The 114,652-nt window shown below is 39.0% G+C and overlaps 1 protein-coding gene across 18 annotated transcripts; it reads right to left on the bottom strand.

Moving 5' to 3' along the window:
• Positions 1 to 52,865: 52,865 nt before the first annotated feature.
• KCNS3 (potassium voltage-gated channel modifier subfamily S member 3) lies at positions 52,866 to 112,261 on the bottom strand. 18 transcript variants are annotated; one of them, XM_080585693.1, is made up of 6 exons: positions 111,018 to 111,108; positions 109,364 to 109,384; positions 108,482 to 108,627; positions 107,089 to 107,214; positions 91,275 to 91,459; positions 68,545 to 90,589 (listed from the first exon to the last, which is right to left on the bottom strand). In XM_080585693.1, exon 6 carries the CDS (start codon positions 90,538 to 90,540, stop codon positions 89,056 to 89,058), a length of 1,485 nt encoding a protein of 494 aa, XP_080441819.1. In that variant the 5' UTR covers positions 90,541 to 90,589; positions 91,275 to 91,459; positions 107,089 to 107,214; positions 108,482 to 108,627; positions 109,364 to 109,384; positions 111,018 to 111,108; the 3' UTR covers positions 68,545 to 89,055. The 18 variants fall into 18 exon arrangements, 16 of the variants coding, with proteins under 16 accessions (XP_080441819.1, XP_080441830.1, XP_080441820.1 ...); XM_080585704.1 differs by adding exons at positions 95,417 to 95,644; positions 104,471 to 104,674 and having other exon boundaries at positions 107,089 to 111,092; XM_080585694.1 differs by lacking the exon at positions 109,364 to 109,384 and having other exon boundaries at positions 111,018 to 111,091.
• Positions 112,262 to 114,652: the final 2,391 nt, after the last annotated feature.

The following is a 114,652-nucleotide window of genomic DNA, read 5'->3' as shown; positions in this document are numbered from 1 at the left end:
GAGTGACCATCCAGTTTTCATAGCACGGATAAAGTCTTCGGTCCATGTGAATGGCCCAGGTGGAGTTCTGTTCCCCACAAATCCACACCACAGCCTGACAATGAAAGATGAACAGGCACAGGCAAGGAGAAAACTGACTGAATAAACTACTCCATTTTGTCACAAAGTTGTCCTCAGTAATTAAATGTGTCTGTATACTGTATTTGTTGTTATAATAATGACATTAGACAATAACAAACTACTTAGCACCGTGAAACCATTAAATAGGTAATTATTTTGCATTTACTATTGCTTCCAGAAAAATAAAACTGAAGATAAAGCAACTCCTTGATAAATGAAATATAACAGCATGAAGTGCAAATAAACAGAGAATGCATTCATACTCACTAACTGCTAGGAAAAAGCTCATCTGCTCAATTCATAATCCAGTGTACTGAAGGCACATCTGGTTTTCTTTACCAAAAATTAGCTTGGATATACAAACACTGCAAGACCAGGTATTTCTTTCCCAGCTGATTTTAGCTATTTTGTTCATCCATGAAGGGCCAGTTTGCACATGCACCAATGCACCATTTTCCAGAGGAAGGCCAACAAGCATAAGGAAGAGTGTGCATCTGCTTCATGAGCCAACCTGAATGTTTTGTATTCTATACCTCCTAATTGCAGTAATGTGCTGCCATACAAGCGTTATAGGACTTCAAGCAGCTGGCTGCCTTCCTCAGAATCCAGCTGCATGTTCTGGAATAGAATATATTAATGCACTGTCAGCCAGCCTCACCCTGTGACATATGCTGTAACTCACAGCAGAGATGGAGGTGTATGTGAACAATTCACAACATTGTGCAGTATACAATGAGCAGTTACATTTTACCAAATCTTTGTAACCCCCATAGCAAAAGTAGACTATCAATACCAGATGTGATTTAGCCGTCATACAGCTTGATTTCAGAAACTGTGTAAAAATTTGTACTCGAGTTTACTTGTGGTTCTCATAAAATTTAACAAGAAATAATCTTTAAAGTGATCTCAGTGTAAATGACTTCACTTTTTTAGCACTTTTTTGGGAGAAAAAAAAAAAAACCTTTCTTATAACACAGAGAAAACAAAATGCCAGTAAAACCAGTGAAACACTCACTTTTACAAAATACTACCAGAAAAATATCCTAACTAGCTAAAATACCATCAAAGTTCACATAAAACCTATAGATTTTGCCACAGAATGCAAACTATCAGTTTGTTCAGTTCAGTTCAGTTGCAAAATCCTAGTGACATGTCAGAGCAAATTTTCAAAACAGAAAATACTCTTTTTGTACAGAGTTAAAGAGGCAATTCATGTTAAAGCATTGTGGGCAAGAATTTCCATTCTTAATGGGATGTTATTAGTCTTTATAGTCCAGATTCATGCTGTGCAGAATATATCATTGTGGAAAGTATGGGCCTCCGCTAAAACTGCTAACCAAAACTATTTTCCACTTACAATAAATTCATCTCACTCATCACTAGCATCTGGAAATGTATCTATTTAATCTTAGGAGTTGTCTAGCCTTTTTATTTACTTCAGTGGACAAAAATTGAAATACTTAAGTGTTCTTTATTTTAGCTGAACAAGACCATTCCCTTATGAAAGAATGCATTTTCCTTTATTGGTATTCATGTTCACTACAATTCACAATTGGTATTCATATTCACTAAGCAGAGAGCTTAGATTCATGCTTAACTGTAAGAGGTGTAGTTAGGTGAAGTTAATCACAAGTGTCTAATTATCTTGGGTTTTCTTCACTTCACTCTTCTGATCACTACCTGGAATGAACCTGAAGAGCAAACACATCCCCCACATTAGCTCCATAACACAGACTAGTGGTCAACAGGTAGAGATGTATTACTACTGCTTCACCACTTTCATACCACCTTCATCACTCATGCAGGTAAACAACCGTATCTTATTTAAAAGCCTGTGGTAGACAAAACTTGAAGATGTCCAATGGCAGTGTCTCAGGTGTATCCCACACTACAGACTTATTCTGCCTGCACAAACAATCCTGTTCATTTGGTTCCTGGCAGTTCATGCTTCCTAGAAGCAAATTATTCTACACATGCAAATAAACAAATTATATATAATAAGTCCCAGACATCCAGGGTATGTTGGACTCACTGAATACAATGCTTTTGAGATGCTTTGCACATGCATTGTACTAATGATATGAAATTTTCATGTATCTAGCCCCAACTGTCAGAAACCAACCTAACAGAATCAACTACCAAAATGATATAGCAGTGATTTTTTTTTTTTTTAATTTTTTTATCTCTAACAGAGATATTAACCAGCAGAAAGGACAGGGTGGGCAGTTCCATGTGTATACATATTCATTAGCTATATTTTCTTGCTCAAAAAGTACTAAGCCTATTAAGAATATATTGACTAATGCTGTTGCTCTAATGTGGGCCAAATTTTCATATACAGCTTTAATATTTATTTCAACACAAACAAATTTATGTGACACTAAATATAAAGATTTATAAGATCCACCATTCCTCAAGTTGAAGATCATGTCTCTGAGCATGGCCACCAATGTTTAACAAGCCATATGAAAGACAGGTCAATTAGATGGTGTAGCTTCACCATCGTGCTCTCCCACCTTCCAGCAAGTTGTGGCTCAGCGATTTTATCAGAGGCAATATCCCCATCTTTTAATGTACACTTCTTGGTCAAAGCGTGACATAAAAGATTCACAGAAGTTATGTTGGAGGATTGCTTTCTGCACTCATAATCCCTCTGGAGGGTTTTCACATTTTGCAAAACATGTAAGCTGTAGTTTCTGAGAGTTTGATAGCAAAGATCCCATCTGGGGCAAAGAATGCAATAGTGCAGCCTGGCTCCAGGGAGCACTTGCTGACTTATGGCATGTAAAATGCTGTCCCTGGGAGAGTGAGAACATCCATTTCTGTAAATTCACATGAAACTTATTTCTTCTGTCCTAAGATAAAATATGGTTTCAGACTCCCTGAGACAGCAGAGGGTTTGCATGAACAAGTGTTCTGACCTTTGGGCTATTGGGAAAAAGAAAGAAGAGGATTCTTCCAGATTTTCAGAGAAGGAGAGATGAACGGCTGTGTTTAAGTAGCTGAGCAATACCCAACACTAAGATTAAAGCTTACAAAACAGTAGGAACTTCTTGTATAAATCTGTCAGTCCATTTTCAGCTCGTAATGCATTGTCTCTGCAACTTCAGCAGTCAAGAGCTGCTTTATACATCAGTCAAGGAAAAGCTTTGTTGTGTTTTTGTGGTTAGAGTCCAAGTACAAATTCTTGCTTTCATACTGACGTGCAAAACCCCTGTCAAGATTCTGAACCTATTGTACTCAAATCTATAAAAACACACATCAGGACCTTTCCTGTACCAAGGATATTACAAAACTCTTTGCTTTTGAGACCAAGGTTATATTTCAAGGCTTCTATACGCAAAAACATTCTTTCAAATTAACTGTTTTATGTCTCTCTTTATTCTGTGCTGAGCAGCAATTATTAACTTACCTCAGGTGCTGGCTGTTACTTTGCAAACATCGTGGATGCAGGAGGTACACGGAACAGAAATGAAAGTTTACTGAAATGGTCAATTGCTACTAGGAAGGGTAAGCGACTTGCCCCCTGGTATAGGAATATGGCTACCTATGGAGATCTGCAATATAAATCAAAGCAAGGTAGCAGGGCAAAGGTCAAAGGCCCTGTGTTCCTCAGCCTGTTGCTGCTGCTTCAGATCCTTCCTGAAAGGTCCTTTTTATCCTTAACCCCATTAAAAATTGTTTGCCTGGTGTATGGTAACTGTCATTTCTCATGCTATACATAATGTTCTTCTTGTTGCTTTTTGTCACAGCCATGGTTTCCTGCACTTCCCAAGGCTCAAATTGCAAACTCTGCAATGAGGGCAGTGCTTTTGTTACGAGCTAGTCCCTGTCACAGCAGGGCCCTGATTCTTATTCTGGCTCAGCAAAATCACTGACAGAAAGTTACATTTCGTGTTGGTCTAGCTGTACTTGAAATGCAGGCCTGATTTCACAAAGCAAACAACTTAAAGCTACATTTTTTGACCCACACTTCTTTCACATCAGCTGTACCTTCAAATCCTGTTCTAAGGTCTCCGTAAGCCTAAAAGATTGCTTTGGTCCTTCTCCAATATATAACTGAGCAGCAGGCAGAGACAAATGTTCATTGCCTCCTTTTGTACATCTACTTGATATATGGACAGAGTTATCCCTGCATGTACTCGTATTACATAAATATTGATGGCAGCATTCACTGCTTCAGACTTTATTTACACATGTGTAAAAAGGCCTATGACTTCAATTTACTTGTGAGGCTCTTTCTGTTGTGCTTATTTAGTAAACACATAAATGGCAATGTTATAAGCAGGGGAAGATCTGTCCTTTCAAAGCTAAAGAGCAAAGGGAGGCTTGCTGCAGAATTAGCACCACTGCACTTCACTGAATAGATGAATGTATGTGATAGACATAATAAACATATACATCTTTCTATATTAAAAGGGGATATCAATTCCATTTTAACATAATTTTCAGTACAACAGAACTCTAGCACTTCATCTAAGATAATGATAATATTGATCCCCATTTTGCAGTAGGTCAGGGTTAAATGTTAATTATTGATTGCATCCCCCAAGGGAAAAAAAAAAAAGTATAACAGTACTTTTCTTTGAAACATCTAAAGGAAAGAGGCCTTTGTAGTAATAATTATGTATATATTTACATTTGCATAGTTTTCTAATTGTGCAATACTTGGCACTTTGAGAAAATATGCACTAAATAATAGTAACAGAGTAGCTGGAAAAATCACTGTGAACCAAACCCAATTAAACAAATAAATTTTAATTAAAAATCTGACATAAAAAAATGGAGATGGGATCAAAGCTGAAAATGAAACCACTTAAATTTCATTTCAAATAAACTTGCTAATTAAGTGCACATTTCAAATGCTTATCATTGTAATCATTTGTAAGGTACTGTAAAATTCATCTAGTGCAAACATTTGTGTTTGATACTTGCATCATATTTTTCTGGAATAATCATCTGGCTTTATGGCCTTTCATATAATATAGTTTTGTCTTTTTGTCAGAAAAAAGACAGAACTATATTATATAGCTATAGTCTACTTGTCCAGACCAGAATAATTATTGTTCAGGTATAATTTCTTGTTTTTAAAATGTACAAATCAGTGTTTGTGAGTAATATGCAGCCACAACATATGTATTTTTAAAAATAGCTATGAATAATAGAAAGAAGTTCTGGAACTCTATCGTTTTTAGTTTTGTGTTCCTTCATTTGATGTAATGAAGAATGGTAGCAGTTTTTCAGCTGTTCCTTTAATATCGATTACAGTCTTTTCTACTAAGAACCATCTTCTCTGTTCTTTTGATCTCTCGCTTCATGCAATGACTTTCTCTCTCTCTCTCTCATGGCCTACTGTACTTCTAATGTCATCCCTGTCTGGTATCTAAACCTTTTATGCTTCATTTTAAATTCTGGTATTGTATATTCAAATTCAAAACACTGTTTATTTTTCTGAACTTCCCTCCCCAGGGTACTTATCCATTCCTCGCTATCAAAAAGCAATATCCACTGAAATCACTGGAATAAAGAGAGATTCTGCAGATTTCTAAGAACTGTTTTACCTTATAGAGCTAAGCAAGTTATTGATGTCAAACACATAAATGACAATGTCTTTTATAAAATGACAGTGTTCTTTTAGCCATGTGGGGATCAATGGCAACTATCAATGGTCTTCAGATATTTAGGATTTCAGAAATAGTATTTTTCTTTTTTTGTCTACCATAGTTGCTGCATTTCAAACACCTAGGGCATTGAAAAGTAAATTTCCTACTTCATTATATAGAAAAAATAACCAGTTTTGCCCAAGGTGAGGTCAGAGCTATACTGCCAAAAGTATTTGACTGAAAATGGGGAGAGTCTGTAGATTTGCCATGCAGTCCCAGTCAGGGGCAGGGAGTTCCAGATGGAAAGAACTATTCTCAAAGTTATCCACAGGCAATATGATTCTTAAGATGAGAAGGCAGGAGCCGAAGAGCCAGAGGGCTGGAGACAATTTTTAACAGTGGGTCCAAATCCAATTTTGATTTCAACATCTGATTTTAGCAAAGGAGAAAAAATCACCTCAACTAGTGCTGATCAATAACGTCTTAAATGATATTTGCCAACAGAGAACATTATACTTCTTTTAGGGGAAAAACAAAAAGTATACGTGTGTGTGTATATATACAGATATATATATATGTGTGTATATATATATATATTAATACTTAGCTGTAAAATGTCTCAGTCTTGATTACAGGCTGTGGTTGCTACTGCAGTGGAGATATCCCACCCTAATCATAATCACTGTTCCACTGGCAGCAGATGAATGCATCTTCAGTTCCTCCTTGATTACCAGACTTTCAGTTCATTGCTTCCTTTTCTAGAAAATACTGAGATACACAACCGGAATATTATTATTCTGCAGTGAATAGGCAAACTTATTATGCAGAGCATGAATGTAGTGAACATGATTTTTGCTGCTGCTCAGCAAACATCCTGTAGGACTATACAACTGGATATTAGAGAAAATGTTAAGTCAGCTCTTAGGAAACAAACTGAGGAATATTTGCAGCCTTAGGAAGTTCAGTTTAGCAAGTACTTAGCACCTGCTAATAACAAATATGCTATGATGACCATTAGAAAATTACCAGTTGCCTTAGGGCAGTACCTTTGCTGTACTCAGATCCCAAATTTCAACATAATATTTTCTGCAACTTGTCTTAAAGGAAGACGATTTTTTTTAAATGTTTATTCATAAAGAAATGGAAGATAGCTGTAATTCTCTTCCCCCACATACCCAGAACTGTTAACCTTTGAGAGAGATAGTCATGTCTTAGAGAACTTTATCTACAGAAGAACTTGATAACTGTGTTAGATTTACCCTAACCATCTAGACTGAGAATAACAAAAAGCATTCAGCAGTGTACTATGTTACAGGGGACCCTGAATACTGATTCGGGATTCCGAGCTATACTAAAGTAACATAATTTCATTTTTATTGCTGTTATTACCAGTGCTTACAGAGTAAAACTAGTTCAGATATGTCTATACTAGGTACAGCCACAGCACAGAGTGCAGTACTGAGCAATGCAGAGTACTATATTATAACATATTCCTCTACTACTTTGTACCAGGTTCTGCTCATTGTAGTGGAGACTACAGCACTGATAGTATCTGCAGACATGCTATATTTAATAACACATAAAGGGTATGTAGGGAACTCTTGCCAAGATCACCATATCTTCTTCTAGTAAATAAAAAACACCGACAGTCTGTTCATCTTTCTTTTTCAGCCATGCTGTTAAATAATTATGTGATCCTATCCAACAAGATAGATCAATCTGGAGGGGAAGATGCAGCTGCTCAAACTAAAAAACAACTCATGGCTCCTTTGTGATCATTGTTGAAATTTTACATCCCCCAAAAAGCTGTACTCATAATGAAGATTATTCTTTGACGTAAGTGAATCAAGTGTTTGATATAGAAGTAACCTTAGCTTGCACAGACATTTTTTTTCTTTCTTTCTTTCTCCCCAGTAATGCATTTTTGGAGCTCACCTTTTACTTTCTTTCAGCAGAGCTTATTGTCAGTTACTGCACAATCTAGAGTCATTTTGGAGGTATCTTCTTAAATGTTTTATATGATGCTGCATTTTTAATAGCATAGAATTTGTTCAGTTATGTACATTAGGAGTGGCATTTGTCTTTCTTGTCTTTAAAATTCCAAAAATGTTGCTAAAACATGTTGATTTGAAGCTTTTATAATATAACCTTCCTAAGGGAGTGTATCTGAAAAATGTGTATAAGATTGATGTGGATGATTTATTCCTGAGTCTGAGCCAGCCATAGCCATGAGAATGTTTTAATGTCAATCATCCTCTGCTTCCCTTGACCTTTAAGAACAGCTTCCACTTGAGCTTAGAGTTCTCTATCCCTCCTTTAGTGAGGCTGCCTAGCAGCAAACCTGCTTACCCACAGCTGCAATGCCAACACACAAGGATGAACCCTGATTGTTCCCCTATCTTTTTGTTGGCATTCTCTTTTGCAGGTAAGAAACAAATCCAAAACTATAAATTGCTTGTTAAATTAAAAAAAAAAAATCATTAAATACATAAAAGTACAAGCAGTTAAATAAATTATAGCTTGGAATCAATTTCTCCAAGAGAAAAATGGCAAATTAAGAATTGCAGAATACGTGGAACCACTCACAGAACAATTACTGTGCACTAGTAGTACTGAACAAAGGAAATTATTTAGATATTTCCTGTAAAAATTCTCAGCCACTGCATTGCAGGAACAACTTTGAGTATTGCTAAAACATAACAACCCCTAATGCTTCCACAAATGAAATCCTGTAAAAGGCTGCTATCATTAATCATTAGCTGTAAAATGCTATCGAGCAATTTAACCTACAGAATCAGCCCACTGTAGCAACCACAGTATAGTTCAATCTCTGTATAATGCATATTCAATTATCTATCTCATCTTCTTCTGTCTTTATTATAATTGATAGTCAGGAACTGCTTAACTGCAGCTAAAAAAAAAAAAAAAAAGAGGAAAATGAAAAGATTGGTATGTGATCGTTCCTGCTGCCCAGAGGGCATATAAAAATGTTAACATGTAATCTATATTTTTCATATCAACTTTGGTTTCAAAGTAGTTCTTAATGCACTGTCTTAGAATGAATCCATATACTTCTGTGGTAGCACCGTATTTCAAATTCCAGCCCTTACCAGATGTAGCAGACCTGCTGATGCCCATGAAACATGTCTGTAGAATTTCATTAAATGGCAACAGAGTACAGATACAAACACTGGAGCTAGCTCCCGGCACTGCCGTGTTGTTGGATGGGCCTCAGTGTCCTTCTGACCAGGACCACCTATTTTCCTCCAAGCGAAGCTTGGGAACAGGTATGGGTTAGCATGGGCCAGGAATAATTGCCATAGGCAGTCTGAATTCAGCAGCTTTGTTTTGTAGCCCAAATCCGGCCACATCGTGCCAGTCCTGATACTGTTTGCTTTACCAGATGGTATAGAGGTTGCTACAATGCAATGAAATCTTCCAGCATTCATAGAAAGTTTGTGTTTTCAGGGACAGGATCAATATATTAAAAATCATGAGTCTAACTTGGAAGCTCAAAAATATGGGTTATTTTGGGCCCACCTTCACTGTTGGCTTCAGATTTTACAGGAACAATTAGCCCATGTGAAGATATGACCCAGACTTTCATGATTTCTAGACAACATTGATTCTAGATAAATTCTTGAGGTAACAACTCGCTACCAGTGTGCTTTTAACCTGATAGACAGAGGGAAAAAAAAAAAAAAAAAAAAAAAAACACACCAAATCTACATGAAATTAACTACTACGATTTCATTGGTCTTGTTTTTTGGGATAAATTCCCAACAATATTACCTTGGCATAGCTAACATAAGAACACAAGAACACAAAACCGCTCTAGAAATCAACATTGAATGTACATCCAACTGAGAATCCTTGTACATCAATAATTTAGGCATGCCTAGACAGTGTAATAGACAATATTAGAGTAAGAACATATAGTAATTCTTCCTTCAATATTTACATTCCAGCTTCTAACAACTGTTTTGGTTTAACAATGGTAGGTAACGAAGCACCCAACTTCCCCTTCTAGAAAGGAAGAGAGGAGAAAATATGATGAAGGAAAAGCTCATGAGTTGAGATAAGGACAGGGAGATCACTCACCAGTTAACATCATGGCAAAATAGACTCAGCAGAGGGAGGCTAATGTAATTTATTACCTATCACTAACACAGTAGAATAGTGAAAATTTAAAAGTAAACTAAAACACCCTAACCCCCATCCACCCTCTTCTACCTCCTCCACTGAGAAGCACAGGGGATCGGGGAATGGGGGTTGCATTCAGTCCCTAACACTTAAATCTCTGCTGCTCCTTCATGGCCACTGTCTGCCCCTGCTCCCCGTGGGGTCCCTCCCACGGGATGCCGTCCTTCCCGAACTGAGCCTGCGGGGGCTGCCCACAGGCAGCAGCTCTTCAAGAACTGCTCCCACACGGCCCCGTACCATGGGGTCCATCCCCCAGGAGCAAACTGCTCCAGCACGGGTCCCCCACGGGCGGCAGCTCCCCCCAGACCCCCTGCTCCTGCGTGGGCTCCTCTCCACGGGCTGCAGCTCCGGCCCGGGGCCTGCTCCTGCGGGGGCTCTCCATGGGCCGCAGCCTCCTCCAGGCCACATCCACCTGCTCCACCGGGGGCTCCTCCACGGGCTGCAGCGTGGAGATCTGCTCCGTGTGGGACCCATGGGCTGCAGGGGGACAGCCTGCTCCACCAGGGGCCTCTCCACAGGCCGCAGGGGAACTTCTGCTGCATTCCTGGCGCGTCTCCTGCCCTCCTTCTGCACTGACCTTGGGGGCTGCAGGGCTGGCTCTCTCACATTTTCTCACTCCTCTCTCCCAGATGCTGTTGTGCAGCAGTTTTTGTTTGTTTGTTTTCCCCTTTCTTAAATCTGCTCTCCCAGCCAACCAGCACTGATCGCTCCCTGGCTCTGCTCTGGGCAGCAGCAGGTCCCTTTTGGAGCTGGCTGGAGCTGGCTCTGATCTGACATGGGACAGCTGCTGGGCTCTGCTCACAGAGTTTGTCCCAGCAGCCTCACCACTACCAAAAGCTTGTCACATAAACCCAATACTTCAACTGACAATTTAGGGGTTTCTTGAACTGGAGATGACACCAAGCTTGTGTTTGTTTGTTTTTCTCCTCTTTGAGTTCGTTCGATCTTTCTGCAGTGTTACACTTCCAGCTTCCATAAAATCCTACGGTAAACCCACACAATTCAATTTAGCACAGTGTGATAAGGGATGAATGACTAACTTACAAATATGAATTGACAAAGAATTAATGCATTCATTTTCAGTATCTCATGAACATTTGTCAGTGTTCCGGCATTTTAAAAATAAACAGATGACCAAACATTTGAACTCTACAGTTTGATTGTTACAGCTTTTAGATCTCTTTATGCTCTATATACCTTGGCTCAAGAAAATAACAGTATTTGCTGGTTTTGTTCCCTTTTATTATGTACCTATAATAATATCAGTGTTATCAACATGCCAGTAAAATATATTATCTATGCTGACAATTTTAATGTTATTGTCTTGTTCCATTTGTTGATGCAAACTTTTGATGATACTCTCCTGAAGAATTTCCCTCTGGGGATGTGCTGTATGTACTTGATTTATTTTTATGGTATGTTTTCCAATATTGAAAGAAATGTGAATTCTTTTTTATAATTCAGTAAGATGAGGACCATGTATTCATAGAATGCTTCTTGATCAGTTGTGCAAAGAGACAATTTTATTTTTGGATAATATGCTGATTTGTAAGCTTTTTTCCTTTCTCATATTTCTGATGTAAAGGCATCTTGTTGAAAGACAAATAGACTGTAAAAGAAGAAAATTTTAAAAGTGTAGTTGAAAGAGAAAGCAGTGTTATTTTCCTGTTAGTGTCCTACAATGAAAAACGTTACATTGGGAAAATGAGCTCGCAGAACAGTTTTTATATCATGAGTATGTCCTTGGACACTAAAGATTGTAAAATGTGCTTTCTGACATATTTTATGGAAGCTAGCAAGATTTTGGTTAATGAACGATCCCCTCAATGTGTTGTTAAATAGAACTTAACAGAGATCGCCTGATGTACACTTTTCAGGAAGAGCTTCCTGGTGTACTATTCCTAACTATTAACAACGTGCCAATGGTCAATGAAAACATGAACACAGATATCAAGAAAAATTAACTATCCTGAAAAGGCAACTTCACCACTGAATTTATCCTTTCATGGCACTCAGATCAAATCCATTTGGTATCACAGGAACAAAGCAAGGCAAGGCAAGGCAGGAAGTGTTCAAAGATATTTGTCTAAAACAGGTAAGATATCTTTTGAATGTGTACATTTTTCTTTACTGAAGACTAAAAAAAAAAAAAGTTGATAAAGAGACATTGTAAATTATATATTATAGGGACTGTCTTCTGGCTTTGAGACATCCTGGTATAGACAGTTTGTACTTATATCATAGAATGGCTTGGGTTGGAAGGAAAATTAAAGAGCTAGTTCAACCCCCCCCTCCCGCCATGGGCAGGGATGCCACCCACTAGATCAGGTTGCCCAGGGCCTTGTCCAATCTGGCCCTGAATGCCTTCAGGGGGTAGGGCATCCACAGCTTCTCTGGGCAACCTGTTCCAGTGCCTCATCACCCTCTGAGTGAAGAATTTCCTCCTAACTTCTAACCTAAATCTCCCCTCTTTTAGTTTAAAACCTTTCTCCCTTGTCCTATCATTATCTGCCCAAGCAAAAAGTTGCTCTCCATCTTTTTTCTAAACCCCTTTTAAGTATTGAAAAACTGCAATGAGGTCTCCCTGGAGCTTTTTCTTCCTCAGGCTGAACATCCCCAGCTCATTCAGCCTTTCTTCATAGGCAAGGTGCTCCAGCTCCAGCCCTCTTATATCTTATATATTACTTATATCACTAAACTCTTTTACCTTCTCAAGAAGTTGGCTGAACTGACTACCTTACCCTCAGACCATCCTAATCTCCAGACCGTACAGGAAGATAAGCCAAGGATAAGGCACAGACCAATCTGCTTTGAGCAGCAAATTGGTAAAGATGGCATCCAGAGGCCTCTTCCAACCTAAATAGTTCCACAAACCTGTGTTTGTCTGGAAGACTGCTAGTTCACATGGACCACAGACCTGTATAGTGCCCATGTTAATAGTTTAATACAATGAACTCATGGTATTAACCTCAGGCCCTTTGGCTAGTGTAGAGCTACCAATACACTACATATACAACAGGGGAGCAGAATAATGAAAAAAACTTGTTGTTAAAACTGATTCTTTCTTGTTTGTAGTTTTGATTTCAATAATTTAATAATTTCTGATCAAATCTATTGCTCTGAATTTTCTGAGCATCCCTAGTAATAGAGCAATTTTTTTGTTCTTAAGTATTGTGACCATTTCTGACAAATGGAGAAGCTGTGACTCAGGTTTCTGAGTTATAACTGGCAAAAGATATATTATTAATAAAAAAAGTCTATAATCATTGATGTACTTCTGCAAGTTCAAATGAATATTGCACTGCTAATATTGCAGTTCTATGACTTGTACTACATTATGTTGCATAGCTAGGTCTGGCAGTATTCTGAAAGAAAGAAAGAAAGAAAGAAAGAAAGAAAGAAAGAAAGAAGAAAGAAAGAAAGAAAGAAAGAAAGAAAGAAAGAAAGAAAGAAAGAAGAAAGAAAGAAAGAAAGAAAGAAAGAAAGAAAGAAAGAAAGAAAGAAAGAAAGAAAGAAAGAAAGAAAGAAAGAAGAAGAAGGAAGGAAGGAAGGAAGGAAGGAAGGAAGGAAGGAAGGAAGGAAGGAAGGAAGGAAGGAAGGAAGGAAGGAAAGAAAGAAGAAGAGAAAGAAAGAAAGAAAGAAAGAAAGAAAGAAAGAAAGAAAGAAAGAAAGAAAGAAAGAAAAGAAAGAAAGAAAGAAAGAAAGAAAGAAAGAAAGAAAGAAAGAAAGAAAGAAAGAAAGAAAGAAAGAAAGAAAGAAAGAAAGAAAGAAAGAAAGAAAGAAAGAAAGAAAGAAAGAAAGAAAGAAAGAAAGAAATCAAAAAAAAAAAACTAAACTAAATGCATGATAATATGTGAAAAAGTCAAGAATCTAATGTGTATGCAGTTTTGCGAGACTGAAGGTGCAGAGGTTCTTGATCTCATCCAAGACAGCTTGAAGCTCAAAATTGAGCCAAATATCACTTCAGGCAGGAGTAATTATCTTTATAATTGTGGTAGACTCACAAATATCGCCAATTACAATTTGCTATGAAGTGCAAGAAGTATACATTGTATTCTACGGAAGTTGTGCATGAAAACAAGTCGTGATTCCACTCAGGGTAAAAGCAGTTTTTTTCGCTGAAGTTGTAAGTGTAAATTCATCACATGGGGCCATGTCCAGATCATCTAGCATGTTTGGGCTTTGATAGCAGCACATCCATGACAGGATGGATGTGCAAGAGCCATAGCAGACTCTCAAAATTTCAGGTGCGTTTTTGCAGCACATGATATACCTCTGTGGTTCTTCATACCTGAACTGATTATTCAAGTTAGGCATATATGAATGCAGTCACAGAGCTGGTATTAGTCTTGACATCTCTATTATTTTTGGTAGTACAAGATTGTGACCCACGACAAAACTCCATGGCACAGAATAGAAATCAATGCAGTAATGAGTTGTGAAGTGTTGTTGTTGTTGTTTGTTTGTATGTTTTGAGATTGACATCAGAAGAGAAAAATATTATAAGAAAAGTGAGTGCTGAGGCAGAGTTTGAGATGGATATAGGATTAGTTCAGAGAAAAAAAAATGTAAAGATGATCATAGGCTATCTTGGTAGTGTGAATTAATTTTAAAATACTGCTTTCCTAGATATGCACGGGCATTGTTATCTGTTGCTTACTTTTATAGAATTTTTTTTTTTAAGTAACAATAATATGAGCCTGAACAAGTTTTGTTCTCAAAACATCCATGAACTTTTGAGATATTTAACTTTTATTAAATCTTTATTGAAAAACATAGAGCCACAAAGACAATCTGGGGACAGAGCATTTGGCCTGTAAGGGAACTTTGGCCTGAGGGAACTGGGCTTATTCAACTTGGAGACAAGATGTCTTCAGGAGACCTAACTGCAGTTTATCAGTAAATATAATGGGGTTATGGAGGTGTAGCCAGACCAGTTACAGTGGTACACAGCAAAAAATCAAGAGACAGGTTTTCACGAGTTGAAGCTCAAGCTGGATATAAGGGGAAAAAAAATCCCCATGAGGACATCCAGGAGTTGGCATTAAAAATGTTGCTCATCTTTGGAGTTTTCCCAGACCCAGTGGGATAGATACCTGAAAAACAAAACCTGTTTTCACAGCTGACCCTGCTTTGAGAAGAAAGTTGAATTAGAGACCTCCCAAGGTGCCTCTCAATCTGCATTATCCTATATTCATATAATGTTGAAAATCAATTTAAAAAAAAAATAAAAATATTAAAGGTAAAAAAACAAATGAGCAAACAAACAAACAAACAAAACTTGAAAAATGAAAAATTCTAAATGGCTTTCCACCTGAAACTCCTTACATTGCCACCCCCTCCACCCCTCACCCCAAGAAGATATCTCAGTAGTTGAAATTACCTTCCTCCTGAAAACATCCTGAAAACACCATGGCACGTCACTTTATTAGAGAAAATGTGGATATGTTTTCCATTGCTTAGATACACTGCACTCCTACATCAAACCTTAAGAAAATCCTTAATTCCCCAATGTGGAAGGGAATTTTAAGGAGAAGATATTTAGTGAAATTAGCTGATAATGATTTCTCTAATTACATCTGTTAAAAGAATCTGATTGAAAATGCAAAACTATCTTAAAGAAGTATCTTGCCTTCTTGCTCTGGCAGCCAAGAAGGAAAACAGCAATTTAGGGTGCATTAAACACAGCATAGCCAGCTGGTCATAAGAGCTGATTCTCCTGCTACATCTACTGTTGGTGCAGCCTCACCTTGAATATTTTGTACAGTTCTGGGCTCCACAATATAAAAAGAATGTTAAGGCACTTGAAAGTTTCCAGAGGAAGGCAATAAAGCTGGTAAAAGGGATGGAAAAGGCATGTCCTATGAGGAGAGTCTGAGGATACTTGGGTTGTCCAGTCTGGAGAAAAGAAGTCTAAGAGGGGATCTCAGTGCTCTCTACAGCTTCCTGAGGAAGGGAAGTGGAGAGAGATTCTGGTCTCTGCTCCCTGGTAAGCAATGGTAGGACACATAGGAATGGCACAAAGCTGTGCCAGGAGAGCTTCAGACGGCGTTAGGAAAAATGTCTTTACCACGAGGAAGGGCAAACACTGGAAAAGGCTTCCTAGTGAGGTGGTTGATGCCCCATGGCTGTCAGTGTTCAAGAGACCTTTGAATAATGCCCTCAGTAACACACTAACTTTTGGCTAGCCCTGGAGTGGTCAGGCAGTTGGACAGGATGAGTCTTTTAGGGCACTTCCAACTGGGGCCCTAAATTCAGTTCTATTCCACTCCGCTGTGAAAAAACCAACTCTGCAGCTGGGCTCATTGTAGGTTTTGACTGGTATTTTTTTGTTTGTTTTCTTTAAATGAATGTTCTTTTATGAAGCCTTAAAACAAAGGCTTTTAACAGGTTTATGACAAAATCATTCCTCTTGAATTTCATAGTGTTTAATTTATAGAAAACTGGAAAGAAGTTTTAAGTTCTGCTGCACAAATAGAACAACTGAACCAGCAACTGTTTTATGCTCTCCATAACAACACAGACAAGAAAACACTCCATTTGACAAAGAAAGCAAAATGCACAAACTGGTGTTGGGAGTGAGGGAGAATGATTAGAGTCCAAACATAAATAAAGTTAATTTAAAATCTCAATCCAAACAAATGCCCTTACTAGCAAAAATAATGGAAAAGCAACTCAGGTAAATGACACACAAATTGCAAAATGAAAGTTGCAAATGCAAAAGAATCAGAGAAGTTAAATATTTGTTATTATGCCTTTATGATACAGGAGTAGAAAAGTTGAAAGTATAGACATGTAGCTTGTATCAGAAAAGAAATGGATGCAAACATTTGGATACAAGATAAAAATATTGCCTGTGGTCAGTAGTGCCCATTAACAGGAGTCTCAAGACATAGGAAGCCTTTGGCTTACTCAAAGCTCACTCCCAGCCTCCAGCAATTTGTAACCACAGGGACTTACTTACATGGGAACTAGATCTTGAATCCTTATATCTGGTAATTTTCGTAGGCTTTTCTAGCTGTTTCATGAACCCCTGTAAAATTTAGCATCTATAATATCACATGACAATGAATTTTGCTTGTAAACTATACACCATACAAAGCAGTGTCATCTGTTGGTTTCATACCCATCACTGCCTAGCTTTAGCTGAATCTACTAAGCCTTTCTTAGTTTTCTCCATGACAATCAAGATCTATAAAATTTTAAAAGGCTTTATTATATCCTATCATTAAGGCTGACTTCCTTAGATACCTTTTTTCCAGTCTCAGTCTATGCTTTTATTCATCTTTATGGTCCTCTGTGCTTTTTTCTGGTTACACAATGTCTTTTCTGAGACTGGATAACCAGACTGTGTGTAGTATTTAAAAAGTGAGCACATCATGTGTTTACAGTGTTGTTTTCCTATTCTAAAATTCCTACTAATCCATGTATGTTGTTAACTCTTAATGAACATTAAACTGATGGTTTCACAAAGCTGTTATAAATTTTAAAAGTTGTCCTTATTGTTAACATTCAGCTTGCAGACCAAGCTTAGAGACCACCACTCTGTGTGTGTGTGTGTGTGTGTGTGTATGTAAATTTTACAGGTGAATAACTTTTAAATTAAGCTTGGCCCCACTTTGCCTCTCTTATGATGTCTGCTCAACAGAAGTGATTATGAAGAAGCAGTGAAATTTCTTTATGCCAAGTTTAGTCTCAGGTTGTATTGGTAAGATATACTCCTTAGGCCTGTACAAGTAACGTACAAGCAATGTCAGAGAACAGGTTAACAGACAAATTGATTAAGAGCTGAAAGGTTTGAAAAACAGAAGATAGAGTTCAGAAAGTTCCAAGATAATAAAAACATAACCTTGTTTAAATCTGTTGTTATCAGGGAGGACTGGAGAACGGAAAGTGCTGTGATTGTTCTTAAGAATGATATTGGCAATAAATAAAAACTGGAAACTAGTAAGTTTCAGCATTGAGCAAATTGAAAGGGAAATGGCAATTTGGTTTGAGAGTACGTAGAAGAACATATGATGCTAACAAATTTCCATTGCCTTCTATAAAGAAAACCACACTTCTTATGTATCTGATTTTTTAACATAAGCCAGCAAAATTTAATTAAAAGAAAACAAGATGATTGGAATTATAATTTTTTTAAAGTTTTTCAGAAAATAATATTATTATTACTGGTATTAAGAAATTGTCTAGTATTTTACCAGAACTACTCAAAAGTTAAAAAATTTAAAAACAGTTATATGAGAGAGAATACAAAACTGATTTTTGTTGGCTTTTGCTCTCACCTGATTTTAGCACCCAAAGTTAGAAATTTAACTTAGTCATCTGCAGTCCCTCTCTACTCAACAGAAAGAAATGTGTACATTCTGGTAATGATTTATCATATCCTAAAACAGATCTCTGGTAGGTCAGAGTCTCTGGAAGTGTGTCTCTCACTATTGATAGTAGTCAGAGTTCAAGGGTTTTATTCAGATCAATTAAATAAATTTTAGCTAGTCAAAACAAGAATCTCACTCTTTGTATAGATTCAGAGAAGCCACTGTGTAATACCACTAGCTCTGTACTGTATTTGTATTACATAGTCTCAAATACTGTATAGGGTTGTTAATCTTCTCTTTGTGTTAAACTTAGAATCCCACAAAAACCTATCTTGTCTGAGAAGTACAATTACTTAATGAGACAAGTTTATTTCTATAATCGTGGATTTGATCACTGGATCCATATGACTTTAGCATCTTTGACTATCAGAGCATCTTTTCTGGGATAGACTGACCTTAGCCTTATGAAATAGAAAGGAAGAAAAGGAAATTAGGAGGAAAAAAAAAATAAATCCATCCTGAATTGTGTGATCTTCTGGGGAACTTCTAGGCAATCAGCAGATCCTCTCTCTCAATGAGTTACACACTCACCAGGATTTTTTCTGCTTAGTTTTTGGCTTGGTTTATAAATTATATAACTAAATCAATGACTCTCGTTACTTGTAATGTGAGCTACTGATTTTTCCTTTACCTCTGGTGATTCAAGTGAAGGGATTCCCATAGGGACATGTTGGAGAAGAAGGAGGGGCTGGGGAGAGGGAGAGGGAGAGATGAAAGAAGGCAGAGTGAAGCAAAGGTGGCATACACCTTTTTCTGGCCAGAGTTTAATAATGGATATTGTATACTGACAAATCTAGGGGAAGAAGAACATACTTTTGTGTCATGAAATTGTAAGAAATATCATTTTTTGGATATCTGGATTTGGACTCTTGGGCACTCAGAGCTGTCCCAGGCTCCCTCGTCACCACTCACAAAGCTCAGGTTGGTGAATTTTATGCCAAGAATTGGTTATCTAAAATCTGGTTATTGGGAAGATACAATTCAGTTCCTTTCTGGTTTAAGTATTAAGTTTTTAGTGCTTATAAAACAGGCAGCCAAAAACTGTCTTTAGATTGATATTATAGAGAGAGTCAGCAGTTTACACTGATAGGGTTATTAGTATACCTAAAATAGTCCTTCACTAATATTGATAGGAGAACAAAAGAGTCTCTCTAGGGCCTTTTGGCAGCAAGCCTGATGGCAATGACTTGCTTAGAGTAGTAAATTTCTTAGATAAAGATTCAAAAAGAAAAAAAAATCTAATTGTTTTTAACCAGCAAAGAAGGTTCTGTTACCACACAGTATTTAGCATTTAAAACTAAAGCCATCTAAAATATGTATTATACATTTTGTAATTTAGTCAGCAGGTGCTTTTCACTGTGTAATTGTAAATGGAATTAAACGTAACTAGATACATTTCCAGTGCTTTCCCATGAGGAGTGCATCTTGACCTAAGCTCATTACATATTTTCATCAGTAGCCTAGAAAAAATCAAATAATTACTGATAAGGTCTATGAGATAGAGAGAGAAGTAAATAATGTAAAAGGCAGGTTGGCTGTTTCACAATCAGTTTTCAAAAGAGGCAAGTATAAGGTTGTAGGTGACAGCATCTATAATTAAACTTTGCTAACAGTAAGTATTGGGTGAGCCTTAACCCTTTGCCAGCGATGATAGCAAAAGGTCTAACACAGTCTTGCAAGTAAAAGCAGGAAAATATGAAGTGGAAGTAGCAAGCAGAGCATGTCCTGTTTTAGAGACTGGCACAGCTGTAATGGAAATACTTGCTTTACATCTTATACCTGCAATTTAAACAGAAGGTTGAGAAATCTGAGAATGTTCAAGAACGAGTCATTTATATACATGATTAATGCAAAGTCTAACATCTTTGACATGTAAAAATTCCATGGAAGGAAGCAGAGATGCTTACGGAGCAGCCTCCCTTCCCAAAATGACCTAGCAAAACCTGCTGAAGGTGTTCACCTGAGGCTGGGTAGGTTCAGGCATGATATTTTAGGAGTGAGGATATTCAACTCACTCATTACTAGTGGACATGGAAGACTTATTTTACTGAAAATTAAATTAAAAATTGGTACAGTTTCCTAGATAAATTCCACTTCAATCACAGATTTTTATTTTTTAAAAAAAGGTTTTAGTAGATATTATAAAGAACGTGAGAGGTGATGGTCATAAAGTTTCTTTTATGTGTCTAAAACCCTACCATAATCTTCTCGAGGGAGGAGGGAAATATGCTCAGAAAGGAAGGAAGGAAGGAAGGAAGGAAGAGAGAGAGAGAGAGAGAGAGAAAGAAAGAAAGAGAGAAAGAGAGAAAGAGAGAAAGAGAGAGAGAAAGAAAGAAAAGAAAGAAAGAAAAAGAAAGAAAGAAAGAAAGAAAGAAAGAAAGAAAGAATAAAAAGAAAGAAAGAAAGAAAGAAAGAAAGAAAGAAAGAAAGAAAGAAAGAAAGAAAGAAAGAAAGAAAGAAAGAAAGAAAGAAAGAAAGAAAGAAAGAAAGGAAGAAAGAAAGAAAGAAAGAAAGAAAGAAAGAAAGAAAGAAAGAAAGAAAGAAAGAAAGAAAGAAAGAAAGACAGAAAGAAAGAGAAAGAAAGAAAGAAAGAAAGAAAGAAAGAAAGAGAAAGAAAGAAAGAAAGAAAGAAAGAAAGAAAGAAAGAAAGAAAGAAAGAAAGAAAGAAAGAAAGAAAGAAAGAAAGAAAAAGAAAGAAAGAAAGAAAAAGCAGACAAAGGAAATGGCAGAGAAATTAAATATTTTTAAAAACTCTTTCTGTTTATTACATATGGTTTAATAAAGCAAGTTGTTTTCTTGCAGAAATCATCAGCTAGGTTGCTTTAAAGGCTCACTTCATTTTGAACTGAATCAAGTTCCGGACGCTGAAGCTATTTGGTCCAAGACTCTCACATTCAAAGAGAGCACCTGAGCTGCTGAACCCATGTACCCCTGTTGGCATGACCTTCCCTTTCCTGCAGTACAACCAGATACTGCTGGGATGGGAAGGAAAGATTACACAGCCTCAGGGTCAAGCAGTGCCTTCTGAGCTGATAGCCTAGCAAAGCACAAAGAAAACAGAAAAGCAGAGATTGGTGAAGAAACATTCTGGAAGACTCAATACTTTGTGATGATACTTCTCGTAAGTTAGGAAGTGGGAAAACCCAGCTGAATGTCTGTTTCATCCTCTCCCCAGCAATGATTTTTAAGTCAAGTTTTCCAGCTACTAGGACATACTGGCAGGTGACAGCAGGCTAAATTAGCTGGTTCTGTGAGTTGCATTTACTCTGAAGATATGTATAGTAGCAGACCAAGAAGGTTATGGGGGTGCTGCTCTGGGGATTTCGCTTCAAGGGATTCTGAAGAGCTTTATACCTGAAAGGAAACTTTAGAGGCTCGTCTGGTAGAAAGGGGCATTTATTGGCTATCTCAGCTATGCACTGGCAAAGTCTTATGCCTAACTGCATCATGTAGATGTTTCTGGCAATTTCCTGAAAATACTGAAGTGCTGAATGGAATATAAGAGCTGTTGGTTTCCACAGTCCAAGTATGTCTATATATTATACCAAAGAGAATAAGGCATGCTTCTTAACTGATTTCCTTTCCACTGAGAAATGCCCTTCCTTCTTTGGAAGCTGAGAAGCTATGGTGTGACCTCTTTAGTTTTGGATTTGCAGAGTAACTTCCCTCTCCTATCAAGACAGACCTCAGCCTTGACACTGTCTAAGCAGAACGTTTTCGCCTTTCACTTGCCTTACTGAAATGAGTAACCATTTTGCAGCGTCTCACCTGCCCTTTGACACCAATCTCAAATACAACTGACCAAAACAAAGCTTATGTTCATCCTGCTTTGAACAGTGCATGTCATACATTCTTAGTACAACTGAAATTTCTAAGTAATACAACCTTAAAGCTCAAACAGAACTCACTAAAGCTGATCAGAAATTTATTTCTACACAAGGTATTCATCTTACAGTTATTCCTCATAATCAGTGACAAACAGAATATCAGAGAAATTAGAGGTAAAAAGAATGCATTTCTCTTTGGCATGATTGCAGCCAATAACTGATAACTTCACCTAAATTAGTTTACTGCTGCTTCTTTTTAACACTGGAGCTTCTTTTGTTTCTGCCTTTCATGTTCATTTTGATTGTTATCAGGAACGATTGCAGCATTCAGGATTGGCTTCTGATTATGGCAATTTGATTTTCCCTGTGCTTGGCTAATTGCATCTCTCATTTCTTGCAGATCATTATGAGAACAGATGAGAACGGAAATCAGCTCCTTCAGAAAAAAAAAAAAATGCAGTCCCAAGACTCCATACTCATGAAAATCTCCAACAAATTGCTGCATGCTAAATTGCTGCATGATTCTTTTTTCTTTTTTTTTCTTTTTTCTTTTTCTCTTTTTTTTCTCCAGAAGAATGTTTAAACATACATTTATTTAATTGAAAATTTTATCAAGAAGGGAAATTTTCAACAGGTTTAACAGCACACATCCTCTTAAAAGCATATGTGATTTTAGAAGATGAACATCCTCAAGCTTAAGCAAGCACTGTTCTGAACTGGAAAGCTTTTCTGAGAGGAGAGGAGAGGAGAGGGAGAGGAGAGGAGAGGAGAGGAGAGGAGAGGAGAGGAGAGGAGAGGAGAGGAGAGGAGAGGAGAGGAGAGGAGAGGAGAGGAGAGGAGAGGAGAGGAGAGGAGAGGAGAGGAGAGGAGAGGAGAGGAGAGGAGAGGAGAGGAGAGGAGAGGAGAGGAGAGGAGAGGAGAGGAGAGGAGAGGAGAGGAGAGGAGAGGAGAGGAGAGGAGAGGAGAGGAGAGGAGAGGAGAGGAGAGGAGAGGAGAGGAGAGGAGAGGAGAGGAGAGGAGAGGAGAGGAGAGGAGAGGAGAGGAGAGGAGAGGAGAGGAGAGGAGAGGAGAGGAGAGGAGAGGAGAGGAGAGGAGAGGAGAGGAGAGGAGAGGAGAGGAGAGGAGAGGAGAGGAGAGGAGAGGAGAGGAGAGGAGAGGAGAGGAGAGGAGAGGAGAGGAGAAAGAAAAGAGAAAGGAAAAAAGAAAAAGAGAAAAGAAAGTCCTTGCTATAGATATACAATTGGTACTTGGAAACTGTCAGATGTAGTGCAATCTGCATTCTACTGAGGGTAATTACTTTGCCATAAGCAAGAAATGAATGATGCAATAGTCTATGTGAATCTTTAGTGAGATAATCATATGAAGGGCCTAAGTCCGCCAAAAGAATAGAAGGTGCTGCAGTTGCGTAATAAAATGTCATTATTCTTAATACATTAGACCACAGAAAGGATCTGCCATATAAAAAAGACACATTCTGTGATACCAAGCACATAGAAATTTTACGGTCCACAGTAAAACCTCACATTCATCCCCTCACAGGGACAGCATCATTTAATACACTTTACTGACTGTATTGTTCTACATTGCGCAGCTGAAGATACTTATATTTTGCCATGATGTCTAATGCTCTGTGCTGCAGGATATTGGAGCCTAGTGGACCATGCAATTAGAATGCCAGAGAAATAGTAACTTATGTAATTTAGATATGAAATCTTGTATGGAATAACAAAATAATGCACAGTAGTTATGCTCCAGTGCAAAATCCATCACTAGAGGAAGTGTTCTTCTATGAAACAAGATATATATGTGTATATATATATATAAAGTAGAACACAACAAAGTGCTATTATAGTGCTATATTGTTATCTATCTATTGTTATCTATCAGTATCTCCTGATGAAAACGTAAAAATATAATCTTATATAAAAATATAATCTTCTAAAACACCTTTAATGTTCACTAATGACACAGCTACAGAGGAAATATATGCACATCCTCTGTTCATCAAGTGCTAATTTTCAAAAATTATTAGCTGAGGGAAATATATCATGCTCTGACTATATTCAACTTCTTCAGGTTCAGATACGCCCTCCTCCTGAATTCATGCTTACTGCCTTTAGCAAACTTGCCTGAGTTCAATATATCAGGCTGAAGGTGTTCTAGATTGTGCCAGTATCTAGTAACTAAGAATGTGACTCTTGATATTATTGCCTGACTGGCTATCTAACCAAATTTTGTATGCATGCTTTTCACCGGATATTGACTTCAGAGGCCAAGGTTGCACCAATGAAATATTAAAGATTAAATCAGATTGTGTGATTAAATTTAAGGTAGGAAGATAGGATCTCATTTGAGGTTTTCAAAGGAGTGTGCTTTTCTCCCTTTGCATACTATGAATTTACGCTTGTGTTAAATACCTAAACTAGACACCACATCAAATTACTATTTAGAAATTTTAGTTCCATAATTTACTGAAATTAAGGCTAGCTGCTGTGAAGCTGTCTGCATCTTAAAAGATGAAGTGCATCATTTTACATATATGCATTCTAATAATCAGGACTGCCCATCCTTTCCTTTGTTTCCTTCTATATTTGGTGAAAGATTATTTATTAATTGTTCTATAGTTTTCAGATTATATTTTTTTCAAACTTTATTACTTATGAAAACCAGGAAGAGATTCTGTAAAAGTTCCAGTACTATATCATGCAGCAGGACTGCAATTTCAATTTCTGCTAGAAGTTACTCATGTCCATACAAAGGTTCCTTTGATTTCAGACTGGAAAAAAAAAATAAATTCTAACTGGCATGGTGAAATCAATTGCAATATCAACTCTTTAACATTAAAGTTGTAAGTGGGTGGAGTAATAGGTCAAGAAAACACGGACTTTTTTATTTTAACCGTTATGATAAATATTCTGGAGGGTTATCCTTTAACAAAAGCACTTATCAGTAGCTGCAGAATTTAATTTTAATTTGCCTAGTCATTAGAGATAGATCTGAAAAGCCAGATGTCAAGGCAGGCGCCATGGTATATTTGATAGCTAGTTAATGGTCCTTGAAATTCAGAAGCAGTATGTCAGCCCTAACAGCTCCCTTCACAACCAACCCCTGATCTTCCAGGCTTATGACTTCTTTTCTGTCTCCACTGCTTTTATTAAGACTAACAACTGAAAGTGGGAATTATGTTGGTTTTTTTTTGTTTGTTTAGATGAGCTAGAATATCATGTTACATCATTTTAATGTTCATCATCTCTTTGACTTCATGACTGTGAAGCTTCAGTTCTATGGATATTTTTTCAAACAGAAAAAAATGATTTCTCTGCAAATAAACTGTATGCACTATAAAGTATAGTTATGCTGCTTCTATTCCTGGTTATAAAAATATTTCATTTACGCCAGATTAGTATAGCCTTCTACCTTTTCTACCTTATGACATAAAAGGGGCTCTTTGGAATGCTCAAGAGAGCCAATTTACACTGTAGGATGCTGGACTGCGTGCTGGCTTGAACTCACAATATGCAATTGTAGGTGCGATTTGGCTTCTTAGCTTTTAAAACATCACTTTGGGTAAAACAATCATCCTCTTTTCAGACTCCCTCAAGCACTTCATCAGATGGAAGCGGGTTTTTTATAGCAGGTGGTTGAAAGAAATGGCACATACATTACAGGGAATGAAAAAGGTATTAACAAACTAGGCAGGATGTTTGAATTCTGTGCAGAATCATCACTTGCAGTGACATTCCCTTCATATTTGAACAATGAATATCACTGCATGTAGGATGATAGAATAAATCAAATCTTAGTAGAAAACAACAACAAGCAAGCAAGCAAACAAACAGCAGCAACAACAACACAAAAACACCGTACATCCTCAGCAAGTAGAAGAACTTAGTTATTCATTGGTTGTTTTTTTTTGCAACCTGAGCATCAGTATTTTTTCATTTGGGGTGAAGGTAAATTAAATTTTGTACTTTTAGTATCTGCTAGAAAAGTTTTGTTTGGTATATATATATCAAACAAATTAAATCTTGGAGATGACCATAATGTAAATGTTTAAAATCTAAAGTCTCACCAAATTTGTGAGGCAATCAGAAATAACTGCTGTAACAAGCAATGTTTCCTACAGATTGCCCTGATGTAGTACTTGTAGACCCAGCTCTGAGACATGCTTGATCAGACTTTCTGCAGGCTGCTCATGATAAGGTCAATGTCTTCTCCAGCCTCTGCCACCTGTTCTTTTTCATTTCGTTTTATCAGATTTAACAACTGTGTGAGCATTGACCAAACTAGCCCATTTGTTAGGTGACTTTGGCCATCATAAGGGGATTGTGAATACACGATCTGCGTGCTGAATCAGGCCAGCATCCATCTAGTCAGAAACACTCTCTATAATGTCAGTAAAGACTGTCTACTACAGAGGAGGAATCATCACATGAAGTCTTTGTGCTCTAATGGTGTAGAATTCACCAGAACATATTTATCCTCCACAGATGTACACGCACATATGCTATTAGTCAAGGCTAAGCCTCCATTTTGAACACAGCCTCTGAGTCTTTTATGAAGGCCCAAAAAATGCAGTATAACACTTCATCTGATAGCATAGGCTTACCAGGTAAGATCTGTTTGTCTATAGAATTTGTGCATGGTTCCTTTTACCAACTCATTAACGTCAGCTGAATGCAATTAACTGTTGGCCCACTCACTAAATATATATATATATTATATATATATTATATATATATAAGCACTACCATTTCCAGTCCTTTGAAGAGGACAAGGCTCCTGCCATTTATTTACTAATATATTTATTTTGAAAAAATAAATAATAATCATAATAACATATAAACTAAGCTGCTAAGGAGGAGGATTAATATTATAAGAAAAAAAAAAACTAACAGTATTTTGATAGCATTCTGTACATTTTTCTAAATCCTCGGAACACTCAGAAGATGACATTAAAGTTGTTGGAATTTGTTTCTTTACCATTTCGGATCACCTTTAAGGAATCTCAGCTGTACTTTAAAATACAACGAGCATCCAGCAGCTGGGAGTCACAGGGGATTCCTCAGTGTGCCCAGGGAACTGACAGCAGTGGTCAGATTTTCTTCTAATTATAACTCTTCAATCATCCCCTTGGAAAACTGTTTATGTAAACACTCCTCATGAAATTCTGTAATGTAGAAAAGATCTGGAAGTTTTATTTTAATTCAGTTGACTTGGAGTGGAGAATACACAAAGGGCTAAGGCTGGATAATCCTTATTCATGCCAAAAAATCATTTACCCACATCAGTAATCCAAGCTGTACGTTCTCCAGGTGGAAGAGGTTTTGCACAGTCTGAGTTCATTAGGCACAGGGCTGTACAGCACCAAACTCTGCAGAGGCTCATACTTCAGAAAACTGACTCAACAGAAATCTCCAAAGTTACCTTTTATTCTACATCACAGCAAAAACATAAGAAGTTTAATGTACATTAAAATTTAATTTAAAAGTGTGATATACATATAAAATATTCATCATGGTAAAAAGAAATGAATTGTTCAGATCCAGGAAAAAATCAGTTCTCATTTTAGTGGTTTTAATTTTGAATGGAAACTCTTTAAAAGTTTAAATAATCTCCTTCATATATTTAAAGTAATTTTTCCCTTTTCACATTTGAACAAAATGAACATGCTTCCATGATAAGTTTAGATTTTGATAAGTTACTTTTTCTCACCAAAACGGTCCATTTGAATGTGTTTTTCCAGCTCTATTGTAATATTTTTAGCTACAGGATGAATCAAAATGACAGCCATAGACTTTCACTGTCATTGAAAGTTTATATAATTTTCCTTGAAGTCTACTCAGAAGGCAAGTGAGAAGAGGTTCATCTAAAAAAAAAATAAAAATCCATGACTGTGCAATATTTCTGCTTAGCAAGACAGAAATAAAAGGGGCCATAAAAATAAAATAAATAAAAGAATAAAATAAAATAAAATAAAATAAAATAAAATAAAATAAAATAAAATAAATAAAATAAAGTAAAATAAAATAAAATAAAATAAAATAAAATGCCCTCCCACAACACCAGCCTCCCTATACTGCTTCCTAGTCAAAAATGAAATAAGTATAATATAGAGTGTTTTGGTGCCTGTTAAAAGATTTTTGTAGATTAATGACCTTCTGCTATGACAAGGTAGCAAGCAGAGCAGTTCCTCATCTAGTCCACATGTTACCAGAAGGGCTGGATAGTACTCTTCTTTGGCAACTTAGAGATTTCAGAATTTGTCTTCCTGGCTGCTCTTTGAAAGACGGAGAAAAGCCCACACTAGTTCAGGCAGCTTATTTTGGAAACATTTGTTTCAGTTGTATTTCAAGTACTATAACACATTATTTTTCAGTCTACTGTGTTCCTAGAACACTTGTAATAACAACCCTTACAGCAATGATCACGATAATAGAACCAGCTCTGGTGGCTGTTCCTGTAGAAAAGCCCAATTGCTGCCTGATCTGAGTAAAACAGAATTATCCCATGCAATATCTGCTTTGGCAGCTATATTAGGGTACAATATATTGGTGTGTGACAGATAAAAGGGGAAATTCTAGAGATTTATTCTCACTTATACAGAGAGAGAACTATAAGTGCTCCCCCTTTTACCTGGCCTCTCCTGCTTTCCTCTTGAAAGTCGTATTTCCTGTGTGGAAAAAAAGTAAAGAAAAAAATTTACTTCAGCTACTACTATCCTTTAAAGACTCTGTGATCAAGCCACAATACAGTTTCCCAGAATTTCTGTAGTGGCTTCACAAACTGACCCTTGCAAAAGAACAACACCAGGAAAAGCAAAAAAAAAAAAAAAAAAAAAAGACACTATAAAAAGGGCAATAGAATCACATAACCCTTCCCAGAGTATACTAGAAAGGGAAAGAAGTGGCATAAAGAGGCTGGTCTTGGGACACACAAAGAGTTCACATCATGCTACAGTAACCCATCAGACTTGCTGTTACTAATGGGTCTATAATTCAGTGTCATCCTTCAGCAAGCAATTATTATTATTATTTTTAATAATAATATTATTTTTAAAAGTATTACTTAAGCAAGGACAGCCATTTAGGATAACACTACCATAAACATTGTTACTCTTGCAAAGCCTGTCTTCCACTTGTATTTCCAGACAAGCCACATGTGTATGTATTTTAAGTGCTGCATTTCCTTCGGAATTTGGGAGGGAGTTGTCTACCAACCTTGAAGATCTGGACTTAAGTGATATATTTTGTCGTGTATGTAGTAGTAAATAAAATGTCATGTGCAGCAAGTCCAGTTGCTGGAACCCAGTAATCTGTATTATGAAATTGCTAGAGCAATCTTGTCGCATATTAGGCCTACATCAAGAAACTCTACCCCATATAATTGTGGGAAGTAGTTTGGAAGCTTGCATTCATCAGGAAATATTCCCAAGAGGTAGTCTGGATGGAGCTCTATGCCCTTGGGTCTAGAAGAGCTTAATTATTTGTATGTGATCAAACTGCCAGTTCTCTTCTGTGCCAAAAATAGGCCCTGCTGCTGTTATTTTACAAGAATAGATGCAGCCAAAGAGAAATATGAATAAAATTAGTCTTCAACTACTTGGTTAAAGTTGTTATCACTCAGATATCCATAAAAATTATAATCCTTTGAAGAGAAGGAAACGTAATATATACATTCCACCCGGGATGGGGCAAATGGTCGAAGGTTATAGAATCATAGAATATCTTGAGTTGGAAGGGACCCACAAGGACCATTGAGTCCAACTCCTGGATCCACACAGGACTACCCACAAATCAGACCCTATGTCTGAGAGCGTTGTCCAAAGGCTTCTTGAAATCCAGCAGGCTCAGTGATGTGACCACTTCCTTGGGAAGCCTGTCCCAGTGCCCGACCACCCTCTCAGTGAAGAACCTTTTCCTAACACCCATCCTGACCCTCCCCTGTCCCAGCTCCATGCGGTTCCCTCGGGTCCTGTCGCTGTCCCCAGAGAGCAGAGCTCAGTGCCTGCCCTTCTCCGCTCCCCTCGTGAGGGAGCTGCAGGCCGCCATGAGGCCTCCCCTCAGGCTCTTCTTTTCTGGGCTGAATAATTCAAGTGACCTCAGCCTCTCCTCACACACCTTGCCCTCTAAACTCTTCACCATCTTTGCAGCCCTTCTTTGGACACTCTCTAATATATTTATTTCTTTCTTACATTGTGGTGCCCAAAATTGCACATAGTACTTTAGGTGAGGCCACACCTGTGCAGAGCAGAACGGGAAAATCAACTCCCTTGGCCGGCTTGCAATGCCACACTTGATGCACCCCAGGATACAGTTGGACCCCCTGGCTGCCAAGGCACACTTTTGACTAATATTCAACCTACCATCAACAAAACCCCCAGATCCCTTTTTGCTGGACTGATTTCCATCCTCTATTACCCCAGTCTGTACATATTGCCAGGGTTGCCCTGTCCAAGGTGCAGAATCTGGCACTTGATTTGTTAAATTTCATATTGTTGGGGATTGCCCAGCTCCTCTCAATTTAGTGTTGTCCTCAAACTTAGTATACATTCAAGTCCCTCATTAAGTACCATGTGCAATTTTGGGCATCACAATGTAAGAAAGAAATAAATATATTAGAAAGTGTCCAAAGAAGGGCTGCAAAGATGGTGAAGAGTCTAGAGGGCAAGGCGTATGAAGAGCAGCTGAAGTCATGTAGATTGTTCAGCCCAGAAAAGAAGAGCCTGAGGGGAGGCCTCATGGCAGCCTGCAGCTCCCTCACGAGGGGACCGGAGAAGGGCAGGCACTGAGCTCTGCTCTCTGGGGACAGCGACAGGACCCGAGGGAACGGCATGGAGCTGGGACAGGGGAGGGTCAGGATGGGTGTTAGGGAAAGGTTCTTCACTGAGAGGGTGGTCGGGCACTGGGACAGGCTCCCCAAGGAAGTGGTCACATCACTGAGCCTGTTGGATTTCAAGAAGCCTTTGGACAACGCTCTCAGACATAGGGTCTGATTTGTGGGTAGTCCTGTGTGGATCCAGGAGTTGGACTCAATGGTCCTTGTGGGTCCCTTCCAACTCAGGATATTCTATGATTCTATGATTCTAAAGTTATCTTGAGTTTGGCCGCTTCAACTGTTCTGAAGGTATCTGTTTTGTTTTTTTTTTGTTTGTTTGTTTTTTTATGTACCTAAAAGAGTTTTTAAATGTATGATTAAATATCTTAATTGAATTAAATATTGTCCATAGTCACTGAGGAGACTGAAAGAAATAATTGAACCTAAAGTCTCTGATCACCTACTCTGCCTGAAAATATAACTGGATAGTGCCTGGATGATACCATCTATCAGGAAGCTTTCTGACTTTTACCAGTAATTGTTAGTATCTATGAAAACCATTATAAGACTGAAATGTGGCACGTACTCTATTAAAAAAATACTGTCGAAAAATGTCTTTAAATTACTTATGTATACTTCCTGCTGCTGGATTCTTGATCTGTTTGGAATTCAATATGAATTTTAAAAAGAGAAACAACATTCCCACAAAACAATCCAGAAAAAAAGTCTACATTTTATTTGGTTCAGCATGCAACTAATAGTTTAGATAACCACAAAGGGGTAGCAATTAAATTCTGAGCTGACAACATGAAGCAAATAAATATAAACTTGTTACAGTCATAGAATAGGGTTGATGTCATTAATGCAGTGTTTAGTTTTGAGCTCAAGTTTAATTGAAATTACTCTCTGGAAACTTTTAAGAACAATTTCTACTTTTCTCTTTAGGAGGTTAAGGTTTGACTCAGAATGTTCTACTATTATATCTCAAATTGCATTCTCAATGTAAAAGATCTGGTACTTTCTAGTATTGCAAGAGAGAGTAAAAAATCCAGTCTTCGTGCTTTCTTATTGGTGTTGTGGGAAAAAAATGCAACATATACTAAAAATTAAAGCATCTAAAATTTAGTACAGATTTGAGTGCTTTTGTGTTTATAATCTATTTCTTATTATTTCTTTTTAGCTTTTTTCAAATTGCCAAAATAATCTACGGTTTTTAACAAATACACACAGAAACTCAGCCCTTGTGGGCATATTCAGAATTTTTCTATTTTATTGTTGTGTTTTGTTGTTGTTGTCATTTTTTGTTTGTTTGTTTTCAGTGGCATTTTCAGATAAACTTTTGTCAGGAAAACTGATGATTTAGGGAGAGAACAATAATACTTTTGAACTATATTGCTTATGTGCCATTTTTAAATTTCAGAAGCCTTCGAGGACAGTTGCGGTAAAAAAAAAAAAATGAAAAAAGAAAAAAGAAACAAAACAGTATTAAGCGGGTGGAATTAGCCTTGAAACTTTTGGCTGGGGCTGTGGGATGTGCTTCAGAGTAGTACTGATTTCCCTTTAACAAATTACACAATATATATTTCTCTTTATAGTTCTGGGAGGAAAAAGGGAGATCCCTTGTCAGACAAAATAAAAAAAACTTAATGAGGACGACCCCATGTATTTCTAATATTTTGATTGCGTTAGAGATACATTGGAGATCAATCATGACTCTGTTTAAGTACACCAAATTTCCACCTGAGTAATTGATAATGACAACCTAAACTTAGCTGTGCTTGATTAAACAGGTTCTTGCTGGCACTTTGAGAGTCAATAATTCTCTGACATATACAGTTGCAATTACAAATACACACTGGCATTCACTTATCTGAAATGAAAACATTTACCTTCCCTGGGATTCAGCTGTCCCTTAGAGAAACTCTCATCTGTGTTTGATGTTCAGTCTGATTTAGTGTTGTTCTGTATTTATCCAAGATAGGGATGGCTATTGCACACTTCTATGACTTAGTTAACTTAGAGCTGTCTTAAAAATAAATAAATAAATAAATAAATAAATAAAATTACATTATTTAAAAATATGGTGCAGTGATTTAAAAAGGAATTGTGAGTTCCCTGAGAGTAAAAATAAATAAGTACAGTTGAAAAGTCCTAACTCAATATAAAAAGTTATAACTCTTTTTGTGATACATTATAAACTTGTAAAGTTGAGATAATAACATCCAGAATTTTCACCTGGAATCCATTCAGAATAAAGGGTCTGGATATATCTTTTAATATTGGATCCCTTTCTTATACTGGATATACCTTTTAAGCCAAGCTTGTCCTGTACCATCATCCAGAGTTTAATCAAAGAATGTCCCCTGATATGAATCCCCTGACTGTTTACTGTCACGAGGGAAGGGATGTGCCTCCATGGATAAGTGACTTCCACTAGCAGTTTTTTATAACCGTGCTACGGAAACCAGAAGAGATGATTAAACTGAAGATGTAAATAACGTATTCTCAGCTGCCATTTCTCTAAGTATCTACATGGCCATAATGGGATTTCAACACCTCAGCATCTAATTTCAAGACACTTTGTTGCTATTAGATTCCTCAGCCTTTAGGTATCCTGCAGTCTTTTCAGTTCTGTCCCTGTACCACAGACTCTAGATGTGTAATGTAGCTTCTGTTCATTTTCTTTCTCACCTTTGCAACCCAACCTTTTCCCACTTGTAAGGAGTTGTAGTAGCATTGTGATAATTAATTTCTGGTCATGTCACAGCTGTATCCACGTGAAAGGCAAAGGTCAGCCTATGTCTTATTACATCCAGTATGAACTGGAGTAGTCTGTCCAGAACCTACCACTGAGTGTGAGGACACGCAGCACTCAGGACTTGTATGATAAACTCAACAGTTTCTCTAGGAATTCCACCAGTCAATACAAAACTGCATGATATAAATGTACAATCTTCATATAATGGAACAAATTAATATTCTTTTAGAGTCTGAGTTCAAGTATTATCCTCTGTAGCAGCCCTCAGCAGCACTCCTCATTAGTATCAGTGAGTATATTATCTTTCTTAATCAGAAACTCTTAAACTTTTTAGTCATGGGAATTCAAGGGTAACAAAAGAAGAAGAAATAGTGTGTGAATCAGTTTAATGGCACATTTACATGCTCTTGGCTGGAACAGGAATCTTGAAGTCACAGTCTTAGTCTTGCATTAAATAGGTAGGAGTATACTGTACACTATCCGGGAAACTCAGAACTAGATGAGGATAAACATGAAAGAAAAATTCAGAGTGCACAAGAATGGGTATTTAATCACCCATTGGGACTAATAATGATAGAGTTTGCTGAAACAATTGTGAATTTTCCTGTTCAAGTGCAGAGCTTTAGCAAGGAACAGAATTCCAAGTTGTGAGGTCATAGGGATGGCAAGAGGAGAAATACTCCAAACATGGGTTCTGGAGAAATCTTGAACCCCTTGTAGTCAACAGCATAGCTCACACTGACAGCTGGGTCATGGCCATGCCATGCTCAACACAGCAGAAGAAATCTGGCACATGCTGAAGGAAAGGAGATTCTTTTATTAATGTCCTCTACCTCCCCAATGCCTCATTAACGCTTTTAACATAGCAAAGGAATAGAGAAGCTATTGAAATAGTCAAAACTACAAATGTTTGCTAGAAAATGCAGCTAGTGATTTATATCATACTCCCAAATACATAAATAAATAAATACCAATAGATGGTTCAACTATAATGATTTGTGGTGCTACATTTTCTTGTGATGAGTATTGGTAAGTGTGTCTTAAATTTATTTCTCCTTATTTTAGGCAAGGTTTATTCTAGATATCTGAAGGTCAGGGTCCATCTCATCTAGCTCCAACCATCTAACAATTGGACACTTGAAAGTCTTAACAATTCCTCTGAGCTCTCTCCACAATCTCAAGAGATAGAAAGACACCTTCAGAGTGTCATTCATCCTACCCATATTAGGGGTCCAAGATAAAAGGCAGTGCCCTTTGGAGATATTTGTGTGCTTTTGCTAGCTGCAGAGGAAGCCAAGGCTCTTTGCATTGCCTGGGTTCATCATGTAGATGGTTATGGCTCACTGCCCTGTTGGCTTCACAATGCTTCCAGCAATGGAAGCGTGGGAGTGTACAGCTGGGAAGGAAAAGAACCAGATACTTCTCACAGCTTGATTTCAGGTGTCATGTGGCCACCTGATTATTTTCCTCTATGTGTGTTATGGGGAGTGTCACATAATCCAACCTTGGCAAAATGGCCTGTATAACACAGCTGTTGGGATAGGAGAGTGGGTGTAGGCAGTGGGTCATAACAAATCACCCAAATCTTTCTGAGGTGTTTGCCCCAAACTGATCATGTTAAAGAGGAAGACACCATCAGCTGTCTGAGAAGCAACTGGGTGCCACCTCAGAGGGGTTTTTCCCCTGTGCATCAGGGGTGCACCCGTACCTCCTGTGGGGGAGGGGTACACATAGGGACCGCAATCCCCAGAGAGGTGCATGTGCCTGAAACCCACCTGGCCCGTGGGAGGACGTATGTGTGTCATTAAAGTATCCTTAAAATTTTCTATAGCAGGAAATTTCAAAATCTGTAGGTGTTCATTAACATTTTGTAAGTGTCTAGTGTTGTGATTTTACTGTTGTGTTGTTGATGTTAATCTTAAGTATACGGTTCACTGATTGGCAGTTAATTAGGTGTTGTTAATAAATCAGTAAAACCTTTTGATCATTGTTTGGTTTACCAAGTGAACTGAGTATTTTTTCCCCTGCATCATTATTAACACATTGTATTAAGTCATAGTTAGTTGGAGGTCACTCGTGCATCTAACCTGTAACGCAGAAAAGAGGATGTTCCCTCTCTTCCCAGCATGCAGCGTAGTTGCAGATGCTCGGCCGCTGCTTCTCAGTGTGATAAACTCTTTGTTGTCTGATGTTGAGAACTTCTCTCTAAAGACTGGAAAGACATTTATTAACTTTTTTTTTTTTTTTCTGGTGACACCTAAAACTTAATAACAATTAATCATAAATTATTGTGTATTGGTAAAGTCAGTATATCATACAGAAATAATGATTTCATTAAGACAGACAGAAATAATCAGTCTTTTTGACATTTATTGTAAAAGACAAGAAGTTCTATCCATCAAAAAAACACCGGAAAAAAAAATATTTTGTGCTAAATTTACCTTAAATTTTGGTCCACTTAATGTCTTTCATCAATTTCTATCTTCTCAGTTTAACAAATGGAATCATAAATAATGCAATCTACATCAGTTGCACTTATTTGCAATTAGATTTTTTTTGCTGCTCTGTTTTATGAATATTTAATAAACTGTGTAACCTTGATGAAAGGAGTGCAATTTAGAGGGACATAATGAATATTTAGAAATTCTTGCTTTGTGATCTCAACTTCTGATTTTAAATTAACATCCAGTAAATCTTCCTGTACAATGCTCAGCTCAGCAAGCCTGACATTTTCCTGATCTAGAAATACAAGGATGATTTCAAGATATGTTTTCTACTTAAATGGGATTAGATTTTTTTTTAAAGTTTCTAATCATTATTGCCTGAAATTTTATATAGAGGAAGCCTAAAAGTACACATTATAGGGTTTCTATTAACAAAAACAAACTAGTCCTAATGCAAATTTAAGATGTGTGATGCAAAAAAGAAATATTACATGTAGTTATTAGAACAGAAACAATAATTCTCCGAGAATTCTGGCTTTGTTTTTTTAGGTATAAGAGTAACTAGCTGAAAGTTTTGTTTTATTTTCTCCAGTTAGCCACAATATCTTTATTCTAAAGTATATTATCACAGGGTTAATACTACCACACTGCTATCAATTTTCAACATTTACCAGTCTTTTAGAATAAAGCAAAATAACAGGAAGATAATTGACAAAAAAAAAAAAAAAAAAGAGAGAGAGAGAGAGAGAAATAGAGATTAGACATATTTTTCCAAGAATAAGAAAAATCTCATGACTCAGTGGCCACTATTCAAACTATGGCTTATACTTCTGAAATGCGCATGAGATACAGGAGAACAGAAGATCTTCATTGGATAAATTTCATTTGTAGAGTGCTGTGATACTTGGAGGTCTCTGAAAAGTGCTATGGATCAATGAGAGCTTGGATGTAACTCCCTTTCACTTTGCTTCAGAATTAGCTCAGGAAACTGCTGAACATACAGGAAATGTGTTAAAAATATGCCTCATTTCAGAGCCTAGACACCTGCAATTCAGGCATTGAAACAGACTGAAGGCAGGAGTCTAGCAAAAGCACAAAACAAACCTGATCAATACTTCTATTACAGAAAGAATAATAGCGATTTTGTTCACACTACAGCTCTTGGAATAAATTGAGTGCAGAATGGGAAAGAAGTGATTCCCGGTGACCTCACTGAACATGGTACATTGTTCATCTCCAGGCAAAAAGTCTTCCCCGTTCTGCTGTGTTACCACTGTGAGCTTAGGTCTGGGAATCCTGCAGGTAGATGTTAACTGCCTAAGTATTATATAGTAGCAATCACCTTCCTCCACATCACCAGAACCAAAGGGAAGAAGGCAACATCAATTTGAATGAAAGTGCTGATCAAAAGTGAAACAGCTGGAGGATGGCCATTTCTAACTTACTCGATGGAAAGATGAATCTTTCTTGAAAAAAATAAAAAATAATAAAAATAAAAGATTTTCTGGCAGAATATTTAATGGGGGGCGGGGGGAGGGGAGAAAGGAAAAACAAACAAACAAACAAACAAAAAACTACTCACAACTGATGTAAAAGACCAGTGGCCACCCATAAAAGTAGTTTCCTTCTGCAGAACAGAGTGGGGAGCAGGGATGGAGCTGGGCTGTGCGTTGGGTGAGTTTGGTTTCTCCTGGGCTCTCTGTTTTCATGGTCAGGCTGTAACAATGTGGCCATGGGGGCAGATCCAGTGCTATCTGACAAGAGCAGGTTTAAACACTGCCGTGCTAAAGTCCCTTGTTCAACAGAGTCTCTCAGATCTGGTAATGTCTCTTCACAGAAGAGAGGTTGAATTCTGGAGTGGGCAGCAAAATGAGAAAGAACTCATTTCCTGACAGCCCTTCTTTTATGTTACAATAAAGCACAATTACCAGCATGGTTGATGGTTGCAGAGCCTAGAGTGAAATAACTGCTTCAAATACAGGCTCATTTGGAACCTAATTATTAAATTACTTGAGATTGGTATTTGATTACAAAATAGTTTTGAGCTTATTGGCATTTTATCTCCTAGTCTTATCAAAGATGACATAAGCAAATATTTATCTTTGATATAAGAGTGTGAATTATCTTGTGGGATATGAATATTGCTGCTTATTACATGGGTTTCAATTTCTTCCTAAGCAAGCTATTACTTTGTTTATCTTTCATTTGAGAGTCAAGATAAAGCATAAACAGAAATGAGCTTGTTTCCCTAAAGCTGGAACTTTTTTTAAGAATGTTCTGACTGCAAAGATGGAAACAAGACTTAAAGTATTTGGATTGTAACTATCTTCAACTAGTGTTTGGTCAAAGAAAAAAAAATAATAAAAAGCTTGATTTGTCTGAATGCTGTTACGTACTCCTCGTTAAAAGGGAAAATTTTACATGGAGAAAGAAACAATTTTTCAAAGGATAAATAGACATGGTTGTATTGGGTTTATGGGGTTTTGGTAGTGGGAGGCTGCAGGGGTGGCTCTGTGAGCAGAGTCCAGCAGCTGCCCCATGTCAGATCAGAGCCAGCTCCAGCTGCCTCCAAAAGGGACCTGCAAATGGCCACAGCCAAGCCAATAAGCGATATTGTTTGTGCCTGTGAAAGAGCAGATTTAAGAAAAAGAAATAAAGCTTCTGAACAGCAGCTGAAAGAGCAAGGAGTGAGACCCAGCCCTGCAGCTCCCAAGGTTAGTGCGGAAGGAGGGCAGGAGACGCGCCAGCGATGCAGCAGAAGTCCCCTGCGGCCTGTGGAGAGGCCCCTGGTGGAGCAGGCTGTCCCCCTGCAGCCCATGGGTCCCACACGGAGCAGATCTCCACGCTGCAGCCCGTGGAGGAGCCCCCGGTGGAGCAGGTGGATGTGGCCTGGAGGAGGCTGCGGCCCATGGAGAGCCCCCGCAGGAGCAGGCCCCGGGCCGGAGCTGCAGCCCGTGGAGAGGAGCCCACGCAGGAGCAGGGGGTCTGGGGGGAGCTGCCGCCCGTGGGGAACCCGTGCTGGAGCAGTTTGCTCCTGGGGGATGGACCCCGTGGTACGGAGCCGTGTGGGAGCAGTTCTTGAAGAGCTGCTGCCTGTGGGCAGCCCCCGCAGGCTCAGTTCGGGAAGGACGGCATCCCGTGGGAGGGACCCCACGGGGAGCAGGGGCAGAGAGTGACCATGAAGGAGCGGTGGAGATGAAGCATCAGGGACTGGCTGCAACCCCCATTGCCTGTTTCCCTGTGCCACTCGGTGGAGGAAGTAGAAAAGGGTGGATGGGATTAAGGTGTTTTTAGTTTGTTTTCAGTTTCTCACTGTTCTAGCTTGTTGGTAATAGGTAATACATTACATTAATCTCCTTATTCTGAGTATGTTTTGCTTGTGATGATAATTGTTGAGTGATCTCCCTGTCCTTATCTCAACCCTTGAGCCCTTTTCATTGTATTTTCTCTCCCTTTCTCTTTGAGGAGGTTGAGTGAGAGACCAGGTGTGGTGGAGCTCAGCTGCCCCGCTCAGTAAAACCCCCACAATGGCTGAACCCACAAAGCACTCACAGAGAGAGGATGCTTTAAAAGATAAAGAGCAAGTTGTTAAAGCACAAGTTGAAAAACTTAAGATCTGTGATTCATAGGTCCCAGGTTAGCATTCACTTTGACTGTGAGTCTGCGCATGCAGCTGTTGTTACTGAGGAGTAATGTGAAGAAGTTGCTGTTGCTGCATGTTTGGAACAGGATTTTTTTGCTTCTTTGATCTACTTTTAAAAGATAGAACACTTTTAACAAGGTAACCAACCCAGACCACCAGAGAAACCGTAAACAGTCTTCACCTATTTCCAGCATTCCTGTGTACAAAGAAGATATTGGCCCTGAATGTACAAAATTTACATTGTCATTGTAATTTGGTGTTCCCTGCAAATTTCTGAAGGGCATATTTTCCTATCGTTTTCATTTGGGGAAAACACTCAGCTTTCTAAATGAACTGTCTTTCAATGACAAGTTGTCTAAGCAGGAAGCAGCACGTATAAGCTCCCTTTTTTTTATTTTTTTCCAGTCCCATTCTCTCTGTACGGATAACTGATATATAACAGTCTGTAAAAGATCAGTGCTTGAGACATTTGTTTTTCATAAAAATGAAACAACATTTCAGCTGATTAAAGCCTTGTGGGTTTTTTGTTTGTTTGTTTTTGCAAAGATATAACTACAAAATGTATTAGCTTATAAACTGTAAATTCTGTTCAAGAAATTCTCTCTCTTGTGTCTAATTTTACACTAGTTGTTGAAGAATCAGGTAATGAATTTTGGTTAGCTGTTTCTTTTATTGGAAAACTTCTAAAAGGAAAGAAAGCAAATACTTCCAAGTTACTTTATTAGAATATATAACTATATTCCCATAAGACATCAAGAATGACTCGCATAATTTAAAGAACACCAGAAAAATCAATACTGAAGAAATAAATAGTGCAGAGTGTTCAACTTAGTGCTGCAAACAGGGAGATTCTCTTAGATTTTTTGCTTCTGTCACAGTTAGGAATAACTGACATTAACATCAATAGGGGCGAAACTATGAAGATTAGTGGCTATGAAGACATAAATAAGTTAATAGCAATAACTCACTTATTCTAGATCTTCAAGCCTAGACACACTGGTGACATATATGATGCCATGAATGAAGCTTGTAGAGCTACGTATGTCTGAGCCAGCTTGGACCATCTCAGTGTTAGTTAAATGTCAGGAACTCAGGGTAAACAGGGTGGACTTTAGGCCCTTATGTGAATTAGTGCATGACTGAGTCAGAATAATTAAGGTTGGAAAAGAAGAGTTATGGAGCTCTCCAAGCAACCAGAATTTCAACATCTCCAGAACCCTGATCAGAACAAGAGACTTACTAGAAACACCAACCAGTTCTTTCCAGAACAAATCAAGACACACTGATGGATGGTGACACTCTTGGCTCATCCTCACAGACAGTTGGGTTGGTGCCAGGCTGCAAAGCTAGGGACCAGAGCTGATGGAAATACAATGAGGCATATTGGCCCAACTTTACTGACACAGCCAAAGGGCTCATACCATTGCTTGAGGTAAGAACTGTAATTTCTCTACAAAGGTTTGCAGCACCAACTTGAATTTCACTTATTGTTTTTACAGTTTTCATGTATCACAGTCTACTGCTGGTATTTTGTCTCACTTCAGCAATAATAGCCTATAGGATCCTGGATGGATCAACTGGATGTTAATCAGGTAAGTTAAAAAAAAAAAAAAAAAGAAGTCTAGTAGTTGCCTAGAAATTGCTTGAAACTAAAGCAAGTGCATAAAACCTAATCTTGGCACAAAATTACTGTAATATTTACTCTGTAAGTAAGTTCTTTTAGGGCATGAACAGACTAGAAACAGCAGCAAAAGCAATACAGAAAAGGCCAGCCAATAAGGTAAGTCATGCTGACAGGGCTAATGCAATAACACTTTTCAAACTGTACAAACATTTAGAATACAAATGGTCTATTCCCTTCCTTCAAGCACAGCATCTACAAACATCTTGAGCTCTGATTTAGCAGAGCATTCAACCATGTGTTTGCCTCTGAACACATGGTTAAATTCTACTTGCCACATCCTAGATTTACTATACCGTACGTGTGGAAATTCATGTTGTTTAACAATGAAATAGAAAGCTTCCCTCTACACTTGAAAAATCTATCATTTATCCATCAGTCAATAAAGTTTCATATTTTCATTTTTTGCACTGATTGTGAATGACGCCCTTCTAGGGGAATAAATAATAATAATTAAATATATATATATACACCCCCTAGGCAGTAGGAGTCAGCAACTCCAATAATATAAAGTGAGTCATATACAAAGCTTATAGTAGCATGATGGGTTCACAAAACCTATTGCAGACTGGTGAAAATAGTACTCTTCTGTGCTCCTGTCTGTACAGAGGAGGTTGCAGTTTACCAGTTTGGTTTTATTGGAAAGAGCAAAGGTCTCTGTACATAAACCTGTGGACCAAAGGGGAGCAGAGTCCACACAAGTCAAAATATTTCCCAGTCTGATGCAGCAAACACCAAACAGAAATAAAGACAAATTAAAATCACAATCCGAACAAGACCTAGGAACTGGCTCTGAAAGAAAAAGAAGGGGAGTCTGGGGGACTATCCTTAACTAAAGAAATTATGTAGCACTGAGTCCAGATGCTGTCTCTTGTTTCATTCATGATTCATTCAGAAGAAAAGGTACTTTGTGCTTTTTTCCTTTTTTTTTTTCCCAATCAGCATTATAAAATCATCCTGAACAACTGAAACCACCCTTAAGTTCCTGTACTTCTTGTTAAGTGCTTAGATCAAAAGCAATCACTTTAAAGACCTCTGACTATGTTTTTCTGTATCCTTGTCTGCCTCTGAGCTGACGGCACAATACCTTTGCATTTAGGTTTATAATCAACAGGTTTATGTTTAAAATACTTTTGCCATTCCTACTCTCATTGCATTTTAATATTTTAAAGCTATAAAAAGACAGTGGTGAAATCTCTCATCATAAACTAGTCATCACTTTAAATACATGTGTTTCATTTAGCATTTTATATCATCCCCTGTCTCCTGATTTTTCATTGGTATCATTCCATTGTCTGCATCCCTTTTCCTGCAGGCTACAGTATAGCCTTCTAAAACATATTCAAAGTACAAGAATGTCTTAGGGTTGTTTTCACTCGCTTCTGTGAAGATAGTCATTAGATGTGCAATTTTTCCTTCAGTAAACCTGTTTACCAAAGATCATAAACCAATAATACTCACCAATAATACTGACTAAAAGTTATGTTCTGTGCCATTCTGTGTCAAAATCCTTGTCTTATTTTGAACAGAAGAAGTGAAGCCTACTGAAGTTAATGACAGGTCAGAATTCTCTACTATTTCTATGCAATTTGTCTGCCTTCTGAGATGAATACTTTCTAAAACTTGCTGGATCAAATGTGCTACATAATGTAGCTCAGGATTGCAATTCCTACAAGATTTAAAACTAGCATTTGCTCTAGAAAAAGCTGTCCTAGCTCCTGAGGCTCAAAATACCTGAAAACTCTTGGTCAGGGTGACAGAGGTCAGTAACCAAAATAAGTTTAACATATGAAAGTAAAGCCAACACTGGTTTTAATGCCCCCTAGGATACCAAAGTTCAGTGTTTTCTGCAGTCTGGACACAAGCCCTGGCTTTAGATTTAAAGCTGAGCTACAGGACAATGCTTGACCTTTTGACCCTGTCTTTAGCCTAAGACTTACTCTATATATTTCCACCGTTGAAATGACAGTTCATCTCCACTGTTGCAGAAGGATGAGGAGTATTTGAATGGGAATCCTTCTGTCTACCTTAGCTACCTGAATTTAGAAATCTAGTCAAATCCGGTCATCAGATTCTCTCTAAAGTTACTATATGGAGCTCAGAAACTCCAAAGGACTACCCACACCTTCCCAATTCTCTTGTGCTTGTTGATATACTTTGCTACTTACCTTGTGGAGGTACACACACAGCTTAGACTGAACACTTAAATGTAACTGTTTTATGTGCTATGAATCCCTTGTCTAATAGACACTGTCATCCTGTACTTCAAATGCTATAGCCATAATTTAGAGATATGTGAATCAGTTCTGTAAAGATCATAGAGTCATAGAGTGGTTTGGGTTGGAAGGGACCTTAAAGATAATCTAATTCCAACTCCCCTGCCATGGGCAGGGACACCTCTCACTAGACCAGGTTGCCCAAAGCCCCATCCAGCCTGGCCTTGAACAATTCCAGGGATGGAGCATCCACAGCTTCTCTGGGCAACCAGTGCCAGTGCCTCACCACCCTCACAGTAAAGAATTCCCTCCTTATATCTGTTCTAAACGTTCATTCTTTCAGTTTAAAACTTAACCCCTGTCCTATCACCCTCTTACCTAGTAAAAAAAATCCTTCCCTGTCTTTCTTGTATGCCCTCTTTAGGTACAGAAAGGCTGCTATAACTTCTTCTCCAGGCTGAAAAATCCCAACTCCCTCAGCCTGTCTTCATAGGAGAGGTGCTACAGCCCTCTGATCATCTTTTTGGCCCTCCTCTGTACTTGTTCTAATATGTCCATGTCCTTCTTTTGCTGGGGGCCCCAGAGCTGAATGCAGTGCTCCAGGTGGGGTCTCACAAGAGCAGATTAGAAAGGGAGAGTCATCTTCCTTTACCTCTTGGCCATGCTTCTTTAGATGCAGCCCAGTGTGTGGTTGGCTTTCTGGGCTGCAGGCTCACACTGCAGCATCAAGTTGAGCTTCTCATCGGCTAGCACCCCCCAAGTCCTTCTCCTCAAGGCTGCTCTCAATTTATTTTCTGCCCAGCCTGTATTTGTGCTTGAGATCGATTTGATCCAGGTGCACTTGTCCTTGTTGAACTTCTTGATGTTTATATGGGCCCACTTCTTGAGCCTGTCAAGATGTATGGCGTCCCTTCCACACAGGAAATGTGTGGAAGGTGTGTCTTTCATGCTGTAAGATCAGCAATAGCAGTTAATGTTATAGAATTACTACATTGGGCTTTTGTTGTTGTTGTTTTTTAATTTTGTTTCAGTTAATATTCTGCAAACATTTGTAAGAAATACCCACTCTATTATTTTTCTCCTTTTAGAAAAAGATTTCAAATCAGGTCATTCAACTGGAATTTATTTCAGTCTGTCCTCTCTAAAATAGGTGGATTTAGTGTTCATGTAGGTACAAGATAGATGCTTTAGAATGCACTGAATGGACCAGGATGGCATAGTCCACTCAGACACTTGTGAAAAGTGACTGATGGTGTTAAAAGCCACATTTGTCATCTACTAGCCTTGTTATTTAAATGATCTTTGCTCTTTCATATCAAGCAGATTGAAGATCTCATTGTAGCAAAATTAGTTGCTTTTTTCAAGGCCTGCAGATAGAGCACATAAGGACAAGGTTCTGTATCTGCAGTGCCTAATAAATGTCTTGGCAAATTTAAATTCCAGAAAAGATATAGATAAATGCAAATGAGTTCACAAAAGCTGGGTGCAATGTAATTTTACTGAGTGGGTCTCTCTGTAGAGAACTTTGAAGGAAGTTGTGATGTTATCTATTCCACAGGGACACTAAAAATCCAACAATACTTCCATTTCTAAGTTGATATTTGCCCTGAAAAACCCTGAGCATGTCATTCCTCCCCACCATCAACTCAACATACAGTGTATTTCTTGTGTTCTGATGGCAGCCCTGCCTCTGGCACAAATGCGTGTGTCCAGGCCTATCAAAAAAAAAACAGGATCTGTCATTAAAGTAAAATATTAGTGTTTAATTAAAGCTCTAGGACTCTACTAAAGAGAAAGGTAAAAGGTATTTGTAACACGCTTTAAAATAGCCCTTGCTTTCCAGCCCTCAAACATGCCCTTCTCTGTATCTTCAGTCTAAAGTTTTCACCTAAAGTTTCTGCAGGCTGCTTGGACCTCTCTGTGGACCTAGGATGTGTGCAAGGAGGCAACCATTATGTGCCAGTCCTGCTTCATGCAGGTGTGCTTTGTCAAAGAGCAATCTTCTGCCATGTGGCAAGAGGCACACGGAAAAACACCTACAGAGTATGCATGCACATAGTTCCCAGTATGCAAACTGTGCCTGCCACCAGAAACCCTGCCCTGCATTTCTTGCTGGAGTTCCCCACCTGGTTGGCACAGAATACATGCACCTGTCCCTTGTCTTCACCTGCATCACTGGACTGTAGGAACGTACTTACATTCCACTCCTATGAAGAACAGCTGAGAGAGCTGGGGATGTTCAAACTGAAGAAGAGAAAGCTCCAGGGAGACCTCATTGCAGCTTTTCAATGCTTAAAGGGCATTCGATGCTTAAAGGGCATAAATGGAGAGCAACCTTTTGCTTGGACGGATAATGATAGGACAAGGGGGAATGATTTTGAATTAATAGAGGGGAGATTAGATGTTAGGAGGAAATTCTTCACTCAGAGTGTGGTGAGGCACTGGAACAGGTTGCCCAGGGAAGCTGTGGATGCCCCATCCCTGGAGGTGTTGAAGACCAGGTTGGATGGGGCCCTGAGCAACCTGATCCAGTGGGAGGCATCCCTGCCAGTGGCAGGGGGCTGTAACTAGATGGTCTTTAAGATCCCTTCCAACCCAAGCTATTCTATGACACCTTCTGCATGTCCCCATGGTCTGTGGAGCACCCTGCCTTCCCTGCACCAGGATCAAGTGTTGGTGGCTCACTGCAGCAAAGATTTGAGACTACAAGTGACTCCATGTGATTTACTGCCACTCTTTCCTTCCTGTTCCTTCCTTTTTTTTTTTTTCTTCTTTTTTTTTTTTTTTTCCCCTTGGGAATGCTGAGATACCAAAAATTCAATGTAAACAAAATCATCTTGTTTTAGAGCAAACAAATTAATCAACCAGTAACTGCCACCAAGTACGTCAGTTTGGTATATATGTCTTTCATTAGCAGTAGGAACAAGTTTGACTATTTGAGAATGACTTTGCACTATGCCTGAAAAAAAAAAAACCAAAAAACAAAAAACAGCTACAGAGAAAAAGGATTGAAGAAAAAACCTGTACTCTCTAAATCACTAGTAAAGTATCCGAAGTTATAGCAATTGCTAGGGCATAAATGCAAGCCAAAAGGGTCAAACAAGAGAGTATCTTTCTGAACATCTTTCTGGGACAGGCTTCTAGTAGTTGTGCACACATCCAAAGCAGGCTGACTCCTGCTTTTGCAGCCTGAGAGGAATGTTTATGGAAACTAAAAGAGGCCAAAGTATGGGGAATAAGGGATGCTCAGAGTGAGAGAGTCTGTTAAGCACCAAAATATTTCCCTGCAGTTCTGTGGGAATGAACCAAAATGGCCTGTCTTGTCTTTGATATATGAGTATAAACAGGGAGCAAGAAAGAGTACATTTGGTGGAGATTTCAGATACTTCTGTCAGGAAGGAGAAAATTAAGAGTGGTACTCTATGACCCACTAAATAGCGCTGTATGACAGTTACTTCAGTTAAAGTCTCTACTTTTTCCTGTCCCTGGAAATCAGATTAAATCGGCAAAGAAAATAACGTTTAGAGGAAAAAAAAAAAAAAAAAAAGAAGGTATTAATAGTTGCCATAAATTGATTAGTGCTTTCTTCTAAGCATAAATATCTGGCATTTTAACTGCTTTCTTAGAAGCAGAAGTCACAATAAAGGTCACAGGTTTGCAAAATCTTAACAACCAGTAAATACATTCAATTTTTCAACCTAACTTCGACTGTGCTCTCAGACTAGAACTGGGCTGACAACATGCAGGGAATGGAGAAGATGCACCTTGTGCTGACCAGAGGGACACTGGAGAGTCTTAGTATAGGAAAGGGTTGCTACACATTTTACCTCCTGACAGGCAGGGAAAGAAGCCAAAACAAACTAAAATAAAATGTTCTTGCATAAGCTGAGAGCTGTCTTCTGAGAAGGCTATGCTTTTATTAAATAGCGCTCCAAGCTGTGGATTAGTAGTAAGTGTTGTACCTGAAACCATGATGTAATTGTATACCGAAATATAATTAGATAAGACAGTCCCATTTTGCAATGAGTTATAGTATCTTCTACTAGATCATATCTGGACTTCCATGTAAAACTAACATTTGTTAGATCATTGTCTCCACGGAGTTTTTCTCATGTCAAGAGACATTTAGGTTCCCAGCACAGCCACTTTGAATATGTTCATCTGACCAAAGATAAGGGTGAACATAGGTAAACATAGCTGAGTAGGCACTACAGGGGATCCAGGGGATGCAACCTCCAATAAGTCCTGTGTATTTCCTAGAATCATAGAACGGTTTGGGTTGGAAGGGACTTTAAAAATCATCTAGTTCCAGCCCCTCTCTGCCATAGGCAGGGATGCCACCCACTAGATCAGGTTTCCCAGGGCCCCATCCAACCTGGCCTTCACCTCCAGGGATGGGGCATCCACAGCTTCTCTGGGCAACCTGTGCCAGTGCCTCACCACCCTCAGAGTAAAGAATTTCCTCCTTATATCTAATCTAAACCTACCCTCTTCTGTTCAAAGCCATTATTCCTTGTCCTATCATTACACTCCCTGACAAAGAGTCCCTCCCCAGCTTTCCTGTAGGCCCCCTTCAGGTACAGAAAGGCCGCTGTAAGGTCTCCCCGGAGCCTTCTCTACACTAGACTGAGAAACCCCAACTCTCTCAGCCTATCTTCGTAGGAAAGATGTTCTATCCCCTTGATCATCTTTGTGGTCCTTCTCTGGACTCATTCTAATATGTCCATGTCCTTCTTGTACTGGGCCCTCCAGAGCTGAACGCAGTGCTCCAAGTGGGGTCTCACAAGAGCAGATTAGAGAGGAAGAATCACCTCCCTTTACCTGCCAGCCACGCTTCTTTCTATGTAATTCTTTTATTAACTTAATCCTGATGATGGCAACAAAAGGAGGAAATAATCCTTCACTAAGGTGGGAAAGGAACATGAACAGGCACTCATCTATTCACATGGCTGGGCTACCTGTGAAGTGATAACAGGGTCATCCTCCCCTACCATATCCCACAGCTGCCTCCATGGTTTGCTTGGAGTGAAGCTGAACTTTGGAGCCCATACTTGAACCTGAACACCAGCAAGGAGAGTGACGTTTCTGCTACTTCTGTAGTTTTCTTTACACAGTACCTGAGAATCCCAAAGTCTTTTTTTTTTTTTTTTTTTTTAAACAAAATTGCTCTCAGAGCCACCCTGCAAGAGAACGATACTGTTGTTATTGCTATTATTTCAGTTTTAGAGTTGGAAAGTGGGCTGCAGTGAGGCCATAATTTTAAGGTATCACTGTGACTGTAGACACGCATAGCCCTGAGTGAGATTTTTAAAGCACCTCAGACTCTAATTTCAGATGAAAAATTAGACACTTTGTGTCTAAGTGCTTTTGAAAATCCCACCAGGGTCCCATTTTCTGGTTCATTGCCTAACTGGCTTGTAAAATCTGCTGTGGCTTGCTCAAGGTGACACACAACTTTTGGATGCTACTTCACAGATCGTTTTTTCCTCGGCTTGCTTTGGTTCAGCCACTAATCCTTTTTCCTGCCTGACTCTAATCCCAAACTCACTCCTAAACTCCATCCAGCACAAACATACCATGGTGGGACAGGGCTCAGCTGGTCGCTTCATCTGCTGTTTTCTTCTGTATATAGCGAAACCTAAGGGGCTGTTGCTCTTAGCCCTGTAACTCATCTTGTATTTTTACTATTAAAAATCTTTCAACATGCAGACTTACTACAGTGCTATGGGTTGCTGATCCCACACATTTTTGTCAGCCACTTAAATCCATAGAGCAAAATGGGTAACATGACTTTTCTAAGTATCTGCTTTACCGCAGCTTCATAGAAAGGCTAAGGAAAAAAAGTAAGTTTATTAATATGTAACATAAATCTTATCTGATAATACAGCCAATTCATGTTTTCTTCTAGCAAGAGGAGACATGGAAAATAATCTGTCATTGTTTCCTTTGCAAGCACTTTATTCCAGACAGGGAAACTGTGAAGAACATTCTTTTTACTAAAGAAAATAAATCTGTTTTCCCATGGTTTATATTTTTAAAGGGCTCATAATACCATTATGTCCTCTATATTCTTTGATTTTTCAATACCTGTTTCAAATGGATTTCTCTGCAATTAGTGAAGTTGCTGTTATTTGAATCCCTCCTGTGCAAACTAAAAATAATGTAGTTAAATTGGTGCAGTTAAAACTAGTCAAAAAGTTTATTGAGATACTTTTATTTTCATGTAGTTTAAGTTAGAAAAATGTTTGAGCTATCCATCAAACTGCCTTTAATGTAAAATTATATTATTAAATGTAAAAACTGAAAAAAATCCTTTTATTTTCAGACTAATTCACTTTCCTTTATGACACAAACTGACATGCAAATTTGAGAACATGTAATTGAAGATGGCACTAATAAATATGAAGAGGCTTCATCCGCCAATTAGATAACTGTTCCTCTCAGGTTATCTCAGGAGAGATTGGCCTGTTGCCTGTAAGCTACTTCTCAAACACCTTATACGCCTACAACAATATATACCAAATGACAAAGCTTTTGAGAGAGATCTGTTCTGAATGTCAGAAGTGACTAATTATTTCGATATCTTATATGATTTTCCAAAGCTATGAAGTACTGTACAGGAGAATTAGCTTATAGCTGTGCTGTGATTTCCCTAGCTAGTAAATTTAAGGTCTATCTCTGCATTTAAATATGTTTTATATTAGGAAGTGAACATTATAATTCTCTATTTGAGTTTAAAATTCAACTCCTGATATGGGTGATCTAGGTAAGCAACATTGAAGTTAAATGTGAAAGAGGACTTTGTACTATATATAAGAATGTTATATCCTTAGAAAAAATATCCCCCCCAAAAGGAAAAAAAAATAAAAATCATGTGTGCTACAAATAGTTTAGAAATCACAATGCAAAAGAAAAGTGGTATACCATATATGTGATAAATGTCTGTGAGAAACTAATAAGGCCAATGCAAGCACACCAACAAGATGCAAACAACAACAAACAAAAAAACATAGCCAAAGATTTGCTTGCTTGAAGGACTTGAAAGAAGTTATAGACACGTGATTCAGATAGCTTTCTTTACTATATTGATAACGCTGAGTTGCTTTCTGTCCATGTTAAGCTTTAACATCTCTTTTTAGCACGTATGCAGCATTACATAATTTAATAGTAGGTATATCCTTTCTCTTTGTCATGAATATGTAGGGCTTTGGTCTTAAAAACATATATTTTATCTATTTTTTAAGCTTAACAAAAGATTTACGAACAATGATAACCAAGACAACTAAAAGGAACAGTAAATATTTTGTAACTCAAGGGACCTCCCCACAAGGTCTGCTTTTGGGAAAATAAAATGCTACAAGAATAAAATAAATCATATAGCTCAAATTCATGCAAGTGCATTTTTTATCATAAAACACTCTATTTTATCCTGCAAATTTATGTCAAGACATTTTTGAAATGGAAGAATTCTAGTGGAAGGGAGAAAACAGGTGTTCCAGTTTCCTGTAGAGAAAAGCTTTGTGCAAACCTGTTTTTCTCCCAGCCCTTCACTCCTAGCAGTGAAACATCAAGATCACGACCTTTTTTTGGAAATTCTTATGAAAATTGGCAGTGAGGAACAAAGATAAGACATGACAATATTGGTCCTGAAGAAGTAAAATGCTATCAAATCATTTTTCCTTTTTGCAAGTGCAAAGTTTATGTTATTGCTGTTAATAACAGCTCAGTAGATCCCAATAAGCGGACTAGCTTGTATTTGGAATCTACAGAATATGGACAAAAATAAAAAGTGTGAACCTGAAAAATACTCTTCAATATATGTAAATAATGTAACTCTAGTAACTTTGAAGAATTTATGAATTTGCATCATCACATCCGTCAACCAGCTGATCCATAAGGTTTACCCATAAGATGTATAAATCTTCTAAACAGAAAAAGATGATGGTTGACATGCAAAGAAATGCACTAAGCAGTTAATAACTTTCATTCCTTGACAGAAGTTTTCTTCTTGTACCTAACATCCAAATAAATAGCCTAAATAGTATGAGTTTTATTTTCTCCAGGATTTTCCATGAAAACTTAATACCTGTGTTTCATTTGCATTCAGAACATCTGACAGTTCTGCAGCATGTGAGCTAAGCCCAGCTCACATAGCTGATTCAATGAGCATCAATATTCATTAAAAGCAATAATTAAGTGATATTGCCCTGATTTAGAGCACTGACAGGAGGCTGGTGGCAACAGTCAGTGTTGGACCAGAATGCCCTGCCTCGCTCTCAACTCAAGCGTGCATGAGCACTGGCCCATGGCTTATTAGGTTCTGCTGTTAATCCAGTGCTATCCAACTGAGAACAATGAAGAGTGAATTTCCACTTCAGATCCAATGCCTTTGCTCTATAACACAAAGTTGTGGCTTGCCATGGAATAGTTGAACTGCTTCATTGGCACACTGGGGCCAAAGTCTTAAAAAATCAGTGCTTAAATGTATATTTGAATTGTAAGTAAATATCCTAATATTCTGGGATGGTATTGCATCAAAAAGCTTCAACCAAGTCAAAGGACATCTAAAGATTTGTTAGTATATTTTGGTATCCAAAACTAGAAATGGTCTTTCCAGCTATTTCAGAGTACTTCAGTCATTAATTAAGATGATGTTAAAATGGATTTCATGCATCTGGAACTGGCAGGGGGCCCAAGAAGACCCAACCAGATCCTTTCCACTCAAAACTGATAACAAAAGCAAGTTAGGATGATCAATGCTGATTTTATGAAAAAAATAAAATAAAAAAATGTATCTGTTACTGTGGCAATCAGGGACCCAGGGTGAAGAAAAGTAGCATTTAATAGTTTTATGAAGCAACAAATGCACAGAGCAAGAGTTTCCAGTCCAAGAGATGGCTTGTACCTTTGTGAATGATACGTGTAGTTTGCTTCACAGATGCCTCCCCCCCCATTTCCTTCTGTTGAAAGTTTTCCTCCTCTTTGATTGCAAAGAAGCTCCTGAGAGGCCACATGCTGAACTGTGCTGGCTTGCGTCACTGCATAGTGTTGTCAGCTGCTGCATCCAACCCACGATCCATGAATAGCAGAGCTATCCCTCTAGAGACCACCAAGGGCCACTGCCTGCAGCAGCAAGAGCCCCAGCTATCACTTAGCATTAATAAACACAGATTAGTAAAAGGGCAAGATGCTTCCTGCTTGACTTTGATGGATCAATTTGGCTATGTTTAAAAGAATGAATTAAACAGCACAAGGGAATGTTTCCAAGCACAAGAGCTTGACTTTACAGACCTAAACTGTTAGAATGACCCAAACTGGCACTAGAGTCTTCCAGATGGTTCCTGGACAGCTGTTGAAAGCCAACGTGGGCAAATGGCCATTCCCAATGGGCAGTTTAGCTGTAGGCACCATATTCTGAAAAGCAGAAGAACTCAAAAGTGATAAGGCAGGCACTATTCTGACCATTGGCCTCCCTGCCAGAGAATAGCCCTGCCTACACTTAAAGCCAAATGTAGATGTCAGTATTGGCACCCAGGAGGGAACGCATCCTTGGCTCTCCGTAAGCAAGGCTCAGCCCTTGAACTGGGCACACAACCCCCTTATAATACACCAGGGGAGAGTTATCAGCCTGGGATGTTACCAAATCACCCATTTCCCAGAAGAGTCTTGGACAGCAACCTAAAATTATTTATGTTTGATGGCGTCCTGAATTTCTGCAGAAAAGTGCCTACAATTAGCTAGGTCAGGGAGAGATGGCAAAGCTCTGTCTTGGAGATTAAGCACCAGGTTCCAGTCCCAGCTCTGAAGCATGTTTGTTTATTTTATTCACTGACTGTTTAACATTTAATACATAAACACTGTCGGGGACAAGAAAAAGAATCCACAACTCACCCTTTTTAGGCAAGTTTCCTGATAACAGGATTAAAGACTTGTGCTTGTCCTTACATTTTCTGCTTTGTCCAATCGCTCTCCAGTGCTTTGCTGCACAGCAAGAAAGCTTCAAGAAAAAAAGGGGGGAGAAAAAAAAAAAAACTGTCAGATGCTAATATTGTCCCCACTTCAGATAGTCTCTATTAGATGGTTTTTAACTTCTACAGGATAAAAAGCACATGGGGTTGTGTTGCAAATTCCCCATGTGAATTATCCCCAACATCTGATCCAGGTGGACTGCCAATTAAGTGATTTCTGCTTCTCTTTTGGGTTAATTAATTAGTTACCCTCACAAATTAGTTGATGCTGTTGTGCTCATTCCCACAGGTATACCATAGGTATGTTTTGGATACATTTATATTGAGTATTTCACAGAATTAGGTAGCAAACTGAATTAAAGGATCCCAATCTGGGGGAAGAGTTAGTAGCAGGACAATTTGCAGGGCAGAACTTTAGGCACCCTTGCAGTTTCACCAGTGATAAAAAGGCATCCAAAGAACTGAAGTTTTCAGATCTTTTCTCCTCAGCTGACATCCTAAATTCCAGCTACATTGCTTTTAAAAATTTACTTGAGATGTGTATATGCTTCAGTAATCCCATGTTCCTCTGTCTCAGTTTTTCATATTGCATATAGCCAGCCCTAGTACCTTGCTTATGGGCGGGGTGTTAAGAACAGCTACTGAAAGCTGGGAAGATTTTCTTGTGCTATTAAAGACTTACTTGGATGCAGTTTTCTTGCATCCCTTGCTGTTTCTAAATTAAATCAGTATCAGCATAAAGACCTTATGGGAGACTGAGAATGAAGTTACCTTTCAGCCTAAAAGAAGAAGGCTAGGAAATAAAGAAAAGGACAATGTAAGAATGTAGAAGACCAAAGCAAAGGAAGAAATGGAGAGGAGCAGCTTAGTCGTTCAGATACCCAGAAGCACATATCCAGGCAATAACTCATTATTATAATGCTTAATTTGAATAGATGGTACAAAATAGTTTCATGCAAAACTTACATTTGCATGGTTTTACTTAAAGTGTGTCCCTAAATTTTGATTGGAGATATATACACTTAATTATTGCATTGGAATGACAACTGAAAGAAATGCAAGATTCAGAATCCACAATGTATATGTTGGGAATGTTTAAATAAAATTAAGGAAGAAAAGATAGCATCTCTCTGCAAGAGACCGCCTTCATATTATCTCTGCCCTTAACACTAACAATATGTTAAAAGGATCTGAAAACAATTCCTTACAACTCATTCTGGCTGGGTGATCAAAGAAAGATAGCCTACATAGAAAGTAGACTTTATTATTTCTCATTAAAAGTCTTGAAATTAAAATGAGGCTTAGGTACTACATTTGGAAAACAAACAAAAACAACAACAAAAAACTTGCAATATCTCCTTTGCAAAAGGCAGCCTGTAATAATAATACTCTGAAAGAAATGCCTCTTCCAAACTATATTTTGAGCCAGTCCTGTTTTAATCCAAAATTAGACCAAAATATTGGTCAAAACAAAACATTGTTTCTTCCACACCTTTAGAAATTTCTCTTGTTAAAAAAAAAAAAAAAAAAAAAGGTTTTAATTTCATAAGCAGTTCTGCTGCAGAACTTTAACTGTCTTCTGGGAACAATGTAAAACACAGGACATTTCTGGCCATAATGCTTTCTCTTCAGACACTCCAGTGGCATTAGAGAGGCTAAAACCAGACTGAAGTGTTCTGGGGTGGGGAAAATAAAGATGTATGCTTCTCCAAGTTATATTACTTCTGAGATTCTTTCCCCTTTTTAAGTAAGGAAGACTGGAAGACAGTGTATCTGATTTAAGTTATTTTACTGTGAATTTCTGCCATATTTTGAGCATATTCCAAGTGGCATTTGAGATATAAATAGCAGAATAAACAGTCAGCTACGCAAGCAAAGTTGAAAAGTCAGAGACCAACAAGATTATCAGTTGTTTCTGCAGTACTTCTGACTTGCTCACATGCCAAGTGTAATATCATGTGACGAGCATTCTTTACAGCCAAGAGCTAGATTTGAGGTTTCTTTATTTTCCACTGGCACCCCAACATTCTAAAAATAGACAAAACTATATTAAAGCAATAAAAAATGAATACCCCATATGTTTTACCCCAAATCCTAAATTATATGTTGCATGTCACTGTGCTTCTATGGTTGCCTTATAAACATAAGGACAACCATATGTTTTGGAAGGAAATTCCAGAGGTAAAATGAAATGCTTCTCCCCTTCTAAACCTAGTCTTATTCAAGGCTCTGAAGTTGGAAGCTGTGTTTTATCCAATATTTGTGTGCAAATAATATTTATGATATAATAACGATCAGACATAGGACTCTCTCTAGATCCTATTTGATTATGAATACTACTCATTTGGCACTTCTTCCTGACTATAAGCACAAAGAAATAGACAATCTTGCATAATGAAAACAACTGGAATAATGAGTGTTGTTAGAATGCCAGTTTTTTTATGCTCTCTACAAATGCAAATAAGTTAGAATGGATTTACCGATTGCTGAATAAATACCTATCTTCACTGGAATTTGATTTGAGATTATGTCCTCCAGATTTATTTATTTATTTATTTATTATTATTATTTTGCTGTCCAATACTTTTTTTTTTTTTTTAATGACCTTTACTGTGTGTTACCAAAATGTTTAGATCTGCTACATGTTCCAGAGCTCTAGTGCATAAGATTATCATTTGCCTACAAGGACGCACATCTCTGCCAAAAGTACTGTGAAGAATCACATTCACTTTAATGCCTTGAAACTAGGAATAAAATCAAGCTGCTTTCATGTATTTTATTGCCACTTTCAAAACCGTAGTAACAACATTTGAATGTACTGCATTTGGTTTTTGTCATTAATGTGCAAAAAGGGTTAAATCTTATTTTAAATACTCACTGTCCAGAAGCCATTTTTAAGATACCCTGAAATTCTGTTTCCTATTTTGGCAGTATTTAGGTGTTTTGACTTATCTATTTCAGTGGGAATTATAATTTGTCCCTTAAATCTGCCAGTCTTTTTTAAGTCTTTGCAGTTCATTTTCATACTTGGACATAAGTCACTGTGTATCTCTGTTTGCCCTGTTCTGGGTTCTCATGTCAACACTGAAGTGTTTTCTTTTAAAAACCTGATCTTTCATTGTTGTTTTCTTGAGTGATGGTTGCATTTGTGAATCCCGTGAGCATGACTGCAGTCTGAAACTGGAGACAGTTAATCTAGGAACACTTACTCTGCTGCCATTTAACCACAGTCTCCTGGGATGAGCTGAGCGGGAAATATGGGATGCCCAAAACATTAACTATATTGGATGAAAAATTGGTGTCAGGTTTCCTTCTGAGCTCTTTCCAAGTACTCGTGTTATTTGATTTATCCATTAGTCATGTTTGGACTATGATCTCTGGAGTAACTTTTACAGGAGGTGAGCTAATAACCACAAAAGATAGATAGTCAGCTAAAACACATCAAGGATAAGCTTATCAAAATAAAACGGAGTTCCTCCATAATAATATTTAAAGTTATATACTAAAATGCTAATTACCAGTCTCAGATCACTGTAGAGGGGCAACTGGTACCATCATGACAAATAACGAGATCTAGCTTGCCACACGCTATGTGGCAGACTGAAGAGTAAAACAAAGGTCTAAGATTGTGACAAGCCAACAGCCTCTGTAACAAACCGCTTCCTATCTAAATAAAGAAAGCATGAGGTGAGGAGGGAAGCAGATCAATGAAGAAAAGGACAGAGGAGAAGCAGATGGGAATTAATGTCCCCAAGGAAATTGGGTGACCAAACCAAACTCAGAGGTCAGGCAACCTCCATCCTAGTCATGCTCACCTCAACCTGGGACATGCATGGTATAGTGGGGGGGGGGTGCTTTTCCATAGCAGTCCAGATAACATGTATGGCACTGAATGTCCAGGCCAATAGCTATTTTAGAGGACTCTACTCAGATACTATTGGGCAAGAGTTGGAAGTGGTTATCCTTATTTTCAGCAAGATCCTGTATCACTATTGGTACCAAGCCTCTCTGTGCTACTCCTATCCCCATTTCATTGCAAAGAACATTCCTTTCTGATTAGACAATACTGTCAGTTTCCATCACCCAGTTCAGTCCTCAGATCAGTACCCTTCAGATTTCTCAGCACCCTTTTTCTGATGTAGAAATACCTTTACAGAACTGCAAAACTCCCTTCAAAGCTTCTCTTTGCCAGAACACTTATCAATGGTTAAGAAGCTGCTATTCTGAAGCTTCGTTGCTTGCACAAATAATTGTATAATTACTTATCTTGTGTCTGTATCTAGCTGTGGTCTCTAGATTTATAAGCATTTAATACAGGGCAATCGAGGTTAAGGAAAAGGTTGTCCATGCACTATTGAAATACAAATATGTACTTAGTTGTGATTCTCTATACATCTGCTTAACCTAGAACACGATACTTGTATGCCATCAGTTAGATATGAGATTTCTGTTAAAAATACTGGCTTTCAAAATTCTTCCTCAGTGTTAACCGGACAGGATATGTCACTGAGAACTGGAGAAAAAAAAAAAAACTTCAAGAATAGCTAGTTTTCTTGAGTAACGAGAAGTTTGTGGAAGGAAGCAGTGTAGACTCTTCTCAGACCTGTAGACCTGTGAGGACAGTATTTTTTTCTCACTGTAGGGATGGTAAGATAAACAGGAAATAAGGAATATAGCTAGGATGTTACTCCTTACTGGTACTAGCATTTGGTAGAACTGAGAAATACATTTCTCTCTAATATTTTTAAATTAATTTTAAAATTTAATAATTATCTTTAATATTTTTAAAGAGTTTAAAATTTTAAAATTACTCCAAATATCTTTATGCCTCTTATATACTGTTGTGCACTGTCTTCTTTTCATTCCATTTGCAGAAGCCCAGCTAATATATCTTCAAGATCATGATTCTTGTCATAATGGCATCTGTCCCAGGATTCTTGATTTGTAGCCAGAGATTTGGTTAAAAGTTGTAAATGGTGTTTTGTCTTTCAATTTATAATCTGGGTCCTAAATGCTGGAGGGTGAGGAGGGTGAGGGGAAATTGTAAGTATAAAAATAACATTCTAAAAAGAAAATTATTGTACTTCTCTTCCTCTAAAGAAGTTATTACTGTTATATTACTGTTATGAGGAAGAAAAATATTTCTAGCAATGTAAATGCTCCTGACTCTCATAGCCAAGTCCATTTATAGAAGTTTCCTTTAGTTTATGACAGGTAAAACAGTATGGAGAATCTGACACCTATTGTAGACTTTTAATGCCTCATGTAGAAATAGAACAACTGTATAAGAATTACTTTTCAAAATATTTTCTCATCTTCCACAGTTTAAAATGTTTGTTACTGTGACTTCTTTTATTCTTCTTATCATTTTTTATTTTATTTTGTTTATTCTACCTGAATGGCTGAAGTTCACTTTTCTTTGTGGGAGACAAACTTGGTGATGTACCTAATTAAAAAAATAAAGCTAAACATTTCGCTCAAAACAGAAGCATGCCATGTCTGAGAAAGGGGGTTTAGCACTCTTTCTTTTCAACCTTCAATGTCATAATATTCACAGTAATGAACCACTTTACACAGGGCTCTGATTACATTGGGTAAGAAGAGGATGTAATGGATGATGTGAATACCACTCCATTGAGCTCTTCAGCTATTATCCCTTCCCATCAAACGCAAATCACTAAACATATTACAATTTTCTGTCTCTCTTTTTCTATATATTGCAGTAAATTGTGTGAGACAGCTTAGAGAATCAGAATTTTAGATTTTATTCCCTTCCACTAATCTTGAGACATAAATTCAACTCAGCTTAAATCAAGTACATGAGCTGAGCTTCCTGTTTCGCATGCTGATCTGCCAGTTGTCAGCAACAAGGTGAAAGTGAAACAAAATCAGTATCTTGGTATATGAATACCTCTTATTGTAAATAATTGCTGTAGTGCCATAAAGCTACTCACAGGATGAATACATATTGGAAGTATGTCTCTGAAATGCTTACACTACAACTTGAAGACAAATGAAAGACAGAACACATCAATGTAATAAAAAGGAAAGAAATTAGGAATAAAACTCTTGCAGTCACATAAATATTTAAACGTCACTTATAAGTAGAATTGACAATACCCAGCTGAAATACAATCAGGAATATCATTTCCAGAAAGAAGCTCTGATAACACTGATAAATTTGAGGGGTAGATGTCACCCTGTACCTTGTCAGTGAGTGCTCAAGCAAATCTGAAGTCCCTAAATGACATGCAATCTAAAGAACTACATCTTTTCATTTCATATGATAACAGGGCATTTTATATGGCTATATTTTTTTCTCAAATGACTTGAAAATTGCTCCAGGCCACCATTAAGTGTTGAAGGTGGTAATACAAAATACACATATTTTTCAATATCCATTTTTCACTTTGATTGTTTTGCATAGTTTATTTTTATCCATTCCCAGTCACTATCATGATCATTTCAGATCTGAAAACACAATGTACCCTTGCAGATTATAGCACCTACTCCACAATAGCCGACTAAAAGAGTTCACTCAGTTCTTTTAATATATTTCAATAAGGAACAATCTTCAGGGAAATAAGGAAGCATAGACAAAATAGGTTGTCTGTCCCGTCTATCTGAGTAAGTGCAATTTAAAAGTAAAGTCCTATAAAATACGAGAATGAAATATTAAATAAAGAGTATTAGAAAGTTGTGAAAGATAGAATAATAGCTTTAGCTTTTTAAGTCACTGAAGGTCTTGAGTGTTTAAAGTGTATAATGTGAAATGAGCCAGATGAAATAATTATTTATCATTGGCTAGCAAAGACTGAATTCTAAATGGAAAACAATTTTCAATTAACTGGTCATGCTACACTTACCTGAGGTTATGTTGCATAATCAGTCATGAAGAAATGTTATTTGCGTACTGTTCATGAGCTAGATGGTTCTAATGCTCATTTAAAAACTAAAATACTATTTAAAAGAGGGGGCCATTGATAAAATTTTCCACCCACTGGAAAAAAAAAAAAAAAAAAAGAGCAGGATGTTGACAGACACTTTAAATGTATAAATATTTTGAAGAAATGACTTATAGCTGTTGGCATCTAGCATCTCATAAGACTATTATCCTTCTAAAGTAATTCCTCAGCTACTTTTATAATCAAAGCTATTCAGGTCTCTTTATATTACTGCAGGCTATGAAAGTGGAAGCAGGTAATTAAAGTGGTATGTAAACATGTGAATATGCCAAGCTCACCCCTCAAATTCAAAGATAAAGTCTCTGCAGCACTGGGGTCAGTGTCAAATTTCCCTTTGTCACTGAAGGCATATATCAGAACTGATTCCTTTAGTCTCTCAAGCTTCTTCTATTCACCTGCATAATTTCTGCCTATTACCTTCTTTTCACTTGCTGGCTATAAGCTTGGGATGAACAGTTATTGTTTTCAATTTGCCTTTAAAGCATTCAAGCACAGAACATATTTTTTTCTGGCTTTTTAGTTGCTCAGTGCAAAGAGTGTATTATCTGTGATTAGGATCTTCAGGATCTTTTGTAATATAAACAAATATCAATAATGCTCATGTCTTGGAATAGCCTAGGTTTCCTGTGCTGAAATACTCACTTAAAAATTGATACACACATGAGGAAATGGGAGGTGATATTCAGGATAATTGAAAACATTCTTAAATGTAAGTAATTACTTACATCCATTCTTAAATCAAATGGATTATTGCATTACTTTGATTCAATAAATACATGTTATTTCATAAATATACAAAAAGTGGTGATATTTATAGAGTTTTGAAAGGGAATTCTATTTCCAACAAATACAAATAGTCCAATTAACTTGAAAGAAATGGCTCGTGTGCTTAACAGTAAGCATGTGCATAAAGATTTGCAGTAACTATATAGTAGGAGGCACTATTTGGAGAATGCAGCAAACACTTTCTTCTAAATACCACCACTGAATCACCCTAGGATTTCGAAGCACTTTATAAAAGATAATTAATTATCCTCCCTCTACACTGAACTCTTAATCAGAGGAACTCAGCATCTTTTGCTGTCATTAATTAATTCAATCTCCTGAGACCACAGTAAGGTAGGAAAATATTATTGTCCTCTCAGATTTTGAAGGAATTCAATAAAGGTGCCTCTCTTTAGTTATGCAACAGATTACTTATTGGCTCCAGCACCCACCTCCCAAAAAACACACTGAATGCAGCAGCCTGGCAAAATGGGTAATATTGCTGTATGCTTTTTACAGGTGCTTTAGTTGTTTTTCAAACAGTGACCCATCAAGAAAGCCAGAAATAGCATCCAAACATCATGACTTTGAATCCCTAAGCTAAATAGTAAAGGCATGTTTTCACTAAAGGTTGTTAATTAACAATTTAAGACACTTCTACACCTTATTTTGAAGCATCTTCATTGAAATCAGTTTCAGATATTTTTCAGTTGCTGTGTAAGCTGAGTGTGTGCCAACATCAAAAGCCAACAAAAGCATAGTGCTAACAGAAGTAATATGTGTTACAAAGGGAACTGTATCCTGTGAAACTGAAAAAGCATTTTCCCAAAAAGTGCTAATGGGAGAAGGCTATGACTGCATCCCAATACATTCTGTGGTTATAGTCCTCTTGTTAGCCAATGGCTTGCTAACTAAATAAGATGCACTCAGATAGGTTTACTGACATGGCTGTTATATATCAGATGACTTTTATCTCAAAATTAATACAAGGTGTTCAAAATATTGGTGTATCTGGCATACAAGCAGTGCAGGATGAAGCTGTGGTGTTTTCATACTGATGGACAGCTAAGCACCACATAGCCACTCTCTCACTCCCCCTCCTTGACAAAACAGGGGGAGAAAATATGATGTAAAAAGAAAAACTTGTGTTTTGAGATAAGGACAGGAAGATCACTCACCAATTACCATCACAAATAAAACAGACTGAGCATAGGGAGATTAATGTAATTTATTACCTATTGCTAACAGGCTGGAGCAGTGAGAAAGTTAAAGCAAATACTCTTCATCTCCACCACTCCTTCACGGTCACTCTCTGCCCCTGACCATGGCGTCCCTCCCAGGGGACGAACTGAGAACTTCCATCCTTCCCGAACTGAGAACAGGGGCTTCCCGAACAGGGGCTGCCCACAGGCAGCAGCTCCTCAAGAACTGCTCCCACATGGCTCCGTACCACGGGGTCCATCCCCCAGGAGCAACCTGCTCCAGCACGGGTCCCCCACGGGCGGCAGCTCCCCCCAGACCCCCTGCTCCTGCGTGGGCTCCTCTCCACGGGCTGCAGCTCCGGCCCGGGGCCTGCTCCTGCGGGGGCTCTCCATGGGCTGCAGCCTCCTCCAGGCCACATCCACCAGCTCCACGGGCTGCAGCGTGGAGATCTGCTCCATGTGGGACCCATGGGCTGCAGGGGGACAGCCTGCTCCACCAGGGGCCTCTACACAGGCCAGGGGAATTTGTGCTGCGTGCGTGGAGCACCTCCTGCCCTCCTGCTGCACTGACCTTGGGGGCTGCAGGGCTGGGTCTCTCACACTTTCTGACTTCTCGCTCCCATCTGCTGTTGTGCAGCAGTTCTTTTTTCTTTTTTTCCCCTTTCCTCAATCTGCTTTCCCGGAGACTCACCCAGCATCACTCCCAGTCTTGGCTCTGTCCAGCAGCAGGTCCCTTTTGGAGCCGGCTGGAGCTGGCTCTGATCTGACGTGGGGCAGCTGCTGGGCTCTGTTCACAGAGGCCACCCCTGCAGCACTCCTCATCATTCCCCCATGTTCCCTCCTCCCCCCAGCTCCCCCCAGACCTTGCCATGTAAGCCCAATACAGATGCATACATGAACTGAACAGTGTGGATCTCAGAAATTTGAAGCATTTTTGTGTTGTGTCTTTTGTGATACTACAGAAATAGGTATTTTCCTCTTAACCTACATATAACAAAGACATCAACTGAAGACATCAATAGTATTGCTTTCTTGCTTACTATGTACTGTTCTTCAATAATATCATGACTAACATGATAGTAATGTGTAATATATAACTTCTGGGTAACGTGCCTACTGCATCAAATTACACAACAGCTGGAGAAACGTCATCTGCTAGAACCTGTTCAGTCTGAACTTAAGGATTGTTTTACAGAAACTAGCGTTATCAAACAGCCAACAGTTTTCATTCTTGATTTGTCCTTCTCTGCAGTTCCCTGTGACTACCACTAAGAAATGCCAGCAGCATCAAGGAGATGAAAGGAAAAGCAGTTTCTCCATCCTTGGTATTGCTGAAAACTTTGATTAGTCACTTGCTTATCTTCTGCTGTTACCTCCTCCCAGGCAACTTTTTAGGGAAAAGCCAGATCTGACCTGACTCACCTCATAAAATAACAGGTTCTTATCTTCCAGCTGCTACCTAAGGTCACAGCCAGGAAATATTTTATGAGAGTTAACCAGTAAGCCCCCTGGGTCTAAGAATTCCCTCTTGAGACTAGATACAACGGGATTTTCCATGGTAGAAGATCTTATCTTTTTTCCCTCTCTCATTTTCTTGTCTCCCAAGAATGGAGTAATAAAAATACTTTTAGATACTTAAAAAACCCTTTCAGCATTGCTTGGAGCCAATGGCTGATATGACCCAAGACTCTGGGAAGAAGAGACAAAATGTTTCTGGGGTAGTGATGTTAATCAAAGCCCTTTTGAAAATAAAATCTTTTTCTGATGGCCAAAATGTCTGGTTCACAAATATTGTGTCAGTGGCCCAGTTACATGTAGATTTTTGTCTCAGGTTGTCATGTATCTTTCTCCGATAATTTTTAATCAAACCAGCTCTGCACAATTAGTATACTATTTTGCAAATATAGATTACAATCTATCGAGGCATCACAGATAAATGTAAGAGAGTCTTTCACTTCATTTCTTAATGAATACAACGCCATGATAGACCAAATTACATTATTTATAAAAAAAAAAAAAAAAAGGGGGGGGGAGAGACAGGGGGACTTGGAAAAAAATGAAGATCTGTACAACTCTATTGAAATCTGACCCTCAACACATTCAGTTCTGTCTCTGCAGCAGAATTCCTCTTAGATTATGAGAAAAAAATTAAAAATAAAAAAGTATCTTTTTTAACTCCTTATTTCCCAAATAACTCCTGGTAATGAGTATCAATATAATACTGTAAATTGGCAAAAACTGTCAGTATAATGCAAAGTGGTTTTGTTCCAGTGTCTATAATTGCTACCACTACACACAAAGAATAACACAACGAATAACACATACATGGACATTGTGAAATAAGGCTGTCATGTATATATACAGCCACCTGAGCTCTGCATTGCATACTGAATCAAGGGATTCCTGAAAACTCTCTGCTATCAAAACATTTGCATGAAATTAGAGAAATGATTGAAAGAGTGCTTAAGAGTAGAAGCTTATCCTGTGTGCGTGTACTAAGAAAATTAGTTAAACATACTAGTACTCATGCACAAATATGTATAAATTTAATGTATATATACATTTTAAATATAAGTATATGTGCATGTACACATATGTATACGTATGTTCATACATATAAGCAAATAAAAAATAAACTACAATACATAAAAATTATCATTGTTTTTATGATGGATATTCCAGTTAGAATACCCTTATATACTGACTTTCTTAAACTCTCGGATTTCAACTCAAAGAAGACAAATGGAATTGTATTCCTTTTCAGTTGTAGAACTTACTCAGCATTTTTCGTTACAGAGATAGGATTGGTACTTTGTCAGAGTAGTCATTTAATGTATGCCCTGACACAGAAATTCAGACCAAAAATGCTCTATCAACAATAAAATATTCCCTCGTGCTGCTGTGTAACTGAACTTCAATTCATTCAAACATGAAGGTGATTCACTTGGAAAAGATAATAAATTATCTTGACCTGAAAAGTATTTATAACCTTAAAGATTTAGGGTGAAATCCAAAGTGATCTTAAGAAACTAAAACAACCATTCAAACGACTGAGCTATATAGATCCGAAAATATTGCACTGCAGTCACTTCAGTTGGAAGTTCAGCATCCCCTCTGTGATACTTGAGAAATGTAAGGGTATTGAAAGCCTCCAATAGGCCTGAGTATTCTTTGAACTTCACTGACTATAATAATTATTAAGACCTTCCTCCTATAATCCACCTGATTCCTAGTGCTGAGGAGAAAACTGATTTGAAATGAGAAAGCAAACTAAATATTCAATATAAAAATTCCATACTATTACTATACTATTTGTATGTAACTTGACAAATTATATGGTTTATTTTTATGACTGTCAGCAAGATTCATTCTTCAGCACAAGAAAGCTTCACAGAATTACCTGTTCCTACATTAGCTGAGCATCTTACTCAACAGTTCTTAGAGGAATGTGTATAAATGCATGGAGATCAGCCTGTAATTAATTAAAAAATTGTTTGGATAGGGTGAATCATAAAACGTAACCTATGGAAAAGGAAAAAAAAAAAAAGGCAGGTTTATATGGTCATTTCAGGGCATTGATTAAAGAATCTTATTAACAGTTTGTTGTGAATACCCCACAACAGAAGACATGCATAGTAGACAAGCTGCTCAAACAGCTGCCAAATACCATCTAGGGCTATCCATTAATAAAAAGAAACTCTCTCCCACAATCTTCCTAATCTTCTCCCTGCATATATATATATATATATATATCCTTTGATACTAACTCCATGTTGTGACATAACTGCTCAATATATTTTCCATGAACATATCTTGTGCCCGCACATGAGTCCTAGTCCTCTGTCTAGGTGTGTGCATGTTTCAGCTCAAGATCTCCAAGTCTCATGGCTCAAGGGAGCCTAAACTCTACTTAAAATTTGTGTCTGGTTCACATTGCTGCACTTTAAGAAGCTTGAACTCAGACTCATCTGTTATTCAAATCTCATTTTTGCAGGCCTTTTGAAGGTCTTTCCAGTCTGAATCCCTTGCTGCTCATCACAGATGATGTCCAGCGTCCTCCGAGATACTGTTTTTAGGAGATGCAAAAAATCTCGTCAGTAGCTATACTCACCACCTGAAGTGGCAGCTCAAAGTTTGCAAGACATGCTGTCTACACACTTTATTCAGGAGCTAGGAACACCAGGCTGTAGGTAAAAAATAATCTTTTGAACTCCTTGTAACCTGAACACCAGGATGGAAGTGTGTGTGTGTGTGTGTGTGTGTGCATGCGTGAGTGTGTGTGTGTGTGTCCCTACCTTGGTTTTGCACTAATTTGTGCAGACAATGTTGTAGCTATATATGAGCTTCCTCTTCCCTTCATCATGCACGCTCTGCACTGAAGAAAGCTCAGTACCTAGTGGAAAATGTTCATCTTGCCAGCCTGGGACAAGGACTTGGCAGGAAAAAGCTCAGATTCATCTCTCTGCTGGAAGTGTGTTGTCTATTTAGTAGGAACTACTCAAAAAAAATGAAAATATTCCAAGGTTAGCACAACGGATCCTTGTCTGCACCTTCAATCAAAAAAGAATTAAAAGGGTAATGACAGAAGGGTTGTGAGAGTTCCCAAGCATAACGAGGTCCTCTATAAACAGTACCTAGACAATGTAACCTCTGATTGCTAATGATGGTGTTATACTTGCAGTCTGAGGCTATAGTCAAAATACCTGGGATGGCTTATCTACCTTCTTACTTCTGCTTCCAGCCCCAAATCAGTACCCATGTTCATAGACCAGCTGTTTTCAGTGAGCTATTTTCAGGTACCAACCAAAATGTGTGCAGCCCCACAACATCAGGAGTGTCTAGGAGTCACATTTTGGACAGATTTTTTTCCAACGAGTCTCTTTTATGTTAAAAAGGGCAGGTCAGTTCTGTAAGCATCTGGTTTCCTTCCCAGGATCTGCAAGCTACCCAATCTGATATCAGAAATTCACTAGTAATAAGAGGACTGGTTTGCAGGATGCTGGAGGCAATGGGATGCTCAGCATTGGGACAGAAAATGAACAGCAGATTGTGAGGCTACAGCACCATCAGGGATTGTAGGAAGACAATGGACAAGTCAATGTCCATGCAAATTAGTCTAATGCTGATCATCTACAATGCCTGCAGGACACCTACATGATCTTTCTGTCCCAACAAAGCATTCCTTTTTTTTTTTTTCTGTCCATGGACACAGTTACAACAGAGGGATGAATTTCAGTTTAGGGCTGGCCTGGGAGCTGCATGTTTGAACCCACTCTGGATGAAGGGTAGTTCAGACGTGGCTATCCTGCTTCCTAGGGGAGCACGGTAAGCATTAGGTTATTAGTTGTAGTCAATTATCACAGAAAGACTCCAACCAGCTTCCCCAGTTTTCCTGTCTTAACAGCAAAGTTGTTACTGAGTTTTCAGAAAGAGTCCAATGTAATTTATGTATTTTAACTGTGTCCCATGAAATGAATTTCTTCAAGCTTTCAGGACAGACAGGATGATCCATATTAAATATTAAGCAGGCAAAATTATGGTTGTATATGAAGCTCCCTGAAAACACAAAACTCCAGTAGAAGAAAGCATCAGGTGAATTTCAGTATCTTAAGCACCTGAATCACAATATCGTATGATAGAGAATAACTTTAATAGCTTAATTATAGAAGGCACAGCAAATTTATTTATAATTCACATGAAATTCACAAAAAAAAAGTGCTTTGTCAGACACTGACCCTATAATAAATCACATATTGTGATCCTTCCTTTCTTTTTAGTAGTGCCTTTATTAGCTATAATGTAAATATCGTTTGTTAGCGTAACGGTCCCAGAATTTGGCACAGGGTTGTATTATGCTAGACCAAGTCATGTGGTTGGTTTTACCTCGAGCCATGAGACTAAAGATGGAGAATTCACTAACAAACACAGAGAAAAAATACACAAAGAAAGAATCATGTCAAAATTTTATTGGTGCTGAGGTAGCTTGCCTTATTGTGGAATAGTCAGCCAAGATATTTGCACAGTTTGACTAGTGTTAATTTTCACTTTTATTGAGATTTTACACAAAAGGAGCAAGAAAATAGCAAGCAGTATAATTTACATATCACAGCATATCCAGGTTACACAGTGGCAGCAGCAAATGCCAACAGGCACAGTATGGAGCACAGGACCCAAGAGCTCAGTCAGTCACACGACTAGTGGGAGATGTGCAGGCATCAGATGAATTATGTTAAAAAAGTGATTGGTGGGGAGGAAGTGTTGGGTTTAATGTAAGCCCCCTCCTGCCAAAGGGAAGGCTGCCTTTTAGTAGTGAAAGGGTGGTTATTGGGTGGTGAAATGGGAATTGGCAATAGGCTCTACTGGTGAATGAGTGACAGGATCAAATCTGTCACCACTGTCCCCTTCATATAACTTATGGATTGTGATTTTTTTCCCTTAAAAATGGGTTGCACAGGCTTGTTGGCCATCTGAACAGGAAAGTGCTACTTTATCCCTTCAGGAAGTAAGGAAGATTTTGTCTGACTGACTTTATGGTCACGTCAAGTCCAATCACAGATGAGTCCTCCAAGAAACTAAAGATGGTTGTTCTATGATGAAGACAAACACACTTTTAAAACAGAGGGAGGACATCTACAATTTAAAAACATAATGTATCTCACAGCTCCCATGACTTACTGGAGGAGGAAAGTGAAAACAACTACAACAACATTTTAATTTCTTGTTTGGTTTTGTGTTTTCTTTTGCAAAGGAAATGATGCAGCTCATGTTAGTTTAGTAAAATTAGCACCTACAGTGTCCAAGCAGGAGAACAAGAATATGCAATTATATTTGACTGCAGAACAAGAACACACAATTGTTTTTTTGTTTTGTTTTTTTGTTTGTTTGCTTTGTTTTGTTTTATTTTGTTTTTTAATCTCTTCTTTACATTAAAGAAACAGCTGCATTTTTTATTATTCTTATTTTTATTTTTACTGCCAGTGCATCTTTGCTGTTTGGAAAACTAAATAAATGGTTACAGATGAGCCATAACAGAACTTTTTTCAAACTAAGCTGCAGAGAATAAACATTTAAATGTTCTCTAGGTACTAGTAGTAATTCTGGGTAAGACAGAAAATGGATGGTAAACTTTTGTTCCAAAATTTACCTGTAAGCATTGCTATATTTCTAAAGCTCCTCTCTTCTCCCTCCCCTCTTCACGAATTCCGTCCCCTCTTCATTCAGTTACATCACATGTTCATACATGTAAATATGCATATCAAACAATTCATAAAACAAGCACTGCAGAAGAGCTAGTGACTTTTATTTGTAAATTATAGCTATAGATTGGGTTGGATTTTTTAAAAGGGATATTAGCATTCCCTACTGCTAATTCCGAAGTAAATAAAATGATACGAGGTAGATGAATTTCTCAAAGGTTAAGTAGTTCTCATTTGATTACACATCTGAAAATCCATACTTAGACTACAACTTTAGAAACTGAACTGGAAATATCCTTATATTTACAGCAGTTACTGATTGCTCTTAAACTAGAACTAATAAAGAAGTAGTCCTTTTTGGTTTTTCTGAACTTTTGATCCTTATCTGGACAAATTAAATTTTCAGTGAGAAAAAATGGAGCACAGATGTAACATGGCCAGAGTTTTAAATGTCATAATTTCCTCCATTTCTTAGTTACTGTTATCCTACATCGATCTGTTTCTCTGCAAGCAGTGACAGTTTTAAAACTAAGACACATTTTAAAGCTCTGGATGTGGGTTTTGCATAGGGATTATCTGAAGGACTCCAAGGGAAAGGGGGTCTTCAGCATGCTGGTTGGTGCTTCAGCATGCTAAAAAATTTACTGACCTATCCAGAAGTGTTCAATCCATTACCATCCATGCAGGACATACAGCCTTTGTGGAACACCAGTGTTCATTTCATATTTCAGAATCAAACGTGACATTTGTATCCACACACAACTTTCATTACTTGGTTTTGTTATTGCACACAATATCAAAAAATAAAAATAAAAAATAGAAATGATATGGCTTGCAAAGCTGGCAGAACACTACTCAAAGGTGTACTGCCATCTTCTGGGAGAATCTATCCAGTTTTGAAGCCAGATGAATTAGTTACTTTGTCCAACTTCTGCCCGCTGTAGTGAAGAAGATGTTGTTTTCCAAGCAGCTGACAGTACAGCTGAAAGGTTTGCATTTTAGCTTTATAATGTCTTGCTTCATTCAGGACCAAGAAAGAAACATCATCACATCATACAGTAATATGTACTAGCACATCAGACTGGTTAAGAAAATCTCTTTTATGGCCAAAGAAGACATTATAACATTTGTAATACATTACCTTCAGTGATCAAAATTTTTAATTATCATCTCTTCAAGTCCTACTCCAATATTCCAAAGGAAAACACAAAATTGGTTGTGTTCAATTCACAGAGATTCATTATGAGTTTGAGATATATCAGCCAATCTTCAAATAATTAAAAAGTTACTTTTTATCTATTTTTCATCTACTGACGCACACTGACCCTTTGGATCAGGCTATTAATAACCTGATTTATGACATCTTCCATGCTTAGACAGATCAGCAGGAAATCAGCTTCATGAACTTGCATGTCTCTCTAAAAACATTTTAATAGTGCTAACAAAAAGCTTGGATGTCTCAGATGAAAAGTAACCATTCCAGTCATTTCAAATATTTTTCCATATAATAATGTTGTTGCTTTTTCGTAGACTAGAAAAACACTGCCTGAAATTTCTTGCAGAATTTGCATGAATTCATTTAATTTAAGGCTAATATATACCAAATCTCCACTGCCTTTTACAAGTGCAGAGGTAAGGAAGCAGAGAAACTGTTTATTCTGTGAGCAGATGTTATCAAATGAAACATGGTTAAACCAAAACATCTGTCTAATTAAGCCTCAAATTCCCAAGTAACAATATATTTTGCTGCTTATATTGATAAGCCATGGACATAACGATGATTATCAGCTATACCCAAGAAAAGACAAAAAATCATATTACTGTGTGAATCGCTAATAATCACCAAAGTTGCCAGGTCTCTTAACTTATCCTCTTTCTATTCTACCTCTTTTTGTCATAGGCTGGAAGTATGTCACAGAGAGGGGAGTTAAAAGGATTACCCATTAGTCACTGCTGAATCTCATATTTAATATTTATGCTAATAAGCCATTCCCAAGTCAGTTTATCAGTTAATGCACTCAGACTCTCTGTCATCCTACGAGCAGTAATACTCATCAAAGCAGATTTTAAAGCAAATGCTTTATGCTGAAATGAAACAAAACCACTACTAGGGCTGATAAATGCTGGTAAGCCCAGGACAGGATGCAAAGAGGTCAGCAATTCCTCCGCTGCCACCACCCTGTCACAGCTCAGACTGACTGCTACAGAACAAGCAGTCTGCAACCAGCTGCTTTTTGCATGTCCCATCTAACTCTGACCTCCGGCAGAGCTCAGCTGGGGCTCTCCACACAGTATTCGGAGGGCAAAAGTTAATTGAAACCAATTAGGCTGCAATGATGTTGTCTAATGAACTCGGACCAGCCATGTACAAAGACTACCAGGCTTTTTGTTACCATAAACGTCCTTGGTGTTCAAAAGGATGCAAAATACAGGTATTTTCTAATCTGTTTACTCTGCAACTTGGTTTGACCATTTTTAGGAACATCTGAGAAGCTCACAAGTACGAGAGTTAACTAATGAAAAAGGCTGCCTGATCCAAGTAGCTGACTCTTGTCATGTAATTTCTTATTCTCCTGCTATTATCTACCCAGCTGAAAGGACCCTGCAAAGAATGGCAGTTACTGGACAAAAAGAGAGGTTCACTGACATCAGTAATGCAATTCATCTTCAGTACTCCCACGAAAAGCTTATGCATACAAATAGAAGCTCACAGAAGGAGGCATGTGCTTCCCCTGCACAGTTCTTCCACACTGTAAATAGTCTTTGGAAAGCTTACAGTGGACAGACAGCTACAGTAGGGAGGTATTGACATTTGTTTTGGGGCTGGGAGAGGATTGGGTGAGAGATTTCTTCTTGGATTGTGATGCATTGAAATGGAATTATGAGCTAAGTGTCCACACGCACTCACATCAAGTAAAAATGAGGCAATTCAATTTGAAATTGGGACCAGATGCACTTCCAAGATCCAGGCAAGCTTCTGGGGCTACAGATGGATGGAAATAATTTGCTGACCAGATAAAAGAAATCTATGATTTTGTCAAAACCAGCAGTCACAAAGTAACAAGGTAAAACACAATAGTCTTTTTTTTTTTTTTTTTTTAATGCTGAATAGAGTCGTGCTATCCCATACTGTCTCAGGAGGAAAAAACAAAAAATAAGAGGGGGGGGGATGGAGAAAAATTTCAGTAAAAGAGGGAGATATAAACATAGTGGATCTGTCTTCCAGAAAAAATGAAGGTAAGCCATCACTCTCCTCTCCTGAAAAAGCCAGTGCGCCTTGTGGACTAACTTTAATATACTTCTCTGTGTAGGAAAGATACAGGAACTTAACACCCTTGAACATGGGACCTATCCAAAAACAGGTTTACAAACATCTCCCATCCATGAGGACCAGAAACAGAAGGACTGGAGGGACCTGTGGTACAGGGATTACTAAACCTCACTGAGCACAGCTGTGACTACACTGCATATTTTCCTTTGCTTTGCCCTTGCTTTCTTCTGTAAAGCTCTAAAGCTCTGATGATCTTTGTGTCAAAAAAAAAAAAAAAAAAGCTGTTCTACTCTAGAAAGCAATAAGCAAGTGGAATTCCAGAAAGGTTGCAGGTCATATTTTTTTTTGCAAATTAATATTCTGTTCTATGGAGAAAATTAATTCAGGATGTCATCACTCGTTACACCTGTCATTCAAAATAGATAGTTCCCAGAGGAAGAAGTGCTTGAACAGCTCCTTCCACCTCCTTGCCCATGCACCTTACCCTCCTCACAGTCTGGGTTTGGCAGAGGCTTTCTCCTGGGCTTCCCAAAGTCACCTTGCAGCTTCCTAGCAAGACTCCCTCTGACCAGGAGCCACACAAATGCTTGTGTTTGCTCGTAGCCTCCAAGGAACAAACAAAGAGCTCTTCCCCAGGCTCAGAGAAGAGCCTCTGACCTCTCTCCTATGCATGTGCTCTTGCAGATGACTCACAATGGGTCATGGATTTTGGCTTTCTTCCAGCCCGAATCCATTTGAGGTCCATAGACATGTTGCAGACAGCAGCACATCTGTCTGTCCTCTGCAACAGTCATAACTGCAGATTTCTAGCATGCTCATAGCAATAATTTTATGGAAGTGTTCAGAAGAAATAAAGATGATTTGATACAAGTTATTCTTGGTTATTCTAAAGCCCACAGTATTTATTAAGGATGCATATTCAGTTTAGGACACAATATAAACTCTCGGTTTTAAGAATTATTTGAGCACCCCCTATTTCAATATGTCATGACATGAAAATGAAGCATTAAAATCATTAAATATATCAGCAATGATAATTAAATATGTCAGCAAAAATATATTGCTGACATTTGATTTTATATTGAAAGTATCCTTAAATTAATATTGGAGAGACAGGTCTTTTAGCTGAGTTGGGGAAAGTGCTGGAAATAAATGTTTCTTTACACCCTTGGAATTCAGAAATGTTTCAACAAATCTTTCAAACATTTACAAAGCCATATGTGTTAAAATACAGTTTCTAGTGAGCTAATCTATAAATCTTAAAATGAACAAAAATGATTGCTCGCTTTCCCACAGGAAGAAATCGTCAAGTTTCACTCGTGCTCCTTTTCCTGAATGATTAACTAATACTTCTGAATCAACAACAGATGACCTGCAGTAACCATTCACAAGGGGCTAAAGTCATAAATAGATACAGTCCCAAAATATATTTATTTAAAATATAAACAACTCTCAGATCAGCAGAGCAACATGATAGGTTTGCTCAGCACATATAAAGATGTAAGTATCAAATCTTCCCACAACTTAGAGCCTGTACAGTTTTCTCGGATAATCCATACAAGCAAAGCAATGAGATCTAACAACAGGAAGAAAAAGAAAGAAAGAAAGAAAAAAAAGAAGAAAAGGGAAAGGGAAAAAAAGGAAAGGGAAAAAAGGGAAAGGGAAAAAAGGGAAAGGAAAAGGAAAGGGAAAGTCAGATACAGGTATAAATATCTATGCTAACAATGAATACAGGCTGGCTATGTTTCACTGACCGCAAGAAAAAAAAAAAAGCATATCAGTTTTATCACGACTTGCAAACAAGTGTTCAGAGACATAATTAAGCTCAGATCTCAACATCAATGGAAAACTCAATTGTATCAACATCAACAAAGCTTTTCTGATATAAATATCTATAAATAATGAGAAGCAGCTACACCAAAGACATGGATAAATATAGAGAAAAATCTATCAATAAAAAAGACTGCACTGCCCAAATAGAATCAAACAGAATGTGCTGGAAGCTAAATCTTATTAATGCTTTAATGATATTAAAGTTATCTTCTATCAGCAGACCATTTTCTAAAAGGTTAGGAGGCAGCTGGAAACACCTATTGAGGGTACCTCTGAAGATGCTATCTCCAGAAGCTGTGCTCCAGAGAATATCATCTCTTTCGATTCCTTTGCAAAGTTCTCCAACTGTTGTGGTAAAGCAGAGTTCAAAGGTTTGAACTGCCCCATTAATTTATTCAGGGCTTTATCATGCTGCCAATAACTCACACGTCAGGGATGCCATTACTTTTCTCTTTTAATAAAAGAGAGGAAGGACTGCAGATCTGCACAGACAGTTGCTGTGAATGCTGCCTTATTTAGGTTTATGTTGAAGGGTCAAAGAGCAGGGGAAGCTGTGGGGACTAACAAGAAATATATTCCCTCCAGTTAAGGAGCCATGTGCATAGCCAAGCTCAGCTGAAGAGAACTATGCAAGGCATGTGACTGGGCTCAAAGAGTGGCTCAACAATATTTTTACTGTGATTGACAGGTGAAACACTTGCTATTGGGACACAGAGATGCAATTTTTCAACAATACTGCTAGGAGCTAAACAGGTAGGCAAGGCATAGAGGAATAAGGTTATCATATCCCTGACTTTCTTCCACTCGTCTTTCACAACCAAATTTAAGAGGCTGCTTGAATTTAAATTATGTGTCTTGAAACTTTAGAGCACTTATAATAAATAATTTTGTGGCACAGGTGAGGCCAGTGTTAAATACTATGAGATTTCATCGTTCATTCCATGAATGATGAAGCTTTAGAAACTGTAGAAGTCTGGCATCTATTCAGAAGGTGATTGAAATATTTTGTTCAAAATTACAGGAGACTTGGTACAAAGTTTAAAGATTGTGTAGCCATTATATTATTCGTAAGGCACTCTTTAAGCACACAAGGACTGGCTGAGCAGCATGTCAAACACAGGAAGATATATATTAATGGAGACAAAACGTAACAAAGAAAGGTAGGTCCTGACTTTAAAATGATACAGTGTGGAGATTATATTCCACCACCTTGAAGCCAGATTTGTAATACATTTAGTGACTACAACTCATTCAAAATATAATAATGCTCCTATAAGGAAAGAATTGAATTTCTGCTCTAAGTATAAAATGTGGTTATATTTCTGATATCAACACACTGAATGAAATTATATTTGAAAAGTTAAGAAAATAAGGAAAAACTGTTTTGTCAAATGAGAAACAGATAGGGTTTCAATGAAATAAATGCAGTTAAAGGGTTAAGGAAAGAGGTTCAAAATACTAACAGGGATAAAAATGTGAGCTGATTTATTCAAAAGAGCCCAGGGAAATCAGGTTTTTGTATGCAAAGCCTGTCAGAAAACAAAATTTCCTGTTGCTATGGAAATTGAAACCAAAAACTATTCCCAATCACAATGGAAGGGTGGGATTTTGAAATTTCCTTTGGAAGAAACTTTTTTGGGGAAAACAATTAATTTAGAGCTATAAAAATATGTAGTTTGTGGCATGTGAAATGTTTTGTATAGGTAAGGACCAGGATTTCTTGTCTACAGTTCAGCTCACTTCTGTTTACATAGTGAAAATGTTAATAGCTATATAATAACATATACACAACATACAAGAAAATCTTTCTCACTACTACATGCAAGTGTGTGCATAACAAATCAAACTGATCACAGAGAAGATGATTAAACGTTTCTGCTTTACACTTTCACTTTTAAAATCAGACATGAAATGGAATTATTAGCACTTCCTTACAAGGGTGCCGCTAAGAAGATAAATCAAACCTGTACAGCACTCACATACCAAAATGAGCTCTACCAAGAAAAAGTCAGGCAAATGTGCCAAAAAGCTGAGAGTAGCCCTAGAATTTTACTTATGGCAGACTGGCAAAGTCTCCCCGTCATGTTCCCCAGGATCCATTTACTGCATAAGAAAATATTTCAGCCTCTATTGAAATATATTCCCAGTCTCATCCCTGAAGACCCTTCTTATACTTCTGCCAGAGAGAGCATTGGAAATATTAGTTGACACCACTGAAGATATCAGCTTCTCCCCTTAAGCCCAAGACAGTGTCACAACAGCAATTCAAATGTGTGAGGCTAGGTCCCATTATTTGTTTTCTCCTCTTCATACCTTGATACTTGGGCCAGGGAAACTTTTGTTATGCAGCCTAGTAGATTCCTTATTGAAGCCATTGAACTGGGCCTTCGTTGGAATAAATTCTCCCATCCCCAGCAAACTCACAAAAGTGTTGGGTTGTTACCACAACTATGGAGTCACGGAAAAAAGGGCTGGGTCTCTGTCAAGAAGACAGTAATCCAGGGGGTTTTCAAATTGGCTCACAGCTCCCTTCCACCCACTCAGATTTTGGTGATTCAGCAGATAATTGTTTTATTTTTTTTAAACCCAGCTGATTTGAAAAATATATTTTATCTTTACATAGATTTATATCAGTGTCACTGAGATAATGACCAGCTGGAGCTGGGGCTTGGCAAGGGGCCGCAAAGGAGCAGGAAGAATCCTTAAGCCACTTCTAACAACAAACCTCCATCTTCACTCTCCCCAGCTTGAGCTCAGCTCCCTTAATCCCCAAAGGGTATGAAAAAAAAAAAAAAAAAAAAAAAAAAAGCTCTTCCTTCTTGCAAAAGGCTTTCACATATATTAAGAATGATATATCTGTCCAAGTATTCTCTTCTGTAGACTAAAAAGCATAAATATTAAACAATAATATTAGAACAATTTCTCTCTTGAGCCCTTCTATCCACTTTAGTACTCTACTTCTTCTTACCAGCCACTAAGCAGTTACTGGTTGATGCTAGTTTGTTTACTGGAAAGAGCTCCTTTTGAAACACATCCACCAATTATTCCAGAGGAACATAAATATCCATTTGTAACTACTATTTAAAACAAATAATTTTCTCTGTGATCAGATTTCATGGTTAGATTCCCATCAAACGAATCACATAAATCGATGGGGTCCACCAGGCTTTTCATGTGCTGGTTTGTTGTGTTTCAAGTATGCTGGATAATGAAGCTCTCACTTGTAAATTTGTTAAAATGGGCTCATTTCCTTTCTCAAGATATGATTTTCTTGCAACTACATTTTATTTTTCATCTCAAGCAAAGTAGACCATTCTTTTTTTCTTTACCAATCACCATTTGAGTGTCACACACAACAGAAGGCAATGGATTGGCTACAGCAACCATGGAAGTGACATGGATTTTTGCTCTGAATTCTCCAAGGAACATAAGCATTTTCCAAAGAATACAACTAAAAGCGGATGAAAACATTTTTTGTGAATAGAGAATTCATTGAAAAGGGCTGTGACAGGGAGACCAACTTAATTTCTAAATCCAGCCCACAGTTGGTGGGAATTTTCCACAAACCAAACAAAAACAAAACAAAAAAGGCAGGAGGGATTTTGGAACAGTGTACATTTCATTGTGAAATTTTCTAAGAGCATCTTGTTTCTGAGGATGCTGAAATGTTGCATTTCAACATATTCAAAAAAAAAATACTTTTTTCATTGTGAAACTTTTTTTTTTTCCTATTTCAAACCAGCCTAAATTTAATTAGATGCAAAAAGAATTAACCCCTCAAAATCAAATGAAAAATTGAGTCACATAAAAAAAGTTCAAGGGTTCTTAAATTATGGACTTTTTAGACAATTTGGTTCAGCAACCAAACAAAAAAACCTATTGTTCACTCTAATAAAATATACAAATTTTACATAACTATGACAGGACAGAACAGAGGATGATTTTTTTTTTTCCTTAGACATTTCATTAAAGAGAGATCATTTTAAAGAGTTAGGCCAAAACTAAAATCAGTTTTTCCAGCAAGACCTCAACTTTTTCCATTTCTCCACAGCTGAAGTCACCATTTTCATAGTAACATGAGGTCTTCTGCAAGATCACCACCCCATTTTTGACCATCACACTTGCCCTAGGGAAGGATTGTGCAGATTGAGACAACTGCTGTCCTACACAATTTAAATGTCTGAAAAGAGAGGCAAAAGTTGTGATGGAAACCAGAAGTGTTGGATGACAGAATGGCTGGCAGGAGATCACATGAAACATTGACTAGAGCTGCAAGGGAAGATCCCAATCCTCTTGTCACCCAAAGCTACAGCTCTCCACCATGACAGTGACATGCCTGAGCAAGCCCCGATCTGTCCCTCCCATTCTATGCCCACTCGTATTGATATACCTGCAATTTGGGCTTCCCAATGGAAGCAGGTTTGGCTCCTGTTCCTTCCAGTATTGTAGCAATGACAGTAACAAAAAGCTTTGCTATGCAGTTTCCCAGCACTTGAGTTTCCATCACACTGCCAAAGATATCTCTTAATTAAGGTGTCAGAACCAGAAAGGATTGATCACAGTGATGGCTTCCTCCATGCTGAGCTTTATCAGGCCCCAAATTCCTTTTTCAGCTACTTTTTTGACCACTTAATTAACAAGTGATTCATCATCTGACTAGCCAAGAGAGAGGTATCTCAATCTTCATGAAAGGAATCAGAGATAGGAAAAAGTCAGCAATTTTTCTTTCCTTACTTTTTTTTTTTTTTAATGCTCATGTATATATAGTTTCTTGTTGATGATTAAATCCAACAAATATCACACTCTGATAACTGTGGAAATATTTCTCCGTGAAAGTTATTCTTCAGATATCTTTGTCTGCCTTTTTTCACTACATGAACAGCCACACAGTTTTATTCTCTTTTTCTCCTCCATCTAATAAAAAGAATGAGACCATGCAAGGTTTATTGTAAATAGTTTGTGTGCTGAACTGCATTTGTGATGATGAACTCAGCAGTATTTCAAAGGAACTGGATACTGAAATTACATGTACAGAGAGAACAGGATCTAGGCAATCCAAAAATTGCATTCACCCTTTCTTTTAGCTTGCTGAATAGCTGGGAATGTTGCATGGGCTATATATCCTAACACATGCCATATGCCTAAAAGGGGAGTATGTGTTACCAAAGCCCTCTTGGGCTATAAAGTACAGGGTCAAAAGGGAAAGAGAGACCATGCAGTGAGCTACGCTGTCCTATTCCCAGTACACCAGTACAGACTTATTTCCCAGGTTACATTCACAGTGCTTTATCCAGTTTTAAATGACCACAAGAAGGGAGACTGCACTTAGCAAAAGTCATGCTATGGCACAGTCCTTTTCCATTGAATATGTTGTTGTTGTTTTTCGTTTTGTTTTCTTTTGTTTTCTGTGGGAGTAGAGGAAAAGAAAAGCTTCAGGATGTGGGGGCAACATTTCCCAACAAAGCATCATTGCAGCGTGTCCTCTCTATAGACACAACTCTTGCCATTGGCCCCTTTCTCCTACTCCATTACTTCCCTCCAGCTGCTCTCATTGCCTCTCTCCTGATTTCAAGACTGCAGAAGCACTAAAACTTTGGAAAAATGCTATCAGATTGAGAAAGACATTGTGGATAGGGCACAGAAGGTTGCAGTCAATGTGGTGTAGCTATGCAACAGAAAACTGCTGGTACAGAGACATCATCTTCTTTCCACCCAGCACCCTAAGCACAGCATACACAAACGCTGCATGGCACATCCTTGCTGTGTGCATATTCCCTACCCCGTCCCCAGATTCCTCCAACACTTATTTTCATATGGACTCACAGTGGCCCTAAACTGACTCTCCTAACACTGAATTTTCACCAACATTTTGTTATCCTAGTCTCATTGCTGCTCTGACATTACTCCTACACCAGGGCAGAAAATCCAGGGAAAGAAAAAAAAAAAAGTCTTTGAGCCACCTTTCTTCCCTCATTTCAGTGTTAGCTTTCAAGGAAACTGGATTTTCAAAGCCGTGTCCGGATACCCTAAATCATATCGGGATGACTTAAAACATTAAGTGGTGCACATATAGATTTTCAGCAGGTGATAATACAGTGAAAACAGGCCAACAAAAATTGATGTTCCAGCTCAAAGCACCCTTGGCAAGGACCCATATTGCGCTTTGCACACTTGCAGTGCATTGCCTAATGAGATCACTCTGCATGCACCACACACCCCTGTAACGCAGCAACTCCTCGGCAAGTGGCAGCACAGTAGATGAAGAGAGGTTACCTTTGGTGCCAGACTTCTAAAAGCCCACACAATAATGCTTTGACAGCTGTCCGATCAGTATGTATATGTCTAGATATATAAAATACTCAAAGTACTAGTCTCCCATTTACAGAGGCAGTCTAAAAGCCAAAAGCGCATTACAGTACCAAAAGCTGAAATTAGTCAGAACTAGATTCATCCTTTCTCTTAACCTTTCGTTCACCGAACTTACATTTTGTGACTTAAGATGCATTAAATATACCATACCTCTGTGTGAATCCATATGTTGGTTAGGAATGCTTCTGATTAGATTATAATTCATCCTCAAGACCTGTAACAATATAGATGACGTACCATATTTTCTCCTCCAGATTCAATTGTCTAAAAAAAAAAAAAACCCTCTAGAAAAGAATATATTCATATATTATTATTTTGATTCTTCAGTTACTACCAAAAAAATAAATAAATAAATAAATAAAAATAAAAAACAATTGTGTGGTGCCAAAGGCAAAAGAACAGAATTGCAAAATAAATTCTAATAAATTCCACGCACCCCAACATCCTGCCCACCAGCCATTTCTCTTTCCACACCTATAACTAGAGCTAATTTAGTCCTTAAAAAACCCTGCAAGGAAAAATATTGCTATGCTTTTGTTATATTATGCTTTTGTGTTCAAAAAAAGTTGGAATAACATGAAAAGTGACTGACCCAGGGGAGGGGGGTGTTTACAAAAAAGTTATGTTAGTTTTTAACAGCCTTAACTTCAATGTACCCATCATTTCATTCAACACTCTCGGTCACCACAGCACCACAAGATTGTTACTCCATATCCTCCTGAACTATTCAGAGAAAAAGAATGAAAAATAAATAAATAAATAAAATCTGTTTTTCCTTCCACCCAGGAGGCTTGTGAAGCTATGCTGTCAGACACCAACATCCTCCTTCTTCGTACAAAATCCCTGTGCACTTCCGAGCATTAAGCTGGCTCTTTGTATAGTTATTCACCACACTTTTTTCCAAAGATCCACAATCCAAATACAGAAGATCGAAACCTCTTTAAAAAAAAAAGGAGAGAGAAAGAGAGAGAGAGAGAGAGAGAGAGAGAGAGAGAGGAAGAGGAAGAGGAAGAGGAAGAGGAAGAGGAAGAGGAAGAGGAAGAGGAAGAGGAAGAGGAAGAGGAAAAGAGAGGAAGGAAGGGAGGGGGGGAGGGGGGGAGAGAGGGAGAGAGGGAGAGAGGGAGAGAAGGAGAGAGAAATAAATGGATTTTTGTGTACTTGGGGTTACATCCCCTGGAATTAAATGCCAGAATTATCTATCTCCTTGTTGTAGGGCCTAAGCTAATCTTCAAATAATTGATAAAAAAATTATCCAGAAGTCCTAAATTTCACTAGGAACTAACGTTCAGGAGCAGAGAAGATCCCTTTCTCTGAAATGCATGGCATTTGATTCTGTCAAAAAATAATATTGGACAAACAAACTGATTGAACTCTTTCATGCTTGCAGTTTCGAGGTTTCTAGGAAATGGTGTAGAAGCTGCAAGGGTAATTTATAGCATGTGTAACACTTCAGAAGCATCCAACCTCCTATCAGTGTGAAAGGCAGATACAGCACCACAGCTAGAAACTGGCCTAGAGAAAAGGACATTTTGTACCTGCAACAAAAAGCCTGTGGGAAGAAAATGTATTATTGCATCTAATGGAACAGGTTCAAGGTTATATATAAATCTCTACCTGTGATTCCATAAAAGCACATGGGTCAACACAACACAGAGTAGCCTCCAAATGGCTGTTGCTAAATACCTGGACCTTGAACTTCTCCCTTGTATCTGCTTTCTCTCCCAGGTTGCTTCTTAGGGGTGTAGGAGCGTGGGGACATCAAATTGAGAGATATTATTCCACCTCCTGAAAGGCTGTTTATTCCACATAGACCTCATTATACTCTCACCCATACCCATTCCTTCCTAGGACCACAAGCATAGTAGCCCTAGGAAGGGTCTTTGGAGTGGTTCCCAAGGCCATACAGGTTCCCCAGCCTCTATGCACTACCAAGAAGAGCTCAGTACTAACTGTGCAAAGGGGGAAAGGGAAGCCCAAGTACCAGCACCTGTGTTTGGTCCCTTGTGCTCCCCACCATTGAGGCAGCTACAACCTTAAAATTGCTGTTGTAGCCAAACAATATTTTTGCAGTTTCTCCAAGCTTGGATATTATTTTCTGGCTTCACAGCTGTAATACCACGACTTGGCTCCATTATAATATTTATATTAATGTACAGAGACAGACTTTATAACACATGGCACAGTCAGAATATTTTATATAGCTTACAGGAAGCCAAGAAATAATGCAAATTTGGGTCACAAAAGTACTGTCAGCATATTGTGCCTGCCTCTGCCAACACTGGTTTGCTCCCTCTGGTATTTTATTATGTGTATTTTTTAATTACTACAGGAAACTGAACTTCAACTTGCAGGTTATTCTAGACTTTAACAGACAGCTAGCAAGGCTTTTTGGGAAAGTCTAAATTTTCTTGTACAGGAAAATGTTTTTAGCAATATTATGCTGAATTAATTCCTACCCAGCAGCCATCACTGAGCAACATTAAGGTTGCAGAATAAATTCCTGTGTCTGTCTTCATGTCACCCAGGTTGAAACACCTACATCAGAAACACGGCCGTTCCTACATATATATTGTTCAGGGGACGGCACCACCAGGAGATAGTCAAGTGCCTACACCTTGTGGTGTCGCACTCATCACATCTAAGTTTGTCGACCTAAAGGCCAGGCATCTAACCTAACGAAATCATACAGGCTTGCTGCATAGCCAACAGACATGTGTCCCATCTTCAGACAGGACCTTTGTGTACATAGGATGTGCTGTTTCCTGAAGAACACTGTTTTTTCTCAGTTGACAGAGATAGTCCAGATGATCAGCCACACAATAGCTGAAGTTAGGGGACATAAATAATGCCCAGGGTGCCCTTCTCTCTGTGCTGATTCATAAAAGATCCTAAGACAATGAGAGCAAATTTCACCATAACCATGTCCAGCATACTTATGTGCAAGTTATAACAGGATTTGAGTAGAAATACTGCTGAATACCATAAAAAAATAGGAAAATTAGACAGTATATATGTCATTAAATAGTAGAGATTAACTAAAGATTAAACCATTGTAATGCCTTCTTGACCTCTGACTTGAAATAGTCTTGAAGAAACAGTGAAAGATTACCTTAATAAATCACTACAAGAAGCCATGTAATATTTCTTTTAATCAACAAAATACTGAAATGGTTAAGAGTTCCTCATTCATGGCACCACATTGTCATGGCTGAAACAAGAGAGGCTCTTTCCAGCCAGATGCCAGAGATGGGTTTTCCTCCACAACCAGCCCTCAGTTTGGAAACCCAGTTCCTTGGCCAGGAGGTTCATGGTCGTGTTAGGCATGGTGCAAAGTTTTTCCCTCCCACTGGTATGAGATCTGGGGGAATCAGATGTGGGTTTGGATGAGAGAGCCCTTGACTTGCTTTTCTGCCTATATCCCAAGCAAAGACTGTCCTCTCCAATATATTCATTAAAAATAAATGAGATGTAGATCATTTCTCAAGGAAGCAGTCATATTTACATTTAATCTAATTGTTACACCTAAAGGAACTCTGTCTTTTGTTCCTTAACTATGAATTACAGCTGTTTGTCCTTCCTTAGCTGTGCCAGTCAGGTGGAAGGGCAACTTCCAGAGTGGAAATAAATGCCAACATCTTGTAACCTGTCCAGAAGCACACAATGGCTCTTCCTTCTGCTAGATCATGTTTGGACCATAGGCCCATCATGAAAAATTAACTCCAACTACACAGGAAATTAAACAAAGAAGTCTCAGTGAGTCGTGACATTTTGCTGTGCTTAGAAGAGATGCTGCAATTATGGTGCAGCAGAAAGTGCTGAGATGGTTTAATGGCATCTGCTGCCTCTTGATTGACAGAGCATAAACATCTCAGAAATACAAGCAGTAGCACTGCAGCTATAGAGCACCAGACAGCAATATTTACCGACTGCAACTGAGCTACTGCAATCAGACACAAATTGCACATCTAGCACAGGATTATTTTGGTTTTGTTTCAGAAATGTTCTTTTTTGGATGAAGAGGTATTAGCAGCTTCACAAACACTGTCAGCTAATCAAAAAATATGAAAGAAACTCTCCGTAGCTTAGCTGCTTTCTATCACTTGTTCAACTTGTTAAGGATGTGTGGAAATGAATAAATGCATTAATACACAGCATCCTGGCCTGGGTGAGACCGTGCTGCATTTACCAGTCAAAGCTGCCTGACACTTTCAGCATTCCCTGACAGCAACCTGTTCACATGGAAATCAGCACAGGGTCTGCTTTTAAATGGTAATATTTTGCATTACGGTGCCTGACACTAATTTCTACGTAACCAATGAGTGATATTTTGTTTCCTTGCCTTACACAGATGTGCTATCACTTATTTACCTTCTGTTTATGCTTTGCCACTGATTTGTGCCACACAGTGCCTTTTCCTAAAAACAAAAAAAGCAACAACAAAAAAAAACATACATACGCACAACAAGACTACTCAGAAATTTCACCCCAGCTAAGCACTGTCTGATGCTAGTCAGGCAAATGAAAGATGCCCTTCTGGACTCAGAAAGACCTCCCTCTTGTTCCTCTACATTCGCCTTTTAAAGTCTCCTGACACACACCAAAATGTGACAGTGACAGAGACTGCTCCCGGCAGGGCATGAGCTGGGGGAAGCTGGGCGATACCCCATCCTACACCATACTGGGGGAGAACTCTGCTAGCACGGCTGGTACTGTGGAAATACTGAATATCAAAAGGGAAGTGTTTGCCATCAAGACAAAGAAACTAATAATGTGCCAGAAAACTGCTTTGTATAAAGACAAGCAAATCGCTCCCATACAAAATGGGATGCATATCCGAACATAACCTCTTCTGTGTTTTGGTATCTGAAACAGAGCAGCTGAGTGAAGATAATTTAGGCAGCATTTTAAAAGAGAAAAGCATGTGGTACAGGAATAAAAATGCAATAGACAATCTACCTTCCATTGATACTGTGTTGATGCTATATAACTTTAGACCAGGAAAGAAGATGAAATAAATAAGAAACAAATCTCCTATTACACTCATTTCTTAACAGTAAATTCTACTAAAACTACCACTAGCAGAAAGAGAAGTATCTCTGTATTTACTCTCGTCTGCTTTTTGCTGGCACTCAAGACTTGTGTCACTTTCCTGTACCGGTGCATGTTACAGGACCGAAGTTCTGCTTTGAGGGCAGAACTTTTGGCATGAAACAGGGCTCACATCCTGCTCCATGTCGTGTCAAATTGAGGTGCTGGATTTATTCCAGCAGAAGAAACAGACAACAACAAAGCCCTTTTTTTAAGATACAACTGATATTAACAGAGCTCTGGTCTCATCCCAGAATAACACATTGCATAACACATGGATATGTACTCTACCTTCTGATATGGTCCAAAAGATATGCCTCACTGTGTTGCAAGATTTATCTACGCATTAAAAAAAGAAGTCAGATGAACTTAGTGTCACATTTTTAAGATTGATTCATGTGATCAATCAAGAACTTATGAATTTTATGATAAACTACCATTTAGTACAATTTTTCTGTGATCTTTGGGTAATGTTTAATATATAAAATGAGATTTTTCAATAGCATGTTTTTTTTCAATGATTTAATAGAAATTTCTTGCAGTTTTTCTTGCATTACAATATTTTTCATTCCTTTTGAACTTCAATGGCAATATGATTTATTTTTATGTGGAAACTGCCAAGAGAGTTTCTTTGGACAGAGCGATTTTTATGCTGTTATTCTGCTGGTTCTTATTACATTCACATGCACATACATATTTAGCATTTTATATCATTGCATCTTTGTAATGCTAATTGTTCACTAAGAACAAAACACATCTCTGCTAACTTTCCCTTTTGGCTTTCCTGCATTAACATTGGGAAGAATTAACCTAAATTATCTGTGAAGCATCACATACACTTATGATACTCAGCAACTAATAAGCCAAATTCTAAAGTTTCTCCAAAGCTCAGAGTACTCCCACAATACTATGTTAGTGCACAACAGTCCTGAGGGACACCTCTCTCCAAGGTATAGATTGATCCACCCCATTCTTTTTTTCTCATTCTCCTGGGAAGAGGTTGGAGCTCTGTGCCTCAGCAAGTACGAGTGCACTTCAGCTATTCACTCAGTGTACTTTGCAGTAGAAATCCTGGCACACACCTGAAAAATCAGCCTTCTGGGTTATTCTGCAGAGTAATTGATTCCCATCTGGGTTTACTCAGTCTTGAAGTCAACTCCTATTGAGTTTGAACTGCCTGAGTAGAAACTGATTCAGCCCAATAGGGATTACAAAAAAAAAAAAAAAAAAAAAAAAGTGAAACCTCTCTTTAAGCAAAATGTCAACATCACAGTAGCTTGGATTCTCCATTGCCCAGCATCTAATTTAGTCACCAGAAAAATGACCAAAACAAAAACCTAAAAAAACCCTGTGTTCACAAATACTATTAACTACTATAATGTCCTCAAGTTTCTCCAGCACTCCTTCTTGCTAGGCTCAAGGGCCAGCTTCCTTTTTAAATAGCTCTGGAAGATACAGTTTGAACCAGAGTGGGATTAGCTAGCTGCATAAGAAATCCCTGGAGAAGAGAGGGATGCACAGTGCTGCAGCACTCTGCCAGGCAATGAGTGCTGCTCCAGCCCATAGCACAAGCCAGGAAGGCTGCTGTCATCAACAGAAAAACTTTAGAAAAATGAGCTGCAACAGTTTTACTTATGGGTGCCCACATGCATTGCACATCCTACCTCTCTGATGGGCAATATATGGTAGAAGAGAGCATGTCCATGCATCTCCATTCCTTGGCATTACAGTCCTGGACTGAGAACCAGTGCAGTTGAGATGCTGCTCACATTTTCTTCTAACCTCCAGCAAGGAAGCAGAGCTGACAGCAGGGAGCAATAACGCCTAAAGACCACCACAGATGTTTGCTTCAGTGGCCACAAAACAAAGCCTCTGGGGAAGCCACTAGGGTGGTCTTAATCACAGCAGGATCCTCTCCAGGCACCAGAATTGCTCAGGTTTGCAATGACAGAAAAGGTGGCTAAAAGGTACAATACGCTCCGGTCCAGCCCTAGGCCACATGCTTCATCCTAGGACTCATGATTTAGACCCTTTGGGACCTGCCAGAGCTTGGCCATGCTGGTTGTGGAACACTGGGAAAAATACAGGCACAATGGGATTAATTTATTTTAACAAACTAAAACTGTATTGTGCTTTTGGAAAGAAATTCATAAATATTATGCTTCCATGGAGTAAAAACAATATGTACCAATATATTTTCTGTCCCAGTTTAGGAAGCTGGTTCCCAACTCCAAGATTACATAAATGTTTTACAGTTTTACATGTACATAATTCCTTCTTTCTTCTGATGTGTTTGCAGGTAAAGACTTTACTGATGTGCCATAGTTCTTATATGTTTGCAATATATGTCTACCTGAACAGCAGCAAATTATAAAAGCAAATTTCATATAAGCTATCAGATTGCTGCAGGAAAAAAATAAAAATAAACACCAATCTCACATTTAAAACTGTTTTCCTGACTTTTTTTTTTCTCCCCAAAATGCATATCATTAGTTGTGTAAAAGCTAAACCACCATATGAGGCATATTTTAAAGCCTCATATAAACAATGAAGCCTGTATGGCATCCTCAGAGCAAAGAATGTCCAAATATGGCTGAGAGTTAAGTACCCTGAGAATTAACTGCTCTTAATAAATTCACTGAAGTTTCTAAGTCAACATTTACCAAGGATTAGAAGAGAGAAATAAAGGAAGGAGAAAGTGATTCAACTCATTTTCCTGTACCATTATCTAAAGATGTTGTGTTATAAACATCCTCCATATCTTGAATGCTGGAGGCATCTGTTGAATCTTGGTCACTGACTACAATTCCTACTGAAGAAAGGCTAGAAATGAATGAGTGCATCTTTTTCGCGTAAATATCCCTAATGTTAAAATAAGGTAGGTCATTACATTTCTCTTTGCGATCATTGTTGCATTGGTCTGGATCAATATCTTTTTGCTTTTGATAGTACTTAGAAAACTTATTGAAAATAATGGTGATTGGAAGTGCTACCACTAATATCCCACAGATAATGCATAGGGTGCCAAGCAGCTTTCCAGCAAGCGTGACTGGGTAAGTGTCCCCATAACCAACAGTGGTCATGCTGATGGTTGCCCACCACCAGCAAACGGGGATGCTGTGCAGTTCTGATGAGTCATCATCCTTCTCCACTGAGTAGACAAGAACTGAAAAAATAGAAATCCCAACAGACAAAAACAAAAGGAGAAGTCCAACTTCCTGGTAGCTATGTCTCAAAGTAGCACCTAAAGACCGCAGTCCTACAGAGTGCCTGGCCAGTTTCAGGATGCGAAATATCCTCATTAACCGCAGGATCTGAACCACTTTCCCCATGTTTTCAATATCTTCACTTTCTTCTTCCTTCGTGTCCACAGCCAAGGTTGCATAAAATGGGATAATAGAGACAAAATCAATGATATTCAGTGGTTTCTTCCAGAACTTCTTTTGACTTGGGGCAGTGATGAGTCTGATCACTAGCTCAGCAGTGAACCAGATGATGCATGCAATCTCCACAGCTTCCAGCACAGGGTCTTCAATCTCCCTGTCATTGGCATCCAGCCTCTGAAACTCAGGCATGCTGTGAATGCACATTGCCACGATTGACGCCAGGACAACACTTAGGGAGGACACGGCAATTAACTTGGCAGACAAGCAGTATGCAGGATTTTCCATTCTGACCCAGATCTTCTTTCGTATTTCACCAAAGCAGAGATTATCAAACTTTTCCAACTCCTTATCAAATATGGATGATTCTTCATTAGAGGAGTCAATGCTTCTGTCATTGCTTTTCTGATCCCAGTCTTTCTCGGGACCTTCCTCTTTCCTTTCCTGGTACCGATTGCTGCAGCAGGAATCAATAAACAGCTCATTTATCCCCCAGTATTCTATTTCCTGGCAGAATGAAAAGACACAAAGCTCCTCCATGACATGAAGTTTCCCAGTGTAGTAAAAATTCAGAACATATTGGAACAAGGAAGGGTTCCTGTCAAAGTAATATTCCTTATCTGCAACACTATAATCATCACATAGTTCCAGAATAGCCTCTTCTGAATGGCATTTGAGAAGTTTCCCAAGTCTGGTATGAGGAAACCGGAGCAAAGTGCTTTGATCCACTGATTGCTTAAAGCCACCCACATTCAAATTGATAAGTTCTGCATCTTTGCCAGGTCTGCGGAAAAATTCACCATAAACCATTTTGAACAGAACAGTTCCACTGTTGGTGCCCAGTGAGATTACATTGAACCTAAAAAGAACATAAGATATTATTAGAGCATTTAATTCTGTTTTGCTCTTGTGACACATTCTTTTTTTCCATCTCCAGTTACTGCGTAATGCTGTAACAACAACAACAAAAAAATGAAATGATGAATATCATTATTTAGAATTCCACAGAGGTAGGTTTAAATTAATTTGACAGTTTAACTCAGCTTTACTAAAATTTGAGAACTATAGATTCTGTTTTATCTCTCCTTAATTTTTCTAGTGTGCAGGAAGAATGCCTAATTTATCGATAAATCAGTCTCTGTATTACTATCACATTGAAATTAATACTTAATAGATACTGCAATGAAGCTGGAAATCTTTGGTTTAAAGAGAGAAAACTTGATAATCCATCAAAACATTTAGGACAAAGCTTAAGAGCAAGTATCTCAATTATGGTGTCGGGAGAGCTGTATTGATTTATATGAACTGGCAATTTATAATCCACTACTTTCAGCATTATCTGCATGAGTGCGAACTGCAATTACTTCCATTGTAATACCAATTCATTTCTTTCTGGAGTCACCCACAGAAAAGCATTCTGTATTCTTGAGAACATGTCAAATGTGCATTTGAAGCTTTCCAATTCCTGACTTCAGAGTTTTGCCTAGTATGTATTTGGACATCTGCACTCCCTGAAGGTACTTGCTCGCTGGTTTCCTACTCACCTGGAGTGTCCCAACCCTCTCACGACCTTGGTCAGTTCCAGAAGCTCTTCCTATTCTGCCACGGCATGGATACAACCACTAAGGTAGTGCTGAGAAGCTGGTGTTGAATTGTCATTTCTAGAAACAGAAGCTTCCAGAGAAGGAACTTCCACAAAAATTTTGCCTTAGCAAGTAACTGTGGATACCTGCAGATAGACAGAAGGACATTTCAATGCTTCCACATTTTCCTGTAAATTAAACTATTCAGCTGAAACTGAATTTCAAAAAGGCAGATATAGTTACCAGAAAATAGGTTAAATTTTTCAGGGGAATTTAGCTCTTGCTTTCCTTCTAAGAAACCATTGTCTTCAAGCCAAAACTGGCAGTTCTTATGCTTTTCATGAAATTATATATCACTTCTGATCATGAGGAGAGCATAATTTTTTGATCTCTGACACTTAAACATTAATTGTTGTATACTAAGCTAATTGATTCTAATTTAATAGGCAAGTCAATTAATTTTAATTGTGACAAGAGAACATTGTAATCCTTCAGTGCTACTGGATGGATTCACATATAAAAATATTGTTCTAGTGCTCTTTAATGGCATGGACAAGTTACTCAAGGAACAGACAATATTTTCTATACTTGTGTAGTTTTCAGTGCCTCCTACAATAGTATCAACTCTGATTCAGAGTTGGGATCTGTTAGGGTTTGAATATTTTCTGCTGCTCTTCAAGGTCTCCTGACTCAGTTAATGCAGGTCACTAGAGTTATATCTATTTCCCAGTTCACAGTGTGTGCAACATGGTTACGCCCCTGCTGTACATCAACATGAGACAGGAGCATCAGCACTTCTGTATATAAAAGAAACCTGGGCACTTTCTCAAACAGGAGTCACTGTAAATGGCTGGGACACCAGCCCTGAAGTGAGTCCTACTTCACAGTACCAGTAGGAGGAAAAAAAAAAATGTCTGCAATCTTTATTCATTGTCAACTAAAAGAATTCAGCTTTCATTCTGCCTTGGGCACTTGTATTAATAGACTAGTTCCTCAGAGCCATCTAGCCTCACTCCATCAATCCATAAAGATATCAAGTGTTTTCTTGCTGTAGCTCCAAATAAAAGAGTCAAAAGAGTCTTGCGGAGAAGGGAAGACTTGACTGAAATGAACTGACTGACCTCTTGGTACGAAACAACTGTGAATAATGTGAACAGAGATAAGCCTGCATCTCTGCTACTGTCAGCTACAGCTTCATCTGTCATCCCAAGTAACTTGTTACGCAATTCTTCGGCACTTCTGTCTAACACAGAACTGACTTCCCCCATATTTTTAAAACAGACTGACTTTAAACTGGATGCATTGTGGAGATGGAGCCATTTTCCAGCTCATTTTCAAGTCTATCACCCCAAGTGGGTGACACCCCCACAAGGCTGCTTGTTTCAGAGGGAGGGATCCACTACGCTGCAGAACTCCCAATACCCTTTTACTGCAGCAGGACCTAAATGGAGGTCCCATCCTGCTCTACGGTAGGGTCAACCTTCATGTACAATGCTGTCCTTGTCACTTGTTGACTGTAGCAAAAGACAGAAATGGGAAAAACTCCATAAAATTGGGCTCAAACTTCTTATTAAATGCCAAGGAGAAGAGAAGGAAATTGAGATATAGATCCATGCTCGGAGGGAAAGCACCAAACTGCTCTGAAAAGTCTATCAGCCAGAAGCTGAATCTCTTTGAGACTGTTGTGTAGTATCTGTAAGATGCAATGATGTATTTGCTCTGTGGTGCTGAACACCTGTTATTCAGATCAGTAACTCCCTGCAACTGCCATGAAGGAAAGAACTTCTCTTGTCTTCTTGCCACTCTGGTGCCTTCCAGCGAGAGTGAGAACAGAGAAAATAGACCACCAGGAGCTCAATGTTTTAGTGAATAAGCGAAGACATCCAGGGTTTTACTGCAGACCCACTTCTCTGTTTAGGGGAATGTTACAAAGGACATTCTGAGCCATGAACTTCTCATTCCCTTCACCTTTAACCTCCCTACGTGCAATTTTGTTGTTGTTTTTCTATGGTTGTTGTTTCTTTGGTGTTTTTTGTTGGTGGTGTTGTTTCTTTTTTGTTTGTTTAAGATTGCCACAAACATCAATACAGATCTATTCGGTACTGTTCTCTTTTCAGTATTTCCCTTGCATTGTTTTTCCATAGTTCCTCATGCAAGTAGGAACACAGAGTGTAATGTTACAAGCATGTATTTACTAATTTTTGTTCAGAAGACTCTTTCAAACCAAAGCTACTGAACTTCTCACAGTTATTTTCTTGTGTGCAACAACTACTGACACCTATAAGACTTCAACAACCAGGCCCTGAAGATGGTGCAGATAAATACATTCCCTGGTAATTAATTCTGAAAATACATATCTGTATCCAGAGTGAGATTTATTTATGTAGTCAAAGAAATTGTTATTTTTGAAAATGGAAAAGAGTACTACTTTTTTTTTTTTTTTTGGCCACACTACAAACTCCTTTAAACAACTTATCTTAAATCCAAACTAGTTGGAAACATTAATTTTACTGTGTGCATAGACTACCACACAATCGAGATAAGTTCTCATTCTGTTAAAACACAAGGGGGAAAAAAGCTGTATGAGAAATACTGCTTTCTAAACAAGAATGACAGAGAATGGTCATTTTTTACAGGATGATAAACTGAGTACAAAGAAGTGATTTTACACCTTAAGATGTAGTTAGAAGACAGGTATTTACTAGCTAACAGAATGACTGTAAAACACCATTGCTCAAAGTATTTCCCAAGGCTCAGCTTTTACAAATGATTAAGACATAAAATAAAAGTACTGATCTCTGCTCACAGATGAAGGGCAGCAGGACTCAGCCGATAAACAGTAAAGCACTTCACTCAGGATCAAGAGGTGAGCCATGATTTTACAACAGCATAAATTCCCCCTAACATTTCTCAGAGTCTGGAGCAACTGGAGGTCAAAGTATATTCAAAATCAAACTAACTCTGTTTATTGATTAATTTCAGTTAGTAAAACTCTACTTCATTTTCAACATTTCATTAAGATGAGAGCACTAGAAATGTAAGCTAATGTTACAACAGGCAAGATCTAAGATTATTGGGAGTGGGCGGAAACTATGACGAAAAGAAAATAAGTTTTACTTAGAAATAGCAAAACAAGAACTTTAGTGCACAGCATTCCGTAGAACACTAAACAGACTTATTGTTGAGACAGCAATATAAACCCATATTGGTTATGCAGGTTATACTCATAATGGTATCTCCATGTAATTACACTGTATAATAAATTCGGTGAGCAACAATTTACTGCTTTATTTTGAGGGCACTGTAGCCATAATTTGTGCAAGATACAAAGAGGAAATGGATCCTGCTTAGGAAGGCCATGACCTGGAACCTGCTATAATCCTACTGTTAAGCGACTTTTAGATAAAGCCAGGAATACACAGGAGAGTTTCAGGAAAACTAGGTCAAGAGGAGCTTCAGGATCTGAAGAATTTCTTGTTTCACTTCGAGTGACCTCAATCCCTGAGACATGGACCAGGATATTCATAGAATCATGGAATGGTTTGGGTGGGAAGGGACCCTAAAAATCATCTAATTCCAACCTCTCTGCCATGGACAGGGATACCTCCCACCAGACCAGGTTGCTCAAAGCCCTGTCCAGCCTAAATTGGGAACACTTCAAAGGATGGGGCATCCACAGCTTCTCTGAGCAACCTGTTCCAGTGCCTCACCACCTTCAGAGTAAAGAATTTCCTCCTCGCATCTAATCTAAACCTACCTTCTTTCAGTTTAAAGCCATTACTCCTTGTCCTATTCTACACTCCCTGAAAAAGAGTCTCTCCCCAGCTTTCCTTTTAGCTAAAGAAAGGCTGATGTAACATTCCCTGGAGCCTTCTCTTCTCCAGGATGAACAACCCTAACTCCCTCAGCCTGTCCTCATAGGAGAGATGCTCCAGCCCTTTGATCATCCTCATGGCTCTCCTCTGGATTCATTCTAATATTTCCATGATATTGTGCCAGGCACCATCAGAACAATTTGTGGCATTTAAACAAGTGACTCCAACCCCTGGGCAAAGACCACAGTTGACAACTTCTCTCTCAGCACAAGGGAGCCCTTTACTTACACAGTGGACTTTTTTATTCAAGGGTAAAACTGTGCTCAGCTTGAAATGATGCTTTCCTGGAGTGCCAAAGCCTGCATCATGTACATCCTAACACAGAGCTTCCATAAACTTTGCAACTCTCAACTTGAAGTATATCATCAGCTTCTTTGATCTTGCCTTCTGTAAACAACAAGTATTCATATATACCATAATAGACTGCTAACTATTCCAAAGCACACACTTCTTGCCCTGGAGAGAGTATAAGAAAGGAAGCAAACACATAGCAGATGTTAGTTACTTGGTTGCTTTAATTGATTCAGTTCGTTTGATGAGCTACTGGATAAGAGCTCATATAGAATAGAATAGAAAATGAAACAAAACACAAAAGAAAGATGTTTATTGCAAGAATCAACATAATTTTCTGAGATGCCAAAAAAAACATTCAATAGAAGTTCCAAATGTTAAGCTTGAGGGCCAAATAAAAGCCAGTCATAAGGAAAGCTGTGTGAAAAGGATATAAACATTAGAATAAAAGTCAAAACAACAGGATCCAACTCTTCCCAGTCCAAACTGGAGATGGGCTTTAGCCAGCACTTTTGCAGTCATACATTGTTGGTGAGGCCACAGACCCATTGTCTGGCTTGGAAAGGAGATAGCAAATTTCTGGGCTTTTAGCATGCTGTGAAATCCCTAAAGCTCACAAAAGGAGAGCCACAGAGACAGAGTTTGTATATATGGTCCCTTTGAGAGAGCTACACCATGGATGTATAATGTGGCACAAACTGTTGCGGTTTCCATCCTCTTCTGGAACATCCCTCTAAAAGGTTTTTAGTGAGGATGTGAACTCCACACCACAAAGTTATTTGTCAGGAAAGTTTCTCTTTCTCAGTTATCACTCTCATACTCTCTATACAAAGCCCCTGTACTCAGTCAGGTCCCACATCACAAGCTACAGCACATCTTTTTTGATGTTTTTTTTGTTGCACATTTAACTATGGTAGTGCCTCAACTACTGGTAATTCCAAATTGGGACAGCTTCAGCTTTTGTTAGCATAAATCTGTCTGTGATTATCCAGGCACAATGGAAAGGAAGCTGAACTGATTTACGATTGGATAGACTATGCTGTGCTTTGCTACTTAAAATATTTGAAGAAAGCAAGTCCCTACAGATTTTCTACTAGTTTATTCCATGGCTAAATTGTCTATAGCCTCACCTTCTGTTTATTACACCACAGCACTTCATAAGCCTCTCAAGATTAAGAAACACTCACATTTCATGATGTTTTCCTGTAAGTAGAAAAGGCCCTAGTCCTGTTCACACTGAAATCAAAAGAGTTACAATACTGACCTGAACTTGGAAGGACAGGGAAATCTTTATAACTCTGAAAATTCTTCAAGAGCTCATTTTGTTGTTGTTGTTTTCCCAAAGAATCTAATAATTGTGGAGGATTTCCATTCTAAGTTCCCCAGTTCAGAAATCTGAGTTTTGAGCAAATTCACTATCAAGTGTCTTGTTTGGGCACCTGGCTATCACCAGGCATCAGATATTTCCTCCTCATGGTGCAGATGACCACCTAGGTTCTAACTTCTGATAATTTCCTGAGAAACCACCCTAGCTACATATGTGGAGGTTTAGACATCTATCTACTTTTAAAAACTACGGATATGACCCTAACAACTTCAGTTCAGAATGAAAACTTTAACCAGTTTTGAAAGTGTTTGGATTTGGAACCACACACCATAGGGCAAATACTTGTGTAATGCACCACCTATGAGTATTGCATATGCTTTCTGGCTCACTGAGCATAGTAAAACAGCTAAATGCATATATAAGTTACTTAATCACATTTAATGATTTGGACTGAAATCCAGTCAGTATGACTTAAGTTACTACCTGTCAGCTGGGCAGTTGTAACTACCTGAGCACACATGACTAAGCCTGAAAATATGCAAGGCAATATTATTTGTTGCAACCTCTCTTATTGTGATATCAGCTGTAACCAGCCCTGTTTTGTAATATTTGACACTGTCAAGTTCACTGCAAAACCATTTGCAGTCTGTGGTGGCACAGGCTAACCTAAAAGAAAAAAGTCATCTAGAACAAATAGCAAGACCATCTGAAACTGTTCTGTGGTTATGGATATCCTGTGAGGCAAAGATGGTAAGTTCATTAGCTAAATTATTTGCTCAGTTGTTATTTATTTTATATACTGTATTAGCAGTGACATCGTTTATCCAGAATAATATAATAAAATGCTATAAGAATAAAAAAATCATGCAACTACATTTCTCTCGAAATGGATTCAGTACAGCCTCCAAGGTCAAATTTTGTTCTGATGTTATCTCCACATAAACCTATTTGGTCAAATTCATCCCTGGTACAATACTGTTGATGTCAACAGACTTTCAGAAACTAAACTTGCACCAAATGCTTCTACATCTTTTCAATAATATGGAAAATGGAAAGAAATGATAGTCATTTGGAAACAACAGTAGATGTTAGAAGGAAAGGGCAGGGGCAGGGGCAGGGGCAGGGGCAGGGGCAGGGGCAGGGGCAGGGGCAGGGCAGGGCAGGGCAGGGCAGGGCAGGGCAGGGCAAGGAGGGGAAGGGAAGGGAAGGGAAGGGAAGGGAAGGGAAGGGAAGGGAAGGGAAGGGAAGGGAAGGGAAGGGAAGGGAAGGGAAGGGAAGGGAAGGGAAGGGAAGGGAAGGGAAGGGAAGGGAAGGGAAGGGAAGGGAAGGGAAGGGAAGGGAAGGGAAGGGAAGGGAAGGGAAGGGAAGGGAAGGGAAGGGAAGGGAAGGGAAGGGAAGGGAAGGGAAGGGAAGGGAAGGGAAGGGAAGGGAAGGGAAGGGAAGGGAAGGGAAGGGAAGGGAAGGGAAGGGAAGGGAAGGGAAGGGAAGGGAAGGGAAGGGAAGGGAAGGGAAGGGAAGGGAAGGAAAGGGAAGGGAAGGGAAGGGAAGGGAAGGGAAGGGAAGGGAAGGGAAGGGAAGGGAAGGGAAGGGAAGGGAAGGGAAGGGAAGGGAAGGGAAGGGAAGGGAAGGGAAGGGAAGGGAAGGGAAGGGAAGGGAAGGGAAAGGTACCGTTTTCATAACCTGAAATGTGCCTGGGAATAACACATTTTGACAGGGAACAAATCTGGCACCCTGCAACATTCCCAATGGCTCTGCAATTTATAGTCTGTTCAGATAAAATTAAACGATCATTATCCACTTTAACTAAGTGGAATTGACAGATTAAAATACATTTGCTTGACAATCTACCTGTAAAGCTCCACCAATCAAGCACAGTTATAATGCTGTCATTATGACACCTGTCAATTTTCAAGACAGCAGAAGACATTAAGCATTTCCTTGAGCCATACTGTCCCAATTGCTGAAGTTTGCAGAAAAAAGAAAAAAAAAAAATACAAAGATCCCCAAGGCATTATTACAACCAGGTCAACATTGTTATAGTTTGATGGTAAAAGAAATTCTTTCTCTCCAGGTTAACTTTTTGACAATAATCTTCTTTGACAGGTCATCTTAATGACACCCTGTTTCCATCAAAAGTACGATTTCAAAACAAAAAGTACTATTTGAAGTGAACGTTTAACTTGCAGCTCAAAGGTCCTCTGCAACTAGGACAATTTTTATAGATTCCCTTCCTTAAAACAATATTGTGTACTTTATTTTCTACCGAGTCCTACACTGTTTCCATTCTAGTACTTCTCCAACAAACACAATGAACATAAATCCTATTGCTACACTTATTCTGGTAGTTTGTGTTACCACTAGCAGTCAAAAACATCTGATACTTGATCCCAGTATCAGACACTTTTCCACAAAGGAAAAATGGCATGGAATAAAGGTACATTGGTCTATTTCTTAAAAATAATTCCTCATTCTCATTTTGATCTTTGGCTACTTAGAGGTGAAACCCTATTTTACTCGTAAAGATAGTTGGTAAAGGTTAATTGCCTAAGCAACTAAGATGATGCAGATACCCAGGTAGGGAAAACAGCATGCCTGAAGTCATACAGCAGATCCATGAACAACTGCAACCTACATCACTTCACTCCAGTGTTCACTTCACAATCTCCTCCATAGCTGCCATGCACCAAACTAAGTAGTGGAAACACAGGATTGGGTACCTGGGCCTAGAATCCATAGTCAAATGCAGTCTGATAGCAGGGCATTCATTTTTCCTGAAGTATGTTGTCTTTAAATATTTCTTCATTAAAAAATAAGAAAATAATAAAAAAAAATAAATATTAGTCCCGCACTTATAGTGCAGTGCAATTTCAGGAGTCAGCAAGTGCATTGGCAGGGTATGTTGACAGAGATAAGAAACTGTACAATCTATCTGGCCACTATAACCTCTCCAGGCCTAACATAAAGGGATAAACAATTAGACATAATACTTTTTTTCTGTAATACAGAGGCCAATGCACCACTAACGGCTCTCCTGAGTTTTCAAGCTGAGTGTTAACAGTTCACAAGCCTCCACACAGAGGCTAGTTATACCCACAATTAACCGTTATAACTTTTCCATGTTAAGGAAAGGAAGTAAGAGTTTGGTGAAATTCATAACATTTTTACCTCCTGTGGAAAGGGAACAGAGTTAAAAATAAGATTTAACCCACTGCCAGGACGATTGACCTGATATTCAAAAATTTCCATTCATTAGTTCATCCTGGATTTTGTAATTGTAAAGGAAAAGTATTTATTTTTTTCCTCACTTTGGAGTCTGAGGAATTGTCCTCCACTTCATAACAGAGAAGACTCCTGATGCTGCATGACTTTTGACCTTTTCTGCTCCAAGATTCTCTTTTCCCCCTCCTAATTGGTTGTTTGTTCTTTTTTTTTTTTTAGTAGTAGTAGTATTAGTACTAGTACTATTTATTTTTTAGAAGCAAGATAATATTTCTAAAGCACACAAAGTCAAAATGCAAATTTGATTGGATTAAATGGTTGTTCTGAACAAGGACAAATCTGTACACACAAAAAGCAAGTTTTTCCCACCTTATGCAGAGAGGAGACACCTATGAACATAAAACCCAGGACTGTGCTGTAGGACATCACAACAGAAAAACCTTTTATGAGACATCTGAAATCAGTCCTGCTTGTGCTAGCAATCTCACCTTCACTTGCACTCAGACACAGAACCAAAATAACTAGAAGGACAGACAATTCAGCCACGGATGGCACAGTGCTAAACCTCTGAATTGACTACCCATAACTTTTGAATCCATGCTACTTTTATTCTGTAAAGCTCTAGCTTTGGGATAAACTGCTTTAAAAATTTTCTCTACAATATTATTAAGGGTGCATCTCAGTCACTTAACTTTTTTTACTTATAAATAAAATGGTTGTGTTAGTAATATACTAGTCACTGCAGAAATTAAGTTGGGAATGAACCCTGAAGAGTTATCTAATTCAAACCCTCCCTTTCTTCAAGGCAGGGTCAGTTATTCCTAAACAAATTTTGACAGATGTTTATTTAATCTCCCATGATAAAGACTGCCCAGAGAGGTTGTGGGATCTAGTCCAGTGCTTGAATGCCCTTGTCCCCTCAAAGTTGTTTTCCTAACTTCTACTTAAGCATCCTGTGCTGCAGTTCAAGCCCATGGATATATAAACAGAGTAGATTTGGAATGGGATGGAGTCACTGAGGACAGACAGTAGAAACAGGATATCTCCAAAATCTTCTTACTGATTAATTTTATTCCTTTGCTACATATCTAATTTTACTTGGCAGTCTGAGTAGCTAAAGTGACATGGGTTTTTTATATATCTATATTTTTATATGTTTTGAGGAAAATCTATTAATCTCAGTGATAAAGAAAGGTTTTCTCTACCCAGGGGAAATACTCCAACATATTTGCAGAGTCTCTTAGGCAACAGGAACACAAGCAATTGTTATTGTGGAAATTCTGGGTGAAACCTTCAGCTGAAAAACTGTAAAAACCTTTGTGTTTGAAGTATTTCACTAAAGGAGTCACTGTGTTGTTTGGAAAAAAAAAAAAAAAAAAGCTCTTGACCCAAGACAACTCTGAAGCAAAGCTCCAGATCTCACTGATGTAAGTTCTGCTGCCTGCTTGGATCTGACAATCGTTTTCAAATCATTCAAGTAACTTTTACAATGCGTGAATGTGTGAGTATGCATGACATGAGGCCACATGCTAAGGGAGGGTATGTTGAGGCAGCCAGAGACAATATCTTCAAGAGACCTTTTTGAGCATAGAAACCTCTGGATGCAACAAAGGATTTGGGCCCAGACTTCCAGCCAGCACTGGGAGAAGCACATTACAGATCAAGCCAGCTAGCTGTAACCATCAGGTGCCATCTCAGAGTGGCAGAAGGAGGGTAGCATGGTGTCACAGAAGCATTAGGTAAAGACCAAGCTCTGGGGACATACCGTTCGGAGCCAGTCTGTAAAGTTTACCTATACTTAGGCTTCATTTTCTTGCAGTGCACAGTGTTTTGGACACATGCCCACCACTCAAATACTGGATATCACTTTGTTCCTCTCCTCTCTTTGACTTTCCAGGTAGCATCACAAACCAATCTGTTTTGAAATGGTCTTCTGGAGGCTATCTTGTCCAATACAATGATCAGAGCAGGTCCAGTTACATCAGGCTGCACAAGGCCAATTGAATTTTGAATGTCTGCAGAGATGGAGAATTCTCAAACCCTCTGGGCAACTGGCCAGTGTATGACCCCTCTTATAATGAAAATATTTTCCTAATGGCTAACCAGAAGCTCTTACATTCCAACTTGAGTACACTGGCTCTCATCTCACTGCTGCACACCTCTGAGAAAAGTTTAGCTTTGTCTCCTATGTACCCACCCATCAGGTAAATATTGACCACAGTAAAGTTTCTCCAAGCCTTCTCTTCTCCAGATTGAATAAGCACATCTCTGTCAGTCTCCCCCTTTATGCTGTGTGCTCCATCCTCTGACCATTTTGATGGCCCTCTGTGGGACTCACTCCAATATGTCAATGTCCTTCTTGTAGTGGGGAGCCCAAATCTGGACATTGTCCAGATACAGTCAGATAGAAATAACTGCTTCTGTGGATCTGCTGGCTACAGCCTTGCTCTTAAAGCCTAGCCTTTCACTGCAAGAGCACTCTGCTGACTCATGTTCAGTATGTTATCTACCAAGACACCCATGTTCTTCTCTTCAGAGCTGCTTTCCATTCAGTCAGTCCCCTAGCCTGTACTGTTGGATGGGATTGTTGCAGCCTGGGTGGAATTTTGCCAGGACATTGAAATCCCTTTTAGCAGCATCCCTTCAGCATACCGATGTAGTATTAGCCATCTCAGCCTCACTAACCTCCCCGATTACTTCAACTTGGCTGTTCTCGCAAAGCATTTAGCAAGAAAGGACATTTGCCAGAAAAGGTGTGAAGCAGGTATATGACAGGCTAAGATATAAAATTGCATCACTGCACAAGTGTTCAATTGAATATTCATAGAAATAGCTGAGGCATTGTCCTTCTATGTAAAAAGGAACAGCCAGCAAATAAGTTTTTAATTGAATAAGCATTAGCCTGTGAGTGCAATTCATCTCAGCACCTTTCAGTATTATTAACCATCCCTTTTTTCAGGAAGTGTTGAGTAGCTGCTAACACCCAGATTCACATGGGCAAAATAATACCTCACATTGGCATAGCTTGTGAGGTGCCTGAGGTGTTACGTGAGTGGACCGTATTCTGGCAAAACTAACAAATGTGTTGCACAGTCCATAACAATATAGCCATTTACTCAACCCAGGACTCAAAGTCAAGCCCTTTAAAGTTACTCCGGGGTAATTTTTACCATTACCTTTCAATGACAGAAAGTTTGGTTACGCAGTATCAAAACAAACCAAATTAGAAGGAATTTCAGAAGGAACAACCCTTCCCCTCCATACTTCTCTCACCCTGCCTCTACAAACATGGTCTTCTAATGTCTAAGATGACCCATATGAACATCCAGAGAAGAAAAATGAGGACAGGTGGCTAGGTAAAATTTTAATCCCATAAAGGGAAAGCAAAGGTTTTGCTGAATATTTTGACAGGGGAATGGATTTCTTAGGTTTTTGCCTGGGGTATGCTTCAGCTAGACAGATTCAGAACTCCCACAAAGAGCCCCAAGGATTTCAAAAGAAGAACAGTGAGGAGGCAATCTGCTACCAATGGGTCCAGAGAGACATCTGAGAACCAAACTACTTATCCACCAAAAAGGAGATAAATCTGTCAGTGTTTTCCTTACTGCAATTTTTGGTGTTAAATTGAGCACTGTTATGTTCCCACTTCACTACCCAAACTCATGAGTACCTGTGGACACAAGACTTCATGGGCTAAGCACTTTCCAAGCCTCATTCTGAGATGAGAGAACTTATGTTTCAGAGACTTTCCTTAGCCTTGAAGTAGAGAATAACTTCAGAGCAGGAATTAGATTTAATTAAGCATGTTCAGTGCATCAGAAGAAACTAATTTAAGAACAGTACATATTTGTTGTCAGTTGGTAGTTTCCCTTTATAAGCTGCTGCTTAAAGCAAAGTATCACTAAGCACCACTTTAAGCAAAAACCCATTTGACCTTAGCAGCAGAGCTAATCTACAATTCACTGGGATAAAGAAGAAGACACCTGAAATTACATTTCTTTCCTCTGGTCTACATTTAAATGAAGTACTTCAGTATGTGCTCAGTAAAACCTTGGAGAGAAACAGAATGATGGTATGAGGAGGGCAAGGCCATAAGTTTCAAAGAACACAGCCAACATTCAACAGTGCATAACAGCAGGATGCCAAAGGACAACTCATTCTGCAGAGAAAGAAGAGGTGCAAAGAATCCTGCCTCTTGCTTCATTTGTGCAGCAGTGTTGCAGTGTAACCCGGCAGGCAGCTCAGCACCACACAGCTGCTCACTCACTTCCCCACAGTGGGATGGGGGAGAGAATCAGAAAAAAAAAGGTAAAACGCATGGGTTGAAGTAAAGACAGTTTAATAGGACAGAAAAGGAAAGAAACGAAAAAAATAATAATGATAATGACAGAAGTATATACAAAAAAAAAAAAAAGCAATGCACAATGCAACTGCTCAACACTCACCGACCAATGCCCAGCCAGACCCCGAACAGCAGCAGCCCCCCAGCCAGCTCCCTGCTTTATTTTTCAGCATGATGTTCTATGGCATGAAATATCCCTTTGGCCTAGTTGTGTCCCCTCCCAGCTTCTTGTGCACCCACAGGCTACTTGCTCGCACGGTCGTATGAAAAGCTGAAAAGTCCTTGACTTAATGTGAGCACTGCTCTGCTGCAACCAAAACATTGGCATGTTATCAACATTAATTTTCTCCTAAATCCAAAACATAACATCACAGCAGACACTATGAAGAAAATTAACTCTATCTCAGCTGAAATTAGGACAAGCAGTTCCCCAGAGGCCTCTGGGAAGCCCTTTAACATTCAGACTTTGTATGTGAATGCAAAAACACTTGCTACCAGCTGTAATCACTAGGATTTATCACTGAGAGAAAAATGTCTGAATGTCTCTGAGATCCACAGGTCTAGGGCCAGCAACTGCTGGAGAAGCCAACAGAGACTCATGTGCTTGTACATTAGGCTCTTCTCATTTATGAGCTTCACAGTTTTCCATGTACCCACAAACTTCTTGTGAGCATCAGATATACTGTTGAGACCCAAAGAACTGAATTGTCTTTAGTTTTGCACCTTTTTGTCATCCTAACAAATTAATCAAAGTAAGGGGGAAAAACTGTTCTTTGCCTGGTGTAACAGACAGAAAACTGTAAGACGAAAAGCACAAATCCGTGAGAAGAACAACTTACAAAAAACAAGACCATAAACACCATTACAGTTTCCAGACTAAAGGCACTGAGCTAAAATATCAGCGAGGACCCTTGCTATCCCTTTTCCTCAACACAAGCTTTTACCGGTTTCACAGATGAATTAAAAGAGCAGTATTGATCCACACTGGCTGTCCTTTTCAGTGCAAACATTGCACTGGACAGGCAAGCACACAGAGTTTCTTAGCTTAAGAAGAATATACAAGGCAGCATCCTTTTCTGCAGCTTATTCAGGGAAAAGGTGCCACTAAAACGCTGTGCTGAAACCATCATTCAATGCTTGTCACAAGCTAGGACTAAAACACGAAGGACTAACTTAAATTTGGGCTGCAGTAATGAGTTGGTTATTTTCAAAATCAAAATCTAACTTATGGCTCTATTTGTTCTTCTTTCAATTGGCCATAAACCGAGTTCATAAAATTACAAAGCAACTTTGGAATTGTAATCCAGTTAAATCAGCACTTACAGGGATTCAGATAAGTGAAGAAATTTAATTAAAAAAAATAATAAAATAATAAAAAAAAAAGAAAACTACTGTAATAAAAGTCTTCTTTGGGACATCCTCCCCACCACTAGCCTTTAAACATACTGATATACTGATTGACAACAATCATACACAAAATTTATATTGTACATTTGTCATCTCACAAACTATGAGGTCGATTCTTCTCCCACTAAAGTATGAAGTGAGAATCCTCTTGCCCTCTGCAGCACTTTTTCCCCCTGTATCAGGGAGGTATCTGTGCAGAAGTCTGCATGGCAGTTAACACCACTGGAAACAGCCTCAGCTCTTGTCAGCTCAAGGGGAGGAGGTAGAAGAGAAGCAAGGAGCAGCATGAAGCTAACAGAAGCACCTCCAATTTTTGGCAAACTACCCAGGCTGTGTCTTAACTCCTCCATGCAAATCAAAACTGTTCATAGATTTTTCCTGAGTTCATTATCTGCCTCCCACAGGTAACTTGCCTGTAGTTACATCAACATCAGCAATCAATTTGTTAGGCTCAGAGAAAAATAAAATGCAGAGGAATATAAAATGCCCCCTATATGGGGCAGCAAATTGCTAATATAAAGTTGTACAACATTGTTACATACAAGAAACTTTCTGTCCATAAATCTTGTATCATTTTATTAACTTTAAACTGCCGTGAGGGAGATGCCTTCAGCTCCATGCTTTGGAAGCAGAACCTGAGACTTGAGGGGTGACCCATTCAACATCACACAGTAGGCCAACATGTTCTACTTCAACATTCCCAAATCTATAAAGTCTCTGTCTTTGCTTTGCTTTTTGTGAGAACTGAAAGAGGAGAGGGACCGGCAAACCTTTGCACAGGTTGAGCCGTGAGCCTGTCATGAGAACAGCACTGGACTGGAATGAATAAGCACATTGAAGAATTAACCAGTTCTTAAGATATCAGCTGGCATCTAAATTGCTTGTCCACACTGATGAACAAAGGGCAAAAATGTGCAAAAGTGGAGGAAAGAACAGGGAAGAAAAATTCTTTCTAACTCAGATGATAAGTAACCTGTCCTCCTTAAACCAGCCACACTTTGTTCTCTCCATGTGCCCTTAGTTGGTCCACCCCCCCTCCCCCCCCCAAAAAAAAGGGGGGGGGGGGGAAGAAAGGGTCGTTTATTAGTCTTTACCCCAAGACAACCTTCTTCAGAGCACATGTGGCTCCAACAAAGTAGATGCATCTTCAGAGCACACACACCTTGCCAGCACAACCTTTCATTTCTTGCTGCTGCTGCATTGCTGCATCAGGAGTATGTAGCAGAACAGATATCAGTGAGGGAAACAATTTAGAGGAATTAAAATGAGTGAAGCCTTCCAGAGTCCTCTACACCAACGTTACCAAGAACTTACCCACACAGACGATCCTGCTTGCTTCAGATTTATCTTAGCTCCTTGCAGAGCAGTGCATGAAGTTCAAGGTCTCAGGCTCTATCTGTAACACTGAAAATGACCTGATTCCATCTAGAGTAAAGAAAGCTCCAGAACAAGAACAGTGGTTACACTGGTACCTTCTGACTTAAAGTAAAAAGCTCATCTTTCCAGAAGACAAATCTCTTGAAAATAAGATGAGTGTAGAACGAGCTCCCTCAGAAACTAAGGCCCAACACAGTCAACACCATCTTCCTTTCCAAGCAAGATAAATATTTTAAAGGCATCTCTTGTAGAGCAGAATAATAAATACAAATAAAAATAAAAATAAATAATAATAATAAATTCAAGCATCAAATACAGAATTTCCTTTCAAGGAAAAAAAAAAAAGTTATCCACAAATAAGAGATGACAGCAGTTTAACACACTACTATTAGGACTCTAGATATACTATGAATGACAGGAAGACAAGACAGAATAGAACAGATTCAAATAAAATGGGAAATAAAGGGCAGAAGTGTTATTAAAATATGGAAAAAAAAAAAAGGGCTCAGAGGGAAATGACTTATAGTAAAGAACAAATGGTGGAGAATGGAGAAGCAAATTGGGGTCATGCCTTGGATCAGCTGAACACCTGGCGTCATCTGGTGCAGAACCATCGACTGCAACAGGTCAAGGACTGCTGCTCTCAGCTGAGGGTTTGGCCCTCTGCATTGAACCAGACAGAGGCAATCAAACAGGCCTGGCCTTCTGGGGATGTTCCCCCCTCAGGAAATAAAGAGGCAACACAGGAAGAGAATAAGGATGATCCCACAAATGACAAAGGAGAAAGCAAAGTCTAGACAAGGAGAAAGATGCTAAACAGAAAAGAATGGAAGGAGAACAAGAAAGAACAAAGAGATGGGGCAAAAGCAAGATAAGAAGCAAATATCCACAGGTTAGTGGAATACATTTCATTTATTCATGAGCACTGTTTTATTATGTGTCCTTGGCAGACATCCCGTAACTGAAAATTTGCAAGGCAGAGAATGATGCGAGTTTAGAGACGTGAGCCTTGTTTCTAGTCATTAGCCTTGGGCAGGTCATTTTAATATACGTGCCCCAGTAGCAAGTAAACAAGTTCTTTAAATCAAGAGCCTTTTGACAGGAGGCGCGCTGCAAACAAATGGACTTAGCCACAGCCAGAGAGGGATTCCGGGAGAAAAGGCAATAAGCAAGCCTGGCCACAACCTGTTTACGAGTAACCAAGAGGACAGACAGGCTGTTGGGAAAGACATTGCACAACAGGCTGTACTCCACTGCTCACTCCGACCCTAGCTCGTGCCAGAGCATCTGTCTTTCACACGCACTCCGGGCTAACTGACATTTATTTTACCTGGGAGTAAGCGGGGCTCAGCATGCCCAGCTGGCACGAAGGAGGGATGCTCGCAGAGCGCAGCCCAGGAGCGGTGGCAGCGGTGTCTGGCAGCTGTCCCAGCACAGAGGCAGGCACTGTGTCCAACATCAGCTTCGCTGGGGGCTCTGCCAGAACAAAGTGCTCACCCCTGGCACATGCATCAAGGCTGAACTGGGAAAGCCCAGCCACCTCCATTCCCCATACAGGTACAAGGTGCCTCCACAGCTCGGCTCAGTCACTGCTGAACTTCACTTTGCATTAAGGCTGAGCCTGCCCCGTGGTCCTGGTGCTGACAGTTAATGGCTGGTTTTACTTTGCCTGTAGCTGTAGTTCCACAGCTAAGGTGATAACAGTGCCTTAATACTGATTTATCATCTGTTCAGGTTTGAGGTGTTTATATTCTTCTTGCCCTGGGGAATTTGCTAAGTCCTAGAGAGGATGAGCAAAGAAATACTTTACTTAGAACCTCTCTGTTTGTTCAAAGGACAAGATGTTTTAAGAAAACATCCAACCCAACCAGCCTCTGGAATAACTCTAGGGATCACACCAGAGTTTGCATCAGTGCAACTGAAAACCTCTACTCGTGCCTTTTCCTTTGCCATTTGTTTTTACAAATGGGGAGCTGAAGGGCTCCTGTCATTTTTGTGCATTGTCTTAGTGCTAAGCCTGGTAAGACACAGATCTTTAGACATTGTGTTCAAGGAGAAAAGTCTCTACAAAAATAGCATTAATGTCCTCTGCTATAAATACATATAGATTTTGCTTATTTTAAGATCAATTTAAACAAATCATTTCAGCCTGTATAAAGAATGCCTAACAGACAAAGTAAGGAACCAGGAAATTTTGATATTATTTCTGTACCTTTCCGATTTTTTCCAATTCCTGCAATTGAAAAAAAAGGAAAAAAATGTTAATGTCTCTTTATAAAAAAGAAATGTTTTGAAATTGACAGATAACAAGCACCACACAAAAGCTAGGTATGAATATTGTCAGTTAAAGCTTTTTTATCATCATTTAGCTACCTACCTACATATAAATCATTTACCCAATTTCACAACATAAAATCCCCTTTGCCTAAATACAGTGCTGTCTCAGCAGAAGTTTGGATACAGTATCCACAAAGTTTTTTCATCATTAGCCAATTGTCTCCCATTGCCCAAGTACTACTTTTATGAGGAGTGAAATTTAGAAAAGTAGAGGGCAACAAGAAGGGGATGAAGTTCTCTATTTAAGAAAACAAACAAACAACAACAACAACAAAAATCATTCTCATCACAAGTTATTATTGATCTCAACATCACTGCAATGGGCAACTTCCACCCAGTAGCAAATAACAAATATAGCCCACAAAGTTTAAGCGAATAACAAATATAGCCCACAGTATATAGCCCACCTCTGCTACCCTTTAAATCTAGGACATCAACACTAATCAAGTCCTGCCAAAACTGGGATTGATTTAACCCTAACTTCTTTGAGCAAAGAAAGATTTTGGAAAATGCTGACTGAGGAAAGTAAGAAAGCATGACTCAGGACATGCCTCTGAAAATGAAACCTTCCCAAGATATCACAAAGACTCCCAGGATTTGACTTGCATACACCCCCCAAAAACCCTGGCTCCTGCACAAAGTGTACTCTTGCCTCCTCGACCCTCTTAGGATGTTAGTCTGAATAACTTATGCCATCTATTGGCCTAGACCTGCGACAGATGCTCCGAGGAGAACTTTAATTCTGGGAAAGCAACTGTGTTAAAAGGGATCTGACAGTAGATCTGTAAATTCTGCTAATGGAATCAATACACTGCCGCTGCTCAGATCTTGAGGTCTACCTTCCCCAGCAGACGTGCTGCCTCACAGCCCAGCTCCCAGAAAAACCAGCAGCTGTGGTCTGGATCAGGCAAAAAAGAAGAGATAGTATTGGTATAGGTCTAGCAAGCACTGCCAAGAAAAGCCAGAAATGAGCAGCAAGGATTTCCACTGTCTTACAGAAGCATGTAAGAAAAGTCTTTATTATAAGAGAAAGGCCCTTCAAAATCCCCTTGGATCTAAAACCAGAGAAACTATCTCCAACTTACTAAGTCTGCTTTAAACCGGCCACGCAGTGAGAAGCCACTTCTCTCGCCTTTCTGTACCCACAGTGACTACTGCAGTGATTTAGGGCTCCTCCAAGCGAGTTTACTTTTTTACCTAAATGTGTTTTTAAAAGGCAAGGCAGAGCTCTGCAATGCGAAAGGGACGCAGAGCCATCTCTATTGATCCGCTCCCTCGCAAGCCATTAGGAAGCACCCGCGGAGAAGTCGGCGAGGAAACACGCGGCCGCCCCGGCATCGCCTCGTCCCCTCTGCGGTTCCAGAGTGGTCCCCAACTCCGGGGCTGTTTCTCTTTGGGGGGACGGATTGCTCCGGGAGCGACTTCTGCGGAGCCGGGGATCCTCAGCACCAAGCTGCAGCATCCCTCCTCCTCGTCCTCCTCCTCCTCCCCCGGCTGTTTGCCCCGCAAAGCGCAAGAACCCATCGCACCTCCGGCACCGAGCCGTGCCGTGCCGTGCCGTGCCATGCCGTGCCGTGCCGTGCCGAGCCGTGCCGTGCCGTGCTGCCTACCTGGAGCTGCCCGGCTCCGCCGCCTGCCCCGCCGGGCTCTGCCGGGCTCCGCGCAGCGGGCGGTGGGAGGGGAAGGGAGGTGGCAGCGGGCGGGATCAGGCGAGTCCCCACCCCGGCCCCAGGCACCCCCCCGGGCCCCCCCGGAGCCCGGTTCCCGTCCCAGAGCCGCAGAGAGACGGGCACCTTCCCGGCGGGGCTAGGGGCCCCTAGGCTAGGGGGGGTCCCGGGGGGGCAGCACTGAGAGCGGGGGACACGAATTGAGCCCGGGGGGGTCCCGCACTGAGGCTGAGGGGTCTACACTGAGACCAGGGGGTCCCGCACAGCGCGCCGGGGGGCTCGCACTGAGCCCCAGGGGTCCCGCACTGAGACTGGGAGATCCCGCACTGAGACCGCGAGGTCCTGCTTTGCACCCAGGGGTCCCTCATGAGTGCTCCCGGAAAACCCCTCTCCACCACGGGGGTCCTGCTCGTCTCCCGGAGAGCTCCCACTTTTTCCCCCTGCGTCCCGTCCCGCACCTCACCCGTGGGGTCCCGTCCCTGAGGCACGCGTGGAGACCTGCCCGTGTCACCTACCGAGCAGTGACCCCCGCTCCCACGGCGCAGGAGCAGGGAGAGGGGCAGCCGGCAGGGCAAGGGGGGCGATGCTGAGGCTGTCCCTGGGGTCCCTCCTGTTTGGGCTGCGGGGCTCCCACCTTCCTGCTTTTGGGCACCGGTGGTGCTGACAGCACCCCGACAGCGTAAATGGCATCGATCCGCTATCGATTTGCTGCCACTGATGTGCTCAAGGGGAGAATGGGAGGCTTCGCCTCAAGGTTCTGTAGGGGGAAGTGGTTTCTCTTGGTGTCCTGCCCCCAAATTGTCCGTGTTCTGCCTCGTTTCTGCCTTAGTGAAGACCAAAGGGTAGCAAGAAGTCAGGCCTGCTCGGACCGTACACAACAGGATATTCGGGCAACCCCACCTGTGTTCCTTGGATTGAGAAGGTTTGTGCCTTTGCTACAAATTTAAATAAAAAAAAAAAAAGGAGGATTTTCTGTACTTTTCATAAACTTTTCCAAACTTTTCATTAAAAAGAACCTTGAAGACATCAACTTTACCATAACCAATTTCAGAATTTGGGGAAAAAAAAAAAAAAAAAAACACCTCCACTTGGTAACTATTCCCCCCACTTTTTTTCCTAATTAGTCCTTCTTTAAAATTAAAAAAAAAAAAATCACAAAATAATGTGATTATGCCATAAATTCTCCTCCCCCCCCCCTTTTTTTTGTAGAATTCATTACGTCTTTTAAGCTAACGAATTCAATTTAACAAGGTTGTTCAAGAACAACCTCTTGTTGTCAAGTGAACATAAATACTCACCATGTTATTGTGTTCCTGGTGATAATTTTGAAGTCGTACAAGTGCCCTCAGCTGTGAAGACTGAGGAGAGTGGGGATCCTAAGACAATGTATTTCTCTCTGGTCGTGTTTTCTGGTGTTCTCTTAAGTTGCTATTGCTGTGCAGGAAGGGTTCTTTTTCTTCCATGTCATGGTATATATTTGCATTAATAAAATCTTGCTTATCATATTCCTGTTCCACTAATCAGAGAAGCTTTAATCACTGCAGAATATGGCTTGCCCAGAAATTATATGAATCTGTCAGTGCTATGCACAGCAATCTGCATTTCTGCTATATGTTTTTTTTTTTTTTTTCTTTTTGAAAAGCCTAATTCACCAGCAGTATATTAAGATCAAAAGCAATGACCTGCACAGAATGACATTTAGTTACGGAAAGTTTGCAAGAAATTAAGGGGCTGAGTGCAGAGTGACTTTCTCAGAACTATCCAAATACAAGAATGCGAACGGAATTCTTCTCAAAGACAAATGAGGTCGTCTCAGTGGGTCATTTAGAGATCTCAGCATAAAATTTGAAATATCCTGCAGAAATACTGTCACTGACTTTGGAAATGACGCTGCAGCACAGCAGCCCATCAGATGGTTGCACAACCTGAGTCATCACAGGTGAGATGCTGGAAACTGCCCAGGAAGGGGAGCAGCCGCTCTCTGGGCAGCAGGGGCATGGACGTTTCTCTAACAGCTGCAGAGATCTGTGATAGTAAAGGGGGATGTGGTGGGCTCATTGTTTAGGTCTACAATCCTGGTGATCCTTGCCCTTAGCCACCATTGTGGCCACTGGATACGTCTCATGGTTTTGGTCTGCCCACCACAGAGGGCAGAAATGTGCTGCCTCAGCATCTCACCCAGCCTGCCAAGCCTCAACCTGCATTGCCACAACTCGCGGCTCCTTACATCAGCATGATCTTGCACTGCTCTTTTCTGGATGACAGGCCCGGCCCCTAGGGGCAGCACATCTAGAAATGTCAATTCTCTCCTCCCAGTGTTCTGCAGATCCAGACGTCTTCTCTTCTTCATCCGCATCAAGAAACATCACAAGACTAAGGAATCACATTTACTTCTGTATTTGATGCATCATGGCTTATTTCCACATAAACAGTGCTTAAGCACTGAGCTGTCTGAAGGAACATCTTCCCTTACAAAGCAGTTTTTTGTGTGCTCCCACTAAACCTCGGCAACTCCCTTGAGCTATGATCATGCTGTTACATAGAGGGCTGACTTGAGATTTTTGGCAGGTTTCTGTATCTTCATTTGAAAACATGCCCTGGAATTTGCTTGTCTTGCTCATCTGGAAAAAGAGAGAGGTCATTTCTAGTTTCCTGATGCAGGGAAATTTATTGGCAGCTGATGGTGGTGGTGGGCATGAACTCAGCTGCTAGCAATGGGAAAAAGAGATGGAGGGAAATCTAGGCTGTTAACACTGTCATCGTTGTTGCTCTGCAGAGGTTTATAATATTGGAAAATGGTGTTAACTGTTGCTTTCTGGCTTAAAAGGATTGTGAGATGAAGACTGCTAGGATAAGTGGCATATGTAAAGCTGGCCCACATTATCTTGTAATTTAGCCAAAGGTCAACCAGAAGGATTTGTATTCTGAAACAAATCATTATAAAGTGCCCAGGCAGGTTTTTACAAATGTTAACTCCTTCAAAGCTACTGGTAATAAGTTAACTCAAGACAAAACTGTTGTTTTAAATCCCTCTTAAGATGAGAAGGCTTTCACCAGTGGAGGGAATGGAGTGAAAAGTTTGCACTAGCGAACATATGGCTGCACATTGGAAGCAATTGTGACCCCTCTAAAATGGCTTACATCCTTTTTATGGCTCTCCAAAGCATGCAGTGATTCCGTTCAAAGTCAGGCTGCCACTGGCTAATCTGAACTGGAAACAGCAATGCCCTGAGCACTGTTGTGCAGGGGTTTGTGGTGTTTATGTAATTCCGCCATCCCTAGGGGCTGGCCATATTTTTTCCTATTTGTTTTCTTCCCTGAATTGCCTTCATTCAACCAAATTCTGTCAACACTTACACCAGTGGAGCCCTATTAAAGGCAAATGGACTCAATGTTCTTCCTTCACAAATGCTCATAATTTAAACTGCACAGCTGTGGGACAAAGTAAGAGTCACTCTGCCTTAGGTACTTTCTTGGGGAGAAAAAAAAAAAAAAAA

This window comes from Anser brachyrhynchus (genome assembly GCF_964034855.1).
Source record: "Anser brachyrhynchus genome assembly, chromosome: 3".
Classification (NCBI taxonomy): Eukaryota; Metazoa; Chordata; class Aves; order Anseriformes; family Anatidae; genus Anser; species Anser brachyrhynchus.
The sequence above is the reverse complement of the archived record's forward strand: the minus strand, read 5'-3'. Positions and strand labels throughout refer to the sequence as shown.

Bases quoted from the DNA above. Each gene is read 5' to 3' on its own strand.
- KCNS3 (XM_080585701.1), bottom strand. From the start codon at position 90,540: ATGGTTTATGGTGAATTTTTCCGCAGACCTGGCAAAGATGCAGAACTT.